General features: G+C 42.1%; 2 protein-coding genes and 1 non-coding gene across 3 annotated transcripts; 2 read left to right on the forward strand and 1 right to left on the reverse strand.

Moving 5' to 3' along the window:
• Positions 1–1450: 1450 nt before the first annotated feature.
• Positions 1451–102086, forward strand: CDON (cell adhesion associated, oncogene regulated). The gene is made up of 20 exons (XM_060017101.1): positions 1451–1468; positions 41502–41638; positions 43458–43730; positions 45015–45161; positions 46056–46199; positions 46833–47120; positions 49401–49670; positions 53976–54329; positions 58562–58851; positions 60454–60628; positions 62735–62863; positions 66236–66439; positions 68009–68190; positions 68675–68780; positions 73525–73647; positions 76812–77033; positions 79032–79282; positions 82217–82296; positions 97986–98260; positions 98855–102086. The coding sequence occupies exons 2-20, from the start codon at positions 41563–41565 to the stop codon at positions 99016–99018; spliced, it is 3753 nt and encodes a 1250-aa protein (XP_059873084.1). The 5' UTR covers positions 1451–1468; positions 41502–41562; the 3' UTR covers positions 99019–102086.
• Positions 69463–69535, forward strand: TRNAA-UGC (transfer RNA alanine (anticodon UGC)). Its single transcript has one exon. It is a non-coding gene; the product is annotated as a tRNA-Ala (tRNA).
• A 1657-nt stretch (positions 102087–103743) lies between the features above and the next one.
• On the reverse strand, positions 103744–112478 carry VSIG10L2 (V-set and immunoglobulin domain containing 10 like 2). The gene is given in 14 exon segments (XM_060017597.1): positions 103744–103841; positions 104410–104533; positions 105225–105381; positions 105383–105490; positions 105927–106168; positions 106170–106213; positions 107781–108038; positions 108403–108502; positions 108721–108846; positions 109818–109828; positions 109910–110056; positions 110059–110206; positions 110454–110804; positions 112368–112478. Coding segments are annotated over 14 exon segments (2025 nt in total).
• Between the last annotated feature and the right edge of the window lie 18072 nt (positions 112479–130550).

Below are 130550 nucleotides of genomic sequence, written 5' to 3' on the forward strand. Positions count from 1 at the left end.
ACTTTCATAAAGACCCTGGATGTAGCTAAAGCAAAAAACTAAACTGTCTGAACATCACCACACTTTCAGAGCCTTTGCTTGTGAAATTCAAGTAAGAAGGTAAGGAGTTCTGTCATATTTCTCCTGACATTCAGTACTGAGTGTTTTTGAATTCCAAGTATCATTAGAGCTCTTTCTGTAGTTAAATAGTAAGTAATGATGATGATGGTAAAAAAATAAACTAATTGCTAATAATAATTATAATTATTATTAGTAGTATATAGAAGTCACAGTCCCCAAATGTCCATGCAGTGGCAGGTGCTTTCCACTAAGTATCATATTTATGCTTCACAACAACCTGTTAAACAAATTATTTCCCCCTTTTTCTGTTTGAACAACTGAAATTCAGTGAGATCAGATCACTTGGGGCACATCCAAAGGACGAGTTGGGAAGACTCTGGGGCCAAAGGTCATGCTGCTTGCACCAGGCGACAATGAGCCTCTCCTACTCTCTGAGAAGTTTTGTTACCTGCCTGCGTGTATGTGAATGCAGGGCGGGTGTGATGGGAATCAGAGGAAACTGCCTAAGAATCCAAACACTGAAAGTGGTTTAAAAGCGAAGGTCCCAAAAGCGGGAAGCTGGAACCACAAAGCAGATACTAGGTACGAGACAAGTGAATGGATGGACTGGCTGGCTTCGCACACTACTTAGGTGGAGGGGTGAGGGGCCGGGCCTGGGCGGGGAAACAGGGGAACGTGTAGACCAGTAGTGGACCCGCCCCAAATGCCGCCTCTCCCGGGGAAGTAAAGATGAGGGGAAACGGAATAAAGGCATTATGGGAAACTCCGGGAATTGCTAAGGCAGCTCATCCTCACCCATCCTAAACCAAAGCAGAGACTGACTTCTCCTTTCCTGGGGGAGCTCTCTCGTAGAGCAAGCAGGAGGGGGACTGGTAGAAGGACCTGCACAGAGCGCCCCCCCCGCCCGTTGGTACGGCCCATCTCCCCCCCACATGCCGCTGATCTGGCAGGCTGCGCGCGCACCCTCCGGCGGGGCGCGGGCCGTCGGGGAGCTGCGGCCTCCGCGGCCGGGTTCCCTCCTCCACCTCCTCGCGTGCTCCTCACTGGCCCAGCGCCCGCCGGGTTACGCGCCCGCGCGCCTTGGAGGGGAGGAGCGCGACCGCGGGGGCGCGCCCCGGTGACTCCGCCCCCACCCCCCCAACCCGGGCGCCCCTCCCCTGAGTCCCGGGTGCCCGGCTCGCGCGGCTCGGTGCGAGGAGACTGGGACCCCGCGCCGCCAGCCCCCACGCCCCCGCCCCGGCGTGCGAGGCGCCGCGCCCTCCCGCTGCCCTGCCCGGTGCATGGAGGGGCCCGTTCGGATCGCAGCCGCCGCTGCCGCCGTAGCCGCCGCCAGCGCGCGGGGGATGACCTGGGGGTGGCTTTCGGAGCCGGCTGCCGCGCAGGAGGTCTTAGCCAGCCCTGCTTAGAGGTGCGGGGGTGGGGTCCCACCTAAGGGTGGGCGGGAGGGGTGGCCTGGGGACACCGGGCTTGGGCGCCACGAGGCTTGGGAGCTGGAGGTCCGGGGGCGGGTTGGCCGGAGTGCCCGGGAGGGCGTGGGGGTCCAGGCTGCGTGCGGGGTCTGGGGAGGGCAGCTGACGGATGCGCAGTGGGGAGCGCCTACGTCCCCCGTCCTCGGGAACTCTGAGCCACCTCGTGGGAAGAGGCGGGGTGAGGTGTCAGTGACACGATTAAATCTGTTTGACAATGATCCGCTGAGGCAGGTGAGATGCAGCATAGCCGGGAGCACGGGGCGCCGGCACGTTTTCCCAAGGGAGCGGGGGTCCCTCGCCTCTCTCAACCTCCATCCCCGCAGAGCGCCCGCGAGAGACAGTGATTTATGTGTAAGGAGAATCAAGAGAAATTTCCTGCGCAATGTTTCTCTGCCTTCACAGACTTGGTGACTTCCCAGCCCCAGGGAGCGTATTTTTCCTTCTCCTCTGTATAGCTTTCTGTGGATTGCATTATCATTTGCTAAATACATTACAGCTCGCTATTTATTTCACTCTGCAGCTTCCAGACCTTTGTTGCATTCTCTCCACATCTAGGAATTTCAGTAATAAATCACCGAGGGGGCTAGAGAGGCTCTCTCGCCTTTCCCTTCATTGTTCTCCCAACCCCACCAAATCAGGTGGAAGGCTCTCCAAAAGGAGCTTTCTCCAGAATGCCTGCCTTTCCCAGTCCAGACTCCAGAGGGTGGCAGGTGCCTTAAGGGCAGGCTGCTTTCCAGTTGAGATCTAGAATTGAGGGAACCTCATTAACAGAACCTCTGTGTCCTGAATCAGACACCTTGAGAAACAGAAGATAGGACTAAAAGGTAACATGAGATTTAGTCTCAGGCCAGTGGCCAGTAAAGATGAAAGAGGCCAATTCTGATTCCATGCCTCGCTGATGCCACAACCCACAGATGCTCCAGCTGACTTTTGGAATACCTAGTGGACAGTGTCTGCTAGGAAAGGGTGGGGAAGGGGCTGGAGAATGAAATGGATTTATTCTCAGTATAGTTCTAAACGTTCTATTACATTTCATAGCTCATTTTTGGGAGGTAGTCTATTTTAGCTGAAAATGCGGGGGTAGTTCAACTTTTAGGACAAGATGAAAGAAAACTCCAGAAAACTGTAAAATTTAAGTTAGTGCTTAGCTAGAAAGCATTCTTAGGAACCCAGAGAGGCACCAAATACTGTAGTTTCTGTTTTGCACATGTTGAAATGAACTGCCTCATACTTGAAGTTATATGAGAAGGATGGAGAGAAACTGTTTCATTTTGTAAAGGCGTTTCCTGGGTGTGTGTTTGGCAGTGTGTGGAGCAGACACATTTATATTTCTATAAAAAACACACAAGTGTACATTGTTTAACTTTCATGCAAAAACTCGGATATAGTATTTGGGAAATCTGTCTTCGTTTGAATAGTTCAGTCAACCAGGAAAATCAGTTACTAGAGGTACCGTGCTATTGTTTGTGTAGTAACTCACTTGCGATGCTTTGATTGATTGCCATGGTTCTCATCAACCTCCTCTTCTGTGGAAAGTACTTAAACAGCTCTGACTCTCAAGCCGGGAAGTACAGAGAACCCTTAGGACTTGGAGCATACTGATCTAGCTTGTGTCGGTTGGCTTCTAAGTCAATGTTACTCCTTGCCTTCTTTGCAGGTGGTTTGACTGTGCATGGGAGGAATTAAGTTCACTTTAAGGTAGGACTTCCCCCACCTCTGCCCCCATCTGCAAGGTGTATATAAAGAGGAAGGCTTTATGTTGGATTAAGAACTTCTGCCATAGGGCTGGGCTCTAAAAAGTTCAGGTAAAACCTGTTGACTAGCTCTTGTGCTTTCTTCTTATTTTTCCTCTTTGCCTGTGTGCTTTCATGACTTTCTGGATGATTTCATTTATGGTTTTGTCAAAATGTAAGTTGAAGTAAGATGTGTCTTCTCTAGAAATGTTTCTTATGCAGGCATTTAGACTAGAAATTGGTATTGTTTCTAAGTAAAATCCTGGAGCAATGCTTTCAGGAATTAAACATTATTGTAGTGAAATCAGGCTGGAGATAGGAAATTAAAACTAATTAAGTGAAAAATCAGCTATTTTTAACACATCCTTACGTTAGCCACTGCCTTGTGATTAGCATTTGTACTATGTAGGAGTGCAGATAAGGCAACACATCGCAAGAGAAGATGAGCTGTCTAGAGATAGTCTTTCTTTAGATATGTGATCTTACTACTTAATAGAAACTAATTAGATTAGAAAGGGAATTTGGGGTCTGGTTGCTAAATAGATTGCTCCGAAGGACTTGATTTTACTGTGGTTTTTGATGGGTGCTTTTTTCAAGAAATTTTGTTAACTTGAATTAGAGAATGCTTTATTGTTTTTATTGAAATTTTATATTGTATGTAGACATTTCATTGATTTATAAACATTCCATTTATACATTTTTGTTGTGGATATGGTACTAACTCATTTTCAAGAGAACGGGGAGGAGGGCTTTACTTGATTCTTTTCAATTGCAATTAAGAGATGGTATATGGAATATACTTAATGTTACTTTAAAAATATTGGATTACAATTCAATGAAAAACTGGTTGTTTTTTTTTGTTTTTGTTTTAATCCTTCAAGTTTTCCCTCATTGTTTGTGCTCTTTCCCCCATTGTCAGGCTTAAAACATACAGTATCGTTGTCATCTGTCCCCTGAATAATGGTCCTGAGGTGATATTATTAATGTGGCTTTTTAAAATCAAACTAATTATACTTGCCTAAAAGAGCCACATGTGTGTGATTCTAGCTGCCTGGTGCCTTTTGAGAGCCCTGGAGACAAGCTAGTGAATAGAGCTGAAAATTCATTCTGTATTTGATTAAATGGGACAGACTTGCTGCTCCTTACCCCAGCAGGGGCGATGAGATCTCTTGATCCCCGAAGCGGCTCCAAGACCCTGGGAATTCCATTAGCGAGCACCTGAGGAATTTCTGCCCTGCAGTGCCTTTTTTGTATGTGTGTATGTGCGTGTGTGGAAAGGGAGGGGAGCCGAGTGGTGAGGGGGGGAGGGTGGCGGGTGGGCGGAGAGAGGCTACATTAGAAGACTCCATATGTTAGCAGATCTAAAATCAAGACAGGACTTAACAGCTTATCTTGTAAGAGAAGAGCCCAACCCAAAGGCAGATTGCTGGTCAGGACTTTTCTTACGAGCACGACCGTGGTGATGTGTCTTTACCCTGAAGTGCACGCCGCTGTAAGTACAGAAAGTCACTTTTCTGCTTTGCCTCCGAAGCACAAGCATATACACGTTGCAGCCTTGGTAAGTTTTCTCTGAATGATCTTTTGATAAATATGTAAACTCGTGTTACAGTTAGGTCTTGCCTGTCAGGGCTGCTTTTATTGTTTTAATAACTTTTCAACCGAGAGGAAAATCAGCCTTTTCTGTGAAGCAAAGTATTTTGCAGAGATGAAATGCTTGTTTGAATAGGCATATTTGAGTTTGCTCTTTTGTTTTTATATGACTTTTCTTGTGTTTTTGTAACATTATTATTACAGAATTTAAATTCATTTAGGGTATCTCTCTTTTCTGTTGTCTTTTGAAGAATTCTTTCTGATTGCTAGTATTTCTTAAGGCATCGCTTCGCAGACTTGCCAGCAGCCGTGCGTAAATGAAAATATATCTACCAAAAATATTCTGTAAAATCTTTGGAGCAAAATTTCTGAGAAACATCAGCGTGTCTTCCTCTCCCTGCCCCACCTCCCCTGCCCCTGAATACTTTTTGGATACAGACATTCTTCAGAATATGAGCCCAGTTTGATTCTTGTGTACTTTTCAAGGAAGAGCAGTTCTGAATCTTGGATGGTCTAGTTAATTGATTTTCCTCTTCTGAGAATAGTTAAAAATGAATGTGAATTCCAGTGCTTGTAGTTTTCAACTAGTGCAGAGTGCAGTAGCCTATTTGATGGTTAATTTGATGTATTTTGTTTCTGATTAAAATCATCTTGTGTGTCACAGTTCCCTCCATCCTATTCCCGTGTAGTCCTCTACCAAATTCTCCTTACAATACTAAGTGTTTAGAAAATAAAGAAGCCTTTGAGAGAATATTTAATTTTCTTCCCACCTTCATCCTGGGCTTGCCTTCTAGTAGTATGGCCAGATTGAAAGAACTCTGGAATGAATGGGAGTAAACACTAAAGTTAGCATTGGGCCTGCCTCGGTTCACAGTTGTTCAGGCACTTTGCTGTGTGATGTATTTTGATGGCCAGAGATAACAAAAAGCTACCCCAAAGCACATTTTGTTCTGCTACATATCAGTTGGAATGTGAGTCAGGACTTTAGTTCTTGAGAACCAGTGATGTGCTTTTAACCATAGAATTAAGGAACTGTGAAGTTCCTTACATCTTACTTGAGAGGGGGAAAAACACACAGGTTATGTTACTGAACTTAGATATATTCTGCTTACGTTTTGTTACAAAATTTTTATATTGCGCTAACGTAAGCATATAGCTTGCTTTTCAGCTATTCTTGACATAGACTAGCGCATCTCTTTTTATCCGTGTGAGCTGGGGCAGTGATCTTGACCTAAGCCTTGGGTTCCTCATCGCTGAAATGAGGATAACCATAGTATCTGTTACCGCTGTTGTGTGGATTACGTGAGATACTGAAAGTAAAGTGCTTGGCACGTTATAAAACCCCTATGATTGCTAGCTGCTGCTACTTTAAGTAACTCCTCCTGTACATGTTAGTCTGTTACTTTGATCCAGAAATGATTTCTTTTGAAGATTAAATAATGAGGAATTCTCTGAAGTTAGTAATAGTGTGGGCACGTGGAACTGCTATAGTTTCAGTATGCTACAGTTCTCGTCATTTTGCAATTGAAACTTAAAAGGCACTTGGAAACAATATGTTGCAATTTTTTTCCTGATTGAGGTATAATAGAAAAATGTACACAAGTGTACAGTTAATGTATACTCAGTGAGCAGCCAGATGAAGTGTCGTCTATGCACATGTGTGGTAACCATTAGCCAGATCGAGATGTAGAACATTTCCTTCATGGTGGAAGGCTCCCTGATGCCCCTTCCCAGACTAGCCCACCACCCCCAGCAGACGACAGCCCTTTGGACCAGTCTCACCATACGTGAGTTTTGCCTGTTCCCGAACTTTATAAAAATAGACTCATACGATAAATACTCTTTTATATCTGGTTTCTCGCACTGCTCGTTATGTCCAAGACCCATCTCTGTTACTGTGTACGGTAGGAATTTATGCTTTCAAAATTGTTTTAGCATCTTTTGCCTGTTTTGAAATTCATAGTAGTTCATTTTGTTGGCACATTGGGTATGTGGTCATTGAGAAAACAAGAAAATAACAACAGTTCTTCCTAAATTATTAGAAAATCAGATCCCAGTCACTATCTTAGAAAAATAACCATGACCTTCTTTTTATACATAAAGCTGGGTTGAAGGTAATATAATTACCTTCAGTGACAGTTCCATAAACCAAATCTTTTGATAACTGCGTTCATTTTGTGTGTGTGTGTGTGTGTGTGTTTTTAGAAGCGAAGGGTGGGAGCCTCGAAAGAGAGAAGGACCACCTAAGGTAGCTTATAACCTTCATGCTTAGGATTTAACACTTAGAATGGTAGAGAAGTAACCACTAGCTCAGCAATAAGTGTAATATTCCCTAAGAAGAAAACAAAACAACACGGTGTGTTCTGGAAAAAAAAAATCCACCAATAATGGAAGAAAATGGAGCAAGGATGTTGTTATCCTACAGGAAAATTTTGAAGAATGGGACCTTACGTTTATATCAGGAAGAAGAATTTTGGCTACTAACTTTCTGAACGGTTGCTGTCAGGCTGTGCTTATATGTTTGGAATTTCTGTTTGTATTGTTGGGATTCCCTGATATGCTAAATAAAATTTATTTCACTAAACAATGAAACAAGAATACAAGGTGGTATCGATGAATCCGAAGTGTGTTTTTTGTTTTTCACTTTGAAAGGGGCTGCGGTTGAGGTTAAGAGCTTTGCCATCATCATATTTCTGTTCTTGGAAATGTTGATGAAGGATTTTCTGGATGTTCTGCTTGAACACAAGCCACTTCTCTCGTTGGAGACATTGTCTTTTTCAGCATTTGTAATTTTATTAAATCTTATTATTCATAGCTCCTTGACACAAGGTCATTCTTCACATACAGCCATGTGCAGGGTGGGTTCCTCTGGACTCCAGAGGGGGCAAGTTGTTCCCTTGTCTCTTAATTCAGAGCACCAGTGGCCAAGACTTCAATGGGGGTGGGAGGGGTGAAAGAGTAATATGAGATTCATCTTTTGTCCCAGAGGGGCACTCCAAAGATGCAGGTTTTGTTTCAAAAGAAGGAAGCACTGTTGACAAATAAAGCTGCCTCATGTTTGGAAAATGCTCCTTTGAAGGGGCATGAGGTCCTTATTACTAGATGTGTTGTAGTGGCATTTGCAAAAGATGGTGCAGTAAGAATCTCTTCCTTGGGTGAGAGTTGGGACCACATGACCTCCAAGGGCCTTTGCCTTTTGAGTCCACTAAACAGGCTCTTGTGGGGGAGCTGTACTACTTAACTACCACATACCCAGGGTTCCCTTGCTGCAGTTTCATTCCCAGGTCCCCTTAACCCAGGGTTCGCTTGCTGCAGTTTCATTCCCCTGAGGTCAACTGCAGTCCAAAAATACTAAACGGAAAGTTCCAGAAAGAAATGATTTATAAGTTTTAAGTTGTGCACTGTTCTCAGTAGTGTAATGAAATCCCGTGCCATCCCTCCCGAGGTCCCCAAACCTTCAACATTGTTCTGCTCCTGACATCCAGCCATTCACTTCGTCCTGGCTCGGTGATCCAGGATCACCTGAAGCCGATGATACTGCTGACGTATCATCAGAAGGTCAATAGTAGCCTAACGCTACGTCACAATGTCGACGTCACTCACCTCACTTCATCTCATCCGGTGGGTGTTTTGTCATCTCACAGCATCATCATCATCATAAGAAGGGTGATTATAGTATAATAAGATATTTTGAGAGAGAGAGATCACATTCATGTAACTTTCTTTTAGTTTTTACTTTATTATTTTTTTCATGTAACTTTTATTACAGCATATTGTTAAAATTGTTTTATTGTTACTCTCTTACTGTGCCTAATTTATAAATTAAACTTTATCATAGATATGTATGTGTTGGAAAAAACATAGTGTAAATAGGGTTCAGTACTATCCACAGCTTCAGATATCCACTGGGGGTCTTGGAATGCAACCCCTGTGGATAAGCGGGGGACTACCGTACCTAATTTTGGAGGGAGAAAATGTGTAAAAAAAGTTCCAAACGACCACTGGATAAATAAATTTTCTCAGATTTTCCCTAGTTTAAAGTTGAGGAATGCCTCTTCTTGTTGACCCTTTTCACATTAAATGTAATTTAGTTTATCACTAACAAGTAAATGTCAGATATTCTTTCTTTTTTACCTGAAGAGAGAACAGGGACCTTTCCAATATTCTATCAGTATCAGAAGTGAAAACACTTTACAAGTTTAGTATTTGCTACCTTTTTAGGTAGGTACACACCTGAATTTACTTGAAGGCCCTCTGTTGGCCGAGTTATTTATGCACTCCTACAGCAAATTATATGTAAAGTAAAAATAAATAAATGTATCTCTTGTCTCTCTACCTTCTCTCCTCCACCCCAATTTTTCCACACTTGAATTTCCAGAGAGAAATAACTCACGGGGGGAGAAAGGCTGATATGCGTGACTTATCCAAGCAACAGAGCTGTATTCAGGATCTTTTCTGGAGTCCATAGTTATTTACTGTAACCAGGTACACATCTTGTGTCTTTAGATATATGTTAATAATTTATGTTAATAATTGCTGTTTAGAATGATTGAAGGGAGTATAGAATCCTGAGTCACCAAAATAATATTTTGTCTATTTTATGAAGCAGAAAAGTATAGTGAGTTTTGTCTGTTTTGTATTACATGACGTATACCCATACAACCGTCTAAAGCCTCTTGTAACCTCTAAGTGGCTCTCTCCTTTCTCTGTCACCATTACCTTACCCTTCCAACTTCCTTTTCGAATTTTGGGAAGGGGATCAGAGAAGGTGAGACAAAATGTGAGACAAAAGAAATACCTTCGTGACTCTTTATTAGAGTACTGCCACCTCACCTCCCTCGTCTCCACTCTTGGTTTTCCCCGCTTCCACGTCATCCATTTTTCTCCATTTTGTCAGAGTAATGATCTTTCAAAAACATAAAGCTGGTCAGGTGACTGCTCTCCTTAACATCAGTTTCTTCAAAGGCCCTGACTCGCTTATTCAAACCCAGGTCTTTAATAGGGCACACAGGGGTCTTTACCGACCTGGTGCTTCTGCCGTCCTCCACCTACCTTGCGTTCCTTGAATATACCTTACTTTTTCTCTTGCAGGCTGGGAACATGTCTCTCGTGCTGATGATGTTGTGTCATCATTTTGTATGCGTCTGTCTCATCCTTATCTTAATCCCTAAGGACAGACAATGTGATTTTCCCTTGTATGTATCCCCTCTCACCCCTTTCCTTGCATTATGCCTAACAAATACTAAACCCAAATGTCCCAAACGTATGAGTCCTAAAGTAGGGCTTCTCAAACTTTAATGTGCATTTGAATTTCTTGGGGCGGGGATGGGAGGGATGTTAAGATGCAGATTTTGATTTCGTAGGTTGTGGGTGAATCCCAAGATTCTCCCTTTCTGACAAGAGTCCACATCATGTTGATGACACTGGGTGGACCACACTGAATAGCGAGTTGCTAAACTGTCATCTCTAGACCCATGAATGATTTCAACACACAATTCTGCTCTTATAAAGCAGAAACTAAGGCACCATTGTAAAGCAATTATACTCCAATAAAGATGTTAAAAAAAATACAGTGAAATCAGTGACTCTGCATGTCAAGTTCAGGCGTATCACAGCTTCAAGTAATGAAGGTTAAAAAAGCTTTAGATAAAGAAAAAAATAGTTAAATATTGAAGATACTAGGACATCTATTGTCACATTATTGCTGGAATGCTGGCCAAACGTCTTACATATTTAAAATGCATATTTTCATTCTGTGCTACATTAGTTTGTGCCCAGAGAGCTGATGCCATGTTTCGTCTGTTTTTTAAATATGCAGTATTAGAGGAGTTTTCCTGGATATCTAGGTATTAAAAAGTGCATTCTGCCTTCTCTCTCTTGCCAGGGGAATTTCTGACAGTTATTGGCTTTTTAGGTATCAGAATAACAGCAATTAGTATTTTCTATTTTACTATCATTTGAAGTCTGTTTAGTGAGTAATTGTACACACTGTCTGATTGGAGGTGAAATTGGCAAGGGGGATGAATGTCTAATGGATAAAATACTACTTTTAATCAGGCCGTGAAATTACTGTAGTGACATCAGAATTTGGCAGCCTCTTTTATTACAATAAAAAGAAAGATAGCATCCTAAGCTAGGGATAAGATTTTTCTTGCCCATTTATTTTGGCTTATTTTCATGGTTTGGGCCTCAGGGCGTGTGTGCAACAAAATAGCACAGTGAATAACAGGCAATAAGAAGGAGTGAACATAGTTTCAGCTGGAACAGATGTACTGTTTAATCACTCATCTCTATTTCAGTCAACTTCCTCCCAGATTGGTGAGTATGAGGTTGTGAGAGTGGGTATGAGGAATCCCCATCTATGAAGTGGAGTTAAGCTTCATTACTTGGGTTGGTGTTACATAGCTTGCAATATATTGAAAAAGTTTGTTAATTGGCTGTTAAAATGGTCACGTGAGGGGGACTGTCTAAATGTGATTATGAATGGGGTTGTACAGTTTTGTAAATGGTCATGTGATTATGAATGGGGTTGTACAGTTTTGTAAGAAAGGTGCTATTTATTCCTCTTTATAAACACCAGTAAAGTAACATTGTTTGATTTAAACCAGTGTTTCCTCTTGGCCTGTTCACTCCTGTTGTGAAATTAGGCTAATTAGGCTTTTAGAGATTGCCATGATTTAATGAAAACTCATGCACCAGGATTTCAATTTGGTTTCCACGCATCTGAGCGGTTGTTCCAGTAGATCTTGGGACTGCTAAATCCTGAGAAGATATTTTTATGATTCTTAACAGATTATTAAAACTCCTGAGTGGAACCACACTGGTCTTACCATTGTGTTGTGCCCATAATTTACCTTTTGGGCTCTTCTTACTGTGATCACTTTTTTAAACAAGGCCATTTTATTGTTTCTTCCATTAAGTCTTAGATGTTCTTCCAAAATGAAATTTTAAGATTTGTCCTACAGTAAGGAGGATTATAGTACTGATGGGTTAAAGTAGATTTTAAACCTAATTCTGCATATTTACTTCAACTGAATAACATATCTTCAAGTCATATTATGATCTGATTAGAATTGGTTCTGATCGCTAAGTCGTTTCTTTTGATTTCTATCTGTTGACTATTAGGCACACTTCCTTTACTATGGCTGAGTCCTTTTTGAGATTAAAACAAATACAAATAGATCAAACTTCTACCCTGAGTTCCTAATTCTAAGCTCTAGTCATTAAGTTATTCATGTTTTGACTGTAGACCTATATAAGCTCTTTCATATAATTTTCATCATACATTTTAGAGCTAAAGATTTTTTTTTAACCCCATGGCTAACTAAAGCCAATTTTGAGTCATTCTAAGATGGGTTGTTAACTGTGGTCTCCTATTAGGTTAGGAAACGAAATTGTCATTATTTGTTATTTCTTTTGTGTTTAAGGATGCATTTTTAAAGAGCTATTGTCACAGTGGTTAGGTCTTAAAATAATTACACATTTGTCACTGTGACAGCAGCCGCGGTGGGGTTTTTAATGATACAGTACAGCTTGTGCAGAGATTTGATATCCATTTTTTGCAGCATCAAATAAATTTTAGCTCAGGGATTTGACTAGATACATCTTAATAATGTTAATAAGAGTCTTATAGCTAACTCCCAAAGTGGATTTCTAAATGTGAGCCTGGTAAGTTCAGGCTATATCCCACCCCACAGGAAAATAACAATAGAAATTGTTTTAAAGAAAAATTGTTGGTGTTTTACTTCTTTTGGGATTTCTCTTCCAGATAGGTAGATTATTAGGAAAAAGATAAGGAAACAATTGGCCTTGTAGAACCAAGACCTTAACCCTTGATCAGATCCATGTTTTCTCAGCGGGGTGTTGTACACATACACAGAATACTTAATTAGTTGTGACTGTAGATGTCAGCTGGTCATGGAATCAAATTAACAGGCACCACATATTAAACTTCCAAGGCCTTCAACGACTAAGAATGAGAGACTGAGTTTTTCATTTGTGCAATTAAGAATTTTTTCCCCCTTCATGTTGGAATGTGAGTTTTCTGGAAAAAGAATCCCTTCACTTGACATTTCCTAGGCAAACAGAGTCCCCACTCGCTTGTAAAAGTCCTTTCTAATTCACTGAGAAATACTAGCATCTTTTGTGCCTGATTCACCTAGAGGGACTGTACTACAGGTATACTTGGGCAATCTAACGATAAATAATATGGTGACAAAGGAGTGAAGTATCGCTTAGGCAAAGCAGGGCCCTTGTCTGTTTGAGTGCCCTGCAGACTTATCAGAATGATGCTTCCAGGGGATTGGGAAAGGAAAGACTGTCCTGTCTGGCACTGCATGCACAGACAGGCACAGAAGGAACCAGGACCCTCCCCATGCTCACTCGGCTCCTAGCTGAGGAGTTGCTAGTTCAGTTATAACTCCTGTCTTGTGGTTCTTTTTATTCCATATACGAAATAATTTTCTCCTATCCTTTATTTCTAATTGTCATCATTTCTTAAATAATATTATAGAGTCCTTTGTACTTTGCAGAGTGTTTTACAAGTTTTTTTTTTTTCTGTTTACAATAATGTATGAACGGTAAAATTTTCATGAGAATGGAAATCACGAAGACAATAATGATCGAGCATTGGTTTCACATACAAGAGTTTTAATGTAGTTCAAAGTTGGGTGATCTTCAAAATATCTCTGCCTAATATTTGAAACTATAGTCTTTCTTTTCAAGCTTTTTTTTAAAGTATCTATTTATTAAATGGCTGCGTTGGGTCTTAGTTGCAGCACGCGGGATCTTTCGTTGAGGCGCACGGGTTCTTCGTTGCAGTGTGAGGGCTTCTCTCTAGTTGTGGCGTGCGGGCTTAGTTGCCCCGTGGCATGTGGGATCTTAGTTCTCTGACCAGCTATTGAACCGGTGTCCCCTGCATTGCAAGATGGATTCTTAACACTGGACCTCCAGGGAAGTCCCTTTCTTTTTTAAGCTTAATTTAAGTTATAATTGCACATTCTTCAATTCTAAGGTTTTTGTTTTTGGCCACATCGTGTGGCTTGTGGGATCTTAGTTCTGCCACCAGGGATCGAACCCAGGCCCAGAACAGTGAAAGCACCGAGTCCTAACCACTGGACCACCAGGGAATTCCCTCTTTTGTTTTGTTTTGTCTTTGACATTTGTAAACCACAAACTCTGCATTCTAGATTCTGTTGACCTAATGGAAGATATTGAGATAGTGAATTTTGCCCAAGGTAAAATTGACTCCCAGATGTCTTGTATTTTTAAACCCTTTCCTCTTTAAAGAGGTCTTTTCTTTTCTTTTTTTTTTTTTCCTAGCCACAGGGATCCTTGCTTTCTAATACATTTCTTTAAGGCTGGTACTTGATGCTTAGAAATTCTTTAATAGTATATTCCAGCTGAAAGTGAAGTTTGAAAGCCCTTTCGAATTGTATGACAGTAAGGAAAATAGCAAAGGGGGCTTTTTAGAAGTAAATCTCATTTTACATTTGTGTCTTTGCTCGTGGAATAAATATAAAATCAAATTGAACGCAGTTTCTCTTAACATTTGTTCCACAGTGCCCCTGTGTCCAAAGCGTGACAGATGATGTCAACACTTAATCTGACTTTCTTGGATATGTTAGAAAGTGAAGAAAATGAATACAAGCTTTGGAACTTTAAGTGATTCCTCTAGTATCGCTTTTGTCAATCGTTAGCTATTTCTTTTTCATTTTATATCATTGTATCATATTGGCTACAACAAATGTTAATGCTACAGCATTTAAAGATAGCTCATGTGTTCTTTCAGTGTAGATCAAAATAGTCATTAGCTGTTTAATGAGATAGTTTAAAAGTAGTTTTGACGACCAGATTGAGAAGGAAAGAAAGAAAAATAATATTCTTAAAGGCAAATCTTGCCCCTCCTCTTGGGCTGGAGTGAAGGCTGAGTTGTAAGAGTGCAGAGTCCAGCGCGCAGTAAGAGGTGTGAGGCTGTTTATTTTCACTCTGGAGATGTATATATTACAGAAGGAAAACTCTGGCCTTGCTTAACCTAAGCAAGTCATTACTTATCTACGATCTGGCAAGCAATTTGATTAAGGTTGACACAGCTCATATAATATCAGAGCCAGGCTCTCCTGAGGATTGATGAGGCCTGTCTGTAAGTTTTTTTTTTTTTTTTTTTGAAAGGAGAAAAACAGAACAAGAACGAATACTGTTCAGATCTCTAATACCACGTATAAGCCAAGTCTATAATGTAGTTTTATCTGTAGTGGTTAATATGTATTAATTTGTATGCTGTTTTTAATGTTATAATTAAATGGCTTTAAAATAATATTTTTAGGTCAGCAGGTTAATTTAGCTTCTACAGGATTAAATTCTTGAAATTTTAGAGATCTTGCTTCATATCGTAACGTCTTTCTTATGGTTTTCTTTGATGTAATATATTCTTTTTTAAAAAATTTATTTTAAATTTACTTATTTTTTTGGCTGCGTCGGGTCTTAGTTGTGGCTCGTGGGATCTTTGTTGCGGCGTCCAGGCTTCTCTCTATTTGAGGCATGCGGGCTCAGTAGTTGTGGCGTGCGGGCTTAGTTGCCCTGTGGCATGTGGGATCTTCGTTCCCTGACCGGGGATCGAACCCGCATCCCCTGTGGAATTCTTAACCACTGGACCTCCAGGGAGGTCCCGGATGTTATATATTCTTTAGTCTAGTGGAATTTTTAACCTGTAAGGAATTTTCCTTTTTATTTTCTAATGAAATTGAGTTATTTGCAGATCTTTGGCTTTAACCTAAGGCATTTCAACCACCCCCCCCCACCCCCCCCCCCCCCCCCCGGGCTTTCTCACTATACAGTCATGATTTGGACACTTGTAATAGCATATCATTGAGTGTTGCTGCTGACCTTTGCTACGTTATTTGTTCCTTATCTTATTCTCATTACCATCAGATAGATTCTGTGTGTGACTGGAATGTGCCAGATGTTCTTGGCAACACTTTAAATCATTAGTCTACATATAGTGCTGCGTCCAACCAAAGAAGATAATTTCTTGTTTTTTTATCATTCATACGCTACTTAGTAGAAATGGGTATAGGACCAGAAGAACTCTCTCCGCCTTATTATGTTTTTTTATTTTTTATTTTTTGCGGTACGCGGGCCTCTCACTGTTGTGGCCTCTCCCGTTGTGGAGCACAGGCTCCGGACGCACAGGCTCAGCGGCCATGGCTCACGGGCCCAGCCGCTCCGCGGCATGTGGGATCTTCCCGGACCGGGGCATGAACCCGTGTCCCCTGCATCGGCAGGCAGACTCCCAACCACTGCGCCACCAGGGAAGCCCTCTCCGCCTTATTTTAAGTAAATTGAGCATAAGGAATTTCCAGCTTAGTGAAACGATTGAGTTGAGAATGAATTAGTTTTCTGTAAGTGGATTTTCTTAACCTGGGAGTTTTCAGGCTGTGGATCATACAGGTTTAGACTGGGGTAAACTCTGGAGTCAGAGTGCCTGGCGTCAAAGCCAGACTCCACCGTCTTCTAGTGACATAGCCTCTGTGTGCCTTAGTTTCCTCATCTGTATAATGGGAATGGCACCTCATTAGGCTCTGGGATCACCTCAGTGAGTCCTCACAGAGTGATTGGCACTTGGTAGGTGCTTCTTGAATGTGAGCAGTTGCTGTTGCTGCTTCCATGGCTGTTATGTTAGCGATAGTGACAAAATATTATAGCGATGTAGCTGAATTAGACACTGTCAAATATAAAATGAGTAGGGATTAAACTTTGTGGGGCTCTAGTGTGGCAGTAAACTAGAATTGATTATATGTTGTTGTTCTTGAGTTGGTTAGGACTTGGCTCCCATCACAGAGACTGGTTAGGTTAGGTGACTAATGTAATAGCTGCTGGGGGCACCTTTGGATGAATTCCCATATCCCCAAACAGCTGAATAACATCTTAACTTTCTTGCCCTAAATTTCAATTTTGTTTCTTTGAGATCTCCCCTTTCTCCTTCTCATCTCCCTAGACTCAATAGAAACATACTTTAGTACCAGGAAAATAAAATTTATTTTTAGGCATGAGATGTACTTCATACCTAGACTTACTGACATAAGTTTGCTTTTCTTCTTAAAAGCAAGGGATATCTGTTATTGGAACCCTTTGATAACTCTTCTTGATAATTTTCCACCAAAAGTACAAGTGTTGCTATCTATGGAAAATCCCAGTGCTTTCTAGAATTTTGATATATATGTACTTGAATAACGAGTTTGACTCTTACGTCTGTTCTTCCACTTTTCCTATTTTTCTCCTGGGCTTAGGTATGGTCAGAGCAGGTAAACACTTAACTGGGATTGGTAGCCTTGAAGACCGCCAATAAAGTACCATTCCCACGTTGTTTCAAAAGAAGAAAAAGAATAGATATGGGATCATCAGGTGCCAATCTTTGACTTGGAGAAAGGCCAGTTCTGCATACCGCCAGCTCCACGCCAGCCACTTCCCGGTGTGTTTCTCACTGGCCAGGATAAGCCCTCAAGTGACTGTTGAAGATTGAGATTTAGCAGTGGAGGGGGATCCAAAGAACTGGAGCCAGGAGTTGTGGAATCAGAACATGACAAGTGGGGCTGCATGCACCCCTTTCCAGCTGACTGTTGGCTTTTTGTCCTGCAGTCCCTTTCTGTCATCAGCAGTGACAGTAATAATGCTTCAGGAAGGAGATGTTTGTCTTAGTTTTTCGTTGTTGTTGTTGTTTTAAATATTTTTTAAGGTAAGTTTTGAGAATTCATCTGTTTCTTCTACCCTACAGGTTGGCCTCATTATTGTGTTTTTATCACTGGAATCTGGGTTTTCAGTACAGTAATTTTTGTAGCAATCATGAGCGTGTTTGCAGGAGAAAACATTGTACCACCACTCTAAAATGCACAGGTTTTTAAGATATTCCATCTGGGGCCTATAAAATAGAGAATAAAGCTTGGTTGAATTGCATTTATGAGTTTTCTTAAAGTAGTGGTCTTGGTGGCTATGGAATTGGGTAGCATTTACAAGATTCTTTTAAACTTTTTGATTTTGGGGAATGTGAATCTAGTATTTGAAACTATAATTCTTGTCCTGTCACACCCGTTCTCAGTTGAGATTTGCAAAGATGTGTGTGATCAAGGAAATAGCTTTGCGTTTGATTAGTCAACATCATGTCTTAACCGAGATGATAATGTCCTATATTTTGTTAAAAAGGGATAAACACTAAAACTTGAATAATGTGTGACTTCTTCAAAGGGAAAAATTCTCATAAACCCCAATGTTGATGAAATAATTTTATTATGAATCTCATTTAATTATGTACAAATAAACTAGATGCAGACTTTTTGTAAAACTAAATTTGCAAATTGTGACAAAACCAATGTAATTCAGAAATGTTAAATCTTAAAAAAAATTTTTTTTATGTTGTCAGTATTGAGTTTAATAGTAGGAAGATATTTTTGCTTATTTCATATTTCACGTGTCTGTTTGATTTGATTCTTTTTTTAAAAAACATCTTTATTGGAGTATAATTGCTTTACATTGTTGTGTTAGTTTGTGCTGTATAACAAAGTGAATCAGCTATATGTACACATATATCCCCATATCCCCTCCCTCTTGAGCCTCCCTCCCACCCTCCCTATCCCACTCCTCTAGGTGGTCACAAAGCACCGAGCTGGTCTCCCTATGCTATGCGGTTGCTTCCCACTAGCTATCTATTTTACGTTTGGTGGTGTATATATGTCCATGCCACTCTCTCACTTCGTCCCAGCTTACCCTTCCCCCTCCCGGTGTCCTCAAGTCCATTCTCTACGTCTGCATCTGTACTCCTGTACTGCCCTTAGGGTCTTCAGAACTTTTTTTTTTTTTTTTTAGATTCCATATATATGTGTTAGCATATGGTATTTGTTTTTCTCTTTCTGACTTACTTCACTCTGTATGACAGACTCTAGGTCCATCCACCTCACTAAAAATAACTCAATTTCATTTCTTTTTATGGCTGAGTAATATTCCATGGTATATATGTGCCACATCTTCTTTATCCATTCATCTGTCGATGGACTCTTAGGTTGCTTCCATGTCCTGGCTATTGTAAATAGAGCTGCAATGAACGTTGTGGTACATGACACTTTTTGAATTATGGTTTTCTCAGGGTATATGCCCAGTAGTGGGATTGCTGGGTATATGGTAGTTCTATTTTTTGTTTTTTAGGAACCCCCATACTGTTCTCCATAGTGGCTGTATCAATTTACATTCCCACCAACAGTGCAAGAGGGTTCCCTTTTCTCCACACTCTCTCCAGCATTTATTGTTTGTAGATTTTTTAATGATGGCCATTCTGACTGCTGTGAGGTGATACCTCATTGTAGTTTTGATTTGTATTTCTCTAATGATTAGTGGTGTTGAGCATCTTTTCATGTGTTTGTTGGCAGTCTGTATATCTTCTTTGGAGAAATGTCTATGTAGGTCTTCTACCCATTTTTGGATTGGGTTGTTTGTTTTTCTGATATTGAGCTGCATGAGCTGCTTGTATATTTTGGAGATTAATCCTTTGTTCGTTGCTTCGTTTGCAAATATTTTCTCCCATTCTGAAGGTTGTCTTTTTCTCTTGTTTCTGGTTTCCTTTGCTGTGCAAAAGCTGTTAAGTTTCATTAGGTCCCATTTGTTTATTTTTGTTTTTATTTCCATTTCTCTAGGAGGTGGGTCAAAAAGGATCTTGCTGTGATTTATGTCATAGAGTATTCTGCCTGTGTTTTCCTCTAAGAGTATTATAGTGTCTGGCCTTACATTTAGGTCTTTAGTCCATTTTTTAAAAATTAATTTATTTTATTTATTTATTTTGGCTGTGTTGGGTCTTTGTTGCTATGCGCGGGCTTTCTCTAATTGGGGCGAGCGGGGGCTACTCTTAGTTGTGGTGCGTGGGCTTCTCATTGTGGTGGCTTCTTTTGTTGCGGAGCATGGGCTCTAGGTGTGGGGGCTACAGTAGTTGTGGCTCGCGGGCTCTAGAGCACAGGCTCAGTAGTTGTGGCGCATGGGCTTAGTTGCTCCAAGGCATGTGGGATCTTTCTGGACCAGGGCTCGAACCCATGTCCCCTGCATTGGCAGGCAGATTCTTAACCACTGCATCACCAGGGAAGCCCTCTTTAATCCATTATGAGTTTATTTTTGTGTATGGTGTTAGGGAGTGTTCTAATTTCATTCTTTTACATGTAGCTGTCCAGTTTTCCCAGCACCACTTATTGAAGAGGCTGTCTTTTCTCCATTATATAGTATTGCCTCCTTTATCAAAGATAAGGTGACCACATGTGCATGGGTTTTTCTCTGGGCTTTCTATCCTGTTCCATTGATCTATATTTCTGTCTTTGTGCCAGTACCATACTGTCTTGATTACTGTAGCTGTGTAGTATAGTCTGAAGTCAGGGAGCCTGATTCCTCCAGCTTCGTTTTTCGTTCTCAAGATTGCTTTGGCTATTCGGGGTCTTTTGTATTTCCATACAGATTGTGAAATTTTTTGTTCTAGTTCTTTGAAAAATGCCATTGGTAGTTTGATAGGGATTGCATTGAACCTGTAGATTGCTTTGGGTAGTAGAGTCATTTTCACAATGTTGAATCTTTCAATCCAAGAACATGGTGTATCTCTCCATCTGTTTGTATCATCTTTAATTTCTTTCATCAGTGTTTTATAGTTTTCTACATATAGGTCTTTTGTCTCCCTAGGTAGGTTTATTCCTAGGTATTTTATTCTTTTTGTGGCAATGGTAAATGGGAGCGTTTCCTTAATTTCTCTTTCAGATTTTTCATCATTAGTGTATAGGAATGCAAGAGATTTCTGTGCATTAATTTTGTATCCTGCTACTTTACCCAATTAGCTGTAGTAGTTGTCTGGTAGCATATTTAGGATTCTCTGTTTAATATTATGTCATCTGCAAACAGTGACAGTTTTACTTCTTCTTTTCCAAAATGGATTCCTTTTGTTTCCTTTTCTTCTCTGATTGCTGTGGCTAAAACTTCCAAACCTATGTTGAATTATAGTGGTGAGAGTGGACAACCTTGTCTTGTTCCTGATCTTAGAGGAAATGGTTTCAGTTTTTCACCATTGAGAACGATGTTGGCTGTGAGTTTGTCATATATGACCTTTATTATTTTGATGTAAGTTCCCTCTATGCCTACTTTTTGGAGAGTTTTTACCATAAATGGGTGTTGAATTTTGTCGAAGGCTTTTTCTGTTGATCATATGGTTTTTCCCCTTCAGTTTGTTAATATGGTGTATCACATTGATTGATTTGCATATATTGAAGAATCCTTGCATTCCTGGGGTAAACCCCACTTGATCATGGTGTATGATCCTTTTAATGTGCTGTTGGATTCTGTTTGCTAGTATTTTGTTGAGGATTTTTGCATCTATGTTCATCAGTGATATTGGCCTATAGTTTTCTTTCTTTGTGACATCTTTGTCTGATTTTGGTATCAGGGTGATGGTGGCCTCATAGAATGAGTTTGGGAGTGTTCCTCCCTCTGCTTTATTTTGGAAGAGTTTGAGAAGGGTAGGTCTTATCTCTTCTCTAAATGTTTGATAGCATTCGCCTGTGAAGCCATCTGGTCCTGGGCTTTTGTTTGTTGGAAGATTTTTAATCACAGTTTCAATTTCAGTCCTTGTGATTGGTCTGTTTATATTTTCTCTTTCTTCCTGGTTCAGTCTCGGAAGTTTGTGCTTTTCTAAGAATTTGTCCATCTCTTCCAGGCTGTCCATTTTATTGGCATATAGTCGCTTGTAGTAATCTCTCATGATCCTTTGTATTTCTGCAGTATCAGTTGTTACTTCTCATTTTTCATTTCTAATTCTGTTGTTTTGAGTCTTCTCCCTTTTTTTCTTGATGAGTCTGACTAATGGTTGATCAATTTTGTTTATCTTCTCAGAGAACCAGCTTTTAGTTTTATTGATCTTTGCTATCGTTTCCTTCATTTCTTTTTCATTTATCTCTGATCTGATCTTTATGATTTCTTTCCTTCTGCTAACTTTGGGGTGTTTTTGTTCTTCTTTCTCTAATTGCTTTAGGTGTAAGTTTAGGTTGTTTATTTGAGATTTTTCTTGTTTTTCCTGAGGTAGGATTTTATTGCTATAAACTTCCCTCTTCGAACTGCTTTTGCTGCATCCCATAGGTTTTGGGTCGTCGTTTCTTCATTGTAATTTTTTTCTAGGTATTTCTTGATTTCGTCTTTGATTTCTTCAGTGACCTCTTGGTTAGTTAGTAGTGTATTGCTTAGCATCCATGTCTTTGTATTTTTTACAGTTTTTTTCCTGTAATTGATATCTCATCTCATAGCATTGTGGTCGGAAAAGATACATGATATGATTTCAATTTTCTTAAATTTACCAAGGCTTGATTTGTGACCCAAGATATGATCTATCCTGGAGAATGTTCCATGTGCACTTGAGAAGAAAGTGTATTCCATTGTTTTTGGATGGAATGTCCTATAAATATCAATTAAGTCCACCTGGTCTAATGTGTCATTTAAAGCTGTGTTTCCTTATTTATTTTCATTTTGGTTGATCTGTCCATTGGTGAAAGTGGGGTGTTGAAGTCCCCTACTATTATTGTGTTACTGTCTATTTCCCCTTTTATGGCTGTTAGCATTTGCCTTATGTATTGAGGTGCTCCTATGCTGGGTGCATAAATATTTACAGTTGTTATATCTTCTTGGATTGATCCCTTGATCATTATCTACTGTCCTTCTTTGTCTCTTCTAATAGGCTTTATTTTAAAGTCTATTATGTCTGATATGAGAATTGCTACTCCAGCTTTCTTTTGATTTCCATTTGCATGGAATATCTTTTTCCATCCCCTCACTTTCAGTCTGTATGTGTCCCTAGGTCTGAAGTGGGTCTCTCGTAGGCAGTATATATATGGGTCTTGTTTTTGTATCCATTCAGCCAGTCTGTGTCTTTTGATTGGAGCATTTAATCCATTTATATTTAAGGTAATTATCAATATGTATGTTCCTATTACCATTTTCTTAATTGTTTTGCGTTTGTTATTGTAGGTCTTTTCCTTCTCTTGTGTTTCCTGCCTAGAGAAGTTCCTCTAGCATTTGTTGTAAAGCTGGTTTGGTGGTGCTGAATTCTCTTAGCTTTTTTTTTGTTTGTTTTTGCAGTACGCGGGCCTCTCACCACTGTGGCCTCTCCTGTTGCAGAGCACAGGCTCCGGACGCGCAGGCTCAGCGGCCATGGCTCACGGGCCTAGCCACTCCGTGGCATGTGGGATCCTCCCGGACCGGGGCACGAACCCGTGTCCCCTGTATTGGCAGGCGGACTCCCAACCACTGCGCCACCAGGGAAGCCCTCTCTTAGCTTTTGCTTGTCTCTAAAGTTTTTAATTTCTCCGTCAAATCTGAATGAGATCTTTGCTGGGTAGAGTTATCTTGGTTGTAGGTTTTTCCCTTTCATCACTTTAAATATGTCCTGCCAGTCCCTTCTGGCTTGCAGAGTTTCTGCTCAGAGATCAGCTGTTAACCTTATGGGAATTCCCTTGTATATTATTTGTTGTTTTTCCTTTGCTGCTTTTAATATTTTTTCTTTGTATTTAATTTTTGATAGTTTGCTTAATATGTGTCTTGGCATGTTTCTCCTTGGATTTATCCTGTATGGGACTCTCTGCGCTTCCTGGACTTGATTGACTTTTTCCTTTCCCATATTAGGGAAGTTTTCAACTATAATCTCTTCAAATATTTTCTCAGTCCCTTTCTTTTTCTCTTCTTCTTCTGGGACCCCTATAATTTGAATGTTGGTGCATTTAATGTTGTCCCAGAGGTCTCTGAGCTTGTCCTCAATTCTCTTCATTCTTTTTTCTTTATTCTGCTCTGCGGTAGTTATTTCCACTATTCTATCTTCCAAGTCACTTATCCGTTCTTCTGCCCCAGTTAGTCTGCTATTAATTCCTTCTAGAGAATTTTTAATTTCATTTATTGTGTTGCTCATCATTGTTTGTTTGCTCTTTAGTTCTTCTAGGTCCTTGTTAAACATTTTTTGTATTTTCTCCATTCTATTTCCAAGATTTTGGATCATCTTTACTATCATTACTCTGAATTCTTTTTCAGGTAGACTGCCTATTTCCTCTTCATTTCTTTGGTCTGGTTGGTTTTTACCTTGCTTCTTCATCTGCCGCATATTTCTCTGTCTTCTCATTTTGCTTAACTTACTGTGTTTGGGGTCTCCTTTTCACAGCCTGCAGGTTCGTGGTTCCTGTTGTTTTTGGTGTCTGCCCCCAGTGGGTAAGGTTGTTTCAGTGGGTTGTGTAAGCTTCCTGGTGGAGGGGACTGGTATGTGTGTTCTGGTGGATGAGGATGGTTCTTCTATTTCTGGTGGGCAGGACTGCGTCTGGTGGTGTGTTTTGGGTTGTCTGTGAACTTATTATGATTTTAGGCAGCTCCTATGCTAATGGGTGGGGTTGTGTTCCTGTCTTGCTAGTTGTTTGGCATGGGGTGTCCAGCACTGGATCTTGCTTGTCGTTGAGTGAAGCTGGTTCTTAGTATTGAGACGGAGATCACTGGGAGAGCTCTCACCAATTGATATTAAGTGGGGCTGGGAGGTCTCTGGTGGTCCAGTGGTTAGGACTCGGCGCTTTCACTGCCAGGGCCCAGGTTCAGTCCCTGGTCGGGGAACTAAGATCCTGCAAGCCTTGTGGTGCAGGCAAAAAAAAAAAAAAAAAGACAGATGTTTGGTAAGATGCATATATATGTATGTATGTATGTATCTATATGATATCTATCTATAAATGTATGTATTTCTACACAAAGCAATTTTCTGCCTAGTGAAAGCAAGAGGCAAGGGTGGCAAAGAGTTTCAGAATTCTTTGGCAAGGTTTTTCACACTACATGTAGAGACCTGCTTCCTAAAATCATTTCCCAATGACCTGGGATTACCACTGGGAATATATCATTACTCTCTTGTGCTGGGACGAAAAGGTGACTGAGACGTACTGGCTAAAACATTTGAATATTTCTCTGGTAGCTCTGATTTCAATACTTGTACAATGTTTTTAATATCCTAATTTTATTATTAGTTATCCTAAAGACAAACTTATTTATTTGTGTGAATAAATTAGCAAGTTGATATTGCCTGATATTGACAGGGAATGACTAATCTACCTGACGTGTATGTATAAATCAAATCAGCGTTGCGGCAGATTGCTTTAAAAAATGTATGTGGTTTTCCTTAGGTATTTATTTACCAAATTCTGGACCTAAGAAAAAGTGTTGACAAGATGTGAGACGGATTGACTTGATGGTTTTACGGAAATTTATAAACCTCTTTGTGGTTTGACCCAGTGAATTCGGCCAGTACTCTTTAAGTATGTTTGAACTGTTTCCTAGAGAGTTATCTTCCTATTTAGAAATAGCATTGTGTGGTAGGATTTTGGTTACATGATTTTGACTATACAAAAGTTCATATCCCATTGCAGGAAACATGACTATGTACTATTAAAAACCTGATATTTTAGTCTGTAACACCGATCTCTGTCATAAGTGTGTGAAGAGCGTCTGCTGTATTTGTTTTAGCTACAAATCCTTGTGGCGATCCTAAAAGTAAGATTTCCATTTACCCCCTGTTTAGAGCGCTTAAGATGAATATTTTGCTGACTACCGAGTCACTGCTGTTGGTGAGCAAAGTAACAGGGCTTCCGGTGTTAGCTCTACTACCTTTTTTTCCTCTTAGATTTAAAAGGACCTCTTGATAACATGCATTATTTGAACTCTTTTCATTTTTGTGTATGGCTTTTCTGTACTGCTACATCATGTACTTTGATAGTCATTTGGCCTCAGTACCTGTCAAATTGTATGTTATATAACTATTAGCTATTGATTTTTAAAAATTGACATCACAAAAGGTAAGTAAATGAGTGTTCGCTTCTGTAGAAGACCAAATAAACTCAGTGGACAGATCATAAAGCTTTAGTGCTGATTCTCTTCAACATCTGTTTTAGAGTGTTAGACCATTCCAATCATTTCTCTTTTGGTTTCCTAGAATGTTTTTAAACATATTAAATTAGTAGTGTGTTAAGACATGTCGTAATTCCTAGGAACTGTTGCTGCGTTTCTCTCAGTGTACGTTTATTCATTTATCGACATTCATTAAGCACTCATTTTGTGCAGGATACTTGCCAGGTGTTGAATGTACAGCGGTGAGCAAAGTAGACACGGTTCCCTTCCCTCACGGAACTGACAAACTAGTGTTTAATCCAGGTCCGGTAGAAATTTTTTACATTTATGTCTTAAGTCTTTAGATATAAATATCTAGCCTAGTTCTTTTTTTTCACAGGATAATGCATCAGGTAAAACCAAATTCTGTACTTTCTCTGCATGACTCCTCCTTGGCTACAATGTTTACTCAGGAGGAATCAGATTAAAATGAACATCAAGGCCGTTACTGTATGAGGAAAGAAGTACGTTTAAGAACGATCTACAGAGGAAGCAAGGGGATGACGGGAATTTTGTGAGTTGAATGTAGGGATGTATAGGACAAGGTTGCTGCCTCTGAAACAACAGTTTCCCAATAAGTTCTAAAAGTTTGGCCTGTTTTGGAGAGGAGTGTTAATAAGGAAAAGTAGGGGTGGCACTGGGAGCAGGGGGTCTTTTTGAGTGGCAGAAACCTGTCAGTACTACGAAGAGTGAAAACACTCCTTTTGGGAAATTTGTTGGTTGTCATTCAGGATGAAAAGCTAAGGGATATCTACATTTAATGCTCCATTAAGGGACATGTGATTCAGCCTATTTTGTAACCAAATGTTGGTGATGAGCTGTTATAACATAATCTACTGATTTAAGACAGTGAAAACTTAAGTCTTTAGATTGTTTCTCAACATTGCTCTTCAAACCAGCGTGGTTTATAATGTTATATTTGTTTGGAGTAAAACGAGAAACAGCCAACCAAAAGACATGTAGTGATTACTTCCTAAAGTTAAATTTATTCTGAAATGACTTTTTGGCCTACGTTTTGTTCTGATCCAATGAAACTATGATCGTAGATGGTAGTTCTTCTTTTCCTTTCTTTCTTTCTTTTTTTTTAACTTGGTAAATGCTTGGCACTCTTACATGGGACATACTGGTGTTTGTTTTATTTTTAGATATTCCTGGTTATTGAAATTGAAAAGTCTGGGAACCACTGCTGTAGATTAAATTTAGTAAACTATCAGTGTACAATTATCCAAATTGGATATGGCTTCTTTGCTGTGTCTCATGCTAGATGTTTTTCCATCTGTAAGATTTATGCCCACGTGTTTAGGATGCATCAGTATTGAGTAGGATTCTCTCTCTGACCACAGCCTTAAGAGTTGACTTTTTATCCTTCCCCAACAGAAATGGAAATGCCTCACTTAGTTTGAAGTGTACCTTCATTGTTCCCTATACGGAGGTCAGGAGGCAAACACCTAAAAAGTCTCTCTCTCTATAAAAGTTGCTTTTTAGATGTTTTATTAGTCCTGCTGTTGGTTATTTTAATTAGTAGTATGTTTTATTTGTACCCTGAGGCTGTTCAAGCAAAGAATGTAATTCAAAGAAACAAAATAATATCTGATGTTTTGGAACACCCACACCTGCCATCTGGGCTTTTCCTCTTAAGTCCTTACTCAGGTTGGCAGGGAAGCTGGGAAGAGAAAAAGAAGACGATTATGTGGAGTTAGGAAGCGTTTTAAATGTAAGTTCTTGGAAAGCTTGATGACGAAGTAGTTTTCAAGTTGCCATCGCTGTTTGCTTCGTAACCAATGGTTCTTTGCTAAGGTAAACCCTGAGTTTTCGTGAGAAGGCCTGTCTTTTCCATTATGTACATGTTTTCTAGCAGTGGTTCAAGAATTCTGTGAAAACCTCACAGATAATTTGACTGTAAGATGGTGGGTGACGCTTTCACAAAGCAGGAAGGTTTGCTAGGGAAATTTCTCCAGTTTCTTTACCTGAAAACAAAGTAAAGGGGCCACCTCTCCAAGTTCTTACAATGAAATCATAAACTAGTCTCCTGCTTCGTTTTCAACTTGGCTTTTTTTTTTTTTTTTTTTTAATAAGAGTGAACACGAACAGTCTGTTTTTTTGCTTTCAACCTGGAGTGCTGAACTATATGCTTTTGCCTTAATTTTTAGAGCTGAAATTTTGTTGATTTTGGATACCTTTGCTGTTTTTACTCCCCCTTTCCTCTTTCATTAGTTCAGTCATTTTGGGAGTCTGCCAAAGATGAGGCAAAACTAATGTGAGAGGTGCATACAAGCTTTTAAGTGATTTTTCATTTAAACACAGCACTTGTAAAATGTGTGTCATAGAATCCTGAAGCTGGGGAAAAAATTGTGGGTTTTTTTTTTCTCCCCACTTGCAGACAGAACCTAAGCCACATTAAATTAGTAAATGTTCTAACTGACTAACATTCTCTAGGAGGAAGAAATACATCACTGTAGACCACCAGCTATTAATTTAAAAATATATATATTTAAAATATACTTATTAAATATTTAAAAATACATTATTTAAAAAATTCAGACTCCTGTCACTTTTGGAAACTTTTTTATACCTCAAAAAAGTTTTAATTGCTATTGTTTATATGCAGTTCAAGAGTTAAAGATTCAGAGATTAAGAAATGAGATCTGGTCTCTGTTATCTTATTCTACTTCTATGTTATCTCCCCTCCACCCAGCTACCTTGAATATATGTACTCAATACATTTTTGTGGTATAAATGAACAAGAAACTGCTTTTTGTGTTTTTAGACTACAGCTTCCAACTCCACTCATAATTTGTCTTAGAAAAAGGGTTGAATGAAGAGATTTTAGAAAATTAAGCTAAGGATCCAATCCACAGCACTCTTATACTTTTAAGCCCTAAATTAATCATCTTCATTATGTAAAGAATAAAGTTTTAACTCTCTTCTAAATCTCACCGACAAAACAAAAACTCCTCAAGTTGTGCATAGAAGCCAATAAGTCCTTAAAATTCCAGCTTACAAGGTACATGGATGTATCAACATATAAGATGTATTCTATAAATGTCAGCTATGACATGAATAGTGTGATATGAAGTATTTAAGAAATGTATCAGAACTTAAATATTCAAATGAGAATTGTGTCTTTAAAGAAGTCCGTCTCTTCAGGAAGCTGTATATTTAATCTCACGTTGCTGTTATTGTACTGAGTAATTTGAGGTTCTTTTGGAATTATCTTTACTTCTTACGGCACTTTAAAAAAATTTTTGGTGTTCTTGAGTTTTTTGGAAATAACCATTAATGAATTAATCGGGTGATGCTGATAGAGTTAAGACTATGTGGGGTTAAAAATCAGGTGTAATTATAACCTAATGAGATTATTTTTATACCTTGTTTATACATGGACACTGAAAATGATTAACAAAGGATTTCCAGAAAAGTTTTGCAAAGAGGAGCATCGTTAGAATAAGTTTATCTGTCTTCCCGTTTGGGTCTATCTGCTGCTACGGCTTTCCAGTGGTATCTGTGTGTATTGTATATGTGTGTGTGTGTCTCCTGTATCAGTGTGTCCTTGAATCCTTTCTTTGGACCATCCTGTTTACTGTTGCCCAATATAATGTCACGAAGCAGCTGCTCTTGCTTGATACACGTGCAGCCCAGCAGAGTTGTCCCAACAAGCTTTGCTTCATTTCTGGTGGACAGGCTGGACCCAATGCTAAAACTGCGTCTCAGGCTCTCCAGTCGGACTAAAACTTCATGCTATATTGTGCTGTGTTTAGAAAGAGATCCCAGTCTTAACTGATCTCTTTTTCTGTTTTCACTTCATCAAGGCATTGTATCTTGATCATTTCTTTGATTTTATCTGTCTATCAAAGCTTCCGGGAATGCAAGTTTTCTTTCTACAGACCAATGTGCATTTTTACTTATTTTTAGGTTTCTCAATCTGTTTGTGGGGATTGCGTACTAACTGCACAGGAATCTGTGACTGGCTTGTGTGCCAACTTATGAACGTGTTTGAAGAGTCCCATTCTCAGTGCTTGGTGCACAGACACGGTGCTGTGACAGCTTTGATGAAGCCGTGTCTGACCTAATTCCCATCACCAGCTTGAACAAAGCAGGCCTCCTGAGAAATCTAGACCCCTTCAGTTAATTTATGCAGCCAAGTTTAAAGATGGAAGAGGTACTTGGAAACTAGTATCGCTATGTTCCAGGTCTCTAGGAAACTCATAATTCAGCAGGTCATATAATATAAAAATCATCCTGAAGGAGGTCCAGTGCTCAACCAGCATTATTCAAGTTTGTTTGCAGCCAAGAGATTTTTTTTTAGATTTCTAAATTTTTCTTATTTTGCTTTTTCCTCAGTGTTTGTATACATTAGAATATATTTCATGGAAATGAGTTTCTCCTTCAGTTCTTATTTCCTTGTTATGAAAATGCAATCTAAACCAAACCCCATGAGGGTGTCTTTCATCATGGCCTGGGAAAATTTGTTCCATTTGGTAAGGTCTGAGCAAGGCATTGGCCTTATTAACAACTCTATTAATTTTATTACCTAACACATCATCTAGAGCTCTTCTTTAAATGTCGGCACTTTCCTCCTCCTCATTCTCCATCAAAGGCGGTTAGCCAGGTGTCTGTCTGGATCTTTATAATATCACCCTGTTCAGGGTTAGCTGGTTCCTTGCAAACTTAAGATTTTGCATTTGGCATGTGTTTTGCGGTTCCCGTCGCTCTCTTATTTGTTCCCATGAAGCCAATTCCGATGACAAACCTGAACATCTACTGAGAGTTGGATTTGTGGCAAGTGTTGATTCTGTGATGCTTGCAGAGTAATCCCCTTGAAACTTGCTGTATTCTGCGTTTTTAATAATCTCTCCCAAGTCACTTTTTAGAATTTCACTGTCTGTAGGCAGCTGTGCTTTTAAATATTTGTAACGCTCCTGTACAGCTCACTGTGGATGCCAGAATTATCTTATCTCCGCAATTCTTGGTTTCCTGTGCTCTAGAAGCAGGAAGAAATAGCCTCTTTGAAAGACAGTGGAACAGGAACACTTGACTTTTTTTTTTTTAAACACACAAATATTGTGAATAGAACCCAACTGGCTCTCGCTCAGACCCCTTCCCTTTCGGAGTGTAATTAAGACCACATTGACTCCTATTGCAGCTGGCAGCCCCTCACTGTTGCCTTTTTCTACTTGTGACCTTTGATCTCCATGACCTTTCCTGGGGTTAGTCCTAGGCCCTTTTCATTGTGTTGGAGCTGAAGTGGCTCATGTGGAGTTGATTATTTCTTTGCTCGTTTGGCCTTTTTTGGTGCCATAACTCCAAGTCACTTCCATTTTCTTCCTTGACTTTTGATGGTCCACAGTGAAAGGAAATGCTTCTGCAAGCAGCAGGATCAGTGTGCATGCTTGGCTGACTTGATTGAGACTCAGGAGAAGTGGGGGAAGGTTGTGAAGTCTGTAGGTGTCAACGTTTTAAAAAATGTTCAGCCTCCTGACTGCGTGATCCTTCCGAGCTCATGAAGCGGGGACCGCCGAGAGTGCTGCATTTCTCACGGCAAGGAGGACTGAGTTCTGGTGAGAAGGGAGTTCTGCCAGTTGTTGACCTGGCCTGGGTGTTGGACATTCTGCAGCTCTACTTTCACAAGATATATACGTTCCTCGTCCTGCGTCCCAGCTATGAGGCAGGTCGGAGGACGCATCCTTGTCGTTGCACATGACTGCTTGAAGGGATTCTCTAGTCTCTAAAAGCACCGAGAATAGCCCCCAGAGATGAACATGCTGACTCTTAGAGGGTGTGTTTGTTGCCACCGAACTTAGGAAAGCACTTTCTTCCCTTCTCCTTTCCTCCGCCTCCACCTGCCCCTACCCACGCCTCCAGTCAGACCACTGAAGGATGCCTGCCAGCTGTTACTCTCATTTCTCGGGACCCCATGTGGGCAGCATGAAGACTGTCACTGATCAAAGGCTTTAGTGAAGGAATGCGTCTGGTTACCCTACACTGTGGTACCTTTGAAAGGTATATGGGTGTGAAATTCAGCGACATTTGGAAACTCATTTTTAGGAAGTCTGAGTGTCTGATTCCATCCCTGGAATATCATTTTCTGTCTTTTCCTTTTTGGTTACAAAAATCTTTTTTATTAGTAGTATTGATAATATGAGTTATTCTGAGTGAGGAATGGCTACCCCTTGAAAGGCGATTGTATTGTATTTTATTTTTAGGCTTCAGCTCGAGGCCCCTCCCCCGCAGGGATAACAGTTCCTCTGTGTGCAGACGCCTCCCTCGTCTCTCCTAAGCACTCAGGCTTCTTTCCGCTTGCCTGCCAGGTCTTTCTTAGAGTTTCTCTTCTCTCCAACTCAGCTCATTAGCTCCACACCTTAAGATGCAACCTCTCCATTCTCTGCTACCCTCCAAACAGCAACAACAAACCACGGAGAGCCCTGCTGCTTCTGTGCGTTTCCTGTCTTAGTGAAGGCACGGCATCCACGAACTCGCTTGTCCAAATGAGAGATCTGGACAGCAGGTTTCATGCCTTTCTTTATGGCCGAAGCAGTAGGGAAACAAGTGGACAGACGATGGATTCCAAAGATGTCTAAGAGATGTATTCCTTCCCAATGCACATCATTCACTATCCAGGTCCTATTCAATTCTACCTCCTAAATATGGCTACACAAAAATTCACCAATTTTGATAAGTCTTTTTTTAAATGCACGCTGATGTGACAGCTGTCACGTACAATCTAACAAAATTGTTTCGAATGAAGTTAAAGACAACTAAGTGTTACTAGAGCCATCTTATGGAAAAAACTGGATGAACCTTTTGGCCAACCCAATAGCTTTTAAATATGTCCGTGTCTTAACACTTTTTAAATCTTTTACACTTATCCCCTGATATTTTTCTAGTACAGGTCCCAGTTCTCTTTCACAGCAGCCTCCTAACCCTCTTCAGTCATCCGCCACATTGCAGGGTAAATGATTTTTCAAAGGCACAAGTCTGATCTTGTCCCTGGCCTGCTTCAAAGCTGTTCATACTCCTCTCTCGGGAAAAAAGCCAAGCACCCTAACCTGATTTATTTTGTTCTTTATGCTCTAGCTTCTACTCACCTATGTGCCTTACCTGTCACCTGTCAATCCTGTCCTTACTCTCCTCTCCAGCCCATTCTTCCTTGCTCTCTGCCTCTGGTTCTGCACGCAGACTCTTCCTTCTGCTTGGAAGACGTCCCTCCCCTTGCTTGTCCTCCCTCCTCCCAGACTTCTCCATCTGATTCACCGAATCATTGTTGCCTCTGGGAAATCTTCTCAGCCGCTGAGTCTTGGTTGGATAACCCTTCTGTTTTCCCTGCAGCACCTGTACTTGCTTTATTCTGGGGCTCACCTATCCCTTCCTCACTTACGCACTTTAATTCCTGAAAACCTTTATTTCCTAAAAGCCTTGCTGCTGCTGCTTTCTTTTTCGCCATGCCCTGTGGCTTGCAGGATCTTAGTTCCCCGACCAGGGATTGAACCGGGGCCACGGCAGTGAAAGCACTGTGTCCTTACCACCGGCCCGCCAGGGGATTCCACTAAAAAGCCTCGCTTCTTAGTGAAAGCCATTTTCATTGATTTTGGTGGGAAAAAAAATCATGGGTTCCCTCCCAAACCAAGAGAGCTACACTGCTTTCACAGATAGAAAAATAAATCAACTAAGCAATAAAAACAAATTTGTGTAGGTGATAAACAATATTTTGAAAGTAAATGAATAGTTTGTTCCTAAATATATTGCAGTGATTTTATTGTCCTCAGCAAAGGAGAAAGAGAAGACTTGAGGGTGGTGACTGGTGAAGGAGGGCTGGTGAGGAAGTCCTTCAGAGGCGGGGGAGTCGGGAAGTGGACTTGGAGACAGGAAGCCTTCTAAAGGCATGTAGTTATCTTGCAGTCACATGGCACTTAAAGTTACAGCACACAAAAGCACCTTATGGCGAAATAAAGGCTAAGCGGCGAAGTGTTCCACCAGTTGTGGAAATGATGCATCCCCGCTGGTGGGTGTGTCTTTGACCGAAGCTGTAACATCAAAGTTCCATTGTTTAGTTTCTGATTGAAAAAGTTATATAAAAGTTTATACCAAATAAAAAGAAGCCATCTGCAACATGGAATAACTTCACAGGAGCCCCTGTGGCAAAACATTTAGTCATTCTGTTAGGTGAGGCTGTGTTTGAACAGCTTCTTTAGTTGTCACCTGTCCTCACCTGACTCAAAACCTCCTGAAGGCAGCTACGCTGCCTGTTTTCTCCCTGGCTGAGTTTCCAGCATAGCACAGCGCCTGACACGTAGTAGGCAGGCACTAAGTATTTGTTGAATGAAACATGAATTCCTCTGCTTTGAATTCTTCTAATGCTTTTTACTGTCTCATTTACTTATTATCATTTTCTTTATTCCAAAGTTAATTCAAGCCCTCTTTTCCTAATTAGGCTGCAGTATCCTTCAGTTCAGGAATTATACCTTCCTCTTCTTCCTCATTTTTGTACCCTCCCAGGATCTTGCCCAGAGTAGATGCCCTACGTATGGAATTAATTGACTGGATGAATATTTCTTGGAAAAAGCAAGATTCTTTGAGAAATCTGTGCAGGATTAGCTAAATTATTCAAATATTCAGAATGAAGAAAACTTTGAGAGGAGATTTAAAGCTGGATGTGATTAAGGTCAAGGTGGTTCAATAGGTTAAAAAAAAGCATATATTGTGATGGACTTCCGTAACTGAAATTGTGCTGAATTAATCAGTACCTAATAAAAAAAATTAAAGTAGACATGCTTTATTTTTTCTTTTGTTTAGTTATTTCTGAAAACTCATTTTTTCTCAACAATTGAGAAATAGGATGTTTTGAAATAGAGGGTTTGAAAGTAAGAATCAATCTTTTTTTTTTTAAGAAGGAAATTACTATTTCATGAAGAAAACGATGCCTTTAAAAAAGAAAACTAAGTTACAGAATTTTCTATTTTGAAGAACAATACTGATCCCAAAGCTGAGTTTTTGTTCACAAATTAATCCCAGTTATTCCCTAAGCCTCAAAGAAAACTATAAGAAAGTCTGATATAGGAGTCTAGGGAGGGGATAGTTCAGAGAGACAGCTTTGATCATCCTTAGGAAAGCAAAGGCGTTCCTTTAAAAACAGAGGAATCAAATCTAGAAATTCAGGACTTTCCCCAAAGGATTATTCTGGCAGCATGTTGAAAAGGGGTTATAAAAGCATGAAGTTCACAACCTGAACAATAAGTTAAGTAAATGTTAGGGAACTATTTCCTTTCTTATTCTGAGACGAGGCATACCTTTAGCTTCCCTTTGCCGACAGAAATTCTCTTAAGCCTGGGACGGCTTAAAAGTACAGTTTGTAATGCAAGACAAATTGCCTTCTCTGTAGGCATGCAGGAAAGGCTTAGAGAAAGCCCTGTAACTCAGGAGATACCAGCTAGTCTTTAGGCCAGGACTCAAGGAGCAGCATTTGGGCCATATGAGAGTGGGGAATGGGGAGGAGAATGGGTAAAAAAAAAGATTTTTACCGCATGGAGGAAAGAGTTATCCCCTGATCCTGATTTGTAGGTTGAATGGGATACTACACTTAGCTGTTCTTTTTCTTGTTCTTTTTTTTTTTTTTTTTTTGTACTCTGAAGAGACTGTACTACCAGGTGCTTTCTTGGGAGCAAAGTGACCACTGAGCATCTTCTCAGACACTTAAGTCAGCCACTCAGAACTGCAGTGAAAATAATGGATGTTGGCCTTTAACTTCCTCTGAGTATAGGAAGGAGGTAGAAGAACTTCCTCATGACCATGTTAATTCCTTCTGAGACCAGTGAGTTGGATAAGCCTTGATGGTTCTGTTTTTCACATGGGAAATTGATCAGGCCTTTGCCAATGTCCAATAGTAAGACAAGATCAAGCCCAATTTAAAGTCCAAGTCCTTGAGTTATTTTACTACCTCTAGTAGTTTAGGGAAGTAGGGGTATATATATGCTTAATGGACACGGAAAGCAGTAAGCAAGAGAGGATAATGGTTGGGAATGAATGGTAACTTACTATTTTGAACGCCAGCAAATATTGCCAGAAAGCGTCTGTCAGCAGTTCTTGCGTACAGATTTCTTTTCAGACAAGTACACGTTATAAATTAAAATCACACAGTATAACAACCTCAACACACAACCCCTTAACTTACTTGAAGTGAATTTTGGGTAAAAAGCAGAGATTTTTGTGTCCATGGTGTTTTTTGGTAATTGAAAGTTCAGAGATGGACAAGGTTTGATCAGTGTAGCCTGCGGTGTCCATTATTGTTATTCTTTCTGCAGTTACTTTCATATAAATTTCGAATATTGTTAGAGAAACCCCTAACAGATTAGACAGTGAATGTTGCTTTATGCCCTATAAAATATTTTAATTAATTTCTCAAATTCATGTTTGATATCCACGCTTCGCTTACCTCAGCGTAAGGAAATAAACAGTCTGCTGGTGAGCAGGGGTCCCCCCACGTGCTGGTGGCGGTTGATGGGGATCAACTTGTGCCTTGTTGCCATCTTTTTGGACGACAACCTCAACCATCTATATATTTAATCTTAAAAATGTTTTTACTCCTTGGCCCAATAATTTCACTTTTAAAAGTCAGTTCTAAAGACATGCTTAGAAGAGTAGCTAAAGATTTATGGACAAAGATACTCACAGCAGTATTATCTGTAATAGCGAAAAAACCCCACAAAACCAAAAATATACATATGCACGCACATATAAAAAAGTGGAGCCTAACCAATAGGGAATGGCTAAGCAAATTAAGTGTTGATACCTACATTCAATAAGTATCTATAGCTGTTACAAATTATGTTTATGAAAAATTTTAATAAACATGATCATTAGGTGATAAATGAAAAAAGCAGGATTTAAAACTATATTCCATATATATTATGATCTTCAGTTATGTAAATATACACCATATGAAAAGGATTAGTTGAAAATGGATTGAGATATTGATGTGTTACCTTTAGGTGATAGAATTGTCATGCTTACTTGCCTTGTTTTTGTACATTCATTCCACATTTTTATGCTAAATGTGTGATTTTCTTTGTCATTGAGTATTTGTAGAAACTTTCTGTTAACAATTTTCTACTTGATAAAATAGCATATTCACTGTAGAATATGTGAAAGAAAACCTTGAATATTTTGTTTAAAATATCACCTGGCATTATGTTAACCACATTGGATGCTTAAAAAAATATTCTAAATGAGAAAAACACTGCAGTCTGAAAAATGGCAGTGTAATTTAAATCAGAATTCTGTTTTATCTGATATGATTTAAATCCAAATTCTGTTTTGAATTTTTACATGAGAATATTTGAATGGTACGTATGCTAGAACAGAGGTCAGACAGACCTTTTCTCTGCTGGCCACTGTTTCCAGATCAGAAGAGGAGGATGAGATAACAGTTTCTATGCAGAGGAAATTAGGGCTGTTTTCTCCCTTGCCGAGAAGGATGCCATACGTGCTAAGGCCACTGATCTGTGTGTGAGAAGATGGCAGGAACCTTGTTCAGTTATGATAAACTTGGCCAAACAAATTGTTCATTTGCGAGCAGTGCAGGGAAATGATACATATTTATATGTATGTGTATATAAATTAAAAAAATATAAAATTTGTATATACTTATGTACATTTATAGTATACACATATATTTATGTATAGATGTTAGATATGTATGTTAAAATATATTTTTTGTTTTCCAATAACTTAACTAGTCAAGTAGCAATAGCACTAATATTATTAAGAAGTTTCCTCTTTCGACAAATATAGTACTTTTGAAAGTGACATGGTATTGAATAACTTTCCAGCAGTGCTAATGCATATACCCTGATTTATACATCCTCTAACCCTCCTTACGGTCAGGGATGTTTGTTTGTGAGGTTGGACCTAGGTTGCTCTTGGTGGCTGTTGAATATAATTTCAAGCCACCTGACCCGTAGAGCAACAGAACCCAGGTTGTTGTCCTGAATATCACAATTTTCTAACAAGCTGAGCAGGCTTGCCACAGAGAAATATAAACCAAGTCAACAAATATTTAGTCAGTGACTGTGAGGGTCATAATTTCTTTCCAACCTCTCAAATCAACTGACAGCATGTTAACCTAATAGAAAGATAGGCACATTCCTGTGTGATAATATTTAGGTAGCAATAATGAGCTGTGATGTTTTAAAGGACAGCTGTAAAGTAACTCACTAGATCACATGCTGGGGTTAAAGTTGACTCTGGAATTTGTTTCACTGCTTTTCAATAAATAAATAGTCGAGGAAAGATTTGGCAAAAGGAAGAAACTCTCTTCCTTGTCCTCAGGAAGGTGCCTCCTGTTAACAAGTTGTTTGAATGTTTACTCTGCCGTGACTGCCTAGCAATGGTGTGTCAGTTCTTACCCTTGAACCAAGGGAAGAATTCAAATAAACCAAAAAGGTTTTCACACAGCTGGCCCCTTCTGCCAGCGGGTGGTACCAGAGTATTTTCTCCCACTTTTAAAAGAGCTCAGCAAGGGCTTCCCTGCTGGCGCAGTGGTTGGGAGTCCGCCTGCCGATGCAGGGGACACGGGCTCGTGCCCCGGTCCGGGAAGATCCCACATGCTGCGGAGCCTGCGCGTCCGGAGCCTGTGCTCCGCAACGGGAGAGGCCACAACAGTGAGAGGCCCGCGTACCGCAAAAAAAAAAAAAAAGAAAAAAAAAAAAAGAGCTCAGCAAGAAAACATTTAAAAGGCATTCCTCGAACTGATAGTCCACGATGTAGATAAACTTGAGTTTGCAACTTGGAGATTTTGGAGCACCTGGTGTAGAGAAGTGAGCAGATCCTGGGAGATATTTGATTTATTCAAAGCCATACTTACGGTGCCTTACTTTGTATTACTACCCAGTTTTATCAATGGTTAGAATTAACCTTTCTTTTCACAGATGAGTACACACGTAGACTTCTCATTTCTTAAATGTCATTAGTGTAACTCTGGCATTACATTTTGTTGTATTCTGTAGTCAGATTCTGTGTCCTGGCCAAGCAGGAATGTAGGGGAGAATTTGTCGACACAATAACCACTCTTTGGATCTCTAGCCTAGCATGGTGCCTGGCATACAGTAGGTGCTTACTTTATGTTTGCTAATTTTTGAAATCATATATATGAATGCATAAGTGAATGAAAGAATAAAAATATAGCTAGGTTACACTGAATTCAGTAGAGATAACAGTTCTCATTAAATACTACTCTCTAAGGTACTTCTGGGAATTACGTTACATTAAGGTATTCCTTTCATTTTAAGAAACATCAAGTGCCTCTTTTCTGCTAGGCATTAGAATTTGCAAAGTTGGATATGACATCATTCTTGCCTTCAAAGAGGACATAGTTATGTAACCAGATAAATTGCAGAGCACAGTAGTGAGTGCAGTGGTAGATAGTGACCAAGGTGTAGGAGTAGCACAGAGAAGGAATGAACCATATCTGGAGGATGGCATGGACCTTGTGAATATTCCGAATTTATTCATCTTGTTTACTTTCCATCTCTCCCACAGAATGTAAGGTATACATTTTTGTCTGTTACTTATTTTTACTTACATATATATTTAAGTGCTCTGTCTCCAGCTCTTAGAATAGTACCCATCATATAATAAACATTCAGTAAATATTTGTTGCATCAATGAATAATTTTCCTTCCAAAAGGAATTTACCAATTATATTTCACCCACGAGATATTATAGTGATTTTTATGCACATCCTTACCAGTGCTGGGTTTTGTGAAACTTTTTTTAGCTTTGTAAATGTGTTATATTATCTCTATATTAAAAAAACACATAAACAAACATTTCCATGGCTGCCATCCATCCATCCCCAGCAATTCTCTCTGTTTTTCTGCTGCCCTTTTATAGCAAATCCTTGAAGGAGTTTTCTGTGCCTGTTTCTTCATTTCCTCCCTTCCCATCCTATCCTGAACTGATCAGACTTTTGTCCCTTCTCCACTGAAACCGTTCTTGCTATATCACCCATGGTCTTCTTCATGGCTTTCTGATGCCATCTTATCTTAACTCTATTTCTCAGCAGTGTTTGAGATGGGTTGATTACTCTCTTCTTCCAGAAATATTTTCCATTTTTCTCCCTAGATGCAACATTCCCCTGGATTTCTTCTTATTTTGTTGGCTACTTCTTCTTAGTCTCCAGTATTACTTCTTTCTCCTCTATTCAGTGTCTAAAGGTTGGAGTATCTTTCCTCCTCTGTCATATTTTCCTTAGTGTTTATCTAGCGCCAAGGCTTTAGTACATGTAACATCTGCATTTTCAGCTCTGACTTCTTCCCACAGCTCCAGACTCCTATATGCAACTGTCGACTAGTTACTGGTACTCGGATCCCTCACAGATCTCAGACTTTCCGTGGCCAAAGCGCAGCTGTTGAGCAGCCTCCTCTTCAGCCGTTTCCCCTGCTCCAGTCTTCCCCATTTCAGGAAGCAGAACTTTTACTTATTCTGTTACACCAAAAACTAAGAGTTGTCTTTGATATAGCTCTTTCTCTCACACTTTTTTTTTTTTTTTTTTTTTTGCTGTACGCGGGCCTCTTACTATTGTGGCCTCTCCCGATGCGGAGCAGAGGCTCACGGGCCCAGCCGCCCCGCGGCATGTGGGATCCTCCCGGACCGGGGCACGAACCCGTGTCCCCTGCATCGGCAGGCGGACTCCCAACCACTGTGCCGCCAGGGAAGCCCTCTCTCACACTTTTTATCCAAACCTTCATCAGCTTGGTTTAAGCTTTAGTGTATGTTCTGAAGCCGGTGATTTTCCTCAGCACCTCCACAGCTGACTCACTGGACTCACCCACCACGTGCTCATCTCTCTCCCCAGCGATCTCGTAACTTCCCACTTGGTCTCCCTCCTCCATCCCGGCCCCACTTCAGTCTAGTCTCCATCAGCCAGTGATCTCCTTAAAGCATAATGAGATCCCATCCCTCCCTTCTCTAAGTCCTCCAAGGGTCTGCCATCGCATTTAGAATAAATGCCAAAACCTTCAGCGTGGCCTTTGAAGCTGGGCAGGGTCTAGCCCGGCTTTCCTGTGTGCTCTCTACTTGGCTCATCCCACTCTCGCCACAGTGGTCTTTGGATTTCTGCAGACAAACTCGATCCCCACACAGGCCTGCCCCTGGTATTCTCTGCACAGTCCATGAGTCCCCCATCTGAAAAAAGGGAAGAAAACCAGGAGCACCTGACTCATAGGCTTGTCGTGAAGGTTCAGTTAATATATGAAAAGCACTGAGATGGTGTCTGGCTCGTACAAGCACTATATAAACGTTAGTTATTATTTTGTTATTATTGTTTCTGTTTTAAGGAACATAGAGGAGGAATGCATCTGAGTTGTGTTGAGTTTTAGATGGTTGTGAGATGTACAAAGAGAAAGGCGCTAAAGGCCGTTATGTATTCATTTGGAACGATTGGTTCTGTGTAAAATAAGTGTCTTAGTATCTTGGAAGAATGAGCAGAATTTCTAACTTTAATTTAACGTCTAGAGATTAGCTTGTGAATTGGGAAGATGTGGATCATTGAATGCCTTGTATTTGACGCAGTCTATGTGGAGCTTTCAAAATAGAGGGCAGCCACTGTGTTCATAACTCGGGCTGGCTATTCAGATAAAAAATTCCAACTGTTTTTGTACTTTAGAATTTCTTCCTTTTTTTTTTTGATGTCTTTTAGTAAGCCAAGGCCTGGATTCTGCCCTGGAAGTCTGTCCTGCCCGCTTCTGCAATCTGGCGCTATGCATCCAGTTGCTGGACCCTTACAGACACTGCTCTATGTTACTCTCCCGATTCTGTGCTCTTCCGTGAGTCCAGGTAAGAGGAGAAGAATGGTAGTTTGGGCCTGAAGCTTTTCCTCATCTCAATCCTATGAAGAACTTCGACTTTAATGCTTCGACGATAGTGATGGTTTCTAAAGACGTTTCTAAGATTTGTTTGACCAGTGGAATGATTTTAAAACTTTGATTCATTAAGCAATTTAAGGATCTCTTAGGAGTGCTTCTGGGCACTCGCAGGCCTTCCCATCATTGTCCGTATAATTTATTCCTTTTGTTGTCTTGAAAATAAATATTTTCCGAACATGCTTTTTTTCAGTGAGGATATGTTACAAATCTCTGAATTTGGAAATTATGATAGGAATAAAATGCTGACTACACACCACCAAAGAGGAATTTTAGAATCCGTATGTAAGAGTACTCAACTTGGAGTGAGAGAACTTGGTTCAAATCCCAGGTCTCTCATGATCTTGCCTAGTTTATTACCTAACTCTGGGTTACTAAAAAGCTTAAATGTGTTTATTATTAAATGTATATGTAAGCCTGAGGCTAATTCATGGCCCATATGCATTTCTTTTTATTTTAGATAAGTGTGAAGATTTATATAGGAGTATATACAAATACGGTGATGTTTATTTATTAAGTAATGTTTGTTTATTATCTTTGTTAAAAATACTGTAAGGGACTTAGACTTAGTAAGGGAAAATTAGTAAGGGAAAATTAGTAAGGGAAAATCAACTTAGTAAGGGAAAATTGATTTAGTGGTTTTTGTTTGTTTGTTTGTTTGTTTTTTGCGGTACGCGGGCCTCTCACTGCTGTGGCCTCTCCCGTCGCGGAGCACAGGCTCCGGACGCGCAGACTCAGCAGCCATGGCTCACGGGCCCAGCCGCTCCGCGGCATGTGGGATCTTCCCGGACCGGGGCACGAACCCGTGTCCCCTGCATCGGCAGGCGGACTCTCAACCACTGTGCCACCAGGGAAGCCCGATTTAGTGGTTTTATTTCTGGGTTTTTTTGTGGCTAAATAGCAACCTCAGATTCAGTCAAGGCATTTCCTTTAATCTTTATTTCTGGTAAAATATCCTATAAAAGTAGATTCAGAAATTTATTATTTTTTTCTTTTAACTATTTTATTACACCAGATTATTAGCATCCCTGTCCCCCGCCCTCATTTTTGGGTGGAGGGGAGGGATCTGTTTTGATACTTGAGCGCAAGAACCCCTCTCCCCCAAGTTACTGGAGGAATAGACATAACAAGTGAAACTATTCCAAACACCAAATAAAAATATTACGATTGATACCCCGTTTATCCTCATATCCCCAAAAGGATAGACTTTGTATTTCGGTGTGGCTTCCTAACTTTCTACTTCTGCGTTCTTAAAAGTTGAACATTACTTATATTAAAGGGAAGTAGTCAAATTATTTTGAGAAAATAATTTGCTCTTAAAGTCAAACCCTGTTGGTAATATGGAAGAGAATTCTTTTGATTTTGAAAGTCATCTTCTCTTTTTCAGATTCTTAATTTCCATTTTTTAAAAGCTACTTCATTAGAAGAGCAGTTTACCATTTCTCATTTATAGAATTAGTATTTTGTTTTATTTATATCATAAGGATTCTCATCTGTGCTGCCCTAACTGTTAAGTTCTCCATTGGTATGTTGCCTTCTTTCTTCCAAAATATAAGAATGTTCCTAGAACTCTTACAAGCTCTCAGGACTATAACGTATAAAGTAAGGGATTGCCTTTCGTTTTGTAGATTGAGATGAAGTATATTAAACTTGCTCTTCTTTCTCTCTCTCCTTGTCTCCTCTTCTCTCCCACTCCCCCCACCCCTTTGCACACGGGGACTGTTCCCTTGTAGACTTGGCACCTTATTTTATTTCTGAGCCATTGTCTGCCGTCCAGAAACTTGGTGGACCTGTAGTACTGCATTGTTCTGCTAAACCTGTGACTGCTCGTATCTCATGGTTGCATAATGGAAAAAGATTGGACAGAAATGTGGAACAGATTAAGGTTCACCAGGGGACGTTGACTATCCTTTCTCTTAACCCCTCCCTGTCGGGTTATTACCAGTGCATTGCCAACAATAGCATTGGCGCCGTTGTGAGTGGTCCTGCAACCATATCGACTGCAGGTGAGTCTGATTTTGTCCCTGTTACAGATGCTTTTTTCCTGAAATTACTGTTAATACTTGCATTTTTTTGAGTACTTGGAGGAGCGTGGGCTTTGGAGTAAGACACGTATGCGTTCTCATCCCAGCCTTGACACTCGCTGTGTGTTTAACCTGGGGGACGATACTTGAGCCTTGCTTAGTGTCTTCCTCTGTATCAAGGGATCTGGACATTATTTTGTGCAGCGTTAGGACAATTTTCTAACGTGAATCTGAATTTCTTTGTGAGTATTTAAAAGTCCTTAATATCAACAACCAAAAAAGCTGTTGTCCGCTTTGACAGTTATTTCATGCCATCCTTTATCTTTTTTGCACATCTAATTGTTTTATTTGCCTTGATTACAGAGTGATTTTCATGTATTTAATTGAAACCAGGCTAAAGAAGTGGGGTAGAAAAATAACTGTAAGGAAAGGAATGTTGAGTATTGAACTTATGGAAAAATCTGGTATGTGTGGTTTTCTTAGTAAGTTTGAGCCATCTGCCTTTCAAACGGTGATGGCTTCCAGTAATGGAAAGCGTCTTTGTGAGGGCACCCCTATTTACAGAACAAATCTGGATTCCCCAGGAGTAGTGAGTTTGTCATAACTGAGAAGAGTAAATGTTTTGGTAGAGCTGTGACCCGTGGACAGCTCCAAGCCACACACCGGAGGGCTGAATTCCTAGGGGCAGGCTGCAGAGTGCTTTCAGCACTGGCAATAATAAAGAGCCCTTCCATGCAGGCTCCAGCTGTAGTCAACTTAAACCGAGAGAAATTGAGACCTAGTTAGGATATTCAGGTAATTCAAACGATACACTGCTTTTTTTTTTTTTTTTTTTTGATATCCTAGGTTCATTCTTGGAAACCCTTTTATTGCCATGTGAGTAGCTACTAACAGAATAAGGATGCATAGGGAAAGTGAGTTTTGATGAGAGACTGGATTAAGAAGGATTTATCTTGACAGAATGGGAACAATTAGGCTTTATAGTTCTCCCTAATGTTTCAAGAACAGTTTGCTTGCCTTGTAGTCTCCTGGAAGCATTGTCTTCTGGAAAAGGGTGCCATGACTAAGCCCCAGCTCTCAACTGTGCACCCCTACCCCAACTGCTTTCTAAGATAAAAAGATCCTGCTACTTTGGGAACTGGGATTAGCTGCCACAAATGGCCATGGTGCAGATGTTGTTTCTAGCTTTACAATTTCCTTTGGGAAAGAGAGTTCAAATTTACATTTATTGATTGATCTATCTACTTATTTACTTATTTCTTTTAGTTCTTGGTGATTTTGGTTCATCAACAAAGCATGTTATTACAGCAGAAGAAAAAAGTACTGGTTTCATTGGCTGCAAGGTACCAGATAGTAACCCCAAAGCTGAGGTGCGCTATAAAATCCGGGGAAAGTGGCTGAAACATTCCACAGGTGAGACCTCTTACGACAAGCCAAGGGCACCCAGGGAACAAATGGGATTAACCAACTACCGTTAAGCTCTGCGTGCTAGGGGCTGTAGACACAGAAACACATAAGATATATTGTCTCTACTGTTGGGAGTCAAGTGGAGTAGTTTAGACACATGGTTACAGTATGAAATAGAACATAGTACAGAAGACAGTCCAGAAATGATTACAGCCCCGCACCCCCAAGGCTCACTCCTTCAGCTCATTCAGGAATCTACTCAGATATCACTTCCTTTGAGAAGATCGCCCTCATGGCACTATCTGAAATGATGTGCTGTGTTGCTCTGTCCACTTTATTCAGCTTGATTTTCCGTAGCCCTGTGTCATATGCATGACTGTCTGCTTGTTTGTCATCTGTCCCTTTCTCTGCCGCCTTGTTCCTGCATCGGAGCACTGGCAGCATGAGTGCAGGGCTTGCTTTATCTGCTCGCTTCATTGTTGTATCACTTGTGCACAGGCCATTGTTGGCAGAAAATAGGGTCTCAGTACATATTGTTGAGAAGAAATGAATGAAGACGTGAATGACTACTGGGTGGTCAGTGCTGCAGGCAGGGGTTTGCCCAAAGTGGCAGCTGCGGTCGTTGTATCTTTGTCTAAATATGTTTCTTGTGCTGTGGTGTTCTCAGGGAGTGATCTGTTGCCTTGGGGCTCTGATGGGTTTGATTCTGTTACTGTAGTGCTGTTGACTTTTTTTGTTCTGCTTTGACTTTCCTTTTCCTTCATTTAATGAATTTTCCCCGATTGCTTATTTGCTGCTCATGTCACGTCTACATTTAAAGCGTAACTATCAACCTTTGTTGGTCTTAACTTGTGTCCTTCATAAAGAGAGAGGCCTAACTGCATTCCCTTCCTTCCTCAGAGAATTACTTAATCCTTCCATCAGGGAATCTTCAGATTTTGAATGTATCCTTAGAGGACAAGGGATCATATAAATGTGCAGCTTTTAATCCTGTCACACATGAATTAAAAGTTGAACCCATTGGCCAAAAGCTCCTTGTGAGTCGTAAGTATTTGGGGGAATCGTGGTCACTGGGAAGAGTCCTCAGAAGCATTTCTCATAAAAAGTTGGGAGGTGGGAGTTCCTTTTTCTTTCAGATCGTGTTTGTTTATCACGAGAAAGTCTTTACATGCATAAGTGCATTATAGCATAGTACTGTATATGTTTTAAAAATATAATGACTTCTTAGAAGAGAATTTTGGTCAAGATGACAGGATAGAATTCATGTGGAGAACTTTGCCCTTTGCTCAAATAAAAAGAAATTAGTGAGCAAATATCACTTTGTATCAGTGGTAATCAAATTGGTGGCTAACTGTGAATTACAAAAAAATATTTATCTGTTCTCTTTGAGATACGATAAGTTGTAGTATCACCAAGAGTCAAAGCATAGTTAAGTAACAGTCCACATACTTGTTGAGAAATTCAACATTTCCAAACTGCTAATTCAGGAGTAGCTCTAAAGGATCATGAAGTCTTTTAAATTTAATTCTCAACTGAAAATGATTTAGTTACCAAACAGGACCTCCTAGTGTAAAGAAGAATAAATGGGAAGATGGGGAAGCTCACAGCTTTGCTAAGGAAGAGGGTGGAAGTGAATACATAAGAATCATGATTTTTTATTTTCCCTTCTTTCTCCAGGCCCTTCTTCAGATGACTTTCACATTCTTCACCCCGCCCTTTCACAGGCATTAGCTGTTCTCTCTCGTAGCCCTGTGACCCTGGAGTGTGTGGTAAGTGGGATCCCAGCTTCTCATGTGCACTGGCTGAAGGACGGTCAGGACGCTGTGCCGGGAAGCAAGTGGAGAAGGTTGTATTCGCATCTTGCCACGGACAGCATTGATCCGGCGGACTCCGGCAACTACTCCTGTGTGGTGGGAAACAAGTCTGGAGACACCAAACACGTGACTTACGTGGTGAATGTACTTGGTAAGATGTTACTTGTTAAGTGTTTTTTCAAGTCAGGCTATTTTTCTGGTCTAACTGATGTTTGAGTGGAAGATCTATTTGTGAACCATACATGGAATAGAGGCTACCTAGAAATAGCTACCCCAGTACCAAAATGAGCTTCATTTCTCTAAAGGACTGCTGAGTTGGGTAGTGTTTCTGGGTGGCACAGAGCGTTTCACCTGGGATGTTCTTGGGAACCTCACCCCCAACCTGGTTACATAATACAGTAAGTCCCCTACATACGAACCTTCAAGTTGCAAACTTTCAAAGATGCAAACGTGCGTTCGCATGTCTAATCACGTAAGTTAGTTCACGTGTCTGGTGTACATTGTCACGTGTGTGCATCCTCTACAAGTGGCTGTGCTTTTGTGTACTGTACAGTACTGTATAGAGTACAGTAGTGCAGTATCTTTATTTCAAGCCCAGGATGTCCTGAAGCAAGTGTAAAAGCAGTGGTGGTGTAGCTGGTTCTATACTATATAGCCGATTGTTAGTAGGGTTCCTAAGCTAACTTTGTTGGACTTAGGAGCAAATTGAACTGACGAACGCACGCACTCTCGGAATGGAACTGGTTCATATGCAGGGGACTTATTTACAGAGCTGGTTCTTCCTTCTCGATGACGTGGAGGAAAGAGACTGGAATTCAACAGGATGCAAGATTCTGGGCTGTATCAGTGTGTAGTGTCCAGTAATCGTAACTAAGACAGAGTACTGACTAGAAAATGTCATCTCAAAAAGAAATCATTTCATTTTATTTTCCCTTTTGGAATGCTTTCACTATAGCTGGCTCATAAAATTTGTGTTATTTTCACCCATATTTCTATATATACTGTTTATCTCAAAGCTATTCCTTTCTTCCAGCTACCTATCTCACTGTCATGTGTAGCAGCAAAAATGTTTTCCTTTATCAAAACAGATTTTCATGAAAACTGGAAAAAAAAAGTTTTCATAGTAAATATAGTTTTTGTAAAGCTTCTACACCTGTTTATGTGCAACAGTGGCCTGACGTAGGTTACACTGGAATTAATACAAGTGTATGGCAAGTGGGCTTTAAAATTTAATGCTAATTAGGACTAGATTAATATGCATGGTCATTTAATTTGGACATATGTTACAAATGCCGATACATGATGTACTCTGTCCAGGTAATAAGTGACTTGATGCAGAAAGAAAAAGACAAATACCGTATGCTAACACATATATATGGAATTTAAGAAAAAAAAATGTTATAAAGAACCTAGGGGTAAGACAGGAGTAAAGACACAGACCTACTGGAGAACGGACTTGAGGATATGGGGAGGGGGAAGGGTGAGCTGTGACAGGGCGAGAGAGAGTCATGGACATATATACACTAACAAACGTAAGGTAGATAGCTAGTGGGAAGCAGCCGCATGGCACAGGGATATCGGCTCGGTGCTTTGTGACCGCCTGGAGGGGTGGGATAGGGAGGGTGGGAGGGAGGGAGACGCAAGAGGGAAGAGATATGGGGACATATGTATATGTATAACTGATTCACTCTGTTTTAAAGCCGAAACTAACACACCATTGTAAAGCAGTTATACCCCAATAAAGATGTTAAAAAAAGTGACTTGATGGATACTAAAGGAAAATTTTTGCCCAGAATACATGTAACCTCAAAGCAGAATTGAGCATAAAAAGAATTTAACTTCCAAATAAGCATTCTTCTGTTTTGGCTTTTGCGTAGTGTGAAATCCAGGGAAATGATTACTTTATTTCAAACAGATCACCTGGAACAAACGCTCAGAGAAGCCAAAGATTAGAAACTCTGCACGTATGTATGTGTGTGTGCATTTGTTGGGTTGGCGGAGGGTGGTTAAGTGGGAGGAGAGATCTATAAAAAGAGGCTATAATGTTTTAGTAACATATGGTTTATCCTATTGGAGGAAATTTTTTCTTGATGACCATGGTGGATGGGAGAATGTGAGGAAATAATACAATTCGGTTTCAACTAGTTATTGAGGAGAGTTTGTATGACTCATGTGATAATCTAAAAAGTACATCTTGAGGGCTAGACTTTAATTTATGTTTATTTTATTTTTTATTAATTTTTTACTGGAGTATAGTTGATTTACAATGTTGTGTTAGCTTCTGGTGTACAGCAAAGTGAATCAATTATACATACACATATATCCACTCTTTTTTAGACTCTATTCCCATATAGGTCATTATAGAGTATTGAGTAGAGTTCCCTGTGCTAGACGGTAGGTTCTCATTAGTTCTTATTTGTTTTATTTTTAGAACATGCTTCCATTTCTAAAGGACTGCAGGATCAGACAGTGTCTCTGGGTGCCACGGTGCAATTCACGTGTGAAGTTCATGGGAACCCAACCCCCAACCGTACCTGGTTTCACAACGCACGGCCCATTCGTCGTTCCCCACGACATCTAACTGTGGGAAATGGATTGAAAATCAGGGGTGTTACCATGGAAGATTCTGGGCTGTATCAGTGTGTAGCAGATAATGGGATTGGATTTACGCAGTCTACTGGGAGACTGGAAATTGAAAACGGTAGGCTTTTAGGTCATGTAATCATAGGAGATTTTACTTTACAGATGGGGTTTTGTTCTGGTTAAAAATTAAATCATTTTTACAAAAAAGGAAATAATCCTATCACCGTAACAGAGCAGTGTTCATTTTCCATGTTCCTTTCTAGTTGCAGGTAGGCATTTCCATGAAGAAGCAACCTTATTTAATCACGCTCATTTAAAAATTTTTTTATAATATTTTTTTCAACAGATACTGCATAGTTTTGAAAAGGCATAATTTTGAAAAGCACATGGTAAAAGTCTCACTCATGTTCCCCAGCCAGCCAGATTTCTCTTTAGAACTAACTAGTTTTATCATTTTCTTGAATATCCTTGTATGCATGTATATAATCAATTACATATAACATGTGAGCTTGTGTGCATTTAATAACAATGTCTGGTTTTTTTTTTTTGAACGTAAATGGTGGTAGCATTCATATAAATTACCTTGAAGTTTTCCTTAAAAATTTTTCCTTGAATTTTACCTTAAAAATTACCTTGAACTTTTCACTTCACACATATCTTGGACATCTTCTCATATGGTACATTAAAGAGTATTTTCATCTCTTTTTAAAAATGGCTGCTTAGTCTTCCGTTGTATAGTTGTGATGATTTGACTAGTACCTCATTGATGGCTGTTTCTAATCCTTCACTATTACAAGAAGTCTACAATGGATGTCCTTCCACATAGATTATTTTGCACATGTGTGAATATCTCTAACATAAATTCCTAGAAATGAACTTGCTGAATAAAAGCATGTATGTCTTGGTAATTTTGATAGATATCACTGCTCTCCAAAATAGTTACTAGTTTATACTCCCACCAGCAATGTTTCCACATATCCTCACCAAGGTGTGGTGGTGTCAAAATTTCTGGGTTTAGTCTTTGCCAATCTGATAGGTTTTTTAAAAAGTACCTTTTGGGCTTCCCTGGTGGTGCAGTGGTTGAGAGTCCGCCCGCCAATGCAGGGGACACGGGTTCGTGCCCCGGTCCGGGAAGATCCCACATGCCGCGGAGCGGCTGGGCCCGTGAGCCATAGCCACTGAGCCTGTGCTCCGCAACGGGAGAGGCCACAGCAGTGAGAGGCCCGTGTACCGCAAAAAAAAAAAAAAAAAGTACCTTTTGATCTATATATTTTTTATTATTATGAATGAAGTTGGGCATCTCATCATGTGTTTATGAGCCATTTGAATTTGCTTTCCTGTGTATTGCCTGTTCATTGTCTTTTGCCCATTTTAAATTAGGTTGTTGGTCTTTTTTCTTATTTATATGAGTTCTTTATATATTAGGGAAATGAATCTTTTGTCTGAGAGTTATAAATATTTCAAATTTCAAAGAATCAGGATGATAGAGACCAATTCTCTGAACTTGGTGCAATTAATTTAGATGTTAATAACAAAAAATAATTTTTAAATGGCATGTATTTGGAAACTTAGAATTATATTTCTCAATAGCTGGGTCAAAAATCATAATGGAAATTTAAAATTCTTTCAATGATAATGAGTGTCAAATTGTGTGGGATATAGGAAAAAGGAACATAGAATTTATAGCCTTAAATGCTTATAAAAGAAAGCTAGTAAAACTGAAAATTAGTGAACTACGTAAAATAAGAGAATAGATTTAAAGAAAACAGAAGAAAGGAGATAATAAAGATACGGGCAGAAATCAATTAAATAGAAAATGAAGATAAAATAGATCAGTAAAGATAAAGTTTAACTAAGGAATTATTCCAGTAATCAATCAGAAAATTTAAAGTATTATTCATCCTATTTAATGAATAAAGGAGAAAAACAATATGATTATCTCCATAGAAGCAGAAAAACATCTGACATAATTCAGTATCTATGATAGACACTTTTAGGAAAACAGAAATAGAAGGAACTTTCTTAACTTGATAAAGAATATCTAACAAAAACTCACAGGAAGCATTACTTTTAATGGTGAAATGTTTAAGCATTCCCTTTAAAATCTCTTTTAGTTGTCATCATAGTGGAGATTCGCATCAGTACAGAATGACAAGAAAAAGAAATGAAAGATGTAAGGGTAAGAGAGAAAGAAAACGCAGTCGTTATTCATTCACAGCTGCTATGGTTGTCAATATAGAGAATCCTCAATAGTTTGTTGGCAAATTGTTAGAAATAATAAAAGCTTTTAGCAAGGTGGCTGGATAAAGACCAATAAACAAGAATGTTGCCTTTCTATGTATGAGTGTATTAGCCAGGTTTCTCTAGAGAAACAAAACACAAGAGGATCTATAATATACACATAGGAGGAGATTTATTATAGAAACTGGCTCACACAGGTATGGAGGACAAGTCTGCCATCTACATACTGGAGAAGGAGGGAAGCCAATGATGCAATTGAGCTGTGGGAGGAGGAGTGATGGTATAAGTCTCAACCTAAGTCCAAAAGCCAGAGGTCCAGGAGCACTGATGTCCAGTGTCCTAGGGCAGAAGAAAGATGGCTCAGCTCATAGAGAGAATTCGCGCTTCCTCTGCATTTTTGTTCTACTGAGGCCCTCAACGGATTGCATGGTGCCCACCCACATTGAGAGGGCCATCTGCTATACTCGGTTTACCAATTCAGATGCTAATTTCTTCTGGAAACACGCTCACAAACACAGCTAGTTATCTGGGCATCCCTTAGCCCAGTCAAGTTGACACAGAAAATTAACCATTACAATTAGCAACAGACAGAAAAAGTAATTTAAAAGACACTCTAAAAGAAGAAGAACAAGAAAGTGGGGACCTTGCTTTACCAGATATTAGAATATACACAAAAATCTATAGTAATTAAGACAGTGTTGTATTATTGGTGCAGGAACAGACAAATAAGACTCTTGGAACAAGACAGAGACCACCAACAAGGATTTGCACTAAGGATTTGACTTAGGTGGCATTGCAGATCACCAAGGGGAGGATATCCATTTCAAGAGTTGATGCAGGATAATTGGTTATCAAAATGGAGAAGAAATTAAATCTCTAACTCACATTGTACACAAAGACACATTTCCAGTGGATTAAAGACCTATATATGAAAGGCAAAATGGCAAAGTTTTTGAGGAAAATATAGAAGAATATCTATATGATCTGGGTAAAACTTTTCAACAAGACATTTTAGGCTAATTTTTAAGAAAAGATTGGTATGACTACATTAAAATTAAAGCATCCTTATTTTTTAAAGATACCATTAAAAATGAAAAGCAAAGCAATAAACTGAGAGAAGATACTAGTAACATATGTAACTAGCAAAAGAGCAGTACCTAGTACTTACAAAGAATTCAGAACCATTACAAAAAGGATAAAGGATCCGACAGAAAAATGGACAAAATGCACTTGACAGAGGAGGAAAAATGAGTGGCAGATAAATACGTGAAAAGATAGTCAACCTCATTAGTACTGAGGGAAATGCAGGTTACGACCCATGAAAGCATTTTACTTAGATTAGTAAAATTTCAGAAATCTGATCATTGTTGATAGACTTCGTCAAACACAGGAAGTAGGACTGGAAAAGGAGAAAGATGTGCTGGAGAAAATGTCATTTGTAATCGATATTCCATTGTGAGATCACTTAAAAATACCGCCCCCCCCCCCCAAAAAAAATACCTGAGACCAGAAGGAAAGAGTCGGTGCCACTTGTTTAGAAACAAAAATTTGTTCGTGTATTTGGTCAGAAATATGTTTGTCAACCGTAATTCAGAACAGGTTTTTCTCCCAGGATTTTTGGGATCAGATTTTTGCGCCCTGGAATTGACTGTCTTTTTGAAGGACTATTATTTAGTTTTATACTTCTTTACACCTTTTTCATGTTAAAGTCTGAGGTTTTGGCCTCACGTGTTCTGGATTTACAGTGGTCAGATGCGCTGAGGATGCAAACTGGAAAACTCTCTGTGGATTCCTTTATATACATTCCTTTCTTTCTGAAGGACAGGCAACCTATGTGGGAAATGTCTAGGAGCCCACACGATGAAAAATTCTACTTTTGATTGACTGCTTTACTTGGTGAAAGTTGAGAAGCAAACTAACAAGGAAGGAGATATCTTTGTTCTAATCATGACTATGATCATTACTACTTGCTAACGACATTGCAAGCACTGTTACTTCAGTGAATGCACATGTTCACCACACTGTTCTGCATGTAAAACACTGTTTAGAAACACACATATAAAAGATGTTTCTAAGACAGCTACTTGCGCACGACACAACATTTACGTAATAGGATGAAATTATTTTGCATTGTAGATACTGTAATGTTCTTAATTTATGTGAATTACTTTTTTTTTAACAGACAGTGGACTCAAGCCTGTTATAATTACGGCACCAGCAAGTGCAGAGGTGGCCTCTGGAGGCTCCGTGACTTTCTCCTGCAATGCCACCGGGGTGCCAGTTCCAGCCATTCGTTGGTACGACAGGCATGGACTGATAACCAGCCATTTGTCTCAAGTTCTTAGATCTAAATCCCGGAAACCACACTTATCAAGACCTGGGGGTTCTGACCTGGAGCCTGTGTACTTCATCATGTCCCAGGCTGGCTCAAGCTCTCTGTATATTCAGGCTGTTACTCGGGAACACGCTGGGAAGTATACCTGCGAAGCTGCAAACGCACACGGCACCACACAGTCGGAAGCCGTCCTCGCTGTTGGTGAGTTGCCATTAGTATCTTTTCCCAGGTGAATGGTTTCCTTTGACAGTAGGGGATAAAGTGATTGGAAGTAGATTTCAATGAGTCTAGCAACCTCTAAATATATATGTATTTACCAACAACAGTGAAATGTAGAATTGCATTTTTTGGTATTTGGCCTTATGCGAACCAGATGAACTTTGGTCTCCACTTCTGGTGGGTTTGTTAAGCTTGTAGTTGTTCTATAGGACACTTTCATTTGGGAGCAAGCCCAAGGTATGACTTTGGGGCATTAATACTTTTGGTTTTCTAAGCTGAAAATATCGTTGCAAATATTTTCAGGTGGGCCCTTAGTAAGGATAGTATCCAGTCTAAAGAGTTGGCTTTTATTGGGAATGTTGAGTCCTGTGTACTGTCAAACAACACCCATCTGTATATTTGCCTCAACCGTATTCAAAGTTATTGTTCTAATAGGGTGTATAATATAATATTCTTTTTTTTTTTTTTTTTTTTTTTTGTGGTACGCGGGCCTCTCACTGTTGTGGCCTCTCCCGTTGCGGAGCACAGGCTCCGGATGCGCAGGCCCAGCGGCCATGGCTCACGGGCCCAGCCGCTCTGCGGCATGTGGGATCTTCCTGGACCGGGGCACGAACCCGTGTCCCCTGCATCAGCAGGCGGACTCTCAACCACTGTGCCACCAGGGAAGCCCTAATATTCTTTATATTTTACTGATTTTGGGTGATGATGACTTAATTTGGAGTACTGGTATATAGAATATCAGTATTATTCAAATTAATTCAAATTTGACTTAATCCACATCCAAATCTTATATCAGGGGGCATTGGTGAGGGTGCCCTACTCATAGGGCTGGTGTGAGGATTCAAGGAGTCTGTACCTGTAAAGTGCTTAGAATGATGTCTGGAAGTAGAATGCCTTCAATAAATACTACGTATTAAGTTACAATTATTACTATCTAATTATTATTAAATTATAATTATCCCTTCTGGTAGTGTTTAGGGAAGAAGAAATAGTTACTGATACTAGTAGACCTTAATAATCCTTAAATAAAGAAGGTAGTTAAGTGTTGCATAAATTTATACACGCATATGGATGTGTATATGTATGTGTATGTGTGTGTTTATATATCTGTTCTGCTAAGCAAAAATAGGAGTGGCTCTGCTCAATGTTGTTAGCTGTAAGACAGCTGTCATGCAGGCACTGCTTGGGTATCATTTGGCTGAAATGATTTTCTTTTAAATTTTTTATTTTTTAAAATTTATTTATTTATTTGGCTGTGTCGGGTCTTAGTTGCGGCCTGCGGGATCTTTCGTTGTGGCATGCGGGCTCTTCTTTGCCGCACGTAGGCTGCTCTCTATTTGTGGCGTGCAGGCTCCAGAATGCGTGGGCTCAGCAGGTGTGGCGCGCGGGCTCAGCAGGTGTGGCGCGCAGACTCAGGTGCCCCGCGCCATGTGGGATCTTAGTTCCCCAAACAGGGATCGAACCTGCGGCGTCCCCTGCATTGGAGGGCAGATTCTTAACCACTGGACCCCCCTGAAGTGATTATTTTATGTAAATAAAGGGTAAAGGGAGCCATAGACATCACAGTCATAGCTGATAGAACTAGATAAGTATCTAGTTGTCTAACTGCCTCACTTTATTTATTTATTTTTTTAAATTTTATTTATTTATTATTTATTTATGTGGCTGTGTTGGGTCTTCGTTTCTGTGCGAGGGCTTTCTCTAGTTGTGGCAAGCGGGGACCACTCTTCATTGCGGTGCGCGGCCTTTCACTGTCGCAGCCTCTCTTGTTGCGGGGCACAGGCTCCAGACGCGCAGGCTCAGTAGTTGTGGCTCACGGGCTTAGTTGCTCCGTGGCATGTGGGATCTTCCCCTGCCCAGGGCTCGAACCCATGTCCCCTGCATTGGCAGACAGATTCTCAAACACTGCGCCACCAGGGAAGGCCCCTCACTTTAAATATGAGAAATCTGAAGCCCTTAGAAGATACATAACTTGTTTAGATTCGATCTTTCTAGATCTTTAAGATCCCCCTACTTCCAGGATTTTATGTCTTGATAAATACCATTTTTTATGTATAGTAACCCCATGAGCTACATCCTACCTGAGTGGTCCTTCGTTGCTTCTTTTACATGCTCTATAGTAATTACTGAAGTCTAGCTGAGTCTATTAAAGTTCAGAACAGCACATAACAACCCACTTCTTCCCATGGGAATCTGAGCTTATTATTAAATTCTAGCATGCTGGCAGCCTTTACTTTATTTGTTATGAAGGGGGGGTAAGCAAGATGACTCTCTCCCCCACCTTTTTTTCTTTCCAGAGACCTTGGGTTTTTGAGGTCCTGGATGTACAAATATTTGTAGAGTGAGTTGTAACTTTTCAAAACTATAATGGGAGTTGGCCTGGGGTCCTAAATAGTTTAGGGTGGGGTTGCTGGTTTGAGTGGTCACAGTGGGAACAACTTTGGCAGATCTGGTTCCGTTCCCTGTTGAACTGGTTTCAACTCAGAGTCATTAATTCATAGACATTACCATAGTTATAGTACTTAGAAAGCCAGAGTTTTATCAATCTGTTTTCCAATTCAAAAAACATTCTACCTTAAAAAATGCTAGATGTCTCTCCTGACCATTTCACAGAGTTATTCTGAAGATAACTTGAGATCATGTATGTGAAGAACCTTTGGAAAGTACTGTGAAGGCCTTATGAATTGTATCTAGTATCTGTGAGTGCTCAAATTCTGTTATCCGGAATGGTAGAAGAAAATTAATTGAATCCCCTTTTTGATAAAAGCTATGGAAAAGTCTCATTGCAGCCTGAACACAAGTGGAATTTTGATACTTCTGCACTAGACACAGGCTGTAGCATAACATTTTTTCTCACGCCTCTGTATAAACTGAGGCGTGTGGTATTCAAACGCTCCTACAGCCAAATACCACTTCCCGGTGGTGACCTGCCCAGAGGATCCATGAAACACTAATGATAAAAAGGTCCTTGTCCACTGCCCTAAGCCACAGCTAATTGCCTCTACTTGCTAGAGTCCATCTCTTCATTAACAGGCTCTCCACCACACCCTTCACATCCAGCCCACATTCTGACTCACTAGATAAACACGGCTGTTCCAGGAGCAGTACTTGGAAGCTGTCTCAGTGACCTTAATTAGTTTTCTTCTCTATTATTTTCCCACTAGCTTCTTGTTTTCTTTGACGGAGGACGCTTCTGGGACACCTTTTCTCTCTTTCAAACAAACAGAGAACCAGAGACCCGACCTGCCACTGTTAGTCCTGTTTTTCGGTCGGTTCTCTGTGAAACTGCAGTAGCTCTCCTAATACACTCCCACCTTTCACCAGGAATCCGACTTCATTGTGGAAAAGAAACTCTGCCGTTGTTTCCTCAGCTCCCTTCCTCCACAAAAGTAGGAGACTTTTCATTGCCAGTATTAATAGTGCTTTAGAGGAACTAGGCTGTCAACCCTCGGGTTTTATTGTGCTGGAAGTTTGTTTTCATAAATTGCTCTCTCCTCACCATACGTGCTCACCCACGTCCCCTCCCTCTCCCTCCCTCCCCCTCTCCCCCTCTCCCTCCCCCCCCATCACCCCTCTCCACAGCTAGCTTGGGCATCTATCTGTATGTGGCAGCACTACAGTAGGGGTGCCAGGCCTTCTTAAAGCTTAAGCCTGGAAGAGGGCAGCCTCTCTTGGGCCTGGCGTCGGTTAAAACGAGTCACAGGGCAGCTGGGATTCAGCGTGGGAGGGGACTGCTCAAGGGTGTGAATATTGAGATATCTTTGGAGACTAGCTACCCAGTAGGTAATAGCCTGACTCTTGACCTTTTCTTTACTATTTATTTTACTTTTTTCCCAAGGGAATGCATTACTCATTGTGTTTCGTTTACCAACTAGAGTTAAAGTTGTTCTCCAACTTAAAATCTTCTGAGGTTACACTAGCAAATTGCTGTTGTAAAAGAGGGAATGCTGGTGTCGAGCAAGGAAGAATGGCATCCTTTCAGCTACTAAACTCCTGCATCATAGAACTGATTTTTCAGACAATTAATTTGCTCCTTCATGAATAAGAGATGGCTACTGGAGATTAGATGTTTCCATGAATCATAAATTGAAATGTTACCTACTTTAACTTCTAGGGCTCAAACCGTGCTGACAGTGTGTTAGATCACTGTATGAGAGACCCTGAAATAATGAATTTCTTCTATGTCCTCTTTTTCTTTCTCCCTTTCTCTGCAGTTCCTTTTGAAACAAATACAAAAGCAGAAATAGTCACACCTTCTGATCCCACTCAGAATGATAAAAGTGATGGTTCAGAAACTGGACTATTGAGCTCATTTCCATTGAAGGAACATTCCAGGGCTACAGAATCATCATCAGAGAAAAATGCTAGTGGTGCCTCTGTCCCCGATGCCCCCATCATTCTGAGCCCCCCACAGACGCACACACCAGATACGTACAACCTGGTCTGGAGGGCGGGGAAGGATGGCGGGCTGCCCATCAACGCCTATTTTGTGAAGTATCGAAAGGTAATGTCTTCTCATTTATCATCTTTCCCTTCCCACACCTTCACATCCTGTGTATAACACATGCTTATTATCTTTCACATTTGTGGAGTGGCAGGAAACAGGAGTGTCCCAGAATGATGAGTTTGGGAGAGAAATGCCAGCAATCATGCTGGATTTACCAGTCTTATAAAAGCAGTAAGAATGAAGTACAAATAATTTCCCCTCAAATTGGGATTCTAAGAACCCAGTAGCTTCTAGACATTTTTAATCAAATATTTTAATCCCTTGGGTATAAAATTCTATAAACCAATTTTTAAAAAGTAATTCCTTCCCCCTCTGAGATGGCAGAATGCAGTTTATTTAGTAAAAAAGCAGTTTCTTATTAGAAACAACTGTTTGAACAAAGTTGTCCCTTATAATCTCTGACAAATGTTTTCATTTCAAGTTCTCTTCTTAATTGTATTAAAACCTTACATTGTTTGGTCATTTATTATGATGAACCTTGATTGTCTCAGTTGATTTTTCAGATGATGTTTTTCATCCACAGTCTTCTATTAAAGCAAAATGAAAAAAAATCTCCCCTCTTTGTTTAATGAGACTAAATGAAATGGGAGGAGATGCACTCATATTTAAAATAATTTTCTATGTTCAAGACATTTTGGTATCCATCATTTAACAGTAATATTTTTTCTTTAGGTATTTTTTTATTGAAGTATAGTTGATTTACAATGTTGTGTTAATTACTGCTGTACAGCAAAGTGATTCAGTTATACCTATAGATACATCCTTTTTTTCATATTCTTTTCCATTATGGCTTATCACAGGATATTGGATATAGTTCTCTGTGCTATGCAGTAGGACCTTGTTGTTTATCCATCCTGTATATAAAAGCTTACATCTGCTAACCCTAGCCTAGCCTCCCACTCCATCCCTCCCCTTATAGTAATATTTTTAATATCTGGAAAAATTAACATGGTGATATTTGAGAGTTTATTCACCGTTTGTAACCTGATGGTTCTAGATGCGGATAGTTTCACTTGTATTCTTATCCACGTGAAACTTCCCATGTAATGTTGGCTCTTGGTTCCATTAATCGAGACCCAACGGATTGGATCTCTTTCTGTTTCCTCGAGCTCACATTGAACAGTGTCAAGACATGAAGCAAGACTGTTGGAAATATATAATGAATAATTATATAATTTATAGACATACATAATATATATTTTGATTTATCATATATCATGCATAATATATACTATCATTAATACATGTTATTGTATACTTATTTAATTCTCCCATTAGCCCAGTAAGAAAGGAGCATTGTTTCCATTATAAGAAAAGGAAACAAACTGGGTGATCAAATAACTTGCTTGAGGCCGTAAGTTAGTGGCAGCTAATGGAGCAGGAATCTTTTCACAGTGAGAATCCCTAAGTTCTTGCTATAGGGCTCCTTCTATTTCTTAATGTGGAGAGGTGTTACATCTCTTTCACTTTTGATAGTGTATTACTTCCCAAAATTCATCTGGAATTGAATGATTTCTAGTTTTTATCTAGTTGGAATGGAAGATTCTTCTGCCCTGTATCTCGTTTTTTTTAAAAAATGCCTTATTTTCCCTTGAGTAGCTGGAAGGTGGTGTTGGCGTGGTGGGAAGATGGCACACAGTTCGAGTCCCAGGAAGTGAAAATGAGCTCCATTTAACGGAACTGGAGCCGTCGAGTCTCTACGAAGTTTTGATGGTGGCAAGGAGTGCAGCAGGTGAAGGACAGCCTGCCATGCTCACCTTCCGAACCAGCAAAGGTGAATATAATCTTCCTTAAATGGAAGGAGTTGGCTGTCTTGATGTCACTTTAATAATAAGTGTCTTTTGGGGTAGTAGAGATTCTTGTTTATAGTGCTACTAAATAAACCTTTTATAGTAACTTTCGAAGCCACGTTTGGATGGTTGTATTCTTCTATTCCATCCAGTATTTCACAGATATTTTTGAGGGCTTGTTATAGGTAAGACAGTAGGGTAGGTGACGCAGGGAAGATGAAGATGATCAAGACAAGATCCATCCTAATGGAGCTTCTGCTTTGTTAAGAAAGGTAACATATATGCATAAATACCAACTCAAGGCAAAATTTCAGTTCAGCTAATGTTTACTGAATGGCTTCTCTGTGCCAGGCAATAAACAAAATAGACAATACTCCTTTGCCCTCATGGAGCTTCCATTCTAGTTGGGAGAGATACGTGATAAGAACATTAGTAGGTGGTGAGTGTTAGCAAGAGAAATAAATTAAGGGATGGGTATAGTATAGGAAGTGTATGAGATAGCAGTTGTCACAATTTGAGCAGGTGGCCAGAGAACTCCTCAATGAATAGTTGAGAGCAGAGCAGAACTTAAAGGAGGTGCGTGAAAACCATGTGGGTATCTAGGGCAAGAACATCCCAGTAGAGAGGATAGCATGTGCAAAGGCCCTGGGGTGGGTGTACTTGGTGTGCCCTAGGAACACTGAGGGGCCGTAGTGATGGGAGTAAAGTACGTGGGGAGGGGAGAACGCTCAGGGAATTGGCAGAGTGGCCAAAGCACTAAGTACGTTGTCCACCCTGCAAGGACACTGACTTTGAACCTGAGTGAGCCAGAAGCTTTGGAGGGTTTTGAGCAGAGTTGTGACACAATCTGTTGTGTGTTTCAATGGGACATACTGGCTGTAGGGTAAGGATAGACTGGAGGAGGGCAAGGGAATAGGGAGAGAAACCAGATCTGACAAGGACTAGGAAAGACTTACAGAGAAGGTGCCAGAGGATAGTCTTTCTGTGGGGTAGCTTGTGAGGGTAGCTTGATTGAAAAGATGCCATTGCAGGTTGGCCATAAATGAACAAAAAGACTTCAGTGAGCAGAGATGGGAACTGGAGAGAGGAGTATTCTTAGGGTGGCACAGTATTAAAAAGGAGTTCTGATGATTGAGAAGAAATTGTCTATTGGCTTTTGAAAAAGATCCTTTGGGACTTCCCTGCTGGTGCAGTGGTTAAGAATCCACCTGCCAATGCAGGAGACACAGGTTCAAGCCCTGGTCCGGGAAGATCCCACATGCCACGGAGCAACTAAACCTGTGCGCCACAGCTGCTGAACTCGTGTGCCACAACTACTGAAGCCTGCGCACCTAGAGCCTGTGCTGCACAACAAGAGAAGCCACTACACACCGCAACAAAGAGTAGCCCCCACTCGCCGCAACTAGAGAAAGCCCGCGCCCAGCAACAAAGACCCAGTGGAGCCAAAAAAAATTAATTAATTAATAAAACGAAAAAAAAGAAAAAGAAAAAGACCCTTTCATCTAATTAGTGAGTCTGGCCTGAAAAATAATGAGTATTTCTTATTTGAAATGTATTTTGAGTTAACTTCCGTAATTAGTCCTTAGTTGTTTATAAAGTCTGACCTACAAATACTGAATAGTAAGCATGTATTTCAGTTTTAAAACAATCACCCAATTTCACTTTTTGCCTCTTGAAATTTTAAAACTTAACATGACAGCTTTCTCGTGAAGAAGCTTAACAGAAGCTCTTAAATAATGAATTTCTGTGTCAGAATTAAGAAGTATGTACAGTAAAAAGAAAAATGAGTGAATAGTTTGAAAACCTTCACTCTAGTCATTTGGCTTTTTCACTTGTGTCATTTTCTCTATGTGTAAATTAAAGCTAGCCTGGTGAAGAAAGACACATTTTAGTTATAGGTACTACAAAAAGCCAAAGTAATTTTTAAAGTTAATTCCTCATATTAGCTAAGTAATTACAATGTAGGTTTTAATTTTAGACACTGTAACGATAAGTTTATATATTTATATCTATATGCCAGGTGAGTTTCATAGTATCTTTTCTTATTTATACATAGATGCTTATATTATATTATTATTATATCTTTCTAGAGAAAACAACATCATCCAAAAACACTCAGGTCTCCTCTCCACCTGTCGGCATCCCTAAGCGCCCTGTTGTTTCAGAGGCTGCAGACAACTTTGGAGTGATACTCACAGATCCTTCCAGGCACAGTGGAGGTAAAGAGAAGACCCTTCATTTATTCATTTTGCTTGTTTTCAGATGTAACTGACCTGTTTCAGATTATTTGGGGGTGGAGTGGCACAGGGTGTTTGTTTACTATTCAGATTATATACTACCATGCAGCTCTTTTAAGTTCTATTTCAACCATTTTTTAAATGTCCTATATTCAGATCTTGGTAACCCAGTACAAATGGTTTGTATTTAAACTCAAATTCAAAATGTTATGGTACTAAGTTTTTATAACTCACAAAAGGAATTTTTCTGTCTCCTCTTGGCAAGGAAACCAAATTTACATTTGAACTCTGAACATCTGACTCTTTTTAAAAAAAATGATTTGTCAAAACGTATGATGGTACCTAGAGTAAGATTTAGTTTTTTTAATTGAATGGACTACATGGCATACTCAGCATTATTGTTATATCTTACGGTTTTTAGATGCCATAGCAGTAGAATTTTCAAAAGACTTCTTTTTAGTACTTAATCACACATGAATTCTACTGTTACAACATAATGTGCTTTTCGTGATCTAGGGAAGGCTTAACATTTTATTGCTGAGCTCTAAGAATTTTCAAGCTTCTCTTCCCTATTTTTATAGTCTTCCATGCATTGGTTTCAGACAAAAGCAAGCCACAACATTTGAACACCCTTCTGGAGCACCTCTGCTTCTTCAATATCATGAGCTGCTTTTTCTTGAGTCCTTTTACTTCTGAGGAACCTTTCTGCTTCCTTAAGCAGAGATAGGAGTGTCAACGTCATAGGTATAAAACTGACATCGGAAGAACAAAAACCTTATGACTTAACACATTGTACTAAATGCTGGAGCAGCAGAAATAAAATAAGTCTTGCACTTGGAGAAGTTTACAGTATAGTGGATGTTACAGACAATTAAACCAATACCAATATAGTAGGGAAGACAGACAAATTAACCCATAACAGTGATTTTGATTCCACCCTTGTTGTTGTGAGGTCAAAAGAGAAATATCTAAATCACTCACTTGGTAGGAAGGAGGCCCAGTGATGATGAGAGGCGTCCTGATCTAAGCCTCAAAGATAAGAATGTTACCGCTGGATGAAGAAATAGGAGAAGGAGTTCTAGGCAGAGACCCCTCCTTGTGCAGAGACAGATGAATGACATGTTCTATTTCATTTAGAGATTCAGAGATTTTATTGAGCGTGACTGGTTGCTGTGTGAAGTGATGCTACAGTGGGGAGGTGGGTGGGTGCCGTATATGATGTACTTAAAAACTTAGTCTTTCCCCAGAAGCTATAAAGTAGCCTGAAGGATTTTAGAGACGGGGTAGGAGGAGTGGCAGCAGGTAAGGCTTAGAAATAAAGATAGTGGCAGTGTGAGTGGAGAAGGAGGACACGGGTGAGAGATAAAGGGAGTTGAATCTACACTGAATGAGAGGAAGAACTATGGTGCCTTGGGCTTGGGCAACTTGGACCATTTACCAAGATAGGTAATAAGAATCTTTAGGTGAAGTTGGTGGATTCTGTTCTGGAAATCATGAGTTTGGAGTTATCCAAGCAGAGATAACCATAAAGAAGTGATTTATTTAATCTTCACAACCTCCCTGTGAGGAAGGTAGCATAACTGCTTTACAAATGAGGACACTGAGACTCTCAAGGGGGTTATGCCTAAGGTCATCCAGAAAGGTCATGGTCATGCACCATCCAGAAAGTGGTGGAACTGCTGTTCACAGTCAGATATTTGAACGCCAAGAGCAGTATTCTTTCTTCTCTCTCCTAACAGTCACACACTATTTCTTTTAGGTATTGACGATATTCTCCTCAGTAGAGATTTTCCCCTAATAACTTTCTTTTTCTGTTTGGTCTGTGGTATTCTTCGATGAGTTTTAACCTCACGTGAATCAACGTAGGAAGTTGTTTGGTTATCTGGTATTAAAAAAAAAGAGATTCACTAACACTTCTATTCATTCTGTTTCCATTGCTTTCTAACTTGAAAGGAATACAGTAAGTATCATGCCAAGTTGCCTGCTTTGAATATCTTCCTCTTTTTATCCATTAAGCAGTTTATTTTTAAAATGCCACAGTGTTCTCCATGCAGGTACCATATGCAACATTATTTTGTTCTTGTGTATTGGTAGTCAGATTGAAGAGGTGTTGAGACAGAGGGTTGTTGCTTGAGGCCAGGCCCAGGCTGGACAGAGACAGGGCTCCCTGAGTAATTCACCAGAGTAATGTAACCATGGCCCAGAGTTGGTCCTCCTTGTTTTAGCTCTAGAAACTTGATTGTTAGCATGCCAAAGGAGCGTTGGTCTCTTGAGAACCAGCTCACGCTTACAAAATTCACAGGTGATTAATGTAAACTGAAATGGGCAGTTTAATGTAACTGTCATACAGACCAGATTGTTTCTATCTGCATCCTTTCCTTTAGGAACCAAATGGGAAGCCCCTTATAACCACAAGATTGCTTGGTCAGCAAGAAGTGTGAGGTACACGGTTTAAATGACTGATGAACTCACTGCTGAGGTTTCCACCTGCCACAGAATGGAAACCTTCCCATTTGGGGACTAGGACATACCCTCCCCTCGGCAGTGCTAACCAAAAACCGCCAGACATTAGTCCTCTGACCCCCTTTTTCTACAAGGTCATGTGCGTGAGCACGTGGATTACCAGTTTCCTGATAGCACTTGTCTCGTTACTTAACTGCGCATCCTGCCTTCCTGCTTTCTCTCCTCCCATTTTTATTAGTATTGATATTATTGGTTAAGTTTTATCCCTATTTACTGCTAGCAGTCTGTTTTTTGGAGTAGCATTCCCACAAAAGTAAGAGCTACATTACTGATTGTTGATAGGCTACCATAGTAATAGCTAATATAATAATCTGTGGACCGTTTGCTGAATATGTTTTCTGCAGCTTGGATGGGTAAAGAAAAACATTTAAGTCACACATCATTTTGAAAATTTGCCATAAATTTTAACCACAGTCAGACTTGAAGCACCAGGTAATAATGACGTCTTCACTGTTTTAGCCAGGAATCCAAGATAGCATGGTCATAATGATCATACTCATTAACTTTCAGTGTTTCAGAGCTAATTATCAAATTTATAAATTTTGGGGCTTCCCTGGTGGCGCAGTGGGAGAGGCCCGCGTGCCACACACACAAAAAAAAAATTAATAAATTATTTCACTCTTCCTTCCTTCTGTGCTGTACTTGGAGATTTCATTGCCCATTAGCTTTTAACAGAGGACTGGAGGGTAGTCATAATACTGTTAACTCTGGAAAGAAGTTTGGTGAAGAGCCGTTAAGACAATGATGTTTGGGATTTATCCCTTGCAGTCCATTTGAGTCATTCTTGTCTCTGCTGCCGCGGGTTATTGAAATGAATGTTTCCATTTCCAGTCCCAGAGGCACCTGATCGGCCCACTATCTCCACTGCATCAGAGACGTCCGTCTATGTCACTTGGATTCCTCGGGCAAATGGGGGGTCTCCAATCACTGCCTTCAAGGTCGAATATAAACGGATGCGGACTAGCGATTGGCTGGTGGCAGCTGAAGACATTCCTCCTTCCAAACTCTCTGTGGAAGTGCGTAGTTTAGAGCCAGGTAGTAATATGCAAACATTTTCTTTTAAACTATCAGTGCTGACTTTAGATGCAAATTCTTAATAATCTCATATTCTTCTAATTGTTAAAGTAATATGAGCTTATTGTATAAAAATTTGAAAATAAAATATAAAAAGAGAATAGTCACCTGAAACCCACCCATCCAGAGATAACCATTGTTTATATTTTCTTGTATTTCTTTCTAGTCTTTTTTCCTTTCTAATACAAACCAGGATCGTGCCATAAATATTATCTTGTGACCCCTTTCCTCTATATTATATCATATGCATTTTCCAATATCATTAACAATTCTTCAGAAACTCAATTTTTAATAACTGTGTATCTACCAAGTAAGTACACCATGATTTTCTTAACCATTCATCATTTCTGGGCTTTAGATTATTTCTAACTGTGGATAAATAGAAACAGTGTTGTGGTGACATCTTTGTATGTGTGTGTGTTTGTGTGTGTGTGTGTGTGTGTCTGTTTTGCTGTGAATGAATATTTTAAGAGAAGAATTGCTTATTTGACTAAAATCGATCTGATGATACATCTGAGCATGGTTAGACCCATTGCTTTATTTGAAGCAATGAAGACGAGACAACACTAACACCTCTTTGTTCTGTAAGTTTTGTTTCAGCAGCAGGGGATTCCCCCAGCCTCCCCAGTGTATGAAAGAAATTAAACTGTAAAAGAGAAAAGCAGTAATCACAAGTCAACTTTCTTTACTTTTATTTGTTTAGGTTTCATGACCATTTTTGTTGATGGACTTTTAAATGTACTTTAGTAGCAAATACCTGTGTTTGTCTAAACAGGCAACATGACGAGCCCAGGAACATGTAGGTACAGTTGGGAGAAGATGGCAGTTTTAAATATGGGCAAAGCTAAGGAACATTTTGCAGACAGAAAAGACTGTCTTCAGATGCCCAGGGGTTATTTTTGAGCTTTTAGGCAACTTGCTTTAGGAGTCTAATTTATTCTTTAGATTCAGATTTTCAGAAACTCACAATCCTTAGAGGTTTTTTTAAGTTCTTAATATCTAATCCAAACAGATACCTTCTGTTGTAGCTTAAATCTGCTCCCCTTATCCTATTATTAGCGGGAGCAGAGTGACATCTGCTATCACCCACACAGTGCCTCTTCACAAACGTATTCACCGTATTAAACTTCGCTTCAGTTGTTTCTTTCAAAGGGAAAAGAACCTAGTTTTGAGCACAGATACACCAGCTAGTCCTGTATTTGATGGGTATGACTTTAGAACAGGATGTTGAAAGAGTAACGTGCTCTTTCCCATTTTCTCCCTGCCCCGTTCCATGACGGACATCATCCGTCTCTCCCAGTGACTCCCAATAAGGTCTTGTAATCTTGAACACACTCAGTGAACACATGCAATACCAGTGAATAGGAGTTGGCAACTGTGTTGAAATCTATTCACCATCTAGGCTTTCGAGGATGTTGTTGTTATTGTAGAGAGATACTTAAGCACAATTGTCGTATTTTGAATATTGTCCTTTCAGATGTCTTATTATAGCTTTAAAAAAATTATGGTTTTCTTCCCCCCCGCCAAAAGGTTCAACATACAAATTTAGGGTCATTGCTGTCAACCATTATGGTGAGAGTTTTCGGAGTTCGGCCTCTCGTCCTTATCAGGTGGCTGGGTTCCCCAATCGTTTTTCTAACCGTCCAATAACTGGACCTCACATTGCATACACAGAAGCTGTCAGTGATACTCAGATCATGCTCAAGTGGACGGTAAGTAAAACATCTTCTCTAATGAGAAGAGTTTCTGATTTGGCCATGTTAATTTAATATCTTGTGACACAATACTATGAACGGCAAATTTTTGAACTTTCAAGTAAGGGGAAATTGAAGGGCACAGATATTTGTGTAAGAGCACATGTTATAAGGGGCCAGGTTTAAAAATAAAATGATTGTCTCCTCAGCTCTCATCCAAGTGTTAACTTAATCGCCTTTTCACGTTTTATTCCTTTGGAACCCAATGTACTTTTATGTCTTTGAACCTGGTGAGATATATTGCTTTATTTTTGTTTAGCCCTGCAGTAAGCTAAAATGCTCTTAATACCTCTGAATACCTTTAAATTAAATTTAAAATGGCCATCAAGGATGTTTGCAAAATGAAGCTAAAAAAATATTGCCACACAGATAAATAAATCTTAATGGATGTGGAAGTTACATTTATTTTTGTCTTTGACAAGTCTTTGCTTCTCTTTTCTAGTACATTCCATCAAGTAACAATAACACTCCCATTCAAGGATTTTATATCTATTACCGGCCAACAGATAGTGACAATGACAGTGATTACAAGAGGGATATTGTAGAAGGTAAGTTACAAGGACAAGTGGGAGTCCTAATAAAGGAGCTTTGGAGGGAGAGGGTTTATAAATATTATGAAAAACATTATCCCAGGTTAAGATAGAGTAAAAAAATGCAATGGTATATGTACTATTACTTTGAATTTTTCCCACAGAAAGATAATTTTTCCAATTTAGTGCAGTGGACCCTTGAAGCATGGGGGCGTTAATCCTCGTATAACTTACAGTCGGCCCTCCCTATCCAGGGTTCCTCCACATCTGCAGGTTCGACCCACCACAGGCTGTGTAGTAGTGTAGCATTTACTATGGAGTATCTGTGTAAAAGTGGACCCACGTTGTCAAGGGTCAACTGTATATATACCGTCTTACATTTGCTTAAAGAAACAGTCAGTTACGAAAGAGTGGGGGAGATATGATTTGTCAGTAGTTCGTCTGAAAAAAATTTTTCTGTTTTGTTTAAATGAATAGTGGCCTGAATATAAAAATCAATTACAACTTCTAGCTATATTAAAAAAAAGAATGTCTCAGGCAACAGTTCCATTGAAGTCTGTCCTAGAAAATCACATCTTGAGCGTGTTACCCATTTTTAGAGATGCTGAGAAGTTGAATATATGTAGAGAAGAAAACAGCTGAGAGCACAAAGCCTGTTGAAACTGCCTTTTGACTACATTTAAAATATAATCCAGGGACTTCCCTGGTGGTCCAGTGGTTAGGACTCTGCACTTGCACTGCCAAGGGCCCAGGTTCAACCCCTGGTTGGGGAATCCACAAGCTGCACTGCACAACCAAAAATAAAAATAATTAACTAATTAATTTTAAAAAAAGAAAGAAAGAAAAAGAAAATATAATCTGGAACTTTGCCTGTGGTCTGAGGGCCGCACGCGGTCTGGCTGGCGCCTGCCTCACCTCTACTATGTGTCACGCACTCTCCCTTTCTCACCGTGTCTTCCATCACGCATGGGCCTTCTTTCTGTCTCCTCGTGTGCACCAAGATCTTTCCTGCCTCGGGACCTTGACACACGGCAGTTCCAGCTACCTCCCCCAAGGCTTCATCTAGGACCTCCACTTCTGTCTGTTGTGTGCTTGAATGTTCCTTGCTCAGAGAACCCCCTCCCGTTGACAGGAGATGCCCTTGTGATTTCTAACCATGCGCTTTGTGTTCACTTCATACAGTTTATCCTAGTTTAGTTGTGTGTATGTGTGTGTGTACGGAATTATTTGCTTAAAGTTTGTCTCCCCCACTAAATGTTAACCTCCTTGTGGGCAAAGGGCCTTCTTTCCCACAGCTGTGTCCCAGGTCCTACAGCGATGAGATGTTTGGTGTTTATTGAATGAAGGAATGAATGAATGCTTGGAGTCCAGAAAGAACAGTGGAGTGTCTGGGAATGATCAGACTGGAAAAAAGACGACGAACCAGCAACAGGACAGCTGTCTCCAAGTATTTAAGGACTAGGATGTTTAAGAGGAACTCAACCTGTTGGGGTGGGAGAGGGGGGCTACAAGGGAATTTTTTGAAGAAGAACCCTCCAATACTGCATTTTTAACATGGTTCTCTCACAAAATAATAAGCTCCCTAATTCGGGAGGTGTTCAGTAGAAGCTGGGTGCCTGTTTCTCAGTGATATCTTGGAAGGGATTCTTAGTTTGGGAGGAAAGCTTCTTCCAAGGTCTTTTTTTCACTCCAAGATTCTTCTTTTTTGAAATATTAATCTCCTAATGGATTGTGTCAGAAAATCGTCCCAGGCCAAGGTTTCTTTCCTCTGAATTCTTGACGTCAAATACTGCCACATAGTTTTTTGTTACAAGTAGTCTTATAATAAATTACTTTTAATATGCACCATCACATTTCTTGAAATATCGCAGCATTCCTTTTACTGTTTATCCAATGGAATTACTTTTGTAATATGATGAAAAATTTATTGTCTAAGTTTTAATACCCAGCATAGTTTTTGAATGAAAGAGTGATTGTTTCTCTTCTTAATCTGGAAAAGTAGGAAAGAAACGAGTCCTCCAAATCTGCTTTAGACGTTAAGAATTGGGGAAATGTGGAAAGATCATTGTTAGTGGCAAAAGGATTCTGTGAAGTTGAGATAGTAGCTGCCTTGAGGGAGCAGTGGCGGGAGGAAGCATGATGGGGATGGGGGAGCCAGGAGCCCTCTCTCTCTTCACCTGGGTGCTGGTCCCATGGCTGTGTTCTGCTCGTGAACATTCAGCTGTACAGTGATGGGTACTTTTCCATAGGCATATTTTACTTCATAAAAAAGCTGTTTAAAAAACGAAATGGAAAGAATGGTTAGTGACTGATCTGCACTTTAGTCCTGGCTCGGTCTTCATTTTAGTTTATCTGGGTTAGGCAGGTGAGGCTCTCAGATTTTTATTTTTCAAATCTTTTGAGAGAGGCTACACTTTTGTTAGAAAATCGTTGTAAACAAGGCAAATGTCAGTGAAATGAGCATCCCTCTCTGTCTCCATGTGTATCACTCTCTTCCCCACCCTTCTGGGTTTTACTCTAGAAATAATCCGCTGATAAAGAGTTTCTAAACTATATTCTCTAGTTAAATCTTTGAACTTTTGCAGACTTGAGTGATGTGACTGTTGAGTGTGGAACTGGGAAATTGCTCTAAAGAAGACTTTGTTTTCACTACAAGCATCTGTACATGTGAGCTTTGCCTTGTGGTTCACAGAGAACTTGTTTATGACCGTAATAGATGGAGCAGTTAGATGTTTAAGTGGGCTTCACTGTGCTGTGTAATTCGCTCCTTCCTTATTTTCAAGTTTATGCACTTGAAATTCTTTTTGTGGCAGTTGGAAACTATTGGCTTGTTTTCCCAAAGCGAGGAGCAGAAGTATTTATCCTTTGTACCTAAAGTTTTCTTTAAAGTTTTAGATTACTTATGTATATCGACTCAAAATTGTTTAAGCTTTGAAACACAATTGCATTGTTAAAGAATACAGTAAGAGAAGAGCAATTATATTAAGTTATCCTATCTTCTGAATTAGGTTCCACGTTTAGATAAACTCAGCGTTTCCAACATACCATGTTTTCGTGATGAATATTTTAATCTTGTAAATTAAGTTGAGTTCCAGGTAAATCAAACTATCAGTCATCCTGATCTTTAAGCCTGTGCTTTGGTTTTTTACCCTTTCTAAAATATTCTTGGAGAAAAATCTGCTTGCTAAGCAAAGGATATGCTGGTTGGTTGATTTTAAACCTAATAATGCACTTAGGTGTCTTATTCATCAGTGAGCCATAAAACTTTCTCTTTGCCGATATTTCCCGTAATTGGAATAATTACCATAACACGGGATGTTAATCTAACAAAATATGTATTACTTTATTCTCTCTTATTAGAAACATATCAGAAGTTTAGTTTAATTCCATTTTTTTACTAGTGCTACGGAAGGAAAACTTCAAATCTAGTGTAATAATTATTCAAGCGAATGGTGATAGGTGAGTGGAGGGCTGGGAAAGACCTAAAGATACGGAAAAAAGTTGAAGTCTTTTAGAAAAGATTTTGGAATTTAAAAATAGATCTGTTCCTATCTCAGGTAGATTTTGAGGCAAGTTTCTTTTAGGGTCCTCTTTACACTTATAAGTGGGGCATAGAATTCAGAATTCCTCACTTCTTGAGCTCTTCATAGTCCCTTGATCCTAAAACAAGCAGATTCTCTTCCTTCTAAAATATGGGGCTTATAAAATATGAACGAGGGGCTTTGTGTTGGTGTCCTGGAAGGGCGTCAGGGTGCTTCCAGGTCAAGGTGTTTTTGTCTGTGTTGACTTAGAAAGGATCCCAGAGCTATTGGTCCTGTCAGCCAAGTAGATATGACTTGTGTGCGTGGATTGGTTTGGTTTTGTTTTTCTTTCCCTTTAATCGACTCTTAAATCAGTTGGTGGTATAGTTGAGTTTCTAAGAAACAGTGGAAACAGGTTGAAGAGGTGTTTTCTAAGAAGGATTAAAAGTGTCTGGCAGAAGTGTCCCTGTTTATTAAAGTTTGTCACAGGTCCACAGAAGTAAAAACGGAGAGTCATTTATACTGGAGTGTTCAGTTTAGAAGTGTTTCTAAATGAAATGCTGGCTGCGCACTGTGGATAACAGAATCATTCTGTTAGAGATGCTTGTGTGGTTTGGAGACCCTGGTGCAAAAGAAAAGAAATGGTGGGAGCGGTAGCCAAGAGTTTCCCATAGTAGACTTTGCTTTCTGACTGTTCTCGAATTCAGGCATTCATTTATATGTTGGATCATGTTGTGTCTATTACAGTGGAATTGAGAGTTTCATTGAGGCCTGTCTTGTAAGTGGTCACTTGTTCTGGGTAAGGCACCGTTTTCTGACCTCATACGTGGCGTTGCTTTCTGGTTAGGTGGACAGAGTGATTGACTCGCTGGGCTGAAGTAGGGGATCAAAGGACTTGAGGTGGTTTTTTGTTTTGTTTTACTTATGCATAAAATTAACATGTATTTTATGAAGGACTTACTACTAATTACTTGTAATGAATCAAAGTCTGCCCACACACAGGTAGAGCTTTAATTCAGTTTCTCTCTTCTCTTTACCATTTTTTCATGCCATGTAATAGAAATGCTATGTATCTGTTGTGCATTGCTAAAATATTTATATGAAGTACACTTTTATCGCACAAACTGACTATGTGCTGATGGCCGCTGCTCCAACCTCATTTCAAAATTATGAAGTGATTTTATTGACAGTGTTGTTTAGGTTGTGGGTTGTAAAGCTTATCTTTTATTTTTCCTTTCTAGGTTCAAAGCAGTGGCACATGATAGGCCACCTGCAGCCAGAAACCTCCTATGATATTAAAATGCAATGCTTCAATGAAGGAGGAGAGAGCGAGTTTAGTAACGTGATGATCTGTGAGACGAAAGGTAGGGGAGGGGTCAGAATTAGTGCTTTTCTCCCTGGGCAGAACTAGAATTCTGAACTCTGGATTATTCCTCCTGACTGTCGATATATTTACTAAAGAAACTTCGGACCATTTTTTAGGTGCATCCATTTAGACTGTCCCAACAGTCTAGCCTTCTGTTGGCTAGAAAACTTGCCTTAAGAATAGTTTATATAAAGGCTTCCCTGGTGGCGCAGTGGTTGAGAGTCCACCTGACGATGCAGGGGACACGGGTTTGTGCCCCGGTCCGGGAAGATCCCACATGCCGCAGAGCGGCTGGGCCCGTGAGCCGTGGCCGCTGAGCCTGCGCGTCCGGAGCCTGTTGCTCCGCAACGGGAGAGGCCACAACAGTGAGAGACCCGCGTACTGCAAAAAAAAAAAGAATAGTTTACATAAGCGTTCATTGTATTCATTAACTTCTGTGTGACTCTGAGTAAGTCATTTCTTTTTTTTTCCTCCATGAAGGAACAGAAATATTTGCTGACTAATTATCTGAGACTGCTGTGAGAATTAGAATCCTTAAAAAAAAAGTATAAGGGTGTTTAAGGAAAAGCACTACGTACGTTTAAAGTGGTTTCTTGAATGACAGATACATATAACACTACCTACTCATTCAATGAAGCGTAGTAAAGTTCAGAATTAGTCGATAATTCTAAAGTGAAATTCTCAGCTCTGCCTGCAGACATAGATTAGCTGTAAAATATTACCATCGTTGAAAACAGAAGATACCACACTTGGATAATAGAAATAGCCAAAGTAGAAACAGGCTCAGAAAGATTGAATTATAAAGCTAAGACTCGGTTTCTTTGTTTAATTCTGAATCATGTGTCTTCCTGCTGCAAAACCCACATATTAAATTCACATTTAAACATATATACACACAGACCTGTAGACTTACCTTGAATTTCACTTGTTTAGCATATATTTGAGTACCTTTTTGTACTGAACACTGTGATACGTTCATGAGCATTTCTTACTTGCCTCCAGAGTGCTGTGAAACTTGGAGCAAAATTACATAAAAATGAAATTTCTCATCTCTGTTCCCAAGACATTTAAGAGTCTAGCCAGGCGGAACATAAAACACAGACAATAATGTGCTAACTGTGCTGTTTTTAAGTGTTATTAATTTTGTTTGTTTGTTTGTTTGTTTGTTTTTTGCGGTACGCGGGCCTCTCACCGCTGCGGCCTCTCCCGTTGCGGAGCACAGGCTCCGGACGCGCAGGCTCAGCGGCCATGGCTCATGGGCCCAGCCGCTCCGTGGCACGTGGGATCCTCCCGGACCGGGGCACGAACCCGTGTCCCCTGCATCGGCAGGCGGACTCTCAACCACTGCGCCACCAGGGAAGCCCCAAGTGTTATTAATTGACTTTGCTGGGGAATCAAAGGTTCTACCTACAGACTTTCAGATCAGTGAAAAACAAAAAACTTTAAAATGTTAGCTGTTCATACTGAATGAGTTTCTAATGTGTTACACAGTCCCAGCCTGTTTAAGTAGAACATCTGATGCATGATTTCTCCTTTTAAAGAAATGACTCAGAGTTCTTGCTGTGAACAACAATTGTCTTATCTTTAGTAATTCAGTACATATTGGAGGCCAGCCTCTTTCCCCCCCCCTTAAAGATCATAGACTGTCACGACTTTCCTTTCGTTCTCTGCTTTCTCTGTATGGTTTTCACCTCACATTGCTCATGTCATGCTCCTGCTGTCTCTTCTTATTCATGTTAATGGGACCGTGTCACTCACCATCCACTGCAAAAGTTTCTGACATCAGGGAGAGGTTGGCAACTGGTCCTCAAGCTTGGTGGAATTTTGAATACATTAAGAGTAAATAAAGAGTGAATAAACCTGACGGACTTCCCTGAGTAATCATGGTATTTCATGTGCGATCTGTAACACCCATTTTTGTCTCAGAAACTTGTTTGTTGTCTTTGGAATTGTCAGGGACCTTAGAATTGTATAATCCAACATACCACCCAAAGTAGAAATTTCCTACAGAGACTCTCTGCCAGGTATTCTTCCAGCTTTCAGTGATGGAGAGCTCTTTCCTTGGAAAGGCAGCCTCTCGTTGACTGATTTCCAGCCCTGTTCTGCATAGTTGAAGTTGCTAGAAAAGAGAACCCCAATAGAATGTTTGTTGAAGTAGATTTTTTTAAAGACAAGAGAACCCCAATAGAATGTTTGTTGAAGTAGATTTTTTTAAAGTAGATTTTTTTTACACTCTGCTCCTGTAAGTTATTAGGATAACAGGAAGTATACTATAGTAACTAATAATAATGACAAAATGGATTGAACACTGCCGCGTGCCAGGCTCCATGCTGAGAGCTTTACTCTTCATGACAACCTATGATGGGGCTGTTATTATTATCTCTATTTTCCACCTGCAGAAACTGGTTCATGGAGGTCAAAGTCTTACAGCTAAGGATAAGTGATGGAACAGGTTAAAAACCTGGGCAGTCCGGTTCTAGAGATCCGGCCATCGACCACTATGCTCTACTGCTTTTCTATGACAGTTAAAGCATCAAGGGCATGTTATTTGGGGACAGAGAAAATGGGGTTTGTGTCCCACCTGTTATTAGCTTTTGTGGTCGCCATTATCCAGAGGACCAGTGAATTAGGGAAGAGCACTGCGTCTATGTGGACTCCAGCATTTTTGGGTTTGGGAAGTTTAATATTATATGTGAGGTTTTCGGAATCGTATAGAATTGTTCTAGTAGTCCAGAGTCATGTCTTCTAATATTTTTCACAATCGAGAGGCATAAAATATCTAATTGTGAGTCTCATTCAGCTCAAAGTATATCAGATCGAAAGGAGTTATTGTCCCATCTGTAAGTTGAAATAGTTTTATGTCAACTCTTTGGGAGTCTTCTGCAAGTACAATTGAGCAGATAATCATATAGCAGCTTGGGTTAGACCAAGTGCATCTGTGTCTCTGATCTTATAATTTCTTTAGAATTTGTGACCTAAAACCTTGACATTAGATTTTTAAACTTTTGAGTCCTCTTTGTGACTCACTGGTGGTCAGATCATCTCAGTACCAAGCGTAAACAGACTGGCTTGGATTCCTAACCAAACCTCCTTCGGAGAGTGAACCATTTCATGGAGTCTGTCTTCACTCTGACATCATGTTTTCCTGTATATTTCAACTAGTGAAACGGGTTCCTGGAGCTTCTGAGTACCCTGTCAAAGACCTGAGCACCCCTCCAAATTCTTCGGGGAGTGGAGGAAATGCTGGGCCCGCAAGCAGTCCCGCCAGAAGCAGTGACATGCTGTATCTGATCGTCGGCTGCGTTCTGGGTGTAATGGTGCTCATCCTCATGGCTTTCATTGCCATGTGCCTGTGGAAGAACCGCCAGCAGAATCCCATACAGAGTAAGTCATCCATCAGTGTCTCCTTCCCTTTTTCTAAAGATCAGTAGAGAAAGATTGTCAGAATAAATATTGATCCCTAACACGTTCACGTATGAGTGTCGTGGTATAAAACACATTCGATACTCTTCATTCAGTGGAGGTGACTTTAAAACAGTTCTAGCTGTAAGCCAAAGTAAGTGGAGCATCAAATTAAATTGCCCAGGAGAAATAAACAACAAAGCCCAAACTAAGCAGGTCTCTATGTAAATAGCCGACTTAGTGCTGGGAAACTCTGGCTCTGTCGGACCACCAAAGAGGAGGAGGACTTGAAGCGTGAGCTTTGGAATTGCTGCAGGAGCCCCTTCATACGGGTCCAAATCTTGTCAGCGAGGAATGGAAAAGGCATGATGGAAAGGAGGGTAGTGAAGACTTTTCTAAGTTACTGTCCTGGGATGACACGGATGAAGGTACTACAGTCCTGATTCGGTACTTAATGTACTAAAACTTCTGCAGAGTGGCGTCCCCACCCCCAAACGTGTCCAGTAGTAGGAGTGTCCGAGCTGTCAGTGATGGTGCATTAGAACCCTGTTCCCTTTTCTTTCCCCATTTTTCTTCCCCTCACATTCCTACCATTTCTCTTCCCTCAGCTATCATAAAAGAGCACAGTCAGATCAATCAGAGTCTTTAGTCTCTGCTGGGAGGAAGTATTTTGGTTTCCTCTTTGGCCCCAGGAGAAAGAGATGAGAAAAGAGCAGAGGAAGACCCCAGCCGTGACAGGCACTCGAGCAGCTCTTAGCCGGTTCCTGCCCGTGGTCCCTTTTTAGTGAACAGCTCGGGGTGGGGTTGGGCGGGGAAGGGGGGTAGAAAGTGATGTATTTTTATTGCCTTGGCGCCTCCCAGGAGATAGGCAGGGAGAGAAGTGGTGGCGGTACCAGGCTGAAAGAGCTGGCCATCCCTTGATTGGGTCTTTTTCTAAATGGTTTTAATGTCATTGACTCTGAGTGTGTGAGAGTGCGCTGAACCATTAAAAGAAGAGTATTGAGCTGGTTGTCTGAGTGAGATTAATCTGGCTAAAGTCATTTTCCTTTGTGACTTGATAACATGTTGAAAGATGGGAGTTTATGACGGTAATGTTCATTCCGAAGATACTCGTTGGCTCTCTCCTGTGTGCTCTGCACTGTGGTGGACAGTGCAGGTATAATGCCCTCTCCTTATAGTTTAGTGGAGAAGAGAAGCAGGTATACTGATAATAACACACCTGTGATAATAACACACCTGTCATAGGAAGAGGAACACCTAGTCCAGTCTTGGCGCCTCCAATACCTGTGAAGAATCGATCGAAACTCTGACAACGAATCCTGTGCAGTTTAGATAATATACTTTCTAAAGGACATTTCACTTTGTCTAAATATATCTGGTAGGTGTGCCTCTGGGAATCAGATATTTGAGGTAGTTGTTGAAATGCTTTTAATATAAGGAAAGGGAATAATTAGCCTTTTGCCGTTGGTGCCTCAAAACTTCCAACTTGGCTGTAATAAGCAAAGAACTATATGAATAGCGAATGTTTCCCCAACCCCATCCTTTTACTTAAAAGTGGTGTTTATTGCTTTTTGAAATATCCTACCTAAACTTATCCTGTCGTTGTACAATTTCTTTCAGCACTTGGAAGCACAGGGGAATTTAAACACCTTTTCGTCGTGTTGCCGTTACTTTGATAGTTTCAGCTTGCATAGTTTACTAATTCTCTTTTGAGTAATTTCTCTCTGGTTAATTTCTCCTCCCATTAAAGAGTCATAACTAACTTACAGTTCCTGGCTGACTCCACCCTGTAAAGGAAATAACAGCAATAATTTTATTAAAGCATATCTCACAGGCAGGCTTTAAGCGAACACTTTTTTAGAGTATTTTATTTTAGTATAGTTATAGTTTATTAAGGGTTTAATTAATAAAACTTCCTAAGCAAGAAGAATTGTCCGTTTCAGTATCTTACCTTTTCTTTTTGTTGTTCTCTTTTAACAGAATATGACCCACCAGGCTATCTCTACCAAGGGTCAGATGTGACCGGGCAGATGGTGGAATACACCACTCTGCCTGGCACAAGCCAAATAAACAGAAATGTTCATGGAAGCTTCAGCAATGGCTGCTCCCATCTCCACCATAAGCTCCCCAGTGGAGTCAGCGGGAGCTTAAATGGAGGACTCTACTCTGGGCGCACGAGCTCTCTAACCAGGACACGTGTGGATTTTGAACATCCTCGTCATCTAGTGAATGTAAGAGACCCAATTATAAATAAAAGCGCCCCTGTGCCCCACGGTGCCAGGATACAAGAACAGGGCCAGCATGCGTGGTTTTTCCCAATATAGAAACCTCACAGGTTCACTGGAGTGAACGTAGCATGTATCACCGGCAGCCCCTTGATCCAGAGTCATGTTTGGAAGCTTTCTATTATCAGGCAGGAGTTATATTAATCAATCTGATTTATATTTTTTAATTATTTGGCACTGGAAGTACAGGACCAGTAGCAAACAGACTGGAAGTTATTCTTGCGATGAAGCGGAAATACCATTGAGCGTGGACCAAACCAAATACTTTAAATTTGATTTATTTAGAGCAAACTCTGAAAGCTCATATGCTTAGACGAGTCAGGCAGATCTTGAAACTGAGTGAAGCAAGTTGGGGATGGGACAGAAGCGGTGGAGGCATGGGAGAGTTGTGCACTGTCTTCAAGCAGCGGCCCGGTTCAGCGCCCATTGTTTGTATGCAGAGCTGAGGGCCCCGTGTGGCCTGGTCTTCTGATTTTTCACGACATCCGTAAATCTAGGTGAAATCACCAGATTTTTTTACACGTTGGCAACTAATTCCAGTTTTAGAAAGCGTTGGGTGGGCCATGCACAGCATGTCTGCAGGCCACCAGATTGTCACTTCTGACCCCCTGTGAGGTTTTTCTGATTTGTTTTGCCCCATATGTGTTTCTCTGGTTTATGTTTTACAATATTAGTATTCTCTAGCCACAAGGGGTGATAAACCTTTAAAACTACTATATTTCAGGGATAACCAGCTGATAGAGTTTAGTTTTTGAAATGAGAGTAGAATGACGGACGTATTTTAGATTTGTGCTGGCGAAAGAGATTCTCTGCACTAGGCAGTTTGATTTATTACATCCTTTGGATGTGCATCCACATTATTTTTCAGTCAGATAGATAATATGTTTAGTTGGTCGATTAGGCACTCGTTTATGTTTTTGTCATTGTTCTGATTACAGATATATTTGCCCGTAACCCACAATGTGCTAAAGTTTGGAGAAGTTTAGAGATTTTTTTTTTTTTATCTTCAACAGTAGTAAAGGTTTATTAAAATATTACCTTTGGAGAACAAAACTATAATATATATTTGTATCTAAAAGCTAGAAATCTAATGGCTTTCCTGTGACCTAGCTTTAGTATGTCATAGAAAAAATATTTAATTTGCTTTAGTGCATCTCATTACCAAACGAGAATAATGATTTCATTATTTTGTGTGGAAAGACATGGCTTATATTCAGACTCTCTAAACTTTTTTTGTCACCATTCCTAGTCCAAACTACTAACATTGTCCAAGAAACTGAAGGAGAGAGCATGACGCTTTGAACAGCACATGCTGTTTCCATAAGAAGAAAAAATAACTCTGATGCTTGCTTTAGTATTTGAACACAGTACTTTGTGTTTTTTGAACAATGAGTTGCTATTTAAATGAGAGTTGCCCCATTCAGTGTACAATTTTAGAGGTTATCCTCTGTGATCTTAACTCATTCATTTTCTTACTATTCTCTTTTGGGAAGGTGGACATAGGGACATATTTTATTTATTTATTTTATTTTATTTTATTTTTTTTTTTGCGGTACGCGGGCCTCTTACTGCTGTGGTCTCTCCCGTTGCGGAGCACAGGCTCTGGACGCGCAGGCTCAGCGGCCATGGCTCATGGGCCCAGCCGCTCCACGGCACGTGGGATCTTCCCAGACCGGGGCACGAACCCGTGTCCCCTGCATCGGCAGGCGGACCCTCAACCACTGCGCCACCAGGGAAGCCAGGGACATATTTTAAATGCTGTTGATCATAAAAATGATTGAATTAACTGTAATCCGTTTAGTGATTCAAATAAATGCATCATCTTGTAGGTTGTTAACTTCATTTTTTTCGGAAGCTTTGGAGTTTATCCTCATGGACTGAATGTAGCATAGGAATATTCTTTCAAAGTTTTCTTTAAAATTCCTATTGCTAGTTGGCTCAGGAATGTTGAGAGAAATTTTCGGTACTTTTGGTTTGCTTCTATTCTGGCTGTTGTTATGAGATGAATGGAAGTGGAAAGTGTTCTGGGGAGAAACGATTGCCTGAACTTTTCCTAACCTTGAAGGCCTGTTCTGAGTCTGGGTGCAGTGTAACAGCCTCCCTCACCCTTATCAAATTCAGTTCTGCTGTTTTGCTTTCGAAAGCAGAATTTTGACTCTGACCGTAAGGCTGGTTCAAGCCCTAACTTCAGTTTTGAAGAGCTCTTGCCATCGTATATGTCAAGTGAACATTTTACAATGAGGTATGTGTTAATCTGGGCATTTTTCTTAATTGCTGGGCAGTTTCCGCCAAAAGCAACAGCAAAATATTAATACTCCGCTCCAAGTCATCGCTGGCTGAGCATCTGCTCCATCTGGAAAAATATAACATGTTTTAAGACTTCGTCTAGTCAAGTGAACAGACCTAATCGAAATAATTACAGGAAAATGAAGATGGGTTTATCTTGTGACATCATTCAAACAGATTTCCACCCTGTTTCTCCAACTGGCATCCCATAAAATTTTTCCATGACTGCTAGGAAGGTAAAAATAGATAGGAGGTTATAACGCATAGAATATTTTGGGCCCATTAGATTTGAAACACTGAAGGGAAGTGACTCAACTTCTCCCTTCATTTACTTGCCTCTTTCCAGTACAAACATACATGCAGGAAACATAGGAGTTAACTTTTTGGAGAACACTTTTAATATTGTGCAGCACTCATTTGCGAATACAGTAAATAGTGATAAACGTAACGTGGCTCAGGGAGATGGTTAAAATATACCATGTAGCCATTTATTGTTGGGGCGGCTTTTCCATTTGAGATGATGTGGTTACGAGTCTGTGGCACCTTCAGCACTCTCTCTTTTTCTCTTTTTCCCTGTCCTTGCTTCCTGATAAGGGTGGTGGCCTGTACACGGCAGTACCTCAGACTGACCCGATGGAGTGCATTAGTTGTCGAAATTGTCGGAACAACAATAGGTATGTTGCTGTGTTTGCACAGGTGGTTGTGAATAGTTATGTGGCTCCCTTTGTCATTCTCCCTTCAGCAAAGGAAGTTCTTACAATTTTACCTAAGTTATAAAATCTCAGAATGTGGAGTCTTAAGTTGAAGGCTGTTACTCAGTTTTTGCCCCAGCTTTACAATTTTTACCTTTCTGTGCTTTGGTTTCTTTAGATATATGGACACTATTGATGACTTTATTTCTCACTGAGATACTTTTAAGAGGTTTGATGTTTTTGAAATCTTTGAATTAGTGTCATTCTCTGCATACAGACTTCATCTTTTCTCACCTGTTCTGTTTTCAGTAGAGTTCTTTTCTATGCTATGTGATATTTTCTACTCTATTCTCTGGATGAGAGCATGTTTGAGTGTTAGGGGGAAAACCCTGTGTGTATGGTAATGTTTTTTCATAGTAACATTACTGAAATTTTCGTATCAGATTATTCAATTTTTAAAAAATCCTTAAAACCTTAAGATAATTAAGTAGCATAATCTTGCTTTCTTTTAATTTCTGTTTTTTTAAATTAAGAGTTATATGTACTCACAATACTTTAGACAAGATAAAAATAAGTAGAGTGAAATGCACGTTTAAATTTTGACAGGATATTCAGAAAGCTTTCATGCCAGTTCTCTATGTATTAATCCCAAAGGATTATCAAATATTTTGTTGTACTGAAGTTGCATCTGTCAGAAATCTCAGTTCTTTCTCTTACATAATGATGGTGTTTGATTACATGGTCTCAAAAGTCCTTCCCAACTCTAAAGCTCTGCAACTTAAAAATCATATTATAGTTAGTACATAAAATACCTGGAGTATGCACTGGAGTTTGGTTATTTCATTACTGAAATGGGATTTGACCCATATTTTCTAAAACGAATTATGAAGTTAACAGTTGCATCTGGGAGTTATCAAAACCAGAACTTGAAGAAGGAATCGGTCGACCATTGAATTAAAAGTACATTGTTTCATCATGTGTTTTGAGAGTTGCAGAGCAAACGCAATAAAGCTTTCTGGAGATTTTTTTTTTAATCATTTACTTAACCCATCTTAGGGTTTCTATATTAGCAAGAGCCATCTGCCTGTCTTGTGTACTAAGATTTGCTTGTTACACTTTAAAATTCTGTATGACCCTAGCTAGATTTTAAGATGCTCATAACAGGGAAGCTACAGTTTTGTCCTGAGCTTGTCAAAGGCTTTATCACAACTTGTTAGGAGCATGCTAAAGAACTGGTAAAGATGGTTTATACGCCTGGTAAGTAATCAGATGGACTTAATTAAAACACATCCTTTGTCGTTCCTGTGGCCATCAGCAAATGTGATTCAACCCAGACGTTAGAATGATGGAATGAGCGGACCTCAGGTCTAAGAATAAGTAAACGTAGGCTTTGCCACTGCTTAAATCTATGATCTTGGGAAAGTTATGTAATCTCTCTGAGACTATTCCTTATCTGAAAAATGGAGAATTGTCCCAGATAGTGTAAAATTGCTCCCAACATACTCTGATTATAGATTTTGGTAATTTGCTGCTCGTCATCTTTATAATGAGGTATCATATCCTGGTACCAAAAATACATCCCATTTCCTTAAAAGAATTTGAATGACTTCTGCCATCTTGCATTCATGGCCATTTTTGTACGTGTGAGCCTGTGTGTATGTGGCATTTGGGGGGTTTATTATACGTGGTTTTTTTTCCCTTTAAGACAGTGGACAATTATATTTCTATTGGTTTTCAAGTTAATGGCCTCTTGCATTTCATGTATGGGGGTTTTATCTGGGAGCATAGGTGAATTCTCTGCAGCCTGAGAAAGCCAGCTTCTGTTTCTCCCTGGCCTAAATCTTCTTCCTACCTCAGAGTCTACCGTTTAGGGCAAACCTTCGCTTACCTGCCTTGCCTCCGAGGTTAGCCAAGTGGCTCATCTGGCTTCCAGAAGCGCTTATGTGGTTTTGACACAGATGAACATCAGTAAGTACCTATCTTCAACTCTGCCAAATTGGAATCATTAAATCGAAAGCATCTAACTCATTTAACGTTGCAACTGAAAACAGGTATCCCCTCTCAAGATCCCCAAGATGGCAAAATTTGTAATAAGCTTCTAATACTGAGAGGCAGGTGATATATCATGGGCTCCCCAAATATGCACAATTTTCGTCAATTTATACTTTTAGAATGTCGACATTATCGCTAAGACTAAATTTGCGTTTCCTAATGCCAACTGAAAAGAGCGTGTACACAAAAAGAGGTATAATTTCAGTTAAGACAAATGAGGGCTATCCAGGGGATATTTTAGAGTTTTTCGCTCTTCAGTCAAAAGAAACATTTACACTAGCCACTGGAATAGGTTCTGAGGTGTTTCCAGGCAGAAGGAATCACGAGTCATGGAAGGAGGAAGGATAATGCTTACATGAGGGTAAATAGTCTAGTTCAGTGGTTATCAAACTTCAGCACACACTAGATTAACTTGGAGCACTTGTAAAAACACAAATTATGAGGCTCTACTTCTAGAGTTTGTGAGTCAGTAGGTCTCGGGTGGGGACGGAGAATTTGCCTTTCTGATGAGTCCCAGGGCTACTGGTGCTACTGGTCCTGGGACCATGCTTTGAGAAACACTGACATAATTTAGCTGGAGAAATGCAAATAGAGGGAGCAGGATATAAAACTGGAAAACCAGTCTGAGTTTATATCATGGATGACCCTTACTGTCAGGGTTTACTAGTTTATTTAATCAACATTTATTGAGTGCCCACCATGTCCTAGGTACTGGCCCAAGCCCTCCCTCCAGAGAGCCAACAGTTAATAATAGTGACTCACAGCCAGAGCTTGAAGTATAATGAGTAGAGTTTGAAGAAGCACATTGAATCTTGTAGTTTTATATTTAAGGAATAGAAAAAAATCCCTATTGTTTCTGTAATATACAATACAGGAGGGATGTGAGATTTTTACATTAATCAAAAAGGGGGATATGGGTTAAGTGTTGAGAAACACTGGGCTTAGTGGCACAATGATGCTTTTGAAGATTTTTAAGAAAGGGAGCCATCTGTGCAAGATGTGTATAATAAGCTGGTTAATGGTAGTAGGCAGGACGCTGGTCGGATTGGAGGGAGGAGACCAGTGTGACTACATGTGTAACGAAGGCCTTAGCTTCACGCGAGGAATGGGGGTGGAAAGGAAGAGAAAAGTGAGATTCTAGAGCTGGAATCTTTAGGACTTGGCCATTGACTGATTGGGATCTGGGAAAAAATGGGAGATTCAAATGAGTAGAAAGTTTCAAACACGAATGACCTGGTAGTTGCCATGGTGATAGCCATATACATAAGAAACTTAATAAAATGATATATGGAGGAAAGTTGATGAATTTGGTTTGGGGCTTTTAGAGTTTCAACTGCCAGTTGGGTATCTAAGTCAAGGAGACACAGGAAAATTCTGGTCTTGGGTTCAGGGGGTAGATTGGGACAATGATCTCTATATTTCAGAGTCATTTGTATCAAAGTGATAGAATTTAAGAATAGGTGAGATCACCAATGGAGACAATAACCGTGGCAGTTTGATTATTTTTATATATTTAATTATTTAAGGTATTTGTTTGCTTTATTTCTTACGGCTTTTTTTTTTAAGCTTTTTGATGTGGACCATTTTTAAAGTCTTTATTGAATTTGTTACAATATTGCTTCTGTTTTATTTTTTTTGGCCCCGAGGCATGTGGAATCTTAGCTCCCCGACCAGGGGTCGAACCCACACCCCCGGCACTGGAAGGCGAAGTCTTAACCACTACACCACCAGGGAAGTCCCTATTTCTTAAGTATTTAAAGTGATTAGACATCTTTTTTATAATCCTCTCTTTTATTATTTTTTGCTTATTGCCTTGATATATCTTCAAAGAGATGAGGAAAAGGGTGTGAAAATCAGGAGAGTGAAAGGGAAAGAGGATTCATTCATTCATTTATTCATTCAACGGACATTTGTTGAAGGTCTACAGTGGACCAAGACAGGTGCTGAGGCTACGGTTGTGAGCAAAACAGGCATTGTCCCTGCCTTCACTGAGCTTATAGTTTGATGGGGAGACATGTCTTTTTAAAAAATGACATAATAATCATAAAAGTGAATATATAATTAAAACTGGATGCTTTAAAGACAAAGTAAAGAATGTAGTAGAAAGGAAGGACTTCCCTTTTGCTCTGAAAAATTTGGAAAACTAGGTAAAAGAGGATGGGGATAGGTTTAAAGCTTTCCAGGCAAAGGCAAGGTACCATTTATGCAAAATCTTTAAAGCAGAATGCCGGAATCCTCACAGAACTTAAAGAAGGCTAATGTGGCAGGAACCTCGTAAGCGAAAGGGTCAGAGGTAGAAGATGAGTGAAATCAGATGGTACGGAGCCATGGCGAGTCAGTGAAAGATTTTAAGTAGAAGAACATTGTGATAGAGCACTCCTGGAGGATAGAGTTTGGAGAATCCATTGGATGGCGCAGGAAAGGATACAGGGGACCAGTTGGATGGCTGTGGCAGTAGTCCAGATGAGAAGTAGTGCACTAAGATAGCTACAGTAGATACAGAGAGAAGTAGGTGGGTTGGAGAGTTTTAGGAGGTGCAGTTTTTAAAAAAGACATGAGTAATTGTGTGAGGAGGCAGCAGAGGGGGAGGTGTCAAGGATGGCGTCCAGGTAATTGGATGCCGTCACTGAACGAGGAAACACTGCAGGAAAGAGCTTATACCTGTCTACCCCTCACACACCTGGGAGTCATCCCCTTAGACCCCGGGGGTGCCTCATCAAACTCACCTTGACCCAGGGCAGCTGTCTTAGTCCACAGGTGCCTGAGAACTGACGAAGGCCTTTCCACGTGGAATCTTGCCTGCACTGTGTCTTGCCACCCCAGCTCTTTTTTTTCTGCCTTCTTAGGTTTAAACTTGAATGTATTTCTTAGAGTGGGCTTTTAAGAAGCAAGTCATTGCCAACCTTAGGCCCCTTTTCTCATCTTTCTATTTTAGTCATAGAAAAGTTTGCTTTTCTTGTCTAAACTGGCACATTGACATGCAGATTTGACATCAGATAAGAGGGGCGTGTGCACTCCAGCAATCTGCGGAGTTTTATCTGCTTCTAGGGCTTTTGTGGCATTTGTAGAAGACCGCCTGCCTCACTGGGTTCAGTCCATGTGAGCTTTTCAGGTTTGAGAGTAGCATGTAATAGCTCCCTATATGAACAGCTAGAAAGAAGCATATTTAATGAGGCTTTTCAGGGAGCCAGCCCCCTACACAAGAGACTCAGCTGAGAGTCTCGTGCAATTTGGGCACTGCAAGAGTTAAACAGATTTTAATCAAATAGCTTTCTACCCACCTCCTCTCCTCAATTCAAAAAGCAGTAGTGCAGTTCTGGCTATGTAATCAAACGGGGTTTGTCAGTTGCTTGGCTAGTTTAAGGGGAAGGGATTGACATTAAATCTGCTCTGTTTACCATCAGTCTTGATAATCTGTGAGAGAGTAGAGGGGACACTGATGACATTCACAGATGAACAGAGAGGTCCCATCAGGAGGGAACAAAAAATTAACTTTAAGGGTCCTAGAGAGATTGGAAATGGGCAGGAAGTAGCCAAGTAAAAATCAGCTTGGAAAAATGTATACAATCCAACTGGGAAAAAAAGTACTATCTGTACCTGGCTGATGGTCAAGAGGGGAAATAAAGCTGTTCGGAATAGTGCTTTAGAACACATAGATATGAATGACCTCCAGGTTTTTACATAATGATCACCTTAAAAGTCTGTGTATTGTTGGGTTTGGGGGTGCTCTTTCACCAACTTGAAACCTTCCACTGCTGTCAGATATACGCAGGTAAAAGTAGTGTCTGGAGATGAATATGAAAACATTTCATGATAGTCATAGTTCTTTCAGACCTAGAGTTTGGTCTGCCCAGTTGGTTTGTTAAGTATGAAAACAACTGCTTATCCAGGACTCCTGGACTCCTTTCCTGCAGCAGGTTAATTTGTTATGACTAAACCCATCTCCTATATCTGTCCACTCAGCTACTTCAGAACTAGCCATAAAACCAAAGGAAGGAAACACGACAAAGCCTAAGATTTGGATTCTCTTCCATCTATGGTAATCAGTCTGATTCCCTAAGAAAAATATTGAAAGAACTATGTCTAATTTCTTTAATTGATCAGTACCTTCCTTTTGAGTTACATATCTCCTGCTTTTGATACGGAGACCCAATCCTGTTGTCAGGGAGTCACATGGTTAGACTAGTACTTTTGGTCTTTTATTTGTAGGATTGTGTGTGTGTGTGTGTGTGTGTGTGTGTGTGTGTGTGTGAACTTGCCATGTTCAGTAATGCACTCAGTCATTTATAGTCACCCAACATGTTGTTGGGTGACAGTCACCAAGAAACTAATTCCCAAAAGGAAATTCCCACTGCAACATCCAACCAAGAGTGTACGGTGAGAATGGAGAACTTTTATGGGCCCTGGAGGAATGGCATCAGGGTTCTGTTGCACAGTTACTGATGACTTCCCCAAAATAAGGGCTAGGTCAGCAAAACAACAGACACAGGGGCAAGAGGAAACAGCAGGGGTGAGCCGAATATTAAAACAAACCACCACCAAAATGAAACCGTTTCAGAAGAAGTTCATGAAGCACATTCACGAAAAGAAGTATCACACATCCAAGAGGCTCATGGGTAGTTAGTCCCTGCCCTCCAGGGATAATCAAAAGAGGAAACTTAAGGCAAAATGTATATAATTATCTAATCAGAGTTATTCTGCACATAATCATGCTTAACAAATATTCAGCTGTGTAATCAGAAATGGGATACTTCTCTGCAAAATATTTTAGAGGTGCTGTGTAGTTTTACTGGAATGTCCAAAATATGTTTAGTCAAATACTAAAGCAATGTATTCTTTCGAGAACAATCCTATGCTACTATTCCAATTTCTTATTTCCTAGTCTGTGCTATTCAGATTGTTGGTGAAAGAATAGTTTATTTTTATGACACTATAATAGTCATTCTCCTATCTTACAGGTTGGTCAGACAGGCCTCTCCTGTTTACTAAAAGATATCTTAGTAATAAACTAACAGGTCCCAGACTACCTGAATTCTTGCAAAACAGCACAGATTTTTGTATGTGGCATGATGCACAGAGTTCTATTTACTCAATGTTTTAAAATTAGGAAAAGTCGTTTCATTGAGCCAGAGACAACTCAGTGAAAACTTTCACCCCACTTTAAGCCAATAATAACTGCAGTTGAAAGATTGTTTGAGAAGCCTAAGATAGTAAAATTACAAGCTCTTTGTATCGTGTAAACTGTAAGATGTGCATTATAAGAGCATCTTTTTTTTTTTTTTTTTTTTTTTTTTGCGGTACGCGGGCCTCTCACAGCTGTGGCCTCTCCCGTTCCGGAGCACAGTCTCCGGACGCGCAGGCTCAGCGGCCATGGCTCACGGGCCCAGCCGCTCCGCGGCATGTGGGATCTTCCCGGACCCGGGCACGAACCCATGTCCCCTGCATCGGCAGGCGGACTCTCAACCACTGCGCCACCAGGGAAGCCCCTATAAGAGCATCTTAATGAATGTGATACATTTGCAGACACAGACATTTGCCCTTTTCTCTCTCTCACTTGTCATAGATTTGGGTCTCTTACATTTACGTATATACAGGTATTATTTTTGTGATTATCTGATTGCTTTAGAAACTTTAGGGACTTCCCTGGCAGTCCAGTGGTTAAGACTCTATGCTTCCACTGCAGGGGGCATGGGTTCGATCCCTGGTCAGGGAATTAAGATCTCGCATGCCATGCAGCAAGGCAAAAATAAGTAAATAAAGCCACAGTTTTTTTTTAAAAAAAGAAATTTTAATTAAAGCGTTATCAGTAAAAGAATTGTTTTACATGTTATATGCCTAATTATATTCAGAACAGGTATTATATTCCTTTTTTATCGACTATGACCTCTGTGCTTATATCTTAGCATGTAGCCCCCAAGTTGAAGCCATTTTTATGTCAACACATGTAGACATCCAGAAATGAACTAAAAGTAAGGTGACTGAATTTTTTATATTTGGTTATCTATGTGGTTAATTACTGATGATTATGAGTTAGGGTTCGGCATACTAGAAAATTTTAAATCAATTTGGTTTATCATGTTGAAATTTGGGTTATAATCACGTTAACAGTCTAACTCAAATGACAGTGTTACTACCAGCACCACCTTGTTAATTGAGAGTCACAGTTCGGAATAAAAGTATGCACTGCTGTGATTTTCTATATCACTTACCTGAAAAATAGCTGCTAAAGAATATGTAATAGGAAATTGCACTTTTCTCTTGCTAAATATCTGTAATTTCTTTTAAAACATATGTGTATTCTGCTTGTTAACTCCCAGCACATAAAACCAGGTGACAGTATCAGCTCTCTACTTACCATCCATCGTAGTCGGCCCTGGCTCTTCTGTCCTGACCATCCCTCGGTCCTGTCCCATCCATGTAGTTCACCTTCATTCTCACGAAAGTGCTCTACACTCAAACTGTTAGACTGCCCTTAGATTTCCTTTAAAAATCTCGTCCTTTGCTTTAAATTAAAGAAATGAGCAGGACAGAAAAGAAACTAAAAGGAACGGAACAACAGAAGAACTTAAGGCATCTTATTATCTGGTGAGTCTTCATTATTTTATGTCAGCATTATGAAATTAAATTCATATTAGATCTATATAAGCCCATTATTAACTTATAATATCTTGTGTTTAGGGAACTGCCCTGGTGTTTCAAATCCTGGCAAGTATATTTTTTTCCTACACCTTAACTTTACTTTTTCAAATGAAAACTTCTCTTTCTGACCTGATCCTCTTTTGTCTTTCAGGTTTCTAGCACCTTTGTATTACTTCCAGATTCCTGCAGAGAAATGGAACATCAAGCCAGAAGCTCACTTAGTTTGTTTTACATCATGATTGGGGATTTCATTAAGTGCCTGACTGTGCTCCATTGTGTCACTAAGAGTTTCTCTGCCACCTAGGACAGGCATTGCCCGTCCTCCAGAAGACTGAATTTTAAGTCAGAGAACTTTGAAGCCAACAGGTAGAAGAAAGACCGAACAACAGAACTAGTATGGAACAAGGACAGAGATAACTACTATTGTGGTACAAAAATCTTAAGGGGTAAGTGTATGGTTCACTCTCACTTTATTTTTCTGGCCGTGCCGAGCGGCATGCGGGATCTTAGTTCCCTGACCAGGGATCGAACCTGTGTCCCCTGCAGTGGAAGCATGAAGTCTTAACCACTGGACTGCCAGGGAAGTCCCATGGTTCATTCTCACTTTAATCTACATGTATTATCTTAGTTTTAGGTATGGTCTGTTATAAGGTATCTTGACCAATTAGTTTAATTGTTGTTCCTTGATAATAAATTTACTTGCTTACAGAAAAGGTTATTTAAAAAGTCTGATGTTCTAATGTTTATTATTTATTCAGCATTTTTGAGGTCATACAATATGCCATTTACTGTGTGCTTGGTGCTGGACATTATGATCTTAATTAGAGTCTAACATGCATTAGTACTTTTATTACTTCCTAGACAATAAAATACTTTAGAACATTTTAACTCCAGTTCCTTCCCCAATGTTTTGTTATTTTTGTCATGTGGTTTAATTCTATAAATATTTAAAATCCTTTAAGACAGTAGAGTTACTGTTTTTTGCGGTCGATATTTAGTCACAATTCCCAACATTACCTTTGTTGCTATTCATCCCTTCTTTTTTTTTTTTTTTTTTTTTTGCGGTACGCGGGCCTCTCACTGTTGTGGCCTCTCCCGCTGCGGAGCACAGCCTCCGGACGCGCAGGCTCAGTGGCCATGGCTCACGAGCCCAGCCGCTCTGCGGCATGTGGGATCTTCCCGGGCCAAGGCACGAACCCGTGTCCCCTGCATCGGCAGGCAGACTCTCAACCACTGCGCCACCAGGGAAGCCCCTTTCTTTTTTTTTTCAACCAGTTTTTATTGGAGTATAGTTGATTTACAATGTTGTATTAGTTTCAGGTGTACAGCAAAGTGAATCAGTTACACATGTACATATAACCACTCTATTTTAGATTATGACCATATAGGTCATAACAGAGTATTGAGTAGAGTTCCCCATGCTATACAGTAGGTTCTTATTAGTTATCTATTTTATATAGAGTAGTGTGTATATTTCAGTCCCAATCTCCCAATTGATCCCTACTCCCCTTCCCCCCCTTGGTAATCATAAGTTTGTCTTCTATATCCGTGACTCTGTTTTGTAAGTAAGTTCATTTGTACCATTTTTTTAGATTCCATATATAAGCAATGTCATATGATATTTGTCTTTCTCTGTCTGACTTACTTCACTCAATATGATGATCTCTAGGTCCATCTATGTCACTACAAATGGCATTATTTCATTCTTTTTTATGGCTGAGTAATATTCCATTGTATATATGTACCACATCTTCTGTATCCATTCATCTGTCAATGGACATTTAGGTTGCTTCCATGTCCTGACAATTGTATGTAGTGCTGCAATAAACACTGAGGTGCATGTGTCTTTTTGAATTATGGTTTTCTCCAGGTATATGCCCAGGAGTGGGATTGCTGGATCATATGGTAGCTCTATTTTTAGTTTTTTAAGGAACCTCCATACTGTTCTCCACAGTGGTTGCACCAATTTACATTCCCACCAACAGTGTAGGAGGGTTCCCTTTTCTCCACACCCTCTCCCTCATTTCCTGTTTGTAGATTTTTCTGTATTTCTTCCTGTTGTCTGCTGGTACTCATTTTCCTTCAACTTGAAGAATTCCGTATAGTATTTCTTGTAGTAAAGGTCTGAGGGTTACATACTCTCCCAGATTTTTTGTCTGGAAATGTCTTCAATTCATCTTCCTTTTCAAAGGGTATTTATTGCTGTTCATTAAATTCTAGGTTGGCAGTTACTTTCTTTTTGTGCTTTAACAATGTCATTCCATTATTTTGTTGCTTCTGTTGTTTCTATTGAAGAATCATCTATACAGCTGTTGTTCCCTTTCAAGGTGATAATGTCTTTTTCTTCTGGCTGCTTTTATGATTTTCACTTTGTAATTTTGCTTCCAGCCGTTTAATTATTCACATTTGAAAGTATAATTTTCTTTGTATTTATTCTGCTTGGGGTTCATAGAACTTCTTAAATCTGTGGCTTGAACTTTCATCAGTTTTAGAAAATTCTTAGCCTTTATCTCTCCAGATACAGCTTTTATCCCATTCTCTCTTTTCTGTCCTCCAGAGAGATGCCAACTTTACAGGCATACCTTGGAGATATCAAGGGTTTGGTTCCAGACCACTGCAATAAATTGAATATTGCAATAAAGTGAGTCACATGAATTTTTTGATTATGTCCAAAAAAAAATGTACATACCTTAATTTAAAAATACTTTATTGCTTAAAAAAATCCTAACCATCATCTGAGCCTTCAGTGAGTCATAATCGTTTCACTGGTGGAGGGTCTTGCCTCGATGTTGATGGCTGTTGACTGATCAGGGTGATGGTTGCTGAAGGCTGGAATGACTGTGGCAATTTCTTAAAATAAGACAACAGTGTTTGTGGCACCTCAAAACAACTACAGTCAAAGGTCATTGATCACAGATCACCATAACAAATATAATAATAATGAAAAAGTTTGAAATATTTCAAGAGTTACCAAAATGTATCACAGAGACAGAAGTGAGCAAACGCTGTTGGAAAAATGGCGCTGATCAACTTGCTTGACGCAGGGCTGCCACAAACCTTCAGTTTGTATAAAACGCGTTATCTGCGAAGTATAATACAGTGAAGCATAATAAAATGAGGTGTGCCTGCATATATTTTTGAGCTTTTTTCTATGCCTCGTATGCCTCTTAAGCTTCTTTATGTATTTTCCATCCTTTTGTGTCTGTGCTTCAGTCTGAAGACCGTGCAGAGACACGCTTCATGTTTAGTAAACTTCTAGTCATCTGTGTTCAATTTGGTCTTAACTCCATGAATTGAGTTCTTCGTTTAGGTATTCTACTCTTTAGTTTAGAAATTCCAAATAATAATTATTATTAGATTCTAAGTCTCTGTTAAAATTCTCCATCTTGTCACCTGTTTTCTTGAATATGTTCATCCAGTTCTTTTAAAATGTTTGTCTCCTAACTCAATGTCTGCATCACTTAGTTTTCTCTTGTCTCTGTCTCCAGAAATGCCACGTAATTTTTTACTGAATTCTGGACATTGCATATAAAAACTCACAGAGTCTCTGGAAGATGTCTTCTTGCCCCAGAAAGGATTTACTTTTGCTTTTGGCAGGCAGTTAGGCAACGGGCAGATCATTTTAACCCAATCAGCGACTGAGCTGATTTAATGCTGAGTTTCAGTCTTTCTAAAAGCCTTGTCTATTCCTGCTTCACTGTTATTTTTACAGTGTAACCCTTCAAGGGTCCCAGTGAAAAGCCTGGGGGGGTTTACGGAGCCTCTTCTCTTTGGTAGGCTCTGAGCTCCAATATCTGTCTTCCCAGCCCCAGGAAACTGCCAGAAGTTCTGCTCAGCTCCTTAGCCACTTCCTGCTGACGTCTTAGCGTTTCATCCTGCACTGAACTGGGCAGATGCCTCATGAGGAAAAGTGGTGCTGAAACTCACATTTACCTTCTTTCTGGAATCTCAGCCACTTAAGTGCTGGAGTAGCTCTCTGATGATTTTGACAGATTTAAACTAAAATTTCTCCATCGTTTTTAGTTGCCAAGTTGCTTTTGGCAGGAGAGTTGTTCTGATATAAACTAATCGGCCATAGCCAGAAGCCAGGAACTTAATTTTTAAGAATGATTTCCAGCAAATCATGGTAGCCATATAGATTCCCCTGACCAGAGATATTTATGGTTTTTTGAAATCAGAATCCTTCTTACTCTCTAATTCCACAATTGCCATCTACTGTAATTTCCTCAATTATAAGACGCTTGAGTCTGAAATAGCATGGAGGAATACACACTGGTCTCTAGCTGGAATGTGGGAAGTACCCTGTTCTCATCAGCTATACATCTATAGCCCATCTCAAAGTTGAGCGCTCCCAGTGTCTTTTATACCTTCTTATATTACACTTACTACATTATATTGTAACCATTTGTTTACTTTTTCTCCTCTGCTAGACTGAGAGCTGGAACCTGTTGTATTTATCTTTATACTCTCAGTGTCTACCACAGTGTCTGACATTTAGAAAGTATCAGCAAATGGTTTTAGAATAAAGGTTTCTTCTAAGTAACATTATTTATAGATATATAATATCTATTAAATTCTCATTAGTAGTAGTTTGAATGCAAAAAGATTTTTCCAGGAGTTCCCTGGTGCTCCAGTGGTTAGGACTCAGTGCTTTCACTGCTGTGGCCCCGGCTTCAATCCCTGGTCGGGGAACTAAGATCCTGTAAGCCATGCAGCATGGCCAAAAAAAACAAAAAAAAAAAAAAAAACAAGAAGATTTTTCCCCTGGACTTGCCCCACATTTTGGGTGAGTACCCTGCTTACAGTCTGTGGATTCTCATGAATTGAATACATTCAAGGGGATTTTCAGATTCCCTGGGTGTTGCGACAGTGGAAGAGACTAATGAAAAAAGAGACTGATAACATGGACATTTTTAAATGGATGTCAAGAGATTCGTGTTCACCCTCGTCAGCACCCCGGAAAAAATTTTTAAGTTCAGAGTTGAATAAAATGTACATCAGACCAATAAGGAATGCCACGCTCTCCTGGAGTCATGATCTGTCCAGCGCAGTGCTTTGATTCTGACTCCAACGAACTTTCTTCCACACCAGTGCTCCCTCCACTTTTGACTGCCTTAACACTTGCATGGGAACACAGATATTCTTTCAATCAGGTATATATCTTTCCTGTACTATTAAAAGTTAAAATTACAGTCATATTAGATAATGCTGTAGTCAAATTATTCTGTGCAGATGAATACCTGACAGACATACTTTGCTTTCATGCCAGGTGACTGGTATCTGAATTCTACTAAGTGTAGAGTGAATATATTTCTCTATTTGAAATTAAAGTTGGACTTATTTAAATTAAGGATTTGGTTTCCTGACAGATGTCTTATTCTCTTCCAGGTTCCGAGTCTTCATGCTTAGGATTTGGTATTTCTAATAACTTGAACCAACAGAAATGCTGGTAACAGTTGCATGGACTTCCTTTTACTGATTTTCTTACGCTCCAGAAACATACCATCCCATGTTCAAAGGATGGAAGTCCAAAGAATTCTTATCTTTATTCCCTAACATGCCTAGCTCCATCATACTACTGGTCAGTCCTGTGTGTTTCCTACCTAACAAACCCAGATCAAAGCCAAATGAAATGTCTTCTCCAGACTTTTCTCACTCCTAATTTTATAAATAAAAAATATTTTTATTTTTTATATAAATACTTCTTAGATTCCAGTTTCTGTTAATGATGGACTAGCTTGATCATCCACAGGTAATAATGATGAAATTGGACAATTTGAAAGTATTGTAGAGTAACCAGAAACAGGCAGAAACTGAATAAATCTACCCTTGAAAGACAATGGGTGACATTTGTTTATGGGTTTTTGCCTGAGGGCATTCTCCAATCTTGGGTCAAGAACACAAAGTGAAGGTGTTGAAGGATGGAGGTGGAGGCCAACAGATCAACCAGAAAATCAGAGGGAAAAATCCAGTTAAAAAAATTACTATACCTGTAACGAAATAGGAAAATGTGATACTTACTCAAGGGAAAAAAATAGTCAATAGAAACAGACTCTGAGATGATCCAGATATCACAACGAGTAGACAATGACTTTAAAGCAGCTGTTACAAATATGCTCAAGGACTTGAAGATATACACACAATGAATTCACATGGGGAATTTCATCTGAGAAATAGAAACAATTAAAAAGATCAAATGGAAATGCCAAAGCTGAAAAGTATAAATAACTGGAATGGAAAGTTTACTGATTGGGCTTAAAATCAGATTGGAGAAAACAGAAGCAAGAGTCAATGAACTGGAAGATCAATAGAAATTATCCAATCTGAAGAACAGGAAGGAAAAAAATTAGAGAAAACACATATCTTGGATGAAGGCAAGAAATAAAAGTAGGGCAGAATTGAAGTGAATGCTCAGTACTAATAAATTCTAGCAATTAATTCTTCAAAGAAAAAAATTGAAAAATAAAACCTGGATTTGGGGTGTCTAGTTCTTGTAGTGTTTTTTCCAAGAGTGAGAGGGAACATATCTGATTTCAAAACAGTGTGTTTTTGTTGGCTTTCTTTCATAAGGTCATTTGTCTCACGTGACCAAAGTTTCTTAGCTTTCTGTCCTCTTCCTCTTTTTTCTTTCATTCCTTCCAGTGTGGATGGCCTTTTCCATCTGTGTGCTATATTCTGGAGCTATTTAATTATGAAGACAACTTCTGACAGCAGACGAGGGCAAAGGAAACATGGGATAGGTCATCATATACAGTTCCATTCTTAATTGGTTTGCTTTTTGATGCATTCTCCTGTTGTATTTCACTTTAACTCTAAGTTTTGATATTTCACATCATAGTGAATCATTTAGTTATTTCTAAGCATCAATCTTTCTTAAGAATCTGTGAATACAAAATACCAAATGATATTTCAAAATGAGTGACTTTTAATTATTGATCCCTCTAGATACGATTCTATTTCTTTTGGTTTACCCTTTATAGGTGTTTCACCAAAACCAACAGCACTTTCAGCAGCAGCCCCCTTCCTGTGGTCCCAGTGGTAGCACCTTATCCTCAGGATGGTTTGGAAATGAAGCCCCTCATTCACATGAAGATGCCTGTATGTCTGGCTTCCACAGTCCCCGACTGTGGTCAGTCACCTGAGAAGGGCATCAAAGATGACAAGGCACGAAGACCTGCTCAGCATATTTGCTGTCAAGACAATAGAAATGAGACCAGCTCTGATTGTGTGGAAGTTGCAGCAGAGTTCAACAGAGGTACAGCAAGACATTATAAATCTTAAGTTTCTAGATAGTCTTCAGTTAACTAAGAACTGTATCAGGAAAGGTGATGCTTTCAGAATGTTCTCTCTGTGATCAACTCACATATTTCTTAGATATTGGGTGGGGGGGATATTGGATACTTAAAAAAAAGTTGACTCAATAAAGAGTTCTTTGAAATTTTGTTATGCACACCATTCATCTCAGGTTGTTCATCCTGAGAACATTTTGGAAAATAAATCCAAATAGGCTTTGATTCAGTTTGTACCTGAAAGTAGACTTGCTAGAAGGATGCGTTTTGTGATCCTGAGCTTTTTCACTTGAATTGATTCTGGAGTTGTAGCCTCTCTTTAAGATGGTAATTTTGGGGCTTTGAAGGGGTTTCCTTTAACCCTGAGATGAATTGTACAACTGTTCATGAGAGCTCAACTTTATTTTAAACCTTTTAAACCTACTGTCTCCCTCAAATTGAAACTAAATGTAACTGGGCTCTGATTTTGCTCATGATTCTTTCTTTATTGCTCAAGGTAATGTTTGTAGACTGCTTTGATAAAAATCAGCCTTTATCATTTCCAAACCTTTGTTTTTCAGGAGACAGCTGTGTGCCTTCAGAAACAGAGAACAAAATTTTAAGTTGGAATCCTCTTATTTTGCCACCTGTTTCAAAGGACTGCGCTGAAAAGACACCATGGTCTCCTCCTGGCATTCCTGTAGACAGCCCTTCAGGGGTCCTTCAGCAATCCCAGGAAACCTGAGGATGTGTCGGTGCCTCGTCATGTTTCCACTTCAAGCCAGTAACTGCACAAAACAGGCCTGGGGATGGACTGTGTGAAGGACATTAATTCAATTCAGAGAAAAATCGTTATTTATTTTTTGTAGTAGTAATGTCATATGAATGTATCTTAAAATGTGTGCCCTTTTATATTATTTATGCCTTAAAAGTTTCCCTCCCTATTTCTTCCTCCCCCTCAGTAGTAAACAACCTGGTTTGGCATAGTTTTCTATCATATGAGAGCAGTGGGATCATTCCACGTTGTCCAAGAGCCTCAGCGACAGTAAGAGCCCCTCCTACAATGATCCCACCTATTGGCTGACTCATCATCTAAGAGAGAATTGCACAGGCCATTGGAACTTTTCAGAAGGAAAGCTGTCTTTCACTATCATGTCATCAGACTTTCTGAGAACATTTGTAGTCAACCACAGTTGTAGCCTGATGTTTGTAATAGCAGATGTCTTGTGAATTTGATGAGTGCCTTCCACAGAAGTGATAGTTGACCTATAGACCGTCTGCACATGGGCACAAGTTATGTCCAGCTTTCTAGGCACTAATCACAAAGAGTGTCATGGACATGGTGGCGGTTAAGTCTGGTTGGGTTATTGCAGAAGCAGAAAGGGATCCAGGGCCAGAGAGAAAAAGAATGCCTACTAAAATTTTAAATTGCATTTGTTTATAACATGGTCTCCATGGGGCTCTTTTTGACTGTTTCTAAGAGTAGGAGCAAAATAAGACTTGCAAGTAGTGACTGGAAGAGAAAGATGTGCATTTTAAGAAAAAAGGGAAGGTTCCAGGGGGACTATCTCGGCGGAAGCTCTCCCATTAGTATAGGATGTGTCATGGTACCACAGCCCCTGAAAATCGATGTTTTCTGATTTCCAGCTTGGGCAATACCTGGAAGATGGGAGTGTCAGAAAAGAATCTGGAGGTTTGAAGTTTCGACATTTTTTTCTGAATGCCATCATTGTAACAGGCACCGAAAGCTTCGATTAGCAGAGCTCATAAATCACAATTGTTGCCGCCTCTGAGTGACGAGGACGTTTGCAGCTGTCGTTGGAAGGCTTTTCTTCTCCACATCTAAAACAAAACAAAACAACACTCTAAGTGTATTTAATAGCTTGAGTCAAGCTTTACGGATCACTGCTCTTTTCTGGATTGTGCATATCCCTTTGGGGAAGAAACAGATCCTACCTAAGAGTCAAGCAATTCCAGCATAAGTGGAAAACTTTCACAGTTTCCCAACAATTGCAGTGAAATAGACTAGCATACTGTACTAATCGACTTTCTATATAAATGCATCAATATCCCCTTACATATGTCTATATACTTTATAAATAGAACTGTTAGTGGAATGTGCTTTGTGAGCTGGGTCACTATGCAAGGATTACTTTGAGTAGAATGTAGTAGATATGATTTCCTAGTCGGGTATCAGGGATGCTGCAGTCAAGTTCTCCATTCCAGACGTCCATGCCTGCAGTATACTGGATTTATTCTTCACGTTGCTTAGATGCAGTTAGCTTTGGAGGGGGATAGCTGTGTCCCTTACTTCTGTGGCTAGCAAAGGACAAAGTCCTAGCACACAGAATATAAAGACATAACCCTGTGTTTCCAGTCAAGTTACGGCAATACAGTCGCAAAGGGAGTTTTAGAAAACTGGGGAGTAAATGTTTGTAGGCAGTCATTTTGATTCAGGAAACAGAGGTGTATTAGCGTGAGCCTTAGGTCATAAACTGCTTTTAAAGATTGACTTTGAGTACGGGATTTGTCCACTAGGAAGAGAAAACAACTTTACCTTTAGGGCAATCTCATTGTGGACTGATTTATTTATATTATTAGTAACGCTGTTTTAAGTGTTATCCCTTTTATTGTATTTTATTTATAAAAAATGCCTTTATATAGAGATATATAAATATAAATATATATATAATTGCCTTCATGTTTAGGAGTTATGAGTGCTCTCTAACCGTGAGTTGTTCTGAACTTTTAGCCCTGCGCAGTCACCCAAAACAGTCCTACCTAAGTCACTTGCCAGGAAGTCAGAGGAAAGTACAGCGTGGGCGATGGCTCTGACATTTGTGAAGTCACTGCTGTGTACCAGGCACTGTGCTGGTGCTTGTTACTGCTATCTCAAATCTTACTGTTAAGACACATCTACAAAGTAGGTGGTAAAGTCCCCAGGTCACACAGGTGAGCCACAGAGCCAGCATTTGAACTTACCTGGAGCTGTAATCTGAGCTCCTTCCGTGTTTCCATACCGCTTTCCGAAAGCATTGTGGTTCACTCTCCTGATGGAACTGGTCCAGTTCTGTAAGCCCTGGCCCGCCCCGCCATGGGATTCCTCGGATGCTCTAACTCCACAACGAGAGAAGCTGCCTCTGTCCTCCATGGGCAGAGCTCTGAGCCTATTGCCTGGTCTTCCCGGAGCCCTCATTTCTCTCCATGACGCCCCCTCACTACCATCCGCGCACGGGAATTTGACCTTCTCTCAGCGTAATAGTGATCCTGTAATCCGTCAGGCCTCTCTGTTTCTTCTCCTCTTAGAATTCGCTGTGAGTCTTTGTTTTCGCATAAAACTCCCCCCACTCCTACTATGTTATTTCACTCGCTCCTTTTTCCCTTCTTTTGGTTATGCGCTGATCGTCTGGTGACGGGTGCGCTACAAGATGTAAGTGGAACGGCAATGTTTTAAACCTTTTGAAGTGGCCTTTAGAAAAAGCAGCTCTTTCTGGGTTTTGTTTTTGTTGAATGAGTCCTCAAGGGCCAATACATCCTTACTAAGCTGATTGTGATGCAAATCTCATTCCCGCTAAGTACTGCCAAGAAGTTAACTTTATAACTGAATTTCATCTGTGTTGCTCTCTTTTAAAGCAATGACTTTTAAGATGCATGTTTTTGTATCATATTGAAAAGTATGTTTTATTTTCCTTAAAGTGGTAATGTTTGAAATTGTACATATTTTAAATGATGTAGCTTTGACAGGTTTTATTTTGTTGATTTGATTTTATATTAAACGAGAACGCTGCTTTCATGTAGAGTAGCACGTGAAGATGGGGATCCTCTGACTGCTCCCTGTTTGTGTAAAGCTGCTTATAGCCTGTGATTGGGGTGGGTGTACATCTCACTCTGACATTTTTGGACCCCTGTCCTCCCCTGAAAATCCCCTATGCACATCCCAGAGCCCAGTGAGTTAATCCATTCTGTTCTGACTGCAGAGATCCAGGCCCCGAAGGAAAAAGATCCAGGACAGGTATTTTATGGGAGGCTGGGAAAATACGTGCACCAAGGAGCTCTGTCGAAGCAGGCAGACTCCCTTTGGGGAACTCAGTATTTCTTTGGAAGGAAGCAAGAATTAGGAGAGAAGCAGCAGGAGAGTGAGGAAGAGGGGTCCCTTCTGAGACCTCACCTATTTTTACCGTTTACCTATGTCCCTATGAACCCCAGGGTAGAAATTTAGTCTCAAGAAGCAGCTTTGCTTTACTGCCCTGAAAAACTCAGTGTCTGGGCTGCTTAGACCAGAAAGCCAAGAGGGACTTTTGCACGGGGTGGGGCCGCCTTGTTCTGCTGTATTCCCCAGATTTAAAAGAGCCTTCCTTGAACCTCAGCCCCCGTCCTGAGAGCTGTGAGGGAACTCGAAACCCCTCGTCTAATGAAGTCTGAATCTGTGAGAACCTAAGGAGAACTTAGTTTCTGTCAGTTTTCCGTCTCCTCTCAGGCGCCACTTTCCTGATTCCTGGCAGGATGATCCCTTGGCTCTCTCGCTGTTTCTTCTCATCTGAGTCCCCTGCGGAGGCAGCTCTGCTGACTCTTCCAGGCAGTGGAACAAGCACGCATTTGTGTTTCACCCAGATGTCAGACACACACGCTTGGAGTCAGTGAGTCATGCTGGCGGCTGACAAAGTGTGACTTTGGCTTGGCCGGGTCCCCTCTCAGCCAGCTCCCCAAGCCTGGTGGCAAGAGCCCTGTCCCGTCTCGTTGGCACGGACTCCGGGGTCTAGCAACTGTGAGGCCCTTTGCTCACGACAGGCTCGGTGCTATTCCTACATGAAAGGTGAAAGGGAGACAAAGGCCCTGGGCACCTGGCTCTGCTACCAGCCCTGATTCAGCTGGTCCTACAGTAGAAGCTCGTGTTCTTGGGGAAGGAACTTGGGATGTGGAAAGAACTAGACGAGCACATCTCTTGCAAGAGTTGAATGAAGGGCACACATGCCTGTAGATCTTGCTTCCCATCCCCTAGTTTCCTCCCAGTAGGGAAACCTGGAGCCCAGCTGAAGCCAGGTCAGCCTTTCCCTGTGGGAGCTGCAATCGGAATAATCCTCCACTGGTGAGAGCATCACGTGTGATTTATCGAGGGATTTCTCAGTTCACGGACTTGGTGTGGAAGCAGGCAGCTCGCTCCTATGGCACCAGACACTGGTCCCGGCACCGTGGTTCTCACTTGCCCTCGGACAGCCGATTCGTCTTCTCCCCAGTCGTGTGTCTTCCTCGTCTTTCCACCTCTGTCTTCCACAAGCTGGGCCAGGACTTGTCTCATAATCAAGTCATTTAGAGGCCCTGCAGTTGAGCCTCGTGCTGGTAAAAGCCGGATATTCAGTGGGAAGGGGTAGTGGGGTCTTAGCTACCTTGGCTTTAACACTCAGTATGACCGAGGGGATGTTCCCGTCCCCACCTTCTCCCCTAAGCGTGTTGGCACCTTCCCCTTGAGGCCTCATGGTTTGGCAGTCACTGTGATGGTGACGTTTACTGGAGCCCCCGGGGATTCTTGTGCAGGATGCGAACCTGGGGTGGTGGGTGGTGGTTCAGTGCCTACAAAGAACAGACACAAGCGAAGGAGAGAGAGATGCCCTGGGGATGCCCCAGATTGTTCCCAGAGGACAAGAGAGACTGAGCATCACGCATGAAACTCAGGACTGTTTCCTGGCTTTGGGGATAAAATCGAGCTTACCTGTCATTGCCTCGGGGCCACCCCTTGAACCCCGATATTGGTGACTTTGCTCCCTGAGGGTGAAGTGTGAGAGTAAAGTTAGTGGCAATTACACTCTCCCAGCCTTCCTGACCTCCAGAATGACTGGGCTTCCATACTCACCTGGGAACAGGCAACCGCCCAAGGCCAGTAGGAAGAAAAGGAAGAGGTGCGTTTCTCGAGCAACCAGCACAGGTGTTGGGAGAATAACCCTCCCTTCCCTGACACTCAGGAACCCAGAAGGGGGTGGCCCTAGATGCCTGAGGTTGGGGGTTGGAGCCCTGATGGACATCTAGCACTGGGGAGAGGTCACAACTAAGGAAGAGCCTAGATTCCTTGCCCAGGGGAGTCTATATCTTATGGGGCCACCTTACAGGGTCAAGCAACCCTGCCCTTGAGCTTCCCACTCACAGGGGAAGGTGTCCAGGTGGCGGGCAGCATACTGGAACACCAGCAGAGAGGTCACCGTTGCCACTACCATTCCTGTGCCTGCCGCATCCAGCACTGCAGGATAGGCGCTGAAGGGGGTGGTCCGCTAGGCGGGGTTGCACGGGATAGGTTTAGAGCCGCTGCTGAACTTGGCAACAGTGGCTTATAGGGTACCAAGCAGGCTGTGCCCTGCTCATCCGGTTCCCCCTCTACCTGAGGTGGGTGATCAAGAGCAAGCCTTGACACACAGAATCTGGAGACCAGGTGTCTCCCCAGGAAAGAGATGCTCTGCGTGCCTGTATTCTTGAGGTTTTGAGTCCCCAGCCAAGCCCCCTACATCTGGCACGGGAGGCAGCAGGCCAGTTATCTCGGCAGCCTGGGGCTGAAGGAAAGGATGCCTTAACGCAAGGAATTCCCAGCGTGGAGAAAGAGCAGCAGGAAGCCAAGAGCCCACCTCTGTCCCAGGAGGTGAGACTGAGGCGCAGAGTCAGGCCCCCATCCTTATTTAATCACCAGCACCTGCACCTCCCCTTTTCCTATTTCTTCTGATTCAAGCCGACTGTGGCTCCCACCCCTAGGCCTGGGCCTCCAGAACCTCCCCGGGAGGGCACGGAGGGGAGAGATAGCAGTGGGGGTCACCTGAGGGGAGGGTGCAGAAGAGGACAGAGACTGGGGTTGGAGGGACTCAGGAGGAAGGAAGCGAAGGGACAGAGTCGGGGATGCCGTGGGGACAGGAAGATGCCCCTGGGTTCGGTTCGGTGGAGCAAACCTGGGTTGCTCCACGGCGCTAGCCTTACGGCACCTGGTGTCTTCACCTCAGAGGGGTATCCAGTTGTGCGGTGATTCAGAGCCAGGACGTGGAAGGCATAGAGGACCCCCGGGTCCAAGCCCCCCGGCCGCCGGCCACTGCTCTCCGGCTCGATGTCACCAGCTGCGGTCTCCCAAGCCCCAGGAAAGAGATGCTCTGCGTGCCCCCGGGCCTCGGACGGCCCATGGCAGCTGCACCTCGCTCTGGCGTCTCCCGTAGGTTAGGCGGCTGACGGTGAGGTGACGTTGCGGGTAGCTGGATATCCCGGGGCGAGGGTGGGTACACACACACAGGCGTGTGCGCACCTAACAACAACCATGTCCGCGCGCGCGTGCGCGCGCATGCTTATTACGGTTTTGTTGAGAAAAGCTGGTGACGTGCAGATCGGGGTTGTAGCGTTGACCACTTCCGTGTAGTTTTAGTCTGTGTTACCCTAGACTTACACACTGGCCTCAATTTCCTCCTCTACAAATGGAGAAACAGGAGATTACTCTGACTGCGTGGCGTCCTTTTTGCCTGAACTCAGGTGCATCCGATTCACGTTCACGTGGGGCTTGTGCTTTCTGAGGCCCTGTGTCTGAGAAAGGTAACGCCTCCAAGTTTTGGAGCAGGGAATCGCTGTGCCTTTCCACCTAGAGGGCGATGGCTGGAGGTTCCCCATCCCCCCCTCCACACGCACGCCACCCCTCACTCACTCAGCACCTACAGCAGGATGCTCCGACTGCTGTCGCCCAAGGCATTTCGGGCCTTGCACTGGCAGGTGTGGCGTGCTGGGTGCGCATCCCGGACACCCAGACGCAGCTGGGCACCCTCAGGGTGCAGCATGAACCCCGAAGTGCCTGGCTCCACCTGCCGTTGCTGGGATCCCAGCCAGAGGAGCTGGGCAGCTGGCGTGCCCCCGAGGAGGGCACATCCCAGCCAGGCGTCTCCCCCCCTCCAGCACTGACACCCAGGGCTCAGCCACTGCCAGCTGTGGGGCTTCCACAGGGACGGAGAGGGTAAGGCTAGAAGGTGCCCCCTGTGTCTGGGCTAGTGGGGAGGCTTGGAGGTGAGGTGCTGGCCGGCAGTGGAGGAGATGGTGGGGGACAGAGGAGACGGGGCCTGTGGGGTTGACAGTGAAGCCTGTCATGGCCCGGTCTGCCTCCTCTTACAGGCTCTCATTCTATGCCGAATTCCTGTCACCATCTGCTCCAGGCTTTACTGATAGCAGCTGTGTTCCTCGATGCTCCTCTCCCACCCGACCACAGAGCAGCTCCTACAGGTGGGGCCCCTGCCCTATTCACCTCTGCATTAAGCACCTCCTCCTAGCACATGGCAAAGGGCCTCCTTCCCCCTAAAGGCCCACAACCTCTCCACCAGGGCACAGGACCGGACCCATAACAGGTGCTCAGTTTTTATGGACTGACTCCTAGAGACCCAGGGTTTCAGGTGTCCATGAATCTCCTATGATGGAATTTCCAGTCCCGAGACTGAGTAAGAAGGGAAGGAAATATTTTGAGTGGTGGACCTCCCTGCAAACATGCTAGTCACCCAACGTTTGGAAACCAAGATATGAATCATTTTGTGAGAATTGTTCTATGTGACAGCTCTGCTGCTTGCTTTTCTGAAATTTTTACTTCAATATTTAATTCTTTTTTTCTTGAGTTGGCAATAAATAGGACTGCCAGGGCCAGACAAAGACAGAGAAAGAAATCAGACCAAAAACGAACAGAGGGAGTGGGAGAGGCAGAGAGAGACCTCTGGCACCTGAAACATTAATGCACGTCAAGAATATAGTCAGGCACATTTCATGCAAATTGATGCAAAGGAGGGTGGCAGGATCCCTCATGGTCTAGATGGTGCTGTCCAGTAATGGCTCCCCCCTCCAAACACACATGGGCCTATTTAGCCCTTGAAATGTGGCCAGTCCACGTTGAGATGTGCCGTCACTATAAATACACACACCAGATTTTGAAGACAGCACAAAAAAAAAGAATGTAAAATATCTCATTAATAATTTTATCATTACATGTTGAAATGATAACATATTGGATATATCAAGCTAAATAAAATGTTTCACTGTTTCTTTTTACTTTTTTAAGTGTGGCTACTAGAAATTTTTTAATTATATATATATATGGCTCGCATTATATTTTTTTTTCATTTGCTCTCTCTGATAATTTGCGATATAGTTTTTTTTTTTTAACATCTTTATTGGGGTATAATTGCTTTACAATGGTGTGTTAGTTTCTGCTTTATAACAAAGTGAATCAGTCATACATAAACATATGTTCCCATATGTCTTCCCTCTTGTGTCTCCCTCCCTCCCACCCTCCCTATCCCACCCCTCCAGGCTTCACATTATATTTTTATTGGACAATACAGACCTAGACTAAGCCCCCTGATTGTATGGATCAAAAACTTTGAGTCCCTGGGAGGTGAGGTGACACAGTGTCTTGACTTACTTTGCATTCCAGCACAGCTGTCCCCCAGAGCCCCTCATCCTGATTCCAAAGGGCTGCTGCTCCCACCCTGCCCCAGAACCGAGTCTCCAGCCCCCACTCACCTAGCTGGAGCCGGCAGAGGGCGTCGGGGACCCTGAGTGGGCGAGTGCCCAGGCACGTGAACTCTCTGCCAGCCAGGTCGTCCTGGGCCTGGAGGAGGTGGACGGCCAGCGAGGAGCGGCTGCTGGTGCCGAGGTCGGCTGCCATCCATCAGACCAGCTCGGCACAGCAGGGAGCTCCAGGCCACTCACAGCTCAGCATGATGAACTGGTCTCTGATTGTGGCCATGGTCCAGCAGGTGGGGCTCCAGAGGGGCTGCCCTAGGTAGGGAACACGGCTCGGCATGGCCCTACAAGAGGAGGAATGGCCGGCAGGCCTACCCATCCTTCCCTCCTTCATTTACTGTTTCACTCACTCATTCCTCCATGTACAGAGTCACTCAATCATTTATTCATTCTCCATTTATTGAGGGCCGACCATGTGCCAGGGAAATAGTGGGAACAGATGCTAAGCGAACAATCGCAATACAATCTGATGAGTGCTAGAGTACAGGTAGAAAGACAGACTCTCTGGGGCTTCAGGGAGGAGGACTTTGAAGACAGGATGACATGTACACTTGGTCTTGGTAGACGGGTAGGAGTTTCCAAGGCAGAGAGAAAGCCAAAGACATATTTCAAGACCAACATGCAATAATAGAGTGGTAGAAGTAGAGGGTCGGGTGGATGAGCGCCTCCCTGGAGGCTGGGAGACAGTAAGGAGGGTGTTGCAGGGCTCTAAGCCCGGACTGAGGACAGGGCACAGTGTGGGTGGAGACCGGGGCTGGAGAGGAGAGAAAAGCTGGGAGGTGGGGACTGAGCAAGTGCTGTCACCTCCTCATTACACGGCAAGTCCTGGAGCTTGTGGTCTGGAGTCCCTCCCGGATCCCAGGGTCCCACTGGTCTGGCCCCTGCCCACTCCTCTGCCTAGAATGGCAGAGCCCTGCTGTTTCCTGCGTGTACTCACAGGGCGTGATCCGCAGAGGGCAGGCAGAGCCGGGGCTGGGTGCCGGCTGGTGCAGGTGAGGACCCTGCTGCTGGGGAGCTGGGTGGCTGCGTGACTCCAGGCGACATTGCCTGCTTCCTTCTGCTCCTACCTCTTTCCCAAGAACTGCTCACCTGTCTCCTCCACAGTCCTCAGTTCACAGTTTGCACAGACCACCATCCTTAGTGGACATCGTTAGACAGAGCCCTAGCTCCTTAAATCCTCTAGACCAGCACTGTTCAATAGGTAGACGTGTGCCACAGATGTGTTAAATTTTCCAAATCTCAAAAAGGAAAAATAACCAAACCCAACCAAGCAAAAAAACACCAATAGTTTTTAAAACAATTTTAATAATATTTTTGGTTTAACCAAACACATGCAGAATATAGTTTCAAGGTACAATAAAAAGTATTGATGAGCCCATATATATATATTAGATTAAGTCTTCAAAATCTAGTGTGCATTTTATACTCAGAGCACATCTCAGTCAGGTTCAGCCACATCCCAGATGATCAAAGTCATGCAAGTGCTACCCTACTGGACAGTGCAGCTCTAGACTATCACAGACCACTGATTTCATTTTTAAATTAAAAAATTTTTTTGAAAAAATTTTTAGAAGTTAATTAGCTTCATGTGTTCTCCTCTTCACTGAAATAACTATTCTAGTCTTTTGTCCACTTTTGTATGGATTGCTGCTTCTTCCTCACTGGTTGTTTTGGAAATCTTTATGTCTTCTGAAAAGTAATCCTTTGTTTGCTATGCGTGCTTGCTTTCAACAGAAGCTTCTGATTTCTAACTTCAGCTTCTCAGCCTCAGACTTGGCACCAAATTGTCACCCTCTCTTCCCACTGTGGCCCCCTCCCTGTTTCTTCAGGGTTCAGCCAGTCAAAGGTAGACTTTCTGAGCCATCCCTGAAATTATGGGTCAAATTGTGACTATGAACGTATGCACATTTTCCTGGTAAGAGGGGCCCATGACCTTGAAAAGGTGAAAACCCCTTGTACTAGAGCCATATTTGCACCAATGGGTACAATGCCTTGAGCTCCTGCCTACTGGAGCCTCTTGGAGGGCTAGGGTACTCCTAGGGGCCCTGAGGTGTGTCAAGAAGCCAAGCCCAGGTGGGTAGGTGGTTGCAAGCCCTGACCCCTCCCCCAAGACCATTCTGACTCACAGATGATATCCAGGAAGGCTCCATCACTGCTCAGCCAGTTGACGGTGTTGTGGGCAGGGCACATATACCAGCCCAGGTGTGTCCGATTGACGGGGTCCAGCTGGATCAGATGCTTCGTGACCCGTACCAGGGCCTCTCCAGGGCCTCCGGTGCCTGATGCTACCAGGCAAAGGTCACGGGCTCTGTGACCTCCCACACTGCACATGTGGCCACCACGGAGGTCCCCTCCACTGGGGACAGGTCGCTCAGCTGCACCTGAGGCTTCGATACGGGCACTGGCCAAGGGAAGGAGAGGCCCTGTGTTTGTTATCACAGACCCGGGTCATGCCCAGCTGTGTCCAGCAGCCCAGAGTTTGCTGGCAGGGTTTGACCTGCCCACCGGGCCCTGAGCATCCCTTCTTCATGATCCCAGGTTTCCCCACTGCCTGGAGGAGGGCCCAGTAGAACCCACGCCCAGCAGAACACAATGGGAAACACATGCAAATAGATGCAAAGCAGCCTGCAATGCAGCTCAAGCCAGCCTGGGTCCCTGGCCAAGCCCCACAGCCAGCAGGGCCAGAGCAAGGGCGGGGTGGGCGGTGTGGAGCTGGCCTCCGGCCTCGTGTCGGGCCTGGCACAGGAGGTGGCCGTGGGCCCCCTTCCCAGCTCCCCCAGCACCAGGCTTCTGTTCTGTAGACTCACTCACGGCCCCCAGAGCCAATGCCCCGGCCTCCACCTTAGACTCCGCTCTGCTGGTGACGGCCACGAGCTGCGGAATCAGTGGGCCTTGGGGGGCGAAGCTCCAGAAGACCGCCGGGGGGCAGGCCGGGAGCCACAGCCAGCTCCACGGAGCTGCCCTGCACTCCTCGGGTGGAGGGGGCCTCCTCTGGTAGGCCTGGGGTCGCCTGGGGCTGCCCTGGAGACAGAGGCAATGCAGGCTGTCTGGGCAGTTCTGGGGTCCCCTGCTCCCCGTCATCGCCCAGAATCTCTGTTACCGGTCTGCAGGGCGGGCTGGCTGCGCAGGGTTTGACAAGGCAGCATAAGCCCTTTTGGAGTTGGTGGACAAAAGACGGTTTCTGCGGGAGCCCACGGAGCTTCCTGTCAGGCTGTGCTGTAGAAGTGGGTGGGGTGGGACACTGGAGCAGAGGTTCCCATCAGACCTTTCGGAAAGCTTGATAAAAATATAGATTCCTGGGCTTCATCCCAGACTACTGAGTCAGAATCCCCTGGGTTGGGGGGGGAGGGGTCAGGGCCCAGGAATCTGTATTTTAACAAGCATCCAGGAGTCGATCTGATGATCAGCCAGAAAATGACTCCCGAGACTCAGGAGATGTACGTGGCCGCCGGCAGTTCAGGCCCCAGAGATCGCTGAGTAAGGATCCCAGGGGGATTCCAGACCCACTGCAGCAAAAGGAAGACGACCCCAGCCTGCCGTCAGCACATCGAGCATCCACTCGTCAACTGTTAATTACGGAGCACGTGCTCCAGGCCAGGCACAGGCTACGGTGACAAGTGAGCCACTCATCCCCGCCCTCATGGAGCTCCCAGTCTCCCAGGGAGTCAGGCGGTAAACAGTCATCATGGACAAGGCAGGCCAGCAGGCATTCTTTCCTGCTCGGGGCCCAGCATGGAACCCCAGGACCTGCCTGAGCACCCTGTTCTTCTGTCCCTTGTGGTCAGCATACTGTGAAGAGCCTCAGCAAACTTAAGAAAATAAGTGCGTCGGAGGACAACCGAGCCACGGGGCTCATTCGCACTAGCTTCCGTGGACTGAGTGCCCCCCTGTGCCGTGCCCTGCACTGGACTCTTCCCCCCGCATCACCTACTGATCTTAACTGTAATGACGATGACATCCCTCCAGACTCTGAAACATGAAATCACTTCGTCTAAAGCCACACAGTAGGTGGAGGAGCTGGGATCGGAGCCCTGGTCTAACTCCCAACTTCAGATTCTCCCCGCTGCTGTCCGCGCAGCTTCCGCAGAGAGAGAAGCAGAGGAGACCAGCATGGAGTTGGAGGGAAGGGATCAAAGGCAATATTCCGATGTTCAACTGATCAAGAAGAAAGACATGTAGCGACTTCCCTGGCGGTTCAGCGCTTAAGACTCTGAGCTACCACTGCAGGGAACACAGGTTTGATCCCTGGTCGGGGACCTAACATCCCACATGCCCCAGGGCACAGCTAAAAAAAAAAAAGAAAGAAAGAAAAAAGAAAGACATTTAACCCAGAAACTGGTTCTTTCCAACCTCATGGACCCTGCTTTGGCCCACGCTACCAGCATCTCCCACCTAGACTATTGCAAAGGTCTCCCCACTGTTCCCAGCTCCCTGAAAACTGTCAGCTTTGGAGGGAACTTTCTGAAACCCAGATCTGACCATGTCACTCCATGCTTACTCCCTGACAGCGGCCCTCAGCATAAGCTCTAATGGCTTCTTAAGGTAAAGCAGAGTGCTCTCTGTGCCCTGGCCCTGCCTACCCACCGGCACAGAGTGGCCTGAGCATGACTCGCCTGAGGCCCCTGGATGCAGCAGGCAGAAGGGTACCCACTGCAGGAGGCTAAGTGGTCAGCTCAGGGCCCTCTGACCCACCATGGCCCCATCTCCCTGGGTGGCTGCCCCTTCGAGGTTCCTGCCTGGCTCTTGGGCTCCCTGGAAGCCCAGCCCTGGAAGAATGGGGGATCTGGCTCAGGTTGCCAACCTGGGCCCTCCCTACACCTCCACCCCTGATCTCCTGTTACCCTCACTGTCCCAATTACGGGTGAATTGTTGACCAGATGATTCACTCCATCCATAATGCAGAGTAGTGCAGGGCAGGACCAGGCTGGGGCAGACCTGGGGGAGGACCCTGTGCTCTCTGAACTTAGATTTTAATGATATTATGAAATTAAAACGCCGAGCATGGAGGTGAAAAAGGCCCCAACCTCATCAAGTCCAACCACCTGCCCAGTGCAGGACCCCCGTGTGCAGCCCTCCAGACCATGGAGATCAGGAGGTGCAGACACGCCTTTAAATGCCCTTTGACCCCTCTCATGTTTTCCTCAGGTTTCGTGGGGAGAAGCTGGTGAAGTGTTGCCAGGAGCTCTGGACTCAAACATCTCCAGAGTTTGGATTTGGCTGACGACCCCTGAAACTTCAGGACATTTCTGAGCCTCTCTGAGCTCTAGTTTCTTCACAGATTAATGGGGATAATAGTACCTCCTTTCTTGTAAAGATTATTGTGAATATTAAACAAAAAACTCACACTAGCATTGGGGGGCTTCTTGGGATCTCATAATGTTCTATTTCTTGTCTTGGGTAGGGGTTACAGTTTACAAGCTGTACATTCTTTTTATAAATATACTATTACATATGCTTGATAAAATTCACACACACACACACACACACACACACGAATAATGCCCAGCACAGAGTCGGTGCACCAGCTTTCAAGCTCCTAGCTAGATGTGGCCTGCAAAGTCAGGGCCCTGGAGCTGGAATGGAGACCAGCTTTCCTGCTGTCCAGGGCTCTCTGAATCCCAGCACTCTCTCTCTCTCCCTCTTGCTCTCAGCATGTCCTGCTGCCATAGCTGTCTTTGAGTGACAGCCTGAGATGAGATCAGAGTTTTCCATTATCTGATGGAGGGGCTGGGGGGAGGGTGAGATTCCTGGACCCCAGTGAGATGAGCTCTGATGTCTGGTGTCAGGTTCCTCAAGGCTCAGCTGGGACAGGAGCTGTCAGAGCTGATGCCAGGCAGGCTCCTCCTGGGCCCAGAGATGCTCGCCCTGTGCTCTCGGCCTCTCACTTGTCCTAGGACAATGGACAGCCAGGTGTCCCACTCTCACTTAGCCCACAGCCAAGTTTCCTCCATGCTCTCCACAGGGTCTTCAGCCCCCATGCCGTCCTAACTCAGCTTTGAGCAGAATGGCAGATGTCCCTGGGGGTCAGGGTCCTACCTAGTGGGGGTGGCACTACCCTATTTGCCCTACCCTATTGACTATATCCCCCCTCATTCTGATCCCCCCACCCTAACTGGGAAAGCATCAGAACCCTGTTAGACGTTCTTTGGGGAGCAAAGAATGGTGATCTGGCACTGTCGTCCACCTCAGGGTGGGCAGCAGCCCCTGTGTCCAGAGAAAACGTGAGAATTCAGGCAGGGTAAATCAGGAAAACTTTAAAGGAGACTCTGGCTTGTAACGAGGGTTTGTGCTGGCCCTGCAGTTAACCTATTCTGCTTGTGGAATCAACCTCTCTACCTTTTCTCCCCCAGCCTCTCTACCTTTTCTCCCCCAGCTTCTCTACCTTTTCTCCCCCAGCCTCTCTACCCTTTCTCTTCTGTTTCTCCCAGGATCACAGAAGACTTGGGAGCTGCTGTTGAACCCACTGTGTCTCATGGGGGACCCTGGAAGGCAGAGTCGGGGAAGGAGGTTACTTGTCCAGATTCTCCAGAGAAACAGAACCAATAGGATGTGTGTCTGTAGAAAGAGACTTATTGTAAGGAATTGGCTCAGGTGATTATGGGGCCTGGCAAGTCCCAGGGTCTGCAGTCGGCAAGCTGGAGCCCAGGGGAGAGAGCTGAGGGTGTAGGTTCCGGTTCAGAGACTGGCAAGCTTGACACCCATGAACTGCTGCTGTTTCAGTTCAAGTCCAAGGGCGAGAAGAGACGGATGCCTCAGCTCCACGTGCTCAGGCAGAGCAGTTCCCTCTTATTTGGGGGAAGGTCCACTTTTTGTTCTATCCAGGCCTTCAGCTGATGGGACGAGGCCCACGTGAGTGGGAGGGGGAACATTTTACTGATGCAAATGTTCATCTCATCCAGAAACACCCTCCCAGACACACCCAGAATAACGTTTGACCGAATATCTGAGCCCCCAGCCCACCCCCAACCCGCCATGGCCCAGAGAAGTTGGCACCTACAGTTCACCTGGCTCTGCCAGGCCAGGATCCCGGGCAGAGCTGCAGCCTGTCTGGAAGGGAAGAGGAGGCATGACTGGAATGGCAGAGCTCAGGGCCCCGGAGAGACAAGCTGAGGGGGTCCTTCATTTTTTTAAAAAAATTAATTAATTTATTAAATATTTATTTATTTTTGGCTGTGTTGGGTCTTCATTGCTGCATGCGGGCTTTCTCTAGTTGCGGCGAGCGGAGGCTACTCTTCGTTGTGGTGCGCGGGCTTCTCATTGCAGTGGCTTCTCCTGTTGTGGAGCACACGGGCTCAGTAGTTGTGGCTCGCAGGCTCTAGAGCGCAGGCTCAGTAGTTGTGGTTCACGGGCTTAGTTGCTCCGCGGTATGTGGAATCCTCCCGGACCAGGGATCGAACCCGTGCCCCCTGTATTGGCAGGAGGATTATTAACCACTGTGCCACCAGGGATGTCCCGGTCCTTCACTGTTGAGAGACAAAAGAGTACAGTGATCAGAACACAGCGTTGCCTCTTCATCACCGTGTGATCTTGCATCAGTGAAGAGCAAGGCACTGTGCTGTATACGGTTGGCGCCTCCCTTTCTCCCCTCCTTTCTTTTCCAAGGAGCGTTAGCTAAGCCAGCATAACCTGCTACCATTCTTTGCCCTGGACATGCTCAGTGCCGAGCCCCTGGAGCAGATAGAGCTGCAGGCTCTCAGGTTTTGGTCCCAGCTTCTCATCTCCCACTCCTGCTCAGGCCCTATGAGCTCCACCCTCATGGTGGGACCTCCATCCACAGCCCACCTGGTTCCAAGGGCGCCCATCAGCACCCACATTCACTGCTTTCGGAGATTCTGGAGGGAGGAAGAGGAGACAGTGTGAGTCAGGAGCAATGAGGGGTCAGCCTGCAGGGGTCTCTCAACTAAACTTAGAAAAGAGGAGGCATGAGGACGTGCTTGAGGACCCAGACTCTTGACTACTTTGAGCTGAAGTTTTAGAGAACCAGGCGGAAGGCTCCGAGTGGGTCAGTGGGACCTCCCTCGCAGCACAGGAGTCCCCACTGCAGCTTTCGGGACACGTGCCCTTCAGCCTCTCCCCTTGACCAACATTAAGTGGGCAGTGTACTAGCGGCACGACCTTGGGCAAGCAACGCGCCTGCTCTGAGCCTCATCGTCCTCATCTTTAAAACGAGCATAATAATAACGACCTCTTCAGGGTATTGGAGAGAGAGGATGCAGCCACACACATCCAGCACCTCGTAAGCCCGCGGTCCACAGTGCACGTTCAGTCAATGCTCATTCTCGCCCTCTTTGTGTTTAGGCTGAACTGGAATCTGCTTTTCTGACACATCTATCCTAGGGGTTGAGTTCCTCCCATGAAACTTTGCAAAACGATTCGAATCCCTCTTCCAAATGAAAGTCATCCAATATTTGCAACAGCATGTCCAGCCCTCCTCTCCTCCACCTGGATGGGAATCTGAGCTCCCAACCATCGCCAGGCGTGTGGTGGGTGTGCCATGTGTTTTCCACCCTCCAGGAGACAGCACTGCTGTCCACATCTCGCGAATGCGCTCTAATTCTCTCCTCTCTTTCCCCCGGCGGCTTCATTCCCCACGCCCCACTTGGCTCCCCACCTTTGGGCCTCTTCCATTCTGTCCCCACCCACCTGAAGCTATGTCACCTCTGAGCTGACCAGGGGTCCGTGGAACCGCTAAGTTCCTTCTCTCTGACAAGAAGACTCAAAATCTTTCTCAGTTACGTACTGTTAGGGTTTTGTTTATCAGTCCAGTAAACATTTGTTTCCTGGCCACCATGTACCAGGGCATGTTGACTCCACTGCTTTGCTGGGCCCTCACCCAGGCCCATGAGCAACGCTGGACAGAACTCAGCACTCTGAGAGGACGCAGCACCTCCGTGGGGCTCCCCGATCCTTGGACGAGGGAGAGCTGTGGTGCAGCAACTGTCCAGGTTTCCGGCCACTGCCTCACTTTCCAGGAACCTCCGCAGCGCTATGGGCAGCATCGCGCCAGACTGTGACCCTTGTTAAACTCGGGGCCAAGGGATTCTCATTCCCGGCCTCTTCCTGTCTTGCACTCACATCTCTGCTTCTCTGAGCCAACCTGCAGGCCTGATTCTGAACCCCCAGGCCTTGGGAAGAGCAGAATGTGGAAGGATGGGGACAGCTGGGCTGGAGCAGAGGAAGAAGATGATCCTGGAAATAAATGGCTTTTCCATGTGTGTCCACGTGGGCCTTGTTGGAGGCCAACCATAGGCTCCCCCTGGGGACCCCAGCGGGAGACGAGCTGAGGGCTGGAGAGGAAATGGGCCAGAGGCTCCACAGTCCACATGGCTCCCGCTGCGTTCACGGCTGAGAGGAGGGGGATGGGGGCAGGAGGGACAGAGGGTCCGGCAGGGGTCACGGCTTAGTCACTTTGTACACTGCTCCTTGGAGACCAGAGAGGAAATGAATGGGGCCCTAGATGGAGGGGTGAAGAGAGGGAGAACAACAGAGCAGGGGAAGAAGGAAGGGGAGGCGGGAGAGGTAGAGCCCCCTCGGGGCCTGGTGTCTGTGCCAGCCCTGCCTGGTAACGAGCCCTCCTTCCATCTGCTCGACCACTCTCGGTGCCCTTCCACAAACAGCCCTTCCTGGGCCACTGTGGGCAGGACACCCCATTTCTCTGGGCCTCCGTTTCCTGATGGATGAACAATGTGGTCGTAATGCCCACCAGCCGCTTCTCTGACTTGCTGTAAGAGCTGGCTGCGTGGTGAAGCAGGAGAGGTCTGCAAAAAGCATAAAAACCACTGTACAGAAGTAGGGGGTGAAACGAGAGCAGATCTTGGAATCAGATCAGCGTTCGGATCCTGGCTCCATCATCCACTACCTGGGTGACAGCAAACAAGTGACTTACTCCCAGTCTCAGTTTTTCCCCTATAAAAGGAGGCTGCTATTAGAAAATTGTTGTTAATTTTGTTATGTGTGATAATAGTTTTGTGTTTATGTAAGACAATGTTTCTATTTGTTTTTTTAATGAATACTAGGATATTCAAGGATGAGATGTCAGGGTACCTTTACTTTAAAACACCTCCGTGAAAATAAAATCAATGAAGCAGCTTTAGCCAGGTCTTTAGTTCCATATTGGTTCAGGGATTTTTACGGGGCAGATGCAAAACCTGCTTGACACCAAAGTTAGCATTTCCCTATTTTCGTAAAAGCCTAAACTCGTTGAAAAGTGGTGTCAGGTGTTCTCAGTGGAAGTGGTGGGCAGGAGAAAGGAAAGAGCATTTGGAGGCACTTAAAGTGGAGAGGAGGAGATTTCCCTGACCTGGGGACAGGTCAGAGGTTCCTGGGTCCCTGGGACAGGATGAATCTGAAGGCCAGGCCCATGACCCAGGGGGGCAGAGAAGTGTAGAGCCCCCTGGAGGCTCGGGCAACAAGGTCAGCAGCAGCCATAAGGGACCCGAGGTTCGAAGCTTCTCTGTTTTAACTCATAAACCTCCAAGATTCTGGTGGGACCCTGGGAGGGGCAGGGACTCCAGTACGGAATCCACTTTATTTGATTTTAATGAAATAAAGGAACAGATACTCTTGCACACATATGTTTGTGGAGTGAGATTCACACCCACCTCCCTGCTATTATTATCATTAGCATTGCTGTTATGTCTATTATGAAATAGCCTGGAGCCTGCGCCGTGACACCAGGTTGGAGTGCGTGTTGAATGCTGTTCCACTAGAAGAAAGCTTGGGCAAGGCTGAGGTTCCTCCCCTGTAGATGTTCCAGGCCCTTCCCTGCTCCAGCTGGCGATGGGGCTTCTGTCATGTCTGGAGTGACAGTGTTAGGACAGCTTTCTCTGATTGAGGGCCTGGTTGGAGAATTCAGCCTTGGCTGGACCCAGTGGGTGTCTGTCTGGACAGGGCTGAGGGGGAGCCAGGCCAGGCACTGAGGTCTGTGGAGGAAGCCAGGGCTCAAGGAAAACTCTTGCCTCTAACTCCATCTTCAGGCCTGGTCTGCTCCCTCCTCCCCCCTTCCCAGTCCCCCGCTCCCCAGCCTGGCTTGATTCTCCAAGTTCCCTGGCTGGGGAGCTGGAAGGAGGAGGGAGTTTCCAGAATGTCTCCGTAGAGCTCCAGGGGGAGGCTTGGCAACTGGAAATTGTCAGCCATCTCCTTGGCAACCGGCAGCCAAATAATTCTGGGAATGGAGGAGGCAGGGGAGCTCTCCGCAGGCTGGCCAAGAGAAGCAGGCCCTTGGCCCCCAGAAAACTTCAATTCTTTCTGACCTGTGTCAGTCAGGGTCCTGACAGGAGACAGAGGCCCATCAGTCAGTTGAGAAGAGAACTTACTATAAAGAATTGGTAACTGGATATAAAGTTGCTAATTCAGTAGCACAAGAGGGCTTCCCTGGTGGTGCAGTGGTTGAGAGTCCGCCTGCCGATGCAGGGGACACGGGTTCGTGCCCCGGTCCGGGAAGATCCCGCATGCCGTGGAGCGGCTGGGCCCGTGAGCCATGGCCGCTGAGCCTGCGCGTACGGAGCCTGTGCTCCGCAACGGGAGAGGCCACGACAGTGAGAGGCCCGTGCACCTAAAAAAAAAAAAAAAAAAATAGCACAAGAGACTGCTTAGGTGTCATGGAGGTGGCAACTGCTGGGGCTGGGAAAACAAAGGAAGAGGCTGGAATCACTGAACCTTAGACATTTCGAGGAAGGGGGACCCAGAGCCTGGGACCCTGACCTCTGAGGAGGAGGCTCTGAGTAGGAAGCAAGGACCCCTGGGCTTGTGCCCAGACCTCTGAGGAAGGGGCTCCTGCCAGCTGGGGGTGGGGTCTCTGGGGCAGGGACGTGGGGATGGGTGGTGGATGATGAAGCTGCGAGTGTTGGAAAAACTGCAAACTGGATTCAGCTGCAGCTTCAGGGTGGGCCTGGGGTGAAGAAGTGTCGTTGAGATGACGCTTAACGGAGAACACACGGACACAAGGAGATGCCCACCCTTCTTCCTCCATCCTGCAACCTCCCTTTAGCAACTCCTACTGGGGAATCTGCGAGGAAACAGAGGAAACAGTTGGCAAAGCAGAAATGGGGCTCACAGGGCCCAAGGTCAGTGTCGCAAAGCAGTGGACAGAGGATGGGTGTGGAGCTGAGAAGCAAGACTCTTATTAAAGTATTAGCCACTGGGGGGCAGGAAGTTCTGGTCTTCCAGCCCCAGCTTTAGCGGAGAGAGTGGTGCTGAGCACATAGTAGGTGCTCATCTAATATCACTCTCTGGCCTCTGCCTTGTTTGGTTCCTGAAAAGGCACGTGGGCTTCCCTGGACTTACTCTGGCTTGTCTGGAAGAGTTACTGACATTCACAGGCTCTGACAGCTGGGAGGAATTTGTATAATGTTAAAGATGAAAACAACATCAGTGAAGAAATATTTAGGTAAAAGTGGACTTAACAAAACTAACTATAAATCTCTGTGATCAAATAATGCATTAAAGGTAAAGGACAAGATAAATAGATCCAGGGGACAGAAATAGAAACCAGTCGAGAAATATATCCCAGTACATATGGATTATAGTATATGATAAAGGTGGTATTTCAAACCAGAGGGGAAAAGGATAGTTTATTTAATAAATTGTATAGACACAACTGGCTGTCTGTCTGAAAAAACAAAACAAGGTTAAGCTCTCTACCTCATGAGTTATGAAAACCAAGTTTCAAATAGATGAAAGATTTAAATGTATTTAAATTTAAACATTTAAAACAATTTAAATATTGGTTTTATATTTAAACAATTTCATGAGGAAATATTTAAAACAATCTTAAACAATATTTAAAACAATTTAAATATTTAAAACAATTTAATGAGGAAAAAATTAGGAGAATATTTATACAATCTAGGGTTTGAGGAGATTTTTCTAAACAAAGCAGAAAGTCCAGAAGCTATAGAGGAAAATTTTAAATGTTTAAATTTTAGAAGGATAAAAGATAACATATACAAAGTCAAAAGACAAATTATAGACTGGAGAAAATATTTCAATTACTACCAGTAAAGAGTTAACATCTATAATATACAAAGAGTTCCTACACACAATAAGAAAGAGAAATGACCTAGTCGAAAATGGACAAAACAAATGTCAGTACATTTATGGAAAGATGCTCAACGTCATTAATAGTCAAAAAGATGCAAATTTTTAAAGTGTGACATCACTTTTCATTTATTGGAATAACCAAAACAATGAGGAAGGGGAAGGGGAAGGGCTGGGGAAGATGTGGGAGAGAAAACACTCTTAATCACAGCTGGCAGGTATGTGAATTACCACGGATTTTTGAGAAAGGGATCTGGTCACATATATAAAAACTAAAAATATGCATCTCTTTGACCCAGTCATGTCATGTCTGGCAATTTATCCTATGGGGAAAAAAAACCCCGGCAAACTCCAGTATGCAAGGTTATGCATACAAAAAATTCCTTATAGCATTTTTTGTGGCGGGTTTTCCCACCATAATAGTAATTGTTGAGTGATACACATATATGCATATACTGTAATGTTACGCAGCTATACAAAAGAATAATTTACACAAAGACAAATGCTGTATGATTCCACTTTAGATACCTCTGAAGTACTCACACTCATAGAAACAGAAAGGATGGTGGCTGTCCATGGCTGGGGTAGAAGCGGGGATGGGCAATTGTTTAAGGGGTACAGAGTTTCAGTTTTGCAAGATGAAAAAGTTCTGGAGGTCGGATGCACAGCAATGTGAATACTTCACACTATTGAAAGGTACACTTAGAAATGGTTAAGATGGTAAATTTTATGTTATGAGTATTTTACCACAATTTAAGAACAAATAAATTAGAAGGATTTTCATGAGATTATGTGAGAAAAGCAACTTTCAGAGAAATCAGTGTGGTATTTGTGAAATAAATGGCAATGGATGTACATAAATATCTGTTGGGTAGTCCAGATCTGCTTGGCTGTGATCTGTGTCCTCTGGTTCCAGAGCGCTCTCACCCTCCTCAAAGTCCAGGATTCCAGGCTGGCGTTGAACTAAGCTCACTAGCTCTGTCAGCCTTTGGGTGGCAAAGCACCCTTTAGACTTTTGCCCTGGTGCTCCCCCATCTCAGCCCTCCTCCTCCAAACACCAGGTCCCCACAGGCTCTGGTACTGCCCGCCAAGGCCCACAGCTGTTTCCAATATTCTGCACAAACTTTATTGAAATGGGAAGCCCCATTTCTCATCCGTCAGGCCCCAGCTCCTCCTGATTAGGTACATATGACCTGACCTGTCAGCAAGGCCTGAGCCAGCAATCAAAGGGGAGATTGTTCTGAGCCGGGAGGTGAGAGGGGCAGGAGCCTGGGGAGCTGAGAAGGGCCCAAGGGAGTCTTCAGCCAGCCTGGGGCAGATGCGGGTATTCTCAAGCTGAGGGGAGAAAGGGATGCAGGGCCGGATAAATTCTTTAAGGGCCCCTGGTCTGCTCATCGTCTCTGGCCATATCTTCTCTCTCTAGCCCCCAAGTCTCTTCCAAAAGACATATCCTACAGCAGCATCTCCCCATCCCCAAGCTCCAAACTCAGCCCAGTTTCCCTTTCCTCTCATCTCTCACCTGTACCACAAAACCCCTCTGGATGTAATAAAAAAGAAAAGGTATCCCTTCACAATTCCACTCTTCCTAGAGCTGCAGAATCATCAAAACTCAAATACTGAAAATAACTTAGAGATCACCTAAGTCCCAACTCACTCTCAACATAGAAACTCCCTCAACAGCATCCTTGACCACTGGTCATGACAGTTGACGCCTGAACATTCTAAGCTATGTGGTCCAATATGGTAGTCCCTAGCCCCATGCGGCTATTTAAAAATAAATCCCAGACTTCCCTGGTAGCACAGTGGTTCAGAATCCACCTGCCAATGCAGGGAACACAGGTCCGATCCCTGGTCCAGGAAGATCCCACATGCTGCGGAGCAACAAAGCCCGTGCGTCACAACTACTGAGCCTGTGAGCCACAACTACTGAGCCCGCACACCACACCGAAGAGCAGCCCCGCTTGCTGCAGCTAGAGAAAGCCTGCGCACAGCAACAAAGACCCAATGCAGCCAAAAATAAATAAATAAATGTATTAAAAAAAAATCCCACATCTGGGTATATCTCCAAAGGAAATGACATCAGTATCTCAAAGATGTATCTGCGCTCTCATCTTCATTGCAGTATCACTCACAATAGCCAAGATATGGAAGCAACCTATGTGTCCACCAATGGATCAAAAAAAAATAAAGAAGATGTGGTATAAATATACAATGGAATATTATTCAGCCATAAAAAGGATCACAAATCCCACCATTTGTGATCACATGGATGAAACTGAAGGGCATTATGCTAAGTGAAATAAGACAGAAAGAGAAAGATAAATTCTGTATGGCATATGTGGGATTTTTTAAACAAGAAAAAAAAAGTCAAACTCAGAGAAACAGAGAGTAGAATGGTGGTTGCCAGGGGGCGGGGGTGAGGGAAATGGGGAGACATTGGCCAAAGTGTACAAACTTTTAGTTATAAGATGAACAAGCATGGTGACTAGAGTTAATAATACTGTATTGTATACTTGACATTTGCCTAGAGTCGTTCCTGAGAATTATCACAAAAAAGAAAGAAAGAAAAAAGGTAACGGTGAGTTAATTAAATATGTGTTAATTAACTTGATTGTGGCAATCATTTCACAATGTATACATGGATCAAATCATCATGTTCAACACTTTAAATATATACAATTGTACTTGTCAATTATACCTAATGAAACTGGGAAAAATTTAAAACTCAAAATTCGGTTTCTTAGTCACACTAGCCACCTTTCCAGGGCTCAATAGCCACGTGTTGGACAACGTGTCAAGAAATTCAAGGGATCTCACATGTTGCCCTCGTTGCAAGGTAACAAGTTAATCTGCCAGTTTCGTGAATGCTGCAGAAGACATGACTCCAGGGTCTGAGACAAGGGGCTTTATTATTTATAGCAGTATCAGTAGTCAGAGTATCAACATTTTCTTGCTCTAGTTTTCTGAGCTCCAATTCCTACAGGGCAACAGGAAGAGGGTCAGAGATACCTGCTTATATGTGCATGAAGTGGGTCATGATAACTAGACAAGAACCCTGAGTTTAGAAAACCTGAATCTTTGATAACAGGCAGGAACCATGCTGTCCTTTGCTCTGGAGGAAGACACTACCTCTACCTTCCCAGGCTGTTGGCTCTACAAAGGTTCTTGAAAAGCGTCCAGGAAAAAGGGCACTCAGTGCCTCTGCTTGCCAAATGCACAGAAATGCAAGACCCGTGGAGAACCGTCTCCCAGCATAAGGCAGATATTGAACACTTCCATTGCTGCAGAAAGTTCTGTTGACAGAGCTGCTCTGAGCAACGAGGAGCTAGCTGCTTTGCTAGGTCCTCCCCATCACGTCTGAATTCTGACCCAAGGAGTCACCGAGAAGTGAGCCAGCATTGGCTCTTTGTATCCTTACGTATACGTTTCAAGGTGTTTTCCTTGATGCAGATGTTCCTTCACATCACACTTCCTGTCTTTCCTAACTAATGATTTAACATGTATGTGGCGCTTCACTCACTGTTTTCATATGCTCTGTGGTCATGGGGACACCGCGAGGATCCAGGATGGGGGGGGCAAAGGTGACTCAACCAGGACACTCCTGAGTGGTCCAACACTCCAGTGCAATGGTCCCTGAACTTTAGCAGGCATCAGAATCCCCTGGAGGGTTTGAAAAATAGAGCTCGCTGAGCCCCAACCCCCGAGTTTCTGATGCAGGAGGTCTGTGGTAGGGCCTGAGAATTCGGATTTCTAAGAAGTTCTCAGGAGCTGCTGATGCTGCCAGTCTGGGGACCACACTGAGAACCATGGCTCTGGTGTCAGGGGAGCGGCTCTGGGAGGCTTGCAAGGTGATACGTGGATGACAATTGTTATCTCATCATGCTTTAATGCATGTTAGAAAATATAACAAGCATGTCAAAGTAGTTATATTTTTAAGTAAAAATAAATTGATTTAAGGAGATATTTACACATCTATGTAGCGTGAAGATTGGCAAAGAAGGCGAAGGCAAAGAGTGATTGAAGTTTGGGCAATACTGATGAAGGGGAAGGGCCAAAGGACAAGGATTCAGACAGGCCTGAAGTCCAATCCCAGCTCTGCTGCAGGATGGAAACCATGACCTCTCACCTTCTGCATTTATCAAATGGCATGTTTCCTTGGGAGTTTCCCAGGACTAGTGAGGATCGATTTACTTCCTCCCTTCCTCCCTCCCTCCCTCCCTCCCTTCTTCCTAAGGAGGCAGGCACAATCCCCACCCTTAGGTTGCTTACAGTCTAGGAGACGTGCTGTCATCTTCAAAAGCTGAGAAATTGTAGGGGTTATTACGGTCCTGGTCCCCACCCTAAGACAGAAGCCATCCCTCCCTTCAGCTGCAGCCCAGGACTCTGGAAGGAGGAATAAGCCCTAGCCTAGGGGATACTGGAGGGTCAGGCATCCTCTCCTGGATGGGCAGACGCAGCTTCCCTCTGCTCCACAGTCCTTCCCTTTGCGGAAGCTGTTATGTTTCTGATCACGTTGCCTCAGGTTAATAACACAGCTGCTTGGCGAATCCTGAGCCCCAATCCATGTGAGAGGGAAGGACCTGGGCCTGGCCCAGAAAATCCTGGATCTTCTAGAGTAACAAGGCCCTGGTCTTAGTGGTAGTAGGGCCGCAGGAAAGAAAAAAATATGACTTAATGAGACAGGAAAACCAATATTCTTCTGACCATCGGCACGGAGAAACCTCTCTGGGGGGACGCCCTTCAGGGAACTCAGGCCAAACCAGATGGTGAGAGGCAGACATTTAAACGAAACCCCTGGGTTCATGCTTTCGGCTGAGGCCTCCAGACTCCAAGTGGTGTTTCCATCCTACCACCAACTCCACGGGTCTTTCTGCTCCCTGCCCTCCCCTGTTTTAATGATCTCAGACAGACATAAAAACAGCTGAGCTCAGCACAAGCGACTGAGACAGGAACATTGCCTCAGGGTCCCCGAGGACCCCAGCTGGGTACCATGCCGCCCTCGTTTCCATTTTGATGGGATAAAGTGAACTCATTTATTCGGTTGTTTTAAGTGAGCTCACACGAGGCAGTGCCAGAGAACGGAGACATAAATCTCTCCCAGCACGTGGAGTCACTGCCAAACACCTTGGATAAAACTTTCTGCCTGCTCGAGACAGTTTTTCACCCCCTTTAGAAATGAGGAGGGAAAAAGTACTAAAAATCGAAGGGAGTTCGGGGAGGGTGTTAGATTCTGGGAATGACAAACTTGTCAACGCTTTGGCCTAATAAAAATTCTTCCAGTAAGAAAGGCAAACTTTCAACTCCGAGATTTTCCTGAGCGTGCTTTCGGGGGAGGGGAGTGGGTGGAGGGCATCGCTGGTCATCTGGCCAGGCTGTGGGTTAACCCTGATGGGGCACGAGGGATTTTCTTGCAGCCCATAAAGGCAGTATCTGCACCAGAGGTGGGCAGCTTGTCACACTTCACACTCTGCGCCGTGGGTACAGCCTCAAATGCTTCTAAACGAGAGCAAACTCACGCAGGCTGTTGGAAAACATTTTGAAAACCCCCAGCCAGGGAGCAACCTTACCTAGGAAGTGCAGTCCCTCAGGGAAGGGACAATGAGTGGTGTGGCCTAGCCAGCCCCTGTGGCCATGGGACAAGAACTGCTTTTGTTTTCCCTTCACTGAGAGTTCTTTAGAGTTTGTATTCTTTGCAAACACTTGAAAGCAACAAACATGTAGAAGTCACCCACAACCTCACCATTCCTATAATGTAGCCAACGGTTTTGTTTCGAAGTCTCTTGTCTACACACGTACAATTCTTTTTTTAAAATAAATTTGTTTATTTATTTATTTTTGGCTGCGTTGGGCCTTCATTGCTGCGCGCGGATTTTCTCTAGTTGCGGCGAGAGCGGGCTGCTCTTCGTTGCGGTGTGCAGCCTTTTCATCGCCGTGGCTTTTCTTGTTGCGGAGCACTGGCTCTAGGCGCGCGGGCTTCAGTAGTTGTGGCACACAGGCTCTAGAGCGCAGGCTCAGTAGTTGTGACGCAGGGGCTTAGTTGCTCCATGGCATGTGGGATCTTCCCGGACCAGGGCTCGAACCCGTGTCTTCTGCATTGGCAGGAGGATTCTTAACCACTGCGCCACCAGGGAAGTCCCTAAACCCATACTTTTAAAGCAAAATTGTGACTAAGACTCCAGGCCCCCTTCCCGCTACCCCCTCCCTTCTTTTTCAGCCAAGAAGTCTCATCTAGATCGGTGTTCTAGAACTTCACTGCTCAAAGTGCGCTCTGCAGACTAAGGGCATTGCCGCCACCCAGACCTGTGAACTCAGAGCCGCAGCTTAACATGCTCCCTAGTGGTTTCTGTTTACACTCAAGGCTGGGAGAAGATGCTCCAAACACATGGGCCAGGACAAAACTCTTCTGTAAACTGGGGCAATACCATTCCTTCCTTCCCTCCTCTTCATGCAGGGATGGGACATGAGTGAGGGGAGGCACTGGGTTGGGTGCAGGATGGATTAGGAAGGGTCTCTGCCTTCCTGCGCTTGGTGTCTTCCCTGACATAACGCAGAGATGAGGAGGATTTCAGGGCTGGAAGGGACCTCTGTGGATGAGGCTAGAACCCAGGTGTCCTGACCCCTCCACTCGCATCACTGGTGCCTCACCTGGACTCCCTCAGGCAGACAAGTCAGCAGGTGGGCACGCACGGCCCAACCTGGGAACACCCAGCGAGAACACTCACCCCCACACCTCGGCAGTCACAGCCTCCTGGCCAGGCCATCCGTGCCCATTCCCTTGTGTCTGGGCTCCAGGCGTGCCTCCTGACTTTTCTGAGACAGGAAAGATATACTATATGATTCAATATTGTAAAGAAATCAATTATCCACCAATTAATGTATGGACTGAGTCAACAAATTATTACTGCCAAATGGGTACAGATAAAAATTCAGAGGTTTTTTGTAAGTTGAGAAAATGGATCTAAAATTAATCTTGAAGAATAAAATTGGTAATGATTTTTTTTAATGAGAATTAAAATAGTCAAGAGGAGGAACAAGTCCTTGAATTAAAACAATAATACTTGACAATAATACTTAAAACTGTGGCACTAGCACAAGAACAAACCGAAATTAAGTAGGTACCCAGAATCCTATTATATGTGTGTAGGCGTATAGAAATTTAATATGGTAAAGGAGATTGTGGAAAAAAGAAAGATTTCTCAATGAACGGTATTGAATTTAGTTAATTTTTTTAAAAAAGGGAACATGTGACCAATTTGCTATACCTCACACCAGAATAAATTTCAGATGGATTACTCAAATATCTTTTTTAAAGATAAAAATCACAATAATAATCAGGAATAAAACTGAATATTTCCTAGAGCAGGGCTGACATTCTAGAACCAGCAGACAGAAACCACAAAATGATTCGATTATTTCACTACAAAAATGAGAGAGTTTGTGTGTAAAAGCCATAGTATAAATTAAAAAGGCAAACTAGGAAAATATATGTTCAGTAAAAAGTTAATATCGTTATTTGGAAAAATCAAGTCACACATGTATTTCACAAAACTTGGTAAGGACAATATTAAGATCTCATACGATAAATGGGCAAAGGACACCACAGAGGTTTTTCAAACAATGAACCTCATGCCCAGAAATAAAAATATGCAACTTTGTATTAAAAGAAATGTAAAAAAAAAATAAAAATAAAAATAAAAGAAATGTAAACCAGAAAAAGTTACCAAGCAATTTTGAAATGAAAATATCCCTTGCTGGTTAGGTGAGGTGAAATCAGTGGGGTAATATAAACTGAAATAGTCTTGGTCTTTGGAAGCAATTAGACACTACCTATCAAAAGCCATAAAAATGCTCCTGTTTTTTGACCTACTTCTCAAACATAACATCTCTAATTCTAAGAAATAATTCAAAATAATGGGCAAGAAGATTTGCTGCAGCATTATTTACAACGTTGAAAACCCGACAACCACATAAATGTTCAACCAGGATGATAATATGCGTTATGTTATATTCACCTCATAGGATAATATGATCAATTATTATTATAATAATTCCAAAGACTATGTAGCAACATGAAATAAAAAAACACTTGAAGGTTTCAAATAAAAGGACACAATACCATCTATGCACTATGATTAACTAAGTCATATTAAGGTGAAAAGGACCATTTCAAGACAATAAGTGTTATGATGAAGTAATGAGCTTTTTGATAATTTCCCTTACCACTTTTTTGCTGTTTTATTGCTTTTATAAGGTAAATATTAAATTAAAAATGATCCACATTCTGCATAAGCTGATGAAAATAGGTATAATGAGATGGTCACACGGGGAAGCCAGTGCATCTGAAAGTTAAGACAGGGTACAGGTAGGAGTTAATCATTCCATTTTCTTTTTGTTTGTGGGAAACGGTCTTCCTCTGTACAGAGCTCCTGTGGCTCATGCTTTTCCGTGTGCATAGCTCTGCCGTGTGGCGTCAGGGAAACGTGGTATCTTAGAATGGGTGGAGTCTCAGACGTCATTTCATTCCCAAATCCCAGCTAATTCAAGAACCAGGACTACAGCATCCATTCCAAGTAACTGTAATGGATGCTTCCGAATGATTGAATATTCCCACAAGCAGGGAGCTCACCACCTCGCAGAGTAGCCTGTTCAGGCTCCGCCTTCTCACCCATGCCTGAGGCGGCTGTACAGGACCACAGCTCTAACCCTCACACAAAGCAGGGCTCCCTTGTCAGTCACTTCCTTCCAACTGGGATTTCAAGCCACACATCACAAACTAAGGGACTGAGTGAGACTGCATTACCTTCCTGACAAAAGAAAAACATTAAACACAAAATAAGAGACTATTCCCATTCACGACAAATGTATTCTAGAATTGGGAATGTAGAAACCCACGGCTATTCTACTGAATAGAAAAAAATAAATTACGGGAAAAGATGAATTCCCAAAGAAAAGTGCAACAGAGAGTTGCCTATGCTTCTCCCTAAAGACTAAAGACTTGAGATGTGTAAAGATTCTCATTTAGAAAATTCTTTCAGTTGTCTGAACACCAGAGCGGGAGATCCATCTTTTCCGTGATCCTCTTCTCATTATCCCAGCGCTTCTGGTTGTCTCTAACCTCAGCAGCAGAAGTGCAAGGCTGATGAGCCGTGAGGCAGGGCTGGCAGCCCAGCGTGGGCAGTGGGACTCTGCCCTGGGTTTACAGGACACATCAGTGCTTCTCTTAACCAAGAATCATCCCATTTCAGGTGTGTTTCCTGTATTTCATGAGAAGGTCTAAAAGTTTCATGTTTACAGGTGGGGTGGAAGACCAACCACATTAAACATAGATAATGGTGCTTCAACCCCACCCAGGTTTTCAAACGATGGATAGAAAAGTATTATTTGGTGGGTGGGGCATAATGTCTGTCCTCCACCCCAAATTCATATGTTGAAGCCCTAAACCAACCCCCACCCCACCATCACCATGTGATGGTATTTGGAGGTGAGGCTCTGGGGAGGTGATTAGGTCATGAGGGGAGGCCCTCACAGTGGGATTGTGGGATTAGGGACACCAGAAAGAATGCACGTCCCTCTCTGTCTGCCACATGAGGACACCGTGAGAAAGCAGACCAGTCCTCACCTCACCAGAAGCCGACCCTGCCAGACCTTGATCTTGGACTTTACTGCCCCCAGGAACCTGAGGAAATACATTTCTGTTGCTTAAGCCCCCCGGTCTATGTGGTATTTTGT

This window comes from Delphinus delphis, chromosome 8, assembly GCF_949987515.2.
Source record: "Delphinus delphis chromosome 8, mDelDel1.2, whole genome shotgun sequence".
Lineage (NCBI taxonomy): Eukaryota > Metazoa > Chordata > Mammalia > Artiodactyla > Delphinidae > Delphinus > Delphinus delphis.

Coding starts and splice junctions, on each gene's coding strand:
- CDON (XM_060017101.1), top strand. CDS start 41,563: ATGCATCCAGTTGCTGGACCCTTACAGACACTGCTCTATGTTACTCTC. Junction 58,852..60,453: donor ATTTTGTGAAGTATCGAAAG/GTAATGTCTTCT, acceptor TCCCTTGAGTAG/CTGGAAGGTGGTGTTGGCGT. Junction 68,781..73,524: donor CAAGAGGGATATTGTAGAAG/GTAAGTTACAAG, acceptor TTTCCTTTCTAG/GTTCAAAGCAGTGGCACATG.